The sequence below is a fragment of the Theropithecus gelada genome, chromosome 8, assembly GCF_003255815.1.
Source record: "Theropithecus gelada isolate Dixy chromosome 8, Tgel_1.0, whole genome shotgun sequence".
NCBI lineage: Eukaryota > Metazoa > Chordata > Mammalia > Primates > Cercopithecidae > Theropithecus > Theropithecus gelada.
In genome coordinates this window covers 29,537,718-29,681,896 of record NC_037676.1, presented here as the reverse complement: position 1 = coordinate 29,681,896, position 144,179 = coordinate 29,537,718, and the positions used below count along the sequence as shown (strand labels likewise).

General features: G+C 38.9%; 2 protein-coding genes across 3 annotated transcripts; both read left to right on the top strand.

Moving 5' to 3' along the window:
- The first annotated feature begins 25,708 nt into the window (after positions 1–25,708).
- On the top strand, positions 25,709–88,829 carry TEX15 (testis expressed 15, meiosis and synapsis associated). The gene is made up of 9 exons (XM_025394721.1): positions 25,709–25,844; positions 42,520–42,685; positions 51,516–51,753; positions 60,850–60,996; positions 62,074–62,236; positions 71,055–78,355; positions 80,707–80,765; positions 82,636–83,912; positions 87,070–88,829. The coding sequence occupies exons 1-9, from the start codon at positions 25,709–25,711 to the stop codon at positions 87,105–87,107; spliced, it is 9,525 nt and encodes a 3,174-aa protein (XP_025250506.1). The 3' UTR covers positions 87,108–88,829.
- Positions 88,830–106,018: 17,189 nt separating this feature from the next.
- On the top strand, positions 106,019–143,536 carry PPP2CB (protein phosphatase 2 catalytic subunit beta). 2 transcript variants are annotated; one of them, XM_025394003.1, is made up of 8 exons: positions 106,019–106,565; positions 119,183–119,392; positions 121,184–121,357; positions 124,616–124,705; positions 124,819–124,980; positions 127,371–127,489; positions 132,351–132,447; positions 143,146–143,536. In XM_025394003.1, the coding sequence occupies exons 1-7, from the start codon at positions 106,464–106,466 to the stop codon at positions 132,421–132,423; spliced, it is 930 nt and encodes a 309-aa protein (XP_025249788.1). In that variant the 5' UTR covers positions 106,019–106,463; the 3' UTR covers positions 132,424–132,447; positions 143,146–143,536. The 2 variants fall into 2 exon arrangements, with proteins under 2 accessions (XP_025249788.1, XP_025249787.1); XM_025394002.1 differs by lacking the exon at positions 143,146–143,536 and having other exon boundaries at positions 106,051–106,565; positions 132,351–133,047.
- Positions 143,537–144,179: the final 643 nt, after the last annotated feature.

The following is a 144,179-nucleotide window of genomic DNA, read 5'->3' as shown; positions in this document are numbered from 1 at the left end:
CCCGACCAAATGAGTCTGGTTAAAATCTTCATGCTTTAGATCCCTGAAACTTGGATGTACTTGTTAGCTCCAAGCTGAAGCCTTAGCTAAGGGATTTGGCCATTAGCTGAGCAACATATAAAGTCCTCCCTGATCTTCTAACTCCTTTTGAATTAAATTAGAAAGCCATGACGAAATGATCGTTTTGTTGAAGGCCTACTACGTGTACACGGAGTATGCACGGAACACACAGTTCGCTTCAGGACATGGAAAAGCTCTCAGGAGTCAGTTCCTGCGCAGGCCTCACCTACCGGCTTCGAGCTTCCACGTGCAGGGCCTCTGGCTCCGCCCCCGGCGCAGTACGCAAGCGCGACTGCTTGCCGGGTTCCCAGCTCAGTGTGCGCACCTCGCTCGGGGGTGCTGCTGTGTTCCTGAGGCTTCCAGGGAAGACAGTGGGCGAAGTTCTGTACCGTGCTAAGATTGAGTCTGAGGAACTGACTGAGCAAAGAAGACAGCTCAAGGTTTGTGGGGAATGTGGCGGGTGAGGAGAGGAGGTTGAGCAGCTCGTTGAGTGTGAGATAAAATTAAGGAGTGAAGAATGTTAATTATGGGGAGTCTCAGACGCTACTCTTCTGGCTCAGGGGGCTTCCCTATTAAATTTTTTTTTAATAATAAATTTTAAAAATGTTAATTATCATTGATTCAGGGACTCTGGGGCCAGGGCAGCCAACTCTACAGGTGAAATGTTGAGCTTTCCTCAGATGCGCGGATTCCCGCGCTTTTGCTCTCCCTCTGCCCCCGCTGAGCCCCACCGAGCTGGCCCTGCGTCCTTGTTTGCAGCTGAGGAGAAACTCGCTGCTCTGAGGCAGCGAGAAGAGAAAGCCACACAACTTGGTGGTGGCCTCAGCCTCGCCCCTGGATCCCTGGAGGCACAGTTTGTAGTCAGCAGAAGGCAGCGCTGGGCAACCGGGTTGCGCGGGGCGCGTGGGGATCTCCATGGCGCGCGTGGGAGTCTCCATGGCGCGCGTGGGAGTCCCCGTGGCGCGCGGGGATATCTGCGGGGGCGGGACGGGGGCGGGGCTTCATGGAGGCCCCGCCCCGCCCGGGACCGCAATTCGGGACTCGTGCGGGACTCGCGACCCCAGAGCGCTGAGGCAGGGAACGCCGACCCGGTGACTGGCGGTCCGCGCGCCTCGTCCTCCCCTGCAGAGCCCGCGCTCGGACGATGCCCGCCGGCCGCCGGCTGTCTCGCTGCAGGAGCCGGTGGACGCGGGGGAGCCTCGGTAGGTGAGGGCGGCGCGGGGGCGCGGGGGTCGCTGGGCTCCGACGCGGGCGCCTGAGGGGAGCGTCCCCCGACTGCATGAGGACTGGCGCGCCCAGGATGCGGTGCCGCGTGTCCCGGCGCTGTGGCGGTTGTAAGGCTGGGTGGAGGTTTTGCGGGGCTGCTTCGCCCTGGTGGCTCTTGGCTTCCTGGCTCGGCTCTGGGAAGGGAGTGAAACCCCTCGGGTCCCGGCGTAGTGCGGGTGCAGGAAGAGACTCCTGCCTCAGCTTCGTGTGAGCCGCGTCCCAAGCCCAGCCCTGCGCAGATCCTTTCAGGCAGTTTCCATCGTCTCCTATTGCGCTCGGGGTTGAGTTTCCGCGTTTGGAATGCTGGGTTTGAGGCGCACGGCCACCGCGCTGGCTGTGTCGGGAGACAGTGCCCAGGGATGATGTTCGAGAAAGTGGAGAAGCTGAGGTCGTTGGCAACTCGGAGGCTTTGAAGATACTACGGTTCCCTTCAAGTTCAAAAATGGTGAGCTCCAAGGGCAGTGTGAAGCACCCCAACGCCCTAAGTGCACTGATTGCTTTTGGGGGTGATGGGTGAATATGGGACTGTTTCAAAGTATGAAGTAGAAGTGGTACCATTATTCGCTTGTTTTAATTTTTGAATTTCCTTTTTGACGACTCTGTGTGTTGGTGGAGAAGGAAGAGAAGTGATACAAGCTTTGGCGAGCGCGGTGGCTCAGCGCCTGTAGTCCTAGCATTTTGGGAGGCCGAGGCGGGCGGGTCGCGTGAGCCCAGGAGTTCGAAACCAGCCTGGGCAACATGGGGAAATCCCTTCTCTACCAAAAAAAAAAAAAATAATAGCCGGCGTGTTGCCACGCGCCTGTAATCTCAACTACTCCGGAGGCTGAGGCACGAGAATCGCCTGAGTCTGGGAGTTTTAGGTTGCAGTGAGCTGAGATTGCGCCACTGCACTCCAGCCTGTGCGACAGAGAGAGACTCTGTCTCAAAAAAAAAAAAAAAAAAAAAAAGTGGTACAAGCTTTAATTAAAATGTCATTGAGTTCACATTGAGAAAATAGTTAAATTTGTTGGATATTTTTTAAAGGTTTTAGGGTTCATCCAAAATACATCATCGCTGCTTGAAAGGAAAAGTTCGTTTTAACGTTTGAAGTTAAGGGAACTGGAGGAGTGAAATCAGTATTTAGAGATACGTATAATGCTTTGTTATTGCTCACTTTTTTAAAAGCCTTTAATTAAAAAACAAAACGTAAATCTTTCTTTACCTTATTGTACAGATATTTAAAAATCTGAACCCTTCCTAAAGATGTCAGAATTTGAGGAAGAGTGTTAAGCATCAAAACCCATGTATGTTTTCTTTTTTAAATAAATTATTTGGGTGGGTGCCAAATAATGCCTTGTAATCCTAGCACTTTGGGAGGCCAAAGTGGGAGATTGCTTGAGGCCAGGAGTTCAAGACCAGCCTGGGCAACATAGTCCCCGTCTCCACCAAAAAAAAAGAAAAAGAAAAAAAAAAAAACAGCCAAACGTGATGGTGCAAGCCTGTGGTCCCCAGCTATTTGGGAGGCTGAAGTGGGAAGATTGCTTCAGCCCGGGTGGTCAAGGCTGCAGGAAACTGTGATCCCATCACTTGCACTCCTGTGCGACAGAGTGAGACCCGATGAATTCTATAAAAGAATTCATGGAACTAGGCACACGTAAGAGATTACCTGTAGGAGTCTTATCGGCCAGTAGGAAGAAAGCATAAGAACTTCCATTGATACTTTTTGAAATTTTAATCCTAGCAGCTAGTGATAATTTCCGCTTTAGTATATGGCTTTAGTATGTTAAAAAATGTTTTACACAATCAATAAAGTATAATTATAGTGCTTTTACTCAATTTCAGGAGATCCGAAGGTCACTTTTTCTCCCAGCACGCCTACTAGTGTACTTGGACACTTTAACGGTTTTTTTGTTTGCTTGTTTGTTTTTAATTGTACTGAAGGATGATATACTATACTGGATTGCAAAATTTTTTTAAGTTAGAGAAAACAATCATGATTTTCACAATACCCAAAAATTTTGGAAAATTGGCAGTTATAATTTTTGGTAAATGTACTGCTTTAGTCTGCTTTTGCTATGTTCTTCTTTCTCATTTATTTCAAAATAGCTTGGCTTTATGAAGGATGATATAGGGGATTTGAAGTGCCTATGTGTTATCCTGTTAGGTCTCATGGAATCTCATTAAATCTCCAGCCCCTGAATGTGTTGCAAAGTTGGGATTAGTTTTCCTCTAAATCTATTAAATGTGATAACAAAGGTGAAAAATAACCTAATCTTCTTTCCGTTTGTATTTTGTTACCTGTCTTTATCAAAGAGGAACTAATTTTTTGGTTCAATTAAGCATGTTTAAAATTGATGTTCTGTGGTGATTTACTCTCGCTTTGTAATAATACTTCTAGCTTTATAAAGTTAGTCAAATAGTAGGGCGAGATGATCAGAAATTAACTTTTCAGAAATAGCTCTATTTCACAAAGGGAGGTAAACTTGCATGACAAACTGAGCAAAGTTCAGAAAATTTAAAACTTATACATAAATTTGATGATTGCTTTAATGAACAACTTTGCTTATTAGGATAGTCCCCGACGTCTGGTAGCAATCCTATATCCTTGGAATGTGTAATCCACATAATGCAAAGCCTTTGTAATTACTGCCCTTTGAAAGTAATGATAGCTAGCTGCTCCTGATGGGGGTCGGGGGAGGGATTGGGGGGGTCTGTCTTTAATTACAGCAGCTGAGACTTTGGCACAGATGCAGTTACTGCTTTCACCAGTGTAACTGTGAATATATGTGGACAATTAAATCCTTATCCAAACCTAGTTTGGCATAGCTTTGTTCGTGCCTATTAGACCCTAGGTATACAAAACATATTTTATTTAAAACATTTTTGATTTTTCAGGTTTATCTGAGGTTTAATTAAGCTGCTGTATTTAAACTTGAAGATTTTTGAGGATAATGATTAATAAAATCACTGATTTGAGTAGCTCATCCTGATATAAATCTAAAACTACACACAATCACTCTTAACGTGCCTCAAGGGGGGAAACTTTGCCAATGAAAATAAAATTTCATTTCTTTTATGTGTTTAAAAGTGCAAGCTTGTGAGCTCTGGTACATTTACACTTTGCACAGCAAGACTTTAAGGGTGTGTGTGAGAGAATATGAATGCAGAAATGGCATTTTTATATTAAAACAACAGGAACCATGGTAATCCAGTTTTCTAGAGGGTTCTTAGGATACATGGACTTCAGTGATTACTTGAAGCCCCTAACTGTGTGCAAAAATGTGTGGATTGTGTTAATTTTTGTTGAAGAAAAGATGTATGACTTCATCAGATTCTTTAAAGCATGTGAGACACCCCTCTTTATCAAAAAGTTAGCAGTAATATCGATAGAGGATCACATTTCAGTTTTATGAACTGAAGTAGCTAAATAGTGAAAGAGCTAGGATTCAAACATGTTTTTAACTGCCAATCCTTCACTTCTTTCGTTAGTTCACATTTATTGGACCTTGTAACCTCTTTTCTGGATGGGGCCGTGTTCACTCTGTGGCTTACAGTAAAGCCTTGTTTAGAGAGAGACTTCAAGCTCATGTAAGCATTTAATATAGGATCATAGCAAGAACTATGAGAAAAAAATGAATTATATGTAAAGGAGACATATAGGCAAATATTTTCTTGATATATATAAATGAAAACATTCCTATAAATTTTGTGCCATTAAAATAATAGAGCAAGTCAAAAGGGAGAAAGCAGGCCAGCACAGTGGCTCACACCTGTAATCCTAGTATTTTGGGATGCCAAGGCAGGAGGATCGCTTGAGTCCAGAAGTTGGAGACCACCCTTGGCAATATAGCAATGCCCTGCCTCTACAAAAACTTTAAAAATAAGGTCAGGCACAGTGGCTCATGCCTGCAGTCCCAGCGCTTTAGAAGGCCAAGGTGGGAGGATCACTTGGACTCAGGAATTCAAGACCAGCCTGGGCAATGTAGTGAGACCCCCATCTCTGCAGAAAATTTAAGTATTAGCGTGACGTGGTGGCACATGCATGTAGTCCCAGCTCCTGGGTAGAGGGGGAAGGTTGCTGAGGTGGGAGGATCACTTGAGCCTGGGAGGTCAAGGCTGCAGTGAGCCATCATCGTGCCACTTCACAGCAGCCTGGGTGACAAACGGAGACGCCTGTCTCAAAAAATAAAAAAATATATATATATGTATATAGAAATTAGCTAGGCATCCTGGCATGCACCTATCGTCCTAAGTACTCAAGAGGCTGAGGTGGAAAGATCGCTTGAGCCCAAGAGTTGAAGCCTGCAGAAAACTGTAGGCAAAATTTGAATATTATCCAGTCCCCAGGAGAAATAAACTGCAGTACTACTGATCACAGCATTCTAGGCAGAGAAATGAACTTGACTCTTGTGATGCTGTCAGGCACACAATGAGCCATGATTGCACCACTGCACTCTACCCTCCAGCCTTGGCAACACAGCAAGATCTTGTCTCTAAATAAGGAGAAAGCTTTTATTAAATCAACAACAAATCTTCAGTGGTATAATTGCATAAGGTAATGGTGATCAGGAAAGTCTATAAACTCTTTGAGTTTAGAATGGTATTCTTGTGAAGATTTATACAACCTTTACATCTATGTGGTATGTTTTGTATAAAGTCACATTTGGCCAAGGAATAAGAATCAGCTTAAGTGAAGATCAAAGGAAAAAAAAATTTTTTAAGTTCCTCAAATCCGTTTTTCTCTCTAGAAAATGCAATTTTTGTGTGTTTTTCAAGCCTATGCCAATCAATTAAACCTAGTGTCTTTCTGTGTCTCGGTTTTTTCATGTGTAAAATGGAAAATTTTCATATGTAAAATGAGAATATCTGATTATAATTTATTTCGATTGACTGTCTTCTGCAGTATTATCTTTTTCATGGGTCTTTCAAGCCCATTCCCAGCAGTTAAACCTAGTGTTTTAGTTTTTCCTAATGTACTACATGCTTGCTTATCCAAGGTACAGATACAGGCACTTTAATATATGCTTGTTGTCTCTTTTTTTTTTTCTTTTGAGATGGAGTTGCCCAGGCTGAAGTGCAGTGGCACAATCTCAGCTCACCACAAGCTCCGCCTCCCGGGTTCACACCATTCTTCTGCCTCAGCCTCCCCAGTAGCTGGGATTACAGGTGCCCGCTACCACGCCCGCTAATTTTTTTTTTTTTTTTTTTTGTATTTTTAGTAGAGATGGGGTTTCACTGTGTTAGCCAGGGTGGTCTTGATCTCCTGACCTTCTGATCCGCCCACCTCAGCCTCCCAAAGTGCTGGGATTAAAGGCATGAGCCGCTGCGCACAGCCGCTTGTTCTCAAAATTTTAAGGCTAAAACAGAAACAAAGACTTCCCAGGTCAGTAAATAACATAACTATTTGAAGATGAATGGAGGAATGTTAGATGATTAAGATTAAACTGTATGGATTAAAATATTATGCCTCTTTATTTTATTAAACACATATTAATAATAATAGCCAATACTTATATAGCACTTTACCATAAATGAGTCACTGTTCTGTGTGTTGTATTAATCAATATAGCAGAAGAGTATTGATTAACTGAATTAACCTACTAAATACTGTTACTTTTTCCCCATTTTACATATGAAGAAACTAAGACACAAAAGAATAGGTAATGGCTCTAACGTTGCACAGTCAGTAACGGGCAGATAGAATTTGAGTTTTGGGGGGTTTCTTGTTTGTTTTGTTTTTTGAGACAGGGTGTCACTCTCACCCAGGCTGGAGTGCAGTGGCAGGATCACAAGGCTCATTGCAACCTCCACCTTCTGAGCTCAAGCAATCCTCCCACCTCAGCCTCCCGAGCAGCTGGGACTACAGGTGTGCCACCATGCCCAGCTTTTTTTTTTTTTTTTTTTTTGTATTTTTTGTAAAGACAGGTTTTCGCCAAGTTGCCCAGGCTGGTCTTGAACTCCTAAGCTCAAGTGATCCACTTGCCTCAGCCTCCCAAAGTGCTGGGATTATAGGTGCGAGCCACAGACTAGGTGGTCTGGCTTCACCAAACTGCCACCAAAAATATCTCTTATCCATGGCATGAATAAGTGAAATAATTTTCTCTTAAAAAAAATCTGTCTGAATTATGCTAAAATTTTTAGAGGAAAATTATTTGCTTGCTACAAATTTGCAGAGTCTGAAAATTACTCTGTTTTGGTGATCTTGTATTTAATATGACAATTCAAAAGCAGGACTAAAATTTTTAGTCTGACAAAACAATAGCAGCATCCCAAGAGTTCATTCTCTGCCTAAAATTCTGATGACCAGTACTCCAGTTTATTTCTCCTGGGGACTCAGTAGTATTCAAGTTTTGCCTACATGGTTTGTGTTTTTTTTTTTTTTTTTGAAGTCTCCAATTGGTCTATTTAGTATAATCCCCACCAGGTTTGTTGCAGTACTTTGACACGATCAGTTTCTGAAGGATTTTTGAGAAGCCTGTTTGTTACTAAAGTCAGGTAGAATCTTAAAATGAATGTTAGAAGTAGACAAGTTATATTAAAATTCATTCTTGATAGGGAGATTAGTAAGAAGGCACCTGAATTGCTAGTTGTTACCTTTGATACCCCCACATTTAATATAAGTATCTAAAGAAAATGTTTAAGTGAACATTCTTTCATGAGAAAGATGTGTAATTAGATACATTTAGAAATTTATAATTGTGTATTAAGTGTTTTTCTGGGCATAACTCCATTACAGTATTAATTAGGCGACTTGTTTTAACCTTATCTAGCAACACTTTTTTAAAATTTTAGGTTCAGCAGATCATGAAAGGTGAATAATGGTCAGCAGCTATGTTTCTCATACTAAAATGTGGAAAATAAAGCTGTTGACTTCTTTGAATTAACACCAAAAGATAGTTTAATGTTTTAAAATGGGAGGAATATTTTATATGGCAAGATGACTTCAAGCACACCTCATTGACATTAAAAGAGAAGATGAGGAATACTTGTGGTTTTTAACTGGAAAACAACTCACAGGGGGAGGAAAAGTTGATTCAGTGTTAGTCAGTCCTAGTTAGAAATTTATAAATTTCTAGTTAAAAATGTATTACCTATATAGCTATTTTCCTACATTAATCAAAATGAATCGTGTAAATATTTAGATATGACCAATTTCAGAAATTACTTTGTTGTTGGGGAAAGAAACTGATGTTTTCTACAAGGATTAAATAAGGTTCTTTTTTTTTTTTGAGATAGAGTCTCACTCTTGTCACCAAGGCTAGAGTGAAGTGGCACCATGTCGGCTCACTGCAACCTCCGTCTCCTGGGTTTAAGCCGTTCACCTGCCTCAGCCTCCCAAGTAGCTGGGATTACAGGCGCCCACCACCACACCCAGCTAGTTTTTGTATTTTTAGTAGAGACGGGGTTTCCCCATGTTACCCAGGCTGGTCTTGAACTCCTGACCTCAGTTGATCCACCCACCTGAGCCTCCCAAAGTGCTGGGATTACAGGCGTGAGCCACTGCTCCTGACCTAAATAAGGTCCTTTTATTATTCTTTCCTTCCCAAGACTTGTATGTTATTAATTCCCTTGAAAATTGTGTCATTATCTTTAATCATCTGATTATTTCCTTGTATTTCCCTAATGTCTTTTAAAAAGCCTCATAACCATAATAGATTAGCAACTAATTCCTGTGCTTTTATGACAATTCCCAACTTCTTTTGCATTTAATTTCCATCTGTTTGAGCAGAGAATGCAGTCAGTTTGGGGTTGTACATGATTGATCTATCCTCATCTTTCACAACCTATTAGCACAGTCATCTTCCATGTTTCATACCCTTCTAACACCATGTCTGATTTCAAGGACCTTGGCAAGGTAATTATCTCTCTGTTTATATCTGCATAGGAAAGACAAGTGGCTTTAAGCAGGCAAAGTGGTGACTTTTTTGCCATTCTCAGTTGCTTTTCGCTATCAGTAACATAGAGGATGGCATTTGTTATATTTACTGCTTGGGCTGAAAAAAGAATCCTGATTTGTAGAAGGGTAGGTAATCCAGGTAATCTTCCTTGTGGAATAAGTTGCAAGGTATCCTGTCCTAGCTTACTGGTAGAGTGGATCTGTTTCAGTCAAGCCAGTCAGAACTTACGAGAAGGCTGAAGGAAGGACTAGGATTGAAGGATTGATTTCAGTGAGAAGTTGAGCTGTTTCTCACCTTTCTCTGCAGCCAGGATGACCTTGGCCTTTTTGTGGAACTCAATCTGTTTGTACCGCAGCTCCTAGACTCCAAAGGGAAAGAAACCAAGCGAGTCCTAACCCCTGGGGGCCCCTTAACTTTGATTTTTTTCCCCATGATGAAAAGCAGCAGGACTGGAAGTACTCCTCCCCATAGCCTGGGCTCTTGGGACAGTCTTTTAAACTTGTAAATTATTTTTAAGTCTACTCTCATTTGACTATGTAATTAGATAGATACAGGATCCTTCTTGGGCTTAGAGGAGAGCCTGCCCCAAATTTTTAGAGAAATACATCCATACAGCATAGGTCATAAAACAAGATTATAATTTGAGTCATCACAAAATCATGGAAATCTTTAAGTGCCAGTTTGGCTTCTCATTTGGGAAACCCTTCATATTGGAGGTTGGTTGATTCAACATAGACTATATAATATGCATTATCAAAATAAAGTAGTTGAACCACATAGTTTAAAAGCATAATTGCTCTCTTGCCTTTGCCCTGAGAGGCAACAGACAAAGTCTATGCGATAAATATGAACACCATGAGAAATGTACTGGTAATCCTCAGACATTTCCTTCCTGGAATACCTAAATTCTGCTGTGCCTCATCATCTAGATTGGTGGTTCTCAAACTGTGATTTGTCTTCACTATCAGCGTCACCTGGGAATTTATGAGAAATAAAAATTCTTGGGCCTTAAACATACAGAATTAGAAACTCTGGAGGTGGGACCCAGTAATCTGTATTTTAATAAGCCCTCTAGGTGATTCTAATACACACTGAAATAGGAGAATCACTAATGCCTTTGATCATCAAGGGTGAACCATAGTCTTTTGCTTTGCTGGTCTGTTACTTCACTATAAATATTTTATTGCCCATGTGGATATTACTGCATGTATATACCAGGAATTGGCAACCTGTGTTGTTAGTACTACATCGAATGATACCCAAGTTAAAATGGTTAGTGACCTTCACAGTTCTTTTCTACTTCCTTGTCTTCCTTCTTGCAGAGCGCCTGAAGCAAGGTAGCCACTGGATAATTTGTTAATTGAATGCCTACCTTCCCCCCTTCCTGCCCTCCCCCTGCAAAAAGCAAAATCACATTTTTGTTTATCTTTTGGTTTCTTCCTCTGTGGGAGCTTTAAGCCTGAAAGTGAAGTTCCCAGTTACAAATATGTCTTTTTCCTAATAGTGACTCTGGCTAAAAGAGATTCCTGATACATTAAGGAAAAAGAAAAAAAAAGAAAAGGAGGAAAAAGGAAGAAAAAATAGTTCTTATGTACCTGATTAGTATGCCTTCCTCAGAATTATCTTAGACCAATGGATCTCAAACTTACCTTACATCAGAATCACCTGGAGAATTTGTCGAACCACAGATTTCTGGACCCAGACTCCAAATCAATAGATCTAGGATGAAGCCAGAGGATTTGCATTGCCCCCAGGTTCCCAGGTTGTGCTGATGCTGCTGGTCTAGGGACCACAGTTTGAGAACCACTTCCCCTAGTTGACTAGACCAGAAATACAGGTAATTTCATGATGTGCTTGTTAGGTGTCCCCCAGCTTGCGTAGCCAGTGATTTATAATTAGGAAGTATGGGACATGCCCAGGTGACAAACTTTGTCAGTAGTAGTTTTTTCTAGCTCTGTGCCTTTCCATATTCCAGAAGTTAAGATCTTCTCTTTGAACATAAGACTTTTTTCAGACTTTGAAAACTTACTCAAACTTGCTTGTCTAAATAATTGAGTTTGAGTGGAATAGATTTTTACCCAACTCTTGCCACACTGATTACTTCATTTCTCTGCTTCTGTTTCTTTTTATTTCAAGCTTAATTTTTCCAATATTATTATATACTCAAACATACGTTGCTTAAGTTGATATTGTTTATCTGTTTTCTGTCCTCTCATACAATTTTCTGAAGAATGGGAAATGGGCATTTCTTCTGGATTTTTTTCTCACAGCTAAACACAGTTGTTACAGACTTGACTCCTTGTCACTTGAATTCTTATTATGAAACACATCTTTAGCATCTCCTGAAACAGAGAATAAAAAGAGATGAAACTGAGGCTTTTTTCCAAACTCTTTTGTAAGCCTTTTTTTTCTTGCTAAACAAGTGGTTTTGAGGAAAAATTGAAATATTAATCAATACAGATTTCTCGTATTTAATAGGAACTTTAGTTAAATATTTTCAACCATACCTATGCAAACACTATATTCCTGTGCAGCTTAATCTCCTGCAGATTAAATTTATAGTTACTCTACTGGATAGCTTCTGGTAGAGAAAAAAACTATTGAAGACCATTTTGGTTTTTCTTTTCCTTTTTTTGTTTGTTTGTTTGTTTTGAGACAGTCTTTTGTTCTGTCAACCAGGCTGGAGTGCAGTGGCGCAGACACAGCTAATTGCAGCCTTGACTTCCCAGGCTCAAGTTATCCTCACACCTCAGCCTCCTGAGTAGCTGGGACTACAGGCACGCCTGGCTAATTTTTTAATTTTTTGGTCCCACTGTGTTGCCCAAGCTGGTCTCGAACTCCTGACCTCAAGCAAGCCTCCTGCCTTGGCCTCCCAAAGTGCTGGGATTACAGATATGAGCCACCATGCCCAGCCCTAGTTTTTCTTTTTATGGAATATCACCCATGAGTTGTAGAAAGATTTACCAAATGAGTACCTTTTTGTTAAACCCTGTGGTTGGTGTGGCTCTGTAATTTGTGTCCTATAGCCAACTTTTCTTTTTCCTATTGCAGAGATTTTGTTTGCCACTCTTTTGCTATTCCAGAAAGTCTGGAACAGCTCCATGCAAGTGTCTTTGTGTTGACATCCTCCCTTGTGATCAAATTAAAAGGCAGTTGGTAACATCCTCAAGCACATTTCCTTTCTTACACATGACAGTTGTGTTAACTTACAAGTTTGCTTCAGATTCTTATTAATGTACTAACTTAAAAACTATCTTTCCACTTACTATAATTACAATAGACATAGCAATGTCATTAGTCATCAGTTTTCAAATATACATATTACCCATATAATTGTTGCTAAATATTTCATGTTATTACTGATATCCTTATGTGAATGCTGGTGAGAGAGATAGACCATCACTATCACAGTACTCAGAATTTCTGGTTCCCAAATTATTTGGCATTTTATTTTTATATGCCAGTCTCTCATTTTAATTACCCTGATATTGCATGGTTATATTTGTCCTTGATTGTTTCTTTTTATTCTCTACGTTTACTTCTTTGGGTCTCTTAGACAGTGACAATTAAAGCACTTGAGTAAAATATGCACCAACTAGTAAGTCAGTAAAGGATAAGATGTTCTTTTATTTATATGATGAGTTCTAAAATATTTTCAAAGAGCAATCTACAGTGTCTACTTTAAATACCCTTTGACCTTTTTTTGGATGCTTAACTTGGAGAAAAGAAAAAAGATCTAGAATTCGGAGTAAATCTCAAGTTTTGCTAAATGTTTCACCAATAACAGTTATCTTTTCTTGAAAATGCATAACATAGCATTTTAAATATATTAATTAGTACCATATAGAGATATACCTTATAATCAGTAGTATTATCTTGAAATCAAGAAATAAGTTAAAAGTTGTCTAGCTTCACAGGAACATGAAAGCTAATTATAATAGGTCATTAGGATTTGGACTAATTAGTTTTTTGTTGTCTCCATGGTGCAGACAGTCAGAGTTAAGGTTTAAATGCCTCTAGAAAGAAACTTAAGAACTGAGTTGGGGCCAGGTGCAATGGCTTATGCCTGTAATCCCAGCACTTTGGGAGGCTGAGGCTAACAGATCACTGGAGGTCAGGAGTTCAAGACATGGTGAAACCCTATCTCTACTAAAAATATAAAAATTAGCTGGGCATGGTGGCACATGCCTGTAATCCCAGCTACTCGGGAGACTGAAGCAGGAGAATAGCTTGAACCCAGGAGGCGGAGGTTGCAGTGAGCCGAGATCATGCCACTGCACTCCAGCCTGGGTGACAGAGCGAGAGAGACTGTCACACACACACACACACACACACACACACACACACACACACACACAAAGAACGGAGTTTGAATAGTGCAGTGATTTAGGATCTGTAGGTAAGCATCAGGCCTGAACTTGAAAACCAACTTACCAGTTTGGTTACCTCAGATAAGTTTCTTAAACTTTCTGAGTCTGTTGTTCTCATCTGAAAATGAGAGTAATACCATCAATCTGTAAAGATAAAATGAGATATTATATATAAGCTACCTATACTGTGTGTAGTATGTATCATAACTGCAGTGATTGACTAAAAATCAATGTTTTGTGCTGTGTGTAAAAACACTAGAGCAAGCTCATCTGCTGCGTTACAGGTGGTTTTCCCAACTAGAACTGCGTAAGATTGGTGAGCTGACACTGGGACTCTGGATAGCAGATGAGAATGTACTGAAGGGAAGAAAAAGAGAAAAGCTTATTGAGAAAAGAGGAGGGAAAGAAGAGGGAGGAAGGGAAAGGCATGAGAGAAGGAACTGAGATATGCAGAAAACAGACAGCTCCCTCCCCTAGAATGAAACAGGAGTGAAAGGGAGGCAGAAACCAGGAAGAAAAAAATGAATAGAGAGGACAATGAAGAGCTAATTATTGGGCAGGGGGAGCTTCTGATCATAATTCTCTACATGTTTCTGTTTTTATTTTTATTTTGTAGATATTCCCTTATCAGTTTTCATGTATGGACTGAGTAATGATCATAACTGTATGATGCTAGATACCATTGAAGAGTGGTAAGTATTTCAAATAATGGCTTTGTTACTGCTTTATTTATAACTTGTTGATTTCTTTTAACTACTTTACTATTGACTTATAAATAATTTGGCAATAAAGAAGATAGATGAAGAGTGTCTTTTATCACACTTTGGAATACTTTAAAGTATGTAAATATTTATTCTTGATGATAATACTTATTGGGTACTGTCTTAATCTACTCGGGCCACTACAACAAAATATAAACTGGGTAACTCATAAACAACATAAATATATTTTTCACAGTTCTGGAAGCAGAGAAGTCCAAGATGAAGGTGCTGGCAGATTCAGTGTCTGGGATGGTGGGTGCTTTCTCATACGTGGTGCATTTTCATTGTGTTTTTGCATGGTGGAATTAAAGACCCTTGAGGGTCTTTAATAAGTATGCTAATCCCATTCATGAGGGGTCTGTTCTCAAGACTTAATCATCTCCAGAGGCCTCACCTCTTAATACCATCACTCTGATGTTTAGGCTTCAACGTATGAGTGTCGGGGGGCACAAGCATTCAGACCATAGCAGGTATTTATTTTGTAAGGAAGTATACTTTGTGCTGGAGATGGAAAAGTGGGTAGATTGTAGTACGGTACAGAATATTGTCCCGTACATAATTGACCTTAATTTAGGGTAAGTATTGAAACTTTCAATAATAATTTGAATAATAAAAATGAATAATTTTATTTGAATAATAGTAAAATTTCAATAATAATTTGAAAGTCAAGCCAATATGCAAATATTGCTTAGAACATTTGTGGTATTCAAGGTTTGGAATTACTTTTTGAACCAATACATAAGCAGGGCAAGAAAATGAGGCCCAGCTTAGTGGCTCATGCCAGTAATCCCAGCACTTTGAGAGGCAGAGGCAGGAGGATTGCTTGAGATGAGGAGTTTGAGACCAGCCCGTGCAACATAGCGAGACCTTATCTTTCAAAAAATAAAATAAAAATTAGCCTGGTGAGGAGGCATGTGCTTGCAATCCTAACTCCTTAGGAGGCTGAGGCAGAAGGATCGCTCGAGCCCGGGAATTCAAGGTTACAATGAACTGTAATTGTACCACTGCACTCCAGCCTGGGTGAGATATCAGAGTGAGATCTTGACTCTTAAAAGAGAATTAATTGCTTTTTAGATTCTTAAAATTTTTATACTTTTAGTCAATAGTGGTATTGTCGCATTTAGTTACCCACATATTAATCTTATGGGTTTTAAATGATTTTTGGTTGATTCTAACGATGAAATTCACTCTCAGAGGATGGGAATTGGACCCACTATTGGCATTTGAAAAGCAAAAATACCATAGTCATGGAAGGAAATACTCTAGGCAAAGAAATATTCTAAGTAATTGGAAAGGTAGAGGAGGAATTGGGACTGTTCAGCGTACTGAGGGCATCTAACTTTTAAGGCATCGACTTGCATACAGTGTACAATTTCTTGCATACGCCTATATGTGGAACCACAGAGAAAATGTCGATAGAGCCTGAAAGTGGTAGGAAGAGGGGTAAGTGTTAGGAGGAGGCAAAACATTTTACAGTTTACAATACAGCTTTAAGCCTTACCGAAACACAAATGAGCAAAGTAAAGCTTAGGAGCAGACATCTAGTGAGTGGCAGAATCAGGACAAGAAACCTATGTCTGCTGACTTCTTGTACAGAATACTTTCTGTTATTTCATAAATCCTTTCACAATTTTTTTTTCAACCCGATTTTGTAAAGACAATTTGGAAGGGAAGTGAAAGGTTGGTTTGTTAAATCAAAAGGGTGTGAATTTCCTAGCCAGGTTATCTTTAGCTACTTGTCACTGGTTGACCCTGATAATTTAGATACCCTCCCACCACCCCCCTGACTTTAACTGGTCTCTATGATCAGTTCTAGACTTTTTTGCATTGGGGGGAAAATTGCTTTCAGTCTTAGAGTCTTCAAAACAAATCTGGAAGAGGCTTTATTTGTTAGCACTTGATAATATATTTGTTACTTTTATCCAGATACTAAGATTTTTATTCTCCCCAAATAGTTTAAATTACTACAGTTTTACTATAAATTTTTAAGGATTTAGAGATGTGTAGTGCAGTCTAATTGTGAGGCTTTCTTTTGATACTGCATATCTTTCTGAGGCAGTGGTCAATATGGGCACTGATTCTAAGAAGCACACAGGTTCTGCTTGTCTAAATCTTTTAAACTTAAGTAAAACAAATGTCAGCAGAATGGGGGCATTCTTTTTGGGAGTTATGTTGACTTTTTTTTTAATTGTGTGGTTCTGATAGTGAGCCCAGGTAACTACTGGAATTATTATGTAGTTGCTATGAGCCTTTGTCTCTGGATCACACTAATGCCCTCTAAGGAAGTAGACTGAATAGATAGTTCATCTTCTCCAGCAGAATTTGTTAATGTCTTTCTAAGAGACTCAGATTTGACAGTGGCAAAGTAAACAAGATGAGTGAAAAGAAATGAAAAATGGCCTAAGTCCTAATAGCCATTTTAAATAAAATTAAAAGCATGATAAAACTGCCGTGCATTCTTTGCTCTTTTGCTTCTAGTTTTCTGTTCATTTAATATAAAGAGGATGGAAATAACCCAGAAACACTCTTTTAAAATAACTTCTACCTCTTATGTATAAGATTGAGGGGAAATTTTTAAAAACTTTATGGGTCATTATTGTCTTGCATTTAGGCATTCCAGATGTTCCACTCTTCTCCCAAGTTCCAAGGTACCAATAGTCAAACTTCACATTAAAGGATTTGAGAAAAAATGAAAGATAGAACTTCACAAGTCACTGTGATGAAATTGAACTTTCTTTAAATGTGTGTGTGTGGCTGGGCATGGTGGCTCACACCTATAATCCCAGCACTTTGGGAGGCCAAGGTGAGTGGATCACAAGGTCAGGAGATTTAGATCATCCTGGCCAACATGGTGAAACCCTGTCTCTATGAAAATACAAAAAATTAGCCAGGTGTGGTGGCAGATGTCTGTAGTCCCAGCTACTTGGGAGGCTGAGGCAGGCGAATCGCTTGAACTCGGGAGGCAGAGGTTGCAGTGAGCCGAGATCGTACCACTGCACTCCAGCATGGGGACACAGTGAGACTCTGTCTGAAATTTAAAAAAAAAAAAAAAAGTATGTGTTCAAAAAGTGTTGACATGTAAACCCTTGAATAATCTATACATTTACCTAATGGAATGTCACATAATGGCTTCATAGGTGTTGAGTCTGAGCTCTGTTTAAAACAACAACAACAACAAAATAACTAATGCTTAACCAGATGCTCCTGCCTTAATTAGTAGAGAAAGATCAGCAACATTCTTTAAGTCCAATAAGAGGATTATTAATAGATGGATTTTACTGGTAACCTCTTAGGGGCATCCTCTGACCCTTCAACAAAGCTTGGTTTCAAACTTCGAGTCCATGAAAAGCAATGTGTTGTTTAACTTTACCCCTTTGGTACCACTATCACCAATTCAACAGACATTTGTTGACGGTCATTTTTTTGTTTGTTTGTTTCTGTTTTTTTGCGACGGAGTCTTACTCTGTCGCCCAGGCTAGAGTGCAGTGGCGCAATCTTGGCTCACTGTTGGCAGCCATTTTGTGCAAGGTTGACATCTAAGTCATTATACTACATATATTTTTTGATATGGGCCTTTTCCAGCTTACCATACAGATTATGCTCTTTTGATTATGCTCTTGCTGACTAAAGATCAGTTCAAACTAACCTATAGGAGATCTTCTAAAAATCCTCTGTCTTGGTGCATTTAGGCTGCTGTAACAAAATACCATAAACTGGGTAACTTATAGACAACAGAAATTTCTTTGTCACAGTTCTGGAGACTGGGGAGTCCAAGATCAAGGTGCTGCCAGATTTGGTAGCTGGTGAGGGACTGCTTGCTGGTCCACAGACAGCTGTCTTTTCCCTGCATCTTCACATGGTAGAAGCAGTGAGGGAGGTCTTTACAGTCTGTTTTGTAAGGGTACCTTCATGAAGGCACCACCTTTAATACCTAATCAGCTTCTAAAGGCCCCACATCCCAATACCTTCACATTAGGCTTTTTCTTTATGTGTGTGTTTTTTTTTTTTTCTAACAGTTTGATAGTTTTAACTCTTATCTTTAGTCTTTGATCCATTTGCAGTTAATTTTTGTACATGGTTTAAAGTAAGAATCCAACTTCATTCTTTTGCACATGGATATCCAGTTTTCCGGCACTATTTGTTGCAGACTGTCCTTTCTCCCACTGAATGGTCTTGGCACCTTGTGGAACATCATTTCACATATATGTGAAGGTTTATCTTGGAACTCTTTTTCCTATTTTATTGTTCTTAGATGTCTGTCTTTATGCCTGTTCCAAGCTTTAAGAAATATGAGTTACGGAAATAGTGAACGAATTAATGATATATATAAATCATACAGGAAGCCAGGTATTATAAGTAAACGATAACACACACACACAAAAAAAATAGGAGAATCAGAGTTGAGACTTAAGACTTTGGAATTATCAAATACAGCATTTTTTTAGAGACAGAGTTTTTTTTCTTGCTACGTTGCTACGTTGACCAGGCTGGAGTGCAGTCATAGCTCACTAGAGCTTTGAACTCATAGGCTCAAGCAATTCTACCACCACAACCTGCCACGTAGCAGGGAGTACAGGTGAAAACCATCACACTCAGTTTAAATACAATATATTTTTAAAGAAATGAGGAAGGCTTTAAAATGTGAGAAGCAGATTTTTTTAAATAACCAAATATAACACTTATTAATGGAAATAGTAATAATTAAAAACTCAATGGACTAGAAGCAGATTAGACCTAGCTGAAGAGAGTCAGTGAACCAGATGTTAGATATGAAGAAACATAATATTATTTTTAGATATGAAGGAAGGTTAAGAAACATGAAGAATAAAGGTAGAAATTTGAACATAGGTAAATAGAAGTTCTATACTGAGGAAACAGAATGATGTCACAGCAATATTTAACAATAAAGTTTCTGAGAATTTCACATAATTGTTGAAAGATACCAAAAGTTAGATATAAGAAGTTCATCAAATACTTAGCCTAGAACATCATGATGAAAATGCAGGACATAAGAGACAAAGAAGATACTAAAAGCTGCCAGAGGAAAAGATTACTCATAAATGAATGACAATTATATTGGAGGTGATAACATCTTCAGAGTGCTGAGAGAAAGTAGCAGTCATTCTAGAATTTGTACCCAGGAAAATTAAGCCTGATGGCAGCATGTCTACTAAAAAATAGAATTTATCATATTAAACTGTAAAATATTTAAAACATTCCCTTTAAAATCAAGGGCAAGATCAAGATACCTGCCATTATCACTTATATTCAACATTGTACTAGGTACAAGAAATAAATAGCATAAGAATCAGATGGGAAGACACAAAACCATAAGTCATTATACAGTCCATTATTCATAGAGGATATGGCTGTTAATGAAGATAAATTATTAGAATTAATAAGAGCTTAACAAGGTTGCTGGGTAGCCAATATATAGAAATTGGTTTTTGGAGAGTCATTTGCCTAGTGATTGAGTGCATTCACTCTGGTGCCACACTGCCTAGCTTTGAATTCCAGATTCCACCCCTCCTAGCTTTGTGTCCTTGGACATACTATTTAACTTCCCTGCACTTTTGTTTTCTAATTTAAAATAAGGGTATCTGATAGGGATATTGTGAAGATTAAATGGATCAGTATATATCTAAATCACTTAGAAAAGTGTCTGGTACCTGGTAAGTGTTAAATATGTGTTAGCCATTTTTATTATCATTATCAACATCATTTTAAACATAGTAGTGAATAAAATAACTTTTAAAGATACTGTATATAGTAACGTAAAAATTATAAAGTACTTTAGATTAAATACTTTAAAAGAAGTGAAAAACTCTCAGGGAAAAAAGTTATAAAACTTTTGAAAGACATTAATGACCTGAATAGCATGTTCACAGATAGGAAAGCTAATATAACAACATGACTTATCTTAAGATTGATCACGAGGTTCAGTGAAGTTCCAGTTAAAACCTAAACAAAATTTATTCTTAGATAGGCCTAATTTAAAATGTGTATGTAAGTGCAAAGAGGCTGTGGAAGAACAAGATATGTTTTATTTTTTTTTCTTTCAGTTTTGCTAAAGCATGTATCAAGATTTGTTACAATATGGTGTTGATGCATGAATACAGAAAGACACTGATGAAACAGAGCACAGAGCCCAGAATTCATACATATGTAGAAAATGGGTTTATGTCAGAGATGGCATTACAGATAAGTAGGAATAGGAAAGGTTGTTTTAAAAAACAATGCTAGCAGTTTGATATTCACATGGAAAACTTGAACTTTTATTTTTTACCATAGACAAAAAATGAATTTGAGGCAAAGTAAATACTTAAAGGTAAAAGACACAACTATGAAAGTTTTAGAAGAAAATATATGGGATATCTTTATGATCTTGGGAAGAGGTATATCTTTTTTCCTTTTTTGGAAACAGAGTCTTGCTGTGTCGCCCAGGCTGGAGTGCAGTGACGCAATCTCCGCTTACTGCAAGCTCCGCCACCCGGGTTCGCGCCATTCTCCTGCCTCAGTCTCCTGAGTAGCTGGGGCTACAGGCCCCTGCCACCACGCCCGGCTAATTTTTTGTAGTTTTAGTAGAGATGGGGTTTCACCGTGTTACCCAGGATGGTCTCAATCTCCTGACCTCGTCATCCACCCACCTCAGCCTCCCAAAGTGCTGGGATTACAGGCGTGAACCACTGTGCCCAGCTTGGGGAGAAGTATTTCTTAAAGTTGATCAAAAGCAAAAATGAAAGCACAAAATATAAATAAAAATATTCATATTCATATTTGGGACTAAAATTAAACATACCTCTTTTAGAAAATGAAAATACAACTTTTAAAAGTGGGGGGAATTATTTGCAATAAATATAATTAGCAAAAAAGATAATATCTCATATAAAGATTTCTTGCAAATACATAGACTAAACTGATAGAAAAGTGGGTAAAAAGCTTGAATGAGTATTTCCCAGATGTGGAAACATGACCAATATATATACTCAGTACATGATCATTCTCAAAAATTGGGGGCTGGATTCAGTGGCTCACGCCCACAGGCACTTTGGGAGAATGAGGCGGGCAGATCACTCGAGGTCAGGAAGCTGAGACCAGCCTGGCCAACATAGTGAAACCTTGTCTCTACAAAAATTAGCAACGCGTGGTGGCACGTGCCCATAGTCCCAGCTACTAGGGAGGCTGAGCCAGGAGAATCGCTTGAACCCAGGAGGCAGAGTTTGTAGTGCACTGAGATCACACCACTTCACTCCAGCCTAGGTGACAGAGCAAGACACTGTAAAAAAAAAAAAAAGGGGGTGAGGGGAGAGAAAATGCAAACTAACCACAATTAGTTATCATTTGCTCCTGTCAGGTTGGCAGAAAGTAAAGACTACCAACATGAAGCGTTGATGAGAATATGGAGAAACTGGAACTCTTAGACATTCCTGGTGATGATGTGTAATAAAAGATTGAGAAATTAGCCAAGCACAGTTGGCATTTGCCTGTAATCCTAGCTACTTAGCCATTTGGGAAGCTGAGGCATGAGGATCAAAAATCTGTGTGCAGTTAGCTGGCATCTTCCCATGACAGCACTCTCACTCACCCCACACAGTGCAATGAGGACAAACCAGAATTCCCCATGTCATAATTGATCGCTTGAGCTCAGGAATTTGAGACCAGCCTGGGCTACACTAGTGAGACCTAGTCTCAAAGGAAAAAAAAAAGATTCAGAAATGAGACTATACAAAAATTAGTTTTTCTATGTGAGGAATCTTCCTCACATAGAAACAAACAAAATTAAAAGGCAAAAATATTAAAATACATATGACAGACAAAACTAATTTATTTGTATATGGAGTCCTTATAAATCATTAACTAGAATACTATCTTCTCTGTGGGAAAAAAATGGACAAAAAGATAAGAATGAGTGATTCACAGAAAAAACAAAATAGCTCAATGTCACTGATAATGAATTAAATGCTAACTAAAACCACAAGTTTCTATTTTTATTTGCCATGTTTTCAAAGGTTAAGTTTGACGAAATATTAACAAGTAAAAATGGAAAGAATATTTTCTTTAAAGCAAAAGTTAGTAAATAATAAAGGCTAGATACAGAAAGGTGAGTTACTAAGAAACCAAGAAAATCAGGATTATGAAGTCATAGAAGTCTGGCAAGCTGTGTTATTTCAAGAACAGATTGGTCAAGAGTATCAAACAGAGAGAGGCCAAGTAAGTCATGAGCCACAAATGACTGATGTGGATAATCATTGATGACTTTGAAGATCACTGTTTAGGTGGAGTAATGGAAGTAGAAATCAAAGTAGATTGAGGAGGGAGTAGGAAGTGAGCTAGAAAATGGCAAATTTTTGCATTTCTGAGATGAACTCAGCTGATTTATGATGTATTACCACTTTTATTTAACTTTTGTTTGAATTTCTACTGATTTAATTTCCTCCTAATAATAACAGGGTTATTCATTGTTTTTGTTTCTTCTTGAATCAATTTTGGCAGCTTTTTTCCTAAGAATTATTTTCTGTAATATTTAAATGTATTGGCCTAAAGTTGTTCATAACATACATTCTCTTAAAACCTGTATAAATAGGTGTTTAAATTATTAGCAAACACTTGTCTTTGGTTCCTTTGTTCTTTAGTTATTTTGAATATCTGTTAAAGTATATGGTATATACTTTATATATATACTTTATGTATATTGCCATGTACATTAACTATTCATGAATGATTTATAATTGATTTCTTTTTCTATCTAGAATAGCCCAGGACTCCAGAAGACAGTCTCAGCATGAATCCTCAGAATTCAAACTTCCTTATTTTACTTATATATATGTATATAAATAAATAATACATAAATATATATATAATTGTAGGACTATTTCATATGATATAATTTGTAATATGTAACATATAAATATAAAGGTTATAGGTCTGTGATACATGAGCATAAAGAAATATATATTAAAGGTCTAATATCCCACCCATAAAAAACCCAAACAAACAAAAAAAAATACATGAAGTTATCACTTTAACATGGTTGAAGTTAAAGAGACGTTATTCCTGCTTAAAAGATAATAACTGAAAAATTGCTGAGCACAACTTATTTAATGAAGTATGTTGAACACTGTTGTGTCCTGATTATTCATCTTTCATTAATTGTAAACTTAGCTTTTTGTGGCAAAGTATTATCCTAAGTAAGCCCTGAGGAACAGAAGTGAACTTCATAAATCTTTCCTTTATTAGTAAATTATGCTAGAGAAACCCTATAGCTGAAATCATCGAGCTTTCTTGAATATGTAATTTTTTTTTTCTTTGAGCCAGAGTCTCACACTGTTGTCCAGGCTGGAGTGCAATGGTGCGATCTCGGCTTGCCGCAGCCTCTGCCTCCTGGGTTCAAGTGATTCTCCTGCCTCAGCCTCCAGAGTAGCTGGGATTACAGGTGCACACCACCACACCCGGCTAATTTTTTGTACTTTTAGTAGAGACGGGGTTTCACTATGTTGGCCAGACTGGTCTCAAACTCCTGACCTCGTAATCCACCCACCTCAACCTCCCAAACCGAATATGTAATTTAACTGTAGTTAAAGGCAGTTTTGAAGATTGTGCTTTGAGGATTGTCCCAGCACTTGGCTGTTCAAGTAAAGTATATTCAACTGATTGTTCTTTACCTTTATGTGCTGTTGTTACAGATCATGACTAATTGAAGAGATTTTTATTGCATAAGGCATTCTAAACTATTTTCCATTCTTCCCCCTTACTAAACTGTGAGGTGAATGTGGCAGCCTTGACAAGTATCTCTAGAGCTGGTGCATCTTAGGAGTATTCTTGTTAGAAAGCAGTACTCCACTAGTGTCTTTGTGGCTGAATGAAAGAAGGGCTGCCTGGCTTCTCTTTTTTTCTAGAGGTCTTTTTCATTCCCTGATCCATGTTTGATTGGGAGATTGCAAGATCACCTTTCATAAAGAACAGGAGGGCATTAAGAGGGACATCCTTGTGAACCTTCTTAGAACCTTATGCTTTGTGATCCTTCTGTAGAATTTTGGCATCTTTTAATTTGGATTGTGATCTGATGTTTGAACTAAGCCGTTGATAGGTGTCAGGAGGGCCATCAACCATCTTATGAAATGGTATGAAAAATACCTGCTTATATATATTTCCTTGTGTGTATACTCCATAGCTGTCTTTTGAAATCCAGTTTGAGTTCTACTTAAAGAGGTTAAGAATCAATATTTGGCAGGGGATGGAGGTTGCAGGGAAGTTTGGGGAGAGAGAGAAAGGAGAGGGAAAAAGGAAGGGAGGAATATTTTTGATATTTCTGGTATAGCAATATATGATGTTGTCTTAAGCATTTATAGAATGATACTATGCAGCAGTAGTCAATAAGCAATTGGCTGTTGTTGGCCATCAACTGTAGGAATAGTCAGCAATAGTTGGTTTACAGCTTTTTGAAGTTTCTTCTGAAACCAGAGATTTTGATTTAAAGAGAGTATCATTTTTGTCACAGAAATGTATAGGAAAAAAATGCTTTCTGAAAATGGAATATTTGAGCTGGGCATGGTGGCTCACGCCTGTAATTCCAACACTTTGGGATTCCGAGGCAGGAGGATCACTTGAGCCCAGGAGTTCAAAACCAGCCTGGGCAACACAGAGAGACCCTGTCTCAAAAGAAAGAAAGAAAGAAAAAATGTAGTATTTGGTAAGAATTTTACCAAATGTGTATAAAAATTGTTATGGCTGTAAGTTTTTGAGCTTTTCAGGAGCAGGGAGACTTTTGGTTACCTAATTGCAGTTACATGAATTACAAGGAAAAATGTGTTAGAAACAAAAATTCATATATATACATATGAAATATATATGTGAAATATATATATATGAATATATATATTGAGATAGAGTCTTGCTCTTTTGCCCAGGCTGGAGTGCAGTGGAGTGATCTCAGCTCGATGCATCCTCCACCTCCTGGGTTCAAGCTGTTCTCATGCCTCAGTCTCCCAAGTAGCTGGAATTACAGGCATGTGCCACCACGCCCAGCTGATTTTTTTGTGTTTTTAGTAGAGACGGGGTTTCACCATGTTGGCCAGGCTGGTCTCAAACTCCTAATGTCAAGTGATCTGCCCACCTCAGCCTCTCAAAGTGCTGGAATTACAGGTGTGAATCACTGTGCCCAGCTGATATTTTTGATATACAAAAACCAAAGTTGTAAACTCATTTTCTTTTTTGGGTAACTGGCAAATTGAGATGGAAACTTTCTGATAGTTGACTAAGAACATTTTACTGTTTACTTTTGTTGAACTTTTAAATGATTGTACTGCCATTGCCTTTTATGTATTTATTGACCGTTTGCTTAATAACCTTGGGTTGATTTTAGGCCACCAACAAAATGGAAATGAAAGAAACTGCTAAACAGAATACACTGTGGCAAATGAGCTCAACTAGCGAACCCATGTTAAATACTCGTGAAGTCAATCCTTTGAAGAAATTCACCATTCCTAAGATCAGGAGGACAGCTGAGAAAGGTAGTATTTCTGTGGAAGTTGGGAACTTTTTTAGTAACTATTACTGTATTTCTCTGATTCTTATTTTATGTTCATCTTTTATTTTGACTCTATATAAAATTAGATTAATTCAGGTCTCTAATTCCTTAAACATACATGTACTTATGTTTCCACACAAAATAGAATAGATGCATGTTCTGCATCCTTCCCACAAAGTACACCTAAAATCCCTGAACATTTTTATAAAACAAATATGAGAAGACTTTCAAAACTGGAGAACACACACCAACTAGAGAATCTGGAACTCAGGGAATGACATAGCAGTAAGTTCCCTGGATTTTCTTTTTGTTTCCTCCATATCTCAGACTGGATGCCCCCAACAAGAGAAATGCCGCCTGGTGCAGACCTCCCCCAGAAGCCCCAAGTAAAACCTCTTCTTTCTTGCCAGTGGACTAAGAAAGGGGCAGCCTAGAAAGTTGGAAACCTGTTTGACATTAAATATACCCCTCCCGTTTCCCACTGGGGTGATGTCAAAGGAAGTTGAGTGGGGATCCTGGACTCTGACCCCCTACCCAGCAGGAACAAGGTACCCCTTTCCTTCCCTATGATGTCAGTGGTGATCCAAGTAGGATCACACAGCCATAACGCATTCTCTTCCCTGCCATCATCCTGCTCCTGCAATGTCAGTTGATATCTACCCCTGCTTTGTGATGATGAGTTGCCCTTTCCACTAGGGTTAGAGTCAGTGAACAAAGTGGAGAGCCTAGACCTCCACCACATCCAGCAGTAACAAGGCCTCCTTCCACAGTGTTGGTGGAGGATAAGTGGGGACCATGGACTTCCAGCCCTTTCCAGTGGTAACAGGATACTCCCCAGCGTGTAAATGGAAGCCCTGTGGAAAGCCAGAACTTCACCTCTGCATAGTAGTAGAGTCAGTGCTCCCCTTTCCCTGCCAGCCATTGTTCCTGCCAGCATAGTTTTAGTAAAGTCTTGCTGAAGTGCAAGATTAAATATAATCCAGAGTCTCATAAAAATGCCCCAGTTGACCAGGATATAATAAAAATCGCTCATCTTAACACACACCAAGAAAATCTCAACTTGAATGAGAAAAGATAACAAATGCCAACATCAAGATTGACACAGGTGTTGGAACTATAATTAACTGAGAGACTTTTAAAGCAGCTACCATAAAGATATTTGGACAAGCAGTTACAGACACTTTTGAAACAAACGAACAGCTAGAAAATCTCATCAAAGAAATGAAATATGTAATAATCGAATAGAAGACTTGGAACTGATAATTTAATTAAAATAAAAACTCAGGCAAAAACTAATAGAACTACAAGGAGAAATAGAGAAATCTACTATTATAGTTGGAAATACCCCATTATCAGAAATGGGCATACTGCCAACAGACAGAAAATCACTAAGGACATAGCTCAGCAACACCGTCAATCAACTTGATACAATAGACATCTGTAGACTATTCCATTCAACAGTAGTATGTTAGACATTCTTCTCAAGCACACCCAAGACTCACCAAGATAGACCGTACCTTGGCCATAATACACATGTTAAGAGATTTGAAATAGTAGAAATCATAGTCACCTCTCAGACCATGTATTAATCCATTTTCACACTACTGATAAAGATATACTAGTGACTGGGCAATTTACAAAAGAAAGAGGTTTATAATGGACTTATAGTTCCACGTGGCTGGGGAAGCCTCATAATCATGGCAGAAGACAAGGAGAAGCAAGTCACATCTTACATGAATGGCAGCAGGCAAAGAGAGAGCTTGTGCAGGGAAACTCCTGTTTTTAAAACCATTAGATCTCATGAGAACAGTTCACTATCACGAGAATAGCACAGGAAAGACCTGCCCCCATAATCCAGTCGTCTCCCACTGGATCCCTCCCACAACACATGGGAATTATGGGAGCTACAAGATGAGATTTGATTGGGGACACAGAGCCAAACCATATCAGACCACAGTGGAATTAAGATGATCAAGTAGGGGGCACTAGATATAAATAACCCAAAGATAGCTGGAAAATACCCAAATTCTTTGAGATTAAGCAGCACACTTCTAAATAATAAATGCATCAAAGGAAAAATCTCAAGAGAAATGTTAAAATACTTTGAACTAAATGAAAAGGAAAACAAAATTTGTAGGATGAAGCAAAAGCAGTACTTAGGAAGAAATTTATAGCATTGAATGCATATATTAGAAAACAAGAAATATCTAAAATCAGTAATTTAAGTTTACACCTTAGGAAACTAGAAAAAAGAGGACAAATTAAATCCAAAATAAGCGGAAGAAAAGAAATAATAAAAATTAGAGCAGAAATGAATGAAATTAAAAACAGGAAATTAATAGAAAAAAAATCAACAAAATGAAAATCTGTATCTTTGAAAAGATCAGTAAAGTTGATAAACCTCTAGCCAGGATAACTAAGAAAAAAAGGGGCACAAATTACTGATATCAGAAATCAAAACATCACTACAGATCCTATGGACATTAAAAGGGTAAGGGATACTATGAACAATTCTAGGCCCATAAATTTGGTAACCTAGATGAAATGTACCAATTCCTTGAAAGACAGTATCTGCAAAAAGTTACACAAGAAGAAATATATGATCTGAATAGGCCTAAATCTATGTATTAAACAAATTGAATCAATAACTAATAACCTTCCAAAACAACACCAGGACCAGATAGGTTCACTGGTGAGTGCTACTAGATATTTAAGGAAGAAGTTATACCAATTCTCTACAATCTCTTTCAGAAGATACAAGTAGAAGGAATACTTTCTGACTCATGCTTTTAGAGGAGCATTATTTTAATACCAAAACAAGATAAAGAACTTAGAAGAAAACTACAGAGCCAAGAAAAGCTCAACATCATTGATCATTAGAAAATGCAAATCAAAACCACAGTGAGATACCATCTCACGCCAGTCAGAATGGAAGTTATTGAAAAGTCAAGAAATGATAGGTGCTGGTGAGGCTGTGTATAAATAGGAATGTTTTTACACCATTGGGCACTGTGGCTCATGCCCTGAGGCTAGGAGTTTGAGACCAGCCTGTGCAACATAGCAAGGCCCTGCCTCTAGAAAAATAAAAATAAAAATCAGCCTGTGTGGTGCATGCCTGTAGTCCTAGCTACTTGGGAAGCTGAGGTGGGAGGAACGCTTGATCCCAAGAATCAAGCAGAAATGTAAATGTAAATTAGTTCAACCATTGTGGAAGACAGTGTGGTGATTCCTCAAGAATCTAGTACCAGAAATACCATTTGACCCAGCAATCCCATTACTGGGTATATACCCAAAGCCTGAATCATTCTACCGTAAAGACACATGCACACATATGTTTATTGCAGCAATATTTTCAGAAACAGAGACATGGAACCAACCCAAATGCTCATCAGTGATATAGACTGGATAAAGAAAATGTGGTATATGTACATCATGGAATACTGTGCGGCCATAAAAAGGAATGAGATCATGTCCTTTGCAGAGACATGGGTGAAGCTGGAAGCCATCATCCTCTGCAAGTACAGGAACAGAAAACCAAACACCACATGTTCTCACTCATACGTGGACGTTGAACAATGAGAACACATGGACACAGGGAGGGAAATAACACACACCGGGATCTGTTGGAGGGTGGGAGTCAAGGGGAGGAAACCTAGATGACAGAGGTCAATAGGTGCAGCAAACCACCATGGCACACATATATCTATGTAACAAACCTGCATATTCTGCACGTATATCCCAGAACTTAAAGTAAAATAAAACATTTTTTAATAAAGAAAATACTGAGAAGGAATAGCCAGGAATTGTTATCTCCTGGATATTCAGCTATGGTCTCTGAATCAATAGGGTGAGAGTTGGTTAAATTTAAAGAGCTGCCTACACTTACCATCTAAGTTCAGCATTATTTAGGAAGCTGAAGCAGGAGGATGGCTTAAGCCCAGGAGTTCAAGGCTGCAGTGAGCTATGATCACAGCACTGTACTCCACTCTGGATGACAGAGTGAGACCCTGTCTCTTTAAAAGAAAAAAAAAAAAAAAAAAAGAGAGAGAGAAATAAAATTGACATAAAAAAAAATAATAAAATTGACATTAAAAAAAAAAAAAACTACACTGCCAGTCATGGTGGCTCATACCTGTAATCCCAGCACTTTGGAAGGCCAAGGTGGGAGAATTGTTTGAGCCCAGGAGTTTGACATCAGCTTGGCAACATGGAAAAATCCCATCTCTACAAAAAATACAAGAATTATCCAGGCATGGTGACATGTGCCTGTGGTGCCAGCTACTCAGGAGGCTGAGGTGGGAAGATCACTTGAGCCTGGGAGGTCAAGTCTGCAGTGAGCCATAATTGTGCCCCTGTGCCACTGCACTCCAACGTGGGCAACAGAGTGAGACCCTGTCTGGAAAAAAAATAAAAACCACAGACAAATATCACTCATGAAGATAGATGCAGAATTTTTCAGCCAAGTATCAGCAAATCAAATTCAATAATGTAAAGAATTTTATAGCTGGGCATATGCCTGTAATCCGCACTTTGGGAGGCTAAAGTGGGAGGATCACTTGAGGTTAGGAGTTTGAGACCAGCCTGTGCAACACAGCAAGGCCCTGTCTCTCGAAAAAAAAATTTAAATCCGCCTGGTGTGCACACCTGTAGTCCTAGCTACTTGGGAAACTCAGGTGGGAGGATTGCTTGATCCCTGAAGGTTGAGGCTGCAGTAAACCATAATCACACTTCTGCACTGCAGCCTGGGCAAGACTGTCTTTAAGAAAGAATTTCACACCAGTACCAACTGGAATATATCCCAGGTATGTAAGGCTGGTCCACCATTTGAAAGTCAATTAATGTAATCCATCATCTAAAGAGGAAAAATCATATGATCATATCAATAGATGCAAAAAAAAAAAAAAAAAGCATTTGACAAAATGTAACACCCATTCATGTTAAAAAGCTCTCAGTAAACTAGGAATAAAGAGGAATTTCCTCAACTTGATATTTTAAAAATCTACAAAAAGCCTTCAGCTAACTTAACAGTGAAAAATTTAAAGCTTTCACACTAAGATCAAGGCAAGGATGTCTGTCACCACTGCTTCTCAACATTGTACTGGAAGTACTAGCTAATGCAGTAGGACAAGAAAAGGAAATAAAGAAATAAAAGGTATACATATTGGGAAAGAAAAAAGAAAACTGTACTTTCTTGCAGATGACATGATCATATCTATTGAAAAATCAAAACCCTCCTGGAACTCATAAGCGATTATGGGGGAAGTTGTAAGATAAAGGTTAATATATGATATTGCTTTTTTATATACCAGCAATGAACAAGTAGAATTTGAAATTTAAAACATACCATTTATATTAGCACCAAAAAAATGAAATACCTAGGTTTAAATCTAACCAAATACGTACAAAGTCTATATGAGGAAAACTACTAAACTGGTGAAAAAAGTCAACCCAATAGAGAGATTTCACGTTTATGAATAGGAAAAGTTGGTATTATCAATATGCCAGTTTTTCCCAACTTGATTTACAGATTCATTGTCACCCAAATCAAAATCTCAGCAAGTTATTTTGTGCATACCAACAAACTGATTCTAAAGTTTATATGGCACACAGTTTCTGATATGGAAGGAACAAATTTTAAGGTCTCTTGCAGAACGGGTTGACTATGATTAATAATTGTGTATTTCAAAATTAAGTATTCAAGGCAATACAGAAAATAAATATTCAAGGCAATGGATGTGTTAGCTTGATTTAATCATCCTGTGTTATATGCATATAATATCACATTGTACCTCCTGAATGTATACAATTACAACTTTTCAATTTGCAATAAAATAAACATTAAAATTAAGTTTATATGGAGAGGCAAAAGACTAAGAATACACAACTCAACACTGAAAAACAACAGAGGACTGACACTACTTTACTTCAAGACATACTATAAAGCTACAGTAATTAAGGCAGGGTGGTGTTGGCAAAAAAAAAAAAAAAAAAAAAAAAAACAGACAAATCAAGCAATGGAACAGAATAGAGAGCCCAGAAATAGAGCCACATGAATATAAACTGATATTTGACAAAGAAGAGGCAGGAAAATAGAACAAAGTCTTTTCAACAAATATTGCTGAAGCAACTGGACACCCGCATGCAGAAAAGGGAATCTAGACACAGACATTAACATCCTGCACAAAAATTAATTCAAAATATTCCACAGACCTAAATGTAAAACACAAAACTATACAAATTACAGAAGATAACATATGAGAGTATCTAGATGATGTTGGGTTTGGCAATGACTTTAGCTGCAATACCAAAGATGTAGTTTGTGAAAGAAAGGACTGAATAGCCAGATTTTATTCTCTTGACAGTGTCTTTTGCAGAACAGAAATTTTTAATTGTAATAAAGAGAAAATATTTGCAAAACACATTTCAGATAAGGAATTGCTATCCAAAATATATTAAAAAATTCTTGACAATAAAAAGGCAAACAAGTCAATTTAAAAAAGCAAAGAAGTCAATTTAAAAATGAGCCTGCCAGCTGAGGCAGGAGAATGGCGTGAATCCAGGAGGTGGAGCTTGCAGTGAGCTGAAATCATACCACTGCATTCCAGCCTGGGCGAAAGAGCAAGACTCTGTCTCCAAAAAAAAAAAAAAATTAGCCTGCCGGGCACGTTAGCTCATGCCTCATCCCAGCATTTTGAGAGGCTGAGGCAAGTGGATCACCTGAGGTCAGGAGTTTGAGACCAGCCAGGCCGACATGGAGAAACCCCGTCTCTACTAAAAATACAAAAATTAGCCAGGCGATGTGGTGGGCACCTGTAATTCCAGCTGCTCAGGAGACTGAGGCAGGAGAATCACTTGAACCCAGGAGGCGGAGGTTGCAGTGAGCCAAGATCACGCCACTGCACTCCAGCCTCACCACAAGAGCGAAACCCTGTCTCAAAAAAAAAAATCAAAAAATTAATAAACACGAGCCAAAGACTTTAGCATACACTTCACCAAAGAAGATACACAGTTGGCAAGTAAGCATATGGTGAGATGTTTCACATCATATGTCATCAGGAAAATTCAAATTAGAGTAGAAATACCTGTACACACCTATTAGAATGGCCTAAATCCAGAACGCTGATGACGTTAAATACTGGTGACAGTATGGGGCAGCAGAAACTCTGATCCATTGCTGGTGGGAATGCAAAATAACCACTTTGGAAGACAGTACAGTGGTTTATTACAAAATTGAACGTACTGTTACCATATGCTCCAGCAATTACACTTCTTGGCATTTACACAGATAGGTTAAAAGCCTGTGTTCACATAGAAACCTGCACACAGGTGTTTATAGCAGCTTTACTCATAATAGTTAACACTTGGAAGCAACCAAGATGTCCTTCTGTAGATGAACAGATAAAGTGGTACATCCAGACAATAGAATATTATTTAGCACTAAAAAAGAAATGAGCTATCAAGTCATGAAAAGAAATGGAAGAACCTTAAAAGCACATGTCGCCTTTTTAGATTGGCTGAGTGAATGCAGTCTGTCTAAAAAATTTACATACCATATGTTTTCCATTCTGGAAAAGGCAGACAGTAAAAAGATCAGTGGTTGTTAGGGTTTGGGACAGGGAAGAGGGATGAAAAGGCAGAGCACAGAGGACTTTTAGGGCATTGAAACTATGAGCCTGGGCAGTGTAGTGAAACCCCATCTCTACAAAAATTAGCCAGGCATGGTGGTGCACACACCTGGTGGCATAATCCTAGCTACTTGGGAGACTGAGATGGGAGGATCACTTGAGTCCAGGAGGTCGAGGCTGCAGTCAGCCGAGATTGCACCACTGCACTCCAGCCTGGGCGACAGAATGAGACCGTCTCAAAAAACAAAACAAAGGAAATTACTCTGTATGATACTACCATATTCTGTATGATACTGTGGATATTTGCTTTGACATTTTTTAAACCCATAGAATGTACAACACCAAAAGTGAACCCTAATGTAAACTGTTGACTCTGAGTGATAATGATGTATCAATGTAGGTTCATCAGTTGTAAAGAAAAAAATGTACCACTTTGGGGGAAGACGTTGATTGATAATGGAAGAGGCTGTGCATGTCAGAGGGCAAAGAGTATATGAGAAATCTTTGTACCTTCCTCTCAGATTTTGCTGTGAACCTAAAACTATTCTAAAAAGTCTGTGAAGTCTGGGTGTGGGGGCTCATGCCTGTAATCCCAGCACTTTGGGAGACCGAGGTGGGCGGATTGCTTGAGGTCGAGACCAGTCTGGCCAACATGGTGAAACTCCGTCTCTACTAAAAATACAAAAAAAATAATAATAATAATAATCGGGCGTGATGACTATTCAGGAGGCTGAGGCGGGGGAATTGCTTGAACCAGGGAGGTGGAGGTTGCAGTGAGCCAAGATTGCGCCACTGACTGCACTTCAGCCTGGGTGACAGAGCAAGGCTCTGTCTCAAAAAAAAAAAAAAAAAAAAAGTCTGTGAGGAAAAACATTACTCAGTGTGTTCAAGAGAAGAATAGAGATACTCTTCTGTTTCTGTTCTTCTAAGAATAGAAATTACTTAGCCTGAACAACACAGAGAAAATAGAAAAATAAACAGAACCCAAGAGACTTGTGGAACAATAACAAAAGATCTAACATCTTTGTCCTGGTGCCAGAAGGAGAGGAGAAAGAGTGTGGGGCTGAAAAATTATTCTAGGAAATATTGGCTAGAAATTTCCCAAACTTGGCAAAAGGCATAAACCTATACATTCAAGAAGCTGAAAAACCCCAAACATACAACCCCCCAAAAATTCATGCCAATGCACATCGTAATAAAACTTTAAAAGCTAAGAACAGAGAAAAAATCTTGAAAGCAACTAGAAAGAAACCACATTATTTATAGGGGAAAAATTATTTGACAAAATATGTCTTATTAGAAACCATGGAGTCTGGGGAAAGTAACACCGCATTTTTCAAATGCAAGAAATAACTTTGAACCCAGAGTTCTGTACCCATCAAAAATATCTTTCAAATATGGAGGTAAAACAGATATTCTCAGATAAAGCAAAGCTAAGAATTTTTCATCAGCACACATACCCTTAAAGAATAGCTGAAAGAATTTCTCCAAACAGAAGCTAGTAAAAGAAGGAAGCTGGGAACATTAGGAATGAAGGAAGAAAAAAAGCTTAAACATGTGGATAAATATAATAGATCATCCTTCTCTTGAGTTTTCCTAGTTATGTTTGACAGTTGTAGCACAAATTACAACATTCTTTGATGTGGTTCTCGGTGTATATAGAGGAGGTATTTCAGGTAATTATAACGTGAGTTGTTACTATTAGAAGGAACTAAATGAATGGTGTATGAGATCTCTCTGCATTATCTTTTACAAGTGAATCTAAGTATCTCAGAATTAAATTGTTTTAAACAATATAGGCAGATGAAAATGAAATTTTAAAAATGTTCAGGCAACCCACAGGAAGGCAGGAAAAATGAAATAGAAAATCAAACAGAAGGAAAAACAGAAAATACATAATTAAATCATAGGCTTAAGCCCTAACATATCATTACTTATATCGAACATGCATGATCTAAATATACCAATTAAAAGACACGTTGACAGAATGGATTAAAAAAACACAACCCAACTACTCTTGGCAAACTCATTCCAAATGTAGTAATATAAGTTGTTAGAATGTAGACATATGAAGAAAGGACATACAAATAATAAGAGTGACTATATTAATGGTGGATAAGTAGACTTCAGAGGAAAGAAAATTGTCTAGAACAAAGAGGGATGTTACTTAATGATGAAAAGGTCAGTCCACCAAGTAGGTACAGCAGTCTTAAATATGTATATTTCAGACATCAGACCTTCAGAATATATGAAGCAAAACTGATAAAACTGAAAGGAGAAATGGACAAATTGAGAATTATAGTTGGAGACTTTGGACTCTCAATTGATAAAACTAAGCAGAAAATCAGGAAGAATATTGAATAATCTTTAACAGTATCAATCAACAGGATCTAATTGACATTTATAGATTATTGTACCTAACAGTAGCAGAATAGACCTTTCAAGCACCTGTAGAACATGCATCAAAATAGACAATATCTTGGGCCATGAGATACATACCAACATATTTAAAGTAATTGAGGCCGGGCACAGTGGCTCACGCCTGTAATCCCAGCACTTTGGGAGGCCGAGGCAGGCAGATTATGAGGTCAGGAGATTGAGACAATCCTGGCTAACACGGTGAAACCCCATCTCTACTAAAAATACAAAAAATTAGCCGGGCGTGGTGGTGGCCGTCTGTAATCCCAGCTACTCGGGAGGCTGAAGCAGGAGAATGGCATGAACCCGGGAGGCGGAGCTTGCAGTGAGCTGAGATTGTGCCACTGCACTCCAGCCTTGGCAACAGAGGGAGACTCTGTCTCATAAATAAATAAATAAATTGAAATCATACAGAATATGTGCTCTGACAACATGCAAACAGAAAAGTAAATCTCCAAACACACTTGGAAAGTAAGTCGGAGGCACGGGGCTTCCTTGAGTCTAGGAATTTGAGACCAGCCTAGGAAACATAGTGAGATGTTATCTCTGCAAAAAGTAAAAGAATACATTTGGAAATAGTCATGGAGAGGAAATAAATACATAACTAAAATGAAAATGCAACATACCAAAATTTGAGGGACATGGTTAAAGCATTGCTAACAAGGACGTTTATAGCACTAAATGTTTACTTTAGAAAAGAGGGAGTGTTTCAGATAAATAATCTTAAGCTACCAACCTTTAAGAAACCAGAAAAAGAAAGGCTGGGTGTGGTGGCTCACGCCTGTAATCCTAGCACTGTGGGAGGCTGAGGCAGGTGGATTGCCTGAGTTCAGGAGTTCAAGACCAGCCTGGGCAACACAGTGAAACCCCCGTCTCTACTAAAATACAAAAAATTAGCCAGTCGTGGTGGCATGCACCTGTAATCCCAGCTACTTAGAAGGCTGAGACAGGAGAATTGCTTGAACCCGGGAGGTGGAGGTTGCAGTGGGCCGAGATCACGCCATTTCACTCCAACCTGGGTGACAGAGCAAGAGTCTGTCAAAAAAAAAAAAAAAAATTACCACTATCAAGAATGAAATGAGTTATGGCCCACAGGTTGCATCAAAAGTACAAATTGTTGAACACATGTAGTTCTAAATAGATCATTTAAATAGTCTTACAACAATTAAATGTAATTCATGGTTAGAAAAGAAATTTTAAGGCCCAGATGGTTTCACTGGAGAATTCTAAAGATTTGAAGAACAGAAACTCTATACAATCTCTTCTAGAAAATAGAAATTGAGAGAATAATAGTATGAGATTAATATGAAGATGGTTCCAAGATGAGACCAGTATAATATAGAAAATACCCCATGGACCAATGTCCATGATAATTGATGCAGATATCCTAAACAAAATTTAAGTAAATGAAGTCCGATATTTAAAATGAATTATTGCACACAACTTAGAGGTGAATGTTCTCTTCTGCCACTCTTATTCAGCGTAATACTGGAAGTTGTACCCAGCACAAAAGCCAAGGAGAGGAATTAGTAGGTATTTAGATTGGAAAAGAAGAAATAAAATTGTCCCTATTTGAAGAGAACATGATGGTCTGCATAGAAAATCCCAAGGAATCTTAAAAAAAAAGGAAAACTTGGAACTAGTAAGTTCAGCAAGGTCACTGGATACGATGAAAACAGAAAAAAACATTGTTCATTTGACTCTTAAACAACCCAGCGGGGCACTGATCCGGCCCCCGACCCCTCCCCAAAACACATAGCAGAAAAATCTGCATATAAGTCACTCCCCCAGAACTTAACTTTTAATACAAATAGCCTACTGTTGACTGAAAGCCTTACTGATAACATGAAGTCGATTAACACATAATTTTATATCTGTATTATATACTACTGTATTTTTACAATAAGTACAGTAGAGAAAATGTTACTAAGAAAATCATAAGGAAGAGAAAATATGTTTACTATTGCTTAAATGTAAGTGGATCACCATAAAGGTCTTCTTCATCATCATCTCATTGAGTAGGCTAAGGAAGAGGAGGGGTTGGTCATGCAGTCTTAAGGAGTAGCAGAGGTGGAAGAAAATCCAAGTATAAGTTGTCCCACACTGTTCAAACCCATATTGTTCATGAATCAACTATATTTTTAAATACTAGCAAAGAACACATGGAAATAAACAATTTTTAAAATACCATTTAAAATAACTTTAGGCAGCCGGGCATGGTGGCTTGCACCTGTAATCCCAGCACTTTGGGAGGCCGAGGGAGGTGAATCACCTGAGGTCAGGAGTTTGAGACCAGCCTGGCCAACATGGCAAAAGCCCGTCTCTACTAAAAATAGAAAAAAATTAGCCAGGCATGGTGGCGGGTGCCGATAATCCCAGCTACTTGGGAGGCTGAGGCATGAGAATCCTTTGAACCCAGGAGGCGGAGGTTGCAATGAGCTGAGCTCACACCACTGCATTCCAGCCTGGGTGACAGAGCAAGACTCTATCTCAAAATAAAATATAATAACTTTAAAATGAAATACTTAGGTACAAATATAACAAAATGTGTAAGGTTTCTATGCTGCAAACTATAAAACAGTGATGTTTTTAAAAGAAACCTAAATAAATGGAAAGATGTAGTGTGTTCATGGATTAAAAGACTCAACATAATGACATCATGAATGGGCTTATCAAAAGATGTTTAATGGCTAATCATAGCCATTAAAGAAATGCATATGAAAACCACAATGAGATGTAACTATACACTTGTTAGAACAGCTGAAAAAGAAAACAATAACAGTGCCAAATGCTGGTGAGGATGGGAGACACCAACTCACTCATGTTTTGCCATTAGGGAATGTAAGATAGCACAGCCGCTCCGGAAAACAACTTGGCATCATCTTTAAAAACTGAACATGCAGCCATGCACAGTGGCATGTGCTTGTAGTTCCAGCTACTCAGGAAGCCAAGGCAGGAGGATTGCTTGAGCCCAGGAGTTCAAGGCCATCCTGAGCAATATAGCAAGACCCAATCTTTAAAAAAATAAGTAAGCATGCAGGCCAGGCACAGTAGCTCACGCCTGTATTCCCAGCACTTTGGGAGGCCGAGGCAGGTGGATCAATTGAGGTCGAGAGTTCAAGACCAGCCTGATCAACATGGAGAAACCCCATCTCGACTAAAAAAATACAAAAATTAGCCAGGCACAGTGGCGCATGCCTGTAATCCTACCTACTCATGGGCTGAGGCAGGAGAATCGCTTGAACCCTGGAGGCAGAGGTTGTGGTGAGCCGAGATCGCGCCCTTGCACTCCAGCCTGGGCAACAAGAGTGAAACTCCGTCTCAAAAATAAATAAGCATGCAGCTTCCATATGATCCAGCCATCCTTCTCTTGGGCATTTTTCCCTGGCAAACAAAAAATGATGTTCACACAAAAACCTATACATGAATGTACACAGCAGCTTAATTTGTGATAACCAGAAACTGACAACCACCCAAATTTCTAATGAGTAAGTGGTTAAACAAACGATGGCACATTCATATGATGGTATACTACTTAGCAATAAAAAGAAACAATCTATTCATACAACAACTTGGCTGAATCTCAGAGGCAGTATGCTAAGCAAAAAAAAAAAAAAAATGCAATCTCTACAGGTCTCATACTACAAAATTTCATTTACAAACATTCTAGAAATGACAAAAGTATGCATACGGAGAAGAGATTAATAATTTTCAGGATTTAGGGACAGGGTAGGAGAATGGGAGTGTGGGAGAGTTTCAGCATGAAAAAATATGTAAAGGAGTGACACAGGGATGTCTCTGGTGGTAGAGCAGTTCTGTATCTTAGAGTGATTGTTACACAAATCTACATGTGATAAAATTGCATAGAACTACACACACAAGTGGATGTAAAACTGGTTGGTACAGTCTTAATAAGGTCTGTGGCTTGTACCAGTGTCATTTTCCTTGTTTTGATATTCGATTATAGTTGCATGTTTCCACTGGAGGAAACTGGGTTAAGGGTACACAAGACCTCTGTATACTGTTTCTGCAACTTCCTGTGAATCTATATTCATTTCAAAATAAAAAGTTACACATCCACAAAATCATCATATGTGATGAAACTATCAAAATTTGTACATCATATATTACAAAACTATTAAAATTTGTAGTGATTATTACAAATATTAAAATGAAAATCATTTTGGGGGTCAATAGAGTTAAAAATGGGAATGAGGAATGAGTTGTTACTGAAATCAGCTGGTTATAGTATTTTATATTGGTTTTGTCATTATGTTAACTTCTGTTGATTGATAAGGTAAATTTAAGGGGCGAATTGTTAATTAGGTTCATTTATATGGAAATTGCCTTAAACCTTCTATATAGTGAGTCTTCATTATTTGAGGATTCCATGTTTGTGAATTTCCTACTTGTTGAAATTCACAATCAACAGTCAGCAGTGCTTTTTTGTCCGAACTTGATACTCAGCAATGCTTTCACAGACATGCACGTTGGGGTCAAGAATTTGAGTCACCCAATGCATGCATTCTCATCTAAGGTCAAATGAGGCCATGCTTTGCCTTGTTGTTTCAGCTCTCATACTGCAATAAGTGGTCTTTTCCTAGTGATGGTGCTACATTGTTGTATTAGTCCTATTTTTTTTTTTTTTTTTAATAAAAGAGAGAGATTTAATTGACTCACAGTTGCCCATGGCTGGGGAGGCCTTAGGAAACTTACAATCATGGCAGAAGGGGAAGCAAGCATGTCCTTCTTCACATGGAGTCAGGAGAAAGAAGAGCTGAGCAAGAAGGGCAAGGCCCCTTATAAAACCAGCAGATCTCATGAGAACTCACTATCTCAAGAACAGCATGGAGGTAACTACCCCCATGATTCAGTTACCTCCCACTGGGCTTTGGGAACTATAAAATGAGATCTGGGTAGGGACACAGCCAAACCATATCAATTGTTAACATCTTTATTGGTGATTTCACTACTTTAAATGGTCTCCAAGTGTAATGCTGAAGTGTGGTCTAGTGTTCCTAAGGTCAAGAAGGTTATGATATGCCTTACAGAGAAACACATTTTAGGTAAGCCTCACTCAGGCCTGAGTTCAATGTTAATGTACTTCCAGGGAGAGGAGGAAGAAACTTGCCAATCTGTACATCAGGCCTCACCAAAAAGTGCTAAGGTAACATCTATAGTGCCTGATGAAACTCTGGGAAAGATAGAAAAGCAGCTAAATTTATAGATTAATGAGATTTCATTATGGCTAATAAAAAAAAGCATAGTGGGCAGCATTGTTGTGAAGCTAAAAGCCAAAGGAACTTAGGTCACATTACCCAGAGTCAGGGAAAAGTTAAACTCTTCTTGGCTAGTGCTATTTGACTCAAACATTTCAAAAGGTGATAGATGCAACATGAAAAATGTTGAGCTTGCAGGCAGATGGGTTCTGCAGATCAGGATGTTAAGGAAGAATGTTTTAAAATAACCAGCTAAATGTCACATCGGAAAATGGAAGAACAAGTTTTCAAAACTGATGAGATTGGTTTGTTTTATAAAGATGTTGGCAGAATCTACATAATGCAAATGGCATTTTGGTGGTCAAAAATTTGACCAGGATCAGCACAGTGACTCTTGCCTGTAATCCCAGCACTTTGGGAGGCCAAGGTTGAAGAGGATCGCTTGAGCCCAGGAATTTGAGACCAGCTTGGACAACATAGCGACCCCATCTCTACAAAAAATAAAAGAAAAACTAGCTGGGCATGTTGGGCCTGTGCCTGCTGTAGTCCCAGCTACGCAGGAAGCCAAGGCAGGAGGGTCGCTGGAGCCCAGGAGTTAGAGGTTACAGTGAGAAATGATCATACCACTACACTCCAGCCTGGGCTAAGAGCAAGATCCTGTCTCTAAGAGGGGGGGAAAAAAAGTTGACCAGATGCCCACAGTAAGTTAACCCTTTCCTTTCCCCCAAGAATAGTAGTTTGTGACACAATGTTTGTGACTCAGTGTTGATGGGAACTTTGTAGAATATAACTACCACAAATGACAAGAGTCAGTTGTATTTGCTCCCTGCTTTCCTCTGAGTTCACTTCCATAGGATTAGGATTTTATCCTTTTATGCATCTATTTACAACAATGCTGGAGACGCTCATTGTCCTAAGAAAGTCTGTTTCCTCTTTCACATGCCACTATATCAGGCAACATCTTACACACGTTCTTGTACTTTTGCAAATCAAAATAACCCAGTCGTTTTCTAATGTGTAGTTTGCCTTATCATTACTTGTCAAACATTCATGCACTTAACAGTAGCTGCCAGGTTTGTATAATGATGTGCATTGTAGAGTCAGAGTTGCAACATCCTAAGTTGAATATTCTGGAACTGTCATATTTTTATGTGTCAACTTTTAAGAACTCTTAATAAGTATGTGGAGAAAATCATGGTTCATATTTTCATTTATATAAAGTATAGGAGGTCTATATTACTGTTGTAGAACCTTAAATATCAATTGTTGCCTTACGTTGTTAATGAAAATTCAGTACTTGGTTATTTTGTGTCTTAGAGATACAGTTGTCATTGTACAGATGTCCAGTAATGTCATTTTAAATGCAAACAACTGCTTTCTCTTTTTCTACCTTTAGTTTACTTGTCACCTTGTTACACCAATAGTAGAGAGTATAGTTTTATACATGATACTCTTAACCAGTGCAGGCTTGATGTAAGCTGTGATCTGCAGTCGTTATGGCAGTTTGGGGATACAAAACTGGTTCACAATGAGGAGCTGGAAAAAAATTTTACTACTAAGAGGTAAGTTACTATGATCTAAACGTGTTTGAGATTTTGTTGTGTTTCTTACTATGGAGTTTTATGCTAATTTATTTCTACCATTTGAGATTTAGTAAGTTGTTACTAAGAAAACAGATTATTTTTTGTTACATTTTCATAGTCTTTTGTAACATTGAAAGCTAAGTGTGAGATTTGATTAGTTTTATGTATTAATGTAGTGAGATTTCAGACACCCCCTTCCAATTTTCTAACCTTGATAAATTTTTCAGAAACATGCATCAGCACCTTTATTAAGCAGCCAGTTTGTAGATCCCTCACACCTCCTAGATAATGTAAAATAGCAGTCGAAGTAATCAAAAAGTAACTCCTTTTTACTCTTGAACCCAGCCCTTAAGAGACTGGGTTGATGTTTTGTTTTAATTTGGGAGGATTGTAGCCGACTGTTTCCAGCTATTCCACTAGAACTGTCCTTTCTATGTTGGTGCTATTTCTCCCACAGTTTTTTAAAGTACTTCTCCAGCTTCTTTGGAAAGCATATTATTGTCATTTTCATAAGAATAAAATCATATGCAAAGTTTTCATTGTAAGCATTTTTTATTTATAGGTATAGATTTTGTTTGAGCACAATTTAGCGTTTCTTTATTTTCTTGTAACTTGTCTCCGTTGCCATTTCTCACTGTTTAACTTAAAACCTAACTAGAGCTTGATAGACCTACATGTGGAACTCGTTTTGGAATGTTTCAACTTGTTTATTTTAGAATTGATTCCTCTTGACTCAAACATGCTGCCACACTTGGTGTCAGTTTGGAGATTTGCAATTAATGGGAATGATAGAATTTGTTAGCCAGGCGTGGTGGCTCATGCCTATAATCCCAGCACTTTGGGAGGCTGAGGCGGCTGGATCACCTGAGGTCGGGAGTTCGAGACCAGCCTGACCAACATGGAGAAACCCCATCTCTACTAAAAGTACAAAAAATTAGCCAGGCGTGGTGGCGGGCATCTGTAATCCCAGCTACTAGGGAGGCCGAGGCAGGAGAATCGCTTGAACCTGGGAGGCGGAGGTTGTGGTGAGCCAAGATCGCGCTATTGCACTCCAGCCTGGGCAACAAGAGTGAAACTCCATCTCAAAAAAAAAAAAAAAAAGGTTGTTGTGGCATGTTGCCTTTCCTCTAAAAAACACAGCTCTGTGGGTAAAAAGGGCTAGGTATATCCAGTGACTTCCAAGTTGAAAAACAGTTTGATCCAAAATTAATTCCTGACACTGTTCTTTGGTTTTGCTTATTTTGGACATTAAAATTTTTGTCCTTTCAAACCAGTTATTTCTCCCTGTTAGTGTTACGGAAAAGTTAGAACAAGTACCCAGTGATAGATAGGACATGTTAGAACATTGTAAATGACCAACGTGTATAAGATTTATTGTTTTCCTGGCTGTTTGCCCAATTAGACAAAAACTCGTTTGTTTCCCATAGTTATTTATACTCATTTTATGGTACTTACTACAATATATTGATTTGTGTCTCATTCTCCTAGTATATTTTGAGTTTTATCTTGTTTTGTGTTCAAAGTGCAAAACTGAGTCTGGCAACACAAGCCAATTTGAACGGGTTTCTGTACTTGAAGTCAACAATAACCCAACTGGAACTGAATTTGGTACTGGGAAAGGGGTACTTGTAGGAAAGACATTCTAAAATATGGATTTAGTTCAAGGGAAGAGGGCATTGAAGATCCCCCTCTCCTCCCCACTGCAGAATTCCCAAATGGGAAGTTGGTGATAATCTGTACCTTGGGGCACAGAACCTGTGTTTCATGAGGCTGTAGTTTTTGAGAAAAATTCTACCGAAAACTCAGCATATTAGAGTGCCTTCACCATTTCCCGTTTAGACCCAAGAAAGATCATTTTTTCAATCATAGAAAATTCAGATTCAATAAAAAAGAGTCACTCTGTTTGTGGCCTAGTTTCACAGTTCAGCTTTGCAAGATTAGCTTGAAGTAGAGAATTAATCCTTTCCAAAGTTAGGGTGAATATGGGTTTAAAAGAAATGAGATTTAACAGGGGATAAGGATGTGGTAAAGCACAAATCCGTTGCCTGAACTCTTTCCCAAATACCTCCTTTCTCCTATTTGGAGAAAATACCTCCTTTTCAGTATTTTCTGCCTAGTAAGTGGAACTACCTCAAGTTTATACAGTAAAGATACACGTTGCTTAATGACAGGAATATGTTGTGAGAAATGCATCATTGGGCAATTTTGTCATTGTGTGAACATCATAGAGTGGACTTACACAAACCTAGATGGTGTAGCCTACTTATACACCTGAGCTGTATGGTATAGCCTGTTACTGCTGTAGACATTATAAACACTGTACACTTAGGCTACACTAAATGTATTTTTTTGATTTTCTCAATAATAAACCTTAGCTTACTGTAATATTTTTACTTTATAAACTTTAAAAGTTTAACTTTTTGACCCTTTTTTACCCTTTTTTAAATAACATTTAGCTTAAAACACAAATACATTGTGCAACTGTACAAAATATTTTTATCCTTATTCTATACACGTTTTTCTATTTTTTTATTTTTTTTAACTTTTAGAACTCTTTATTAAAAAACTTAAGACACAAACACACACATGAGCTTAAACCTACACAGGATCAGGATCATCAATATCATTGACTTCCACCTCCGCATCTGTCCCACTGGAAGGTCTTCAGGTGCAGTAACATGCATGGAGCTGTCATCTTCTGTGATAACAATGCCTTCTTCAGGAATACTTCCTGAAGGACCAGCCTGAGGCTGTCTTACGATTAATTTGTTTTAATAAGAAGAGATAATATACTCTAAAATAATAATAAGAAGTATAGTATACTAAATACATAAACCAACAACATAGTCACTTATTATTATCAAGTATTGTGTATTGTACATAATCATACATGCTATACTTTTATAGGACTGGCAGTGCACAACCATCACCACAGACATGAAAGTAATGCGTTACGCTATGACATTATGAGACTAAGATATCACTAGGCAATAGGAATTTTTCAGCTCCATTATAATCTTATGGGACCACCATTGTATTTTTGGTTTGCCATTAACAAAAATGTCTATTATGGCACATGACTGTATTTTAAATGCAATCTGGGGGTAGAAATTGATGGTTTCAAATTGAAATTCAGTACATGAAGTTCATTATAGATTGTGGGCCTTGGATGATGGGGAGGTCCCAGAGACTTGTTGCCAAGAGACAGACATTCTTAGTCTCAACCATTGTCTGAACAAGATCTCCTGCTATGGTTACTAGCCTTTGGAATTTTGAGAGCAAGGAATCCCAGCTGCTTCTTTACAGAAGGATATATATGCCAAGGACAAGTTAATACTGACAGTTGTTAGCATTCTTTACTTTTTAGAATTCAGTTGTTTTTTTTCCTCCACCATTGTATTTTGGGTTTAGATAATTTAAACTTAGCCATATGTCACCTAAATGAATTTTGATTATTTAGGTCTATATCCAGATCTGTTGGAAACAAAGGCATTTCATCCATGTGATCATCATGGATCTGGAGTTGGATGTAGTAATTCAATGAGACTTTGGGTTGTTCCCTCCTTGTGAGGTAGATTGAAAGTACTTTGTGTAAATGAGCACTTTTGAAAGTATATGTGTTAGAAGTAGGGTATGTAGGAAAAAGTGTAGCCAAATGAGTAGACTGCAGTTTTCCTAACAATTGTAGATCATCTTTTATAATTAGCCTAACCATTTTTTGTCCAGTTCCCCTTGCTTTGTGAGTTTATTGATGTACAAGCCTAGTCATTTTTTTTTCTTTTTTTTTTTTTTTTTTTTTTTTTTTTTGACACAGAGTCTCGCTCTGTCGCCCAGGCTGGAGCCCAGGCTGGAGTGTCGTGGCGCTATCTCGGCTCACTGCGAGCTCTGCCTACCTGGTTCAGGCCATTCTCCTGCCTCAGCCTCTCAAGCAGCTGGGACTACAGGTGCCTGCCACCACGCCCGGCTAACTTTTGGTATTTTTAGTGGAAACAGGGTTTCACCGTCCTGATGAAGATCAAGATCAAGATGATCTTGATCTCCTGACCTCGTGATCCCCCCACCTCAGCCTTCCAAAGTGCTGGGATTACAGGCGTGAGCCCCTGCGCCCGACAATAGTCATTATATTTAAATAAACATAGGATAAGACTTGCTTGGAAATCCTCTTCTGGTGGCTGTGAGCAAGGAAGCCTAGTTGCTACCAGCTTCCTTCTTGCGACCATGATGGGAGCTGGATATGGATAAAGATAAAGCTCTGCGCAGCAGAGGGAGAGTTGTGGGGAAAAACAAGTTCCTCATATCACTGAGGGGCCAAGTTCAGAATCTGCCTGTGGTGAGCAGCATAATACTCCCCCAAAGATGTCCACATCCTAATCCCCAGAAACTGTGAATATATCACCTTACATCCTTACATGGCAGAAAGGACTTTGCAGGTGTGATTGAGGTTACAGACCTGGAGATGGGTGAGTATCCGAGGTGATCTTAGTGGGCCCAGTTTAATCACAGGAGCTTTTAATAACAGAAGAGGGAAGCAGAAGAATGGATCAGAGAGCAGAAATGAAAGAAAAAAGAGATATGAGGGAGACTCAGCTTGCCTTTTCTGGCTTTGAAGATGAAAAAAGGAGATTATGAGCCAAGGATTGTGGATAACTTCTAGAAGCTGGGAAATGTCCTTAGCTAACAGCCAGCAAGGAAATGGAGACCTCAATCCTACAACTGCTGGTAATTCAATTCTGCCAGCTTGGAAAGAGATCCCCTAGAACCTAAGAAAGGAACACAATCCAGACAGATGACACCTTGATTTTAGCCCAGTGAGAGTCATGTCTGACTTCTCTATGTAACTAAAATAATAAATTTATGCTTTTTAATCTATTAAGTTTGTGAGAATTTGTCATAGCAGCAAAGGAAGCGAAGTCTTATATCTGGAGTTGGGTGGCATTAGCACATTTCTTAAATATTGTGGAATCCCAATTTCTCTTAGCTGTCAGCGTTTTGGTTCTTATATTGTACTTTGGGCCAGCTGGATACTGAGTTCTTATCACTAGCAATCTGATGGATTTGAAAATTATTAAGTTCTCTTTAAAGATCTCCAAAGAAATAATTTTATTTTCTTTATTATTAAAAAAAAACTTACTTGAATACTTTTAATCTCTACTTTAGGCAACCGCCACCCCAGAGCTAAATACCTTGTATGAACTTGTGTTTCCACTTAAACTTAGAGATAAAATACTTCCCAGAGTTTCATTTACTGAACAAAAAATTACCTACTATATGTAGGTTGTCTTGGAACCTATTCTAAATGATGTAATTAACTATGACATAGGCATTCCATCCAAAGCACTTACACTTTGTTGTAGTTGGCTTAAATGAGACAGCATGTTAGCACAGAGTAAATTAAGAGTTCCTGGTCTACAGAAAGATATACAAGATTCCAATTCTATTTCATCCACTCAGCTTCTCTATCATATGAGTTTTCTCATCTGTCTTTTATGTTTATTTACTTAATATTTAATAAAATATCAGTTAAAAAGTAATGACCAAAATTAAAAACCCACAAGCAAGAGTGTAACTACAAATTCTTTTTTTTTTTTTTTTTTTTTTTTTTTTTGAGACGGAGTCTTGCTCTGTCGCCTGGGCTGGAGTGCAGTGGCCGGATCTCAGCTCACTGCAAGCTCCGCCTCCCAGGTTTACGCCATTCTCCTGCCTCAGCCTTCCGAGTAGCTGGGACTACAGGCGCCCGCCACCTCGTCCAGCTAGTTTTTTGTATTTTTTAGTAGAGACAGGGTTTCACCGTGTTAGCCAGGCTGGTCTCGATCTCCTGACCTCGTGATCCGCCCGTCTCGGCCTCCCAAAGTGCTGGGATTACAGGCTTGAGCCACCGCGCCCGGCCGAGTGTAACTACAAATTCTAAGACTTGAGTGTTGTGTTGATTTTGAGCTTTCCACCCCAGAGCTTAAAGTACATGCAGGGTTCAGAGGTGACAGACTTTGATATCTATCCCTCATTAGTATTGCTGCAGAAAAACATGGGGAAACATTTCTAGAAAATTATTTTATATATTTTTTAAATTTAAGATAATATGAATATTAGCACAGATTCTGATGCTTATTAATGTCTTTTGGTAAAAGAGAACTTTGTATTTGCTAGTTCTTCAGATTCTTACCCAGTTATTTATCAAGCAGGTGAAGCTCCCTGCCTGATGCACTAGAAGTCAGTACTGGGATACTGGGTTTTTGAGAAAAGAAAAGCTATTATTGCAGGTAGACTCACAAGGAGACAGGAGATCAAGCCCAAATCTGTCTCCCCATGCTAGTTTCAAAGCAGTAATTTTATTAGAAATGGTTTGGGGGTGGATTCTAGGATCTTTAGGTGATTGGTGGAAGGAAAGGGAGGTGTAGAAAGTCCTTGGGCATGCACAGTTGTCTTTTTATGCCTCCTTATGGGTACCATGTGCAAATCTGGGGAGAGTTAGTATAAAACACACAGTGGAAATTCAGGCTGTGATGTCAGCAAGCTCATTCTGTATAAACTTCGTTTGGCCGTATTGGTTCCAAATGATTTCAGCCAGTATTGTTACAAGTGGAGGGAATTTGAGTATTTCAGTAAGTTTTCTTATATGCCATCCTGCAAGCTTAAGAATTTCTACTAGTCAGGCCGGGCGCGGTGGCTCAAGCCTGTAATCCCAGCACTTTGGGAGGCCGAGATGGGCGGATCACGAGGTCAGGAGATTGAGACCATCCTGGCTAACACGGTGAAACCCCGTCTCTACTAAGAAATACAAAAAATAGCCGGGCGAGGTGGCAGCGCCTGTAGTCCCAGCTACTCGGGAGGCTGAGGCCGGAGAATGGCGTGAACCCGGGAGGCGGAGCTTGCAGTGAGCTGAGATCCGGCCACTGCACTCCAGCCTGGGCAACAGCGTGAGACTCTGTCTCAAAAAAAAAAAAAAAAAAAAAGAATTTCTACTAGTCAATGGTTTCTTTATTTCTTGGGGACACAGTTTCAATTACATGTTACTGTGCACAGAAAAGAGTCTTTAGGCTCATTTTACCTATTGTTTCTGAAATGGAAGTCTTGAGACTCAGAGTTTCTGTCATTTAAAGTCGTGATTTAGATCATTTCTGAATAAATTTGGAAAGCCAACCTTTTATGAAATTTTTAGAGGCAGAAATAGATCAAAAACTAACTTTTCTATAGGTCATTTTTTTTACTAACATATTCAGGCCCTTTTTTTTCCAAATATAATTCTGAAGACACACTGAAAAATAAAAGTATTAGTAGTATAATTACCAATACAAAACTCCAGGGAATATTTTCTACTTCAATTTACAGAGGATTTTGTGGCCCTGGATCAGATTTTTATTGTTACATTTGTTTCATTCCACTGAAACCCTTATGATGATATAATAGTAGTCAGGGAGATGACCAGGTTAAAAAAAAAAAAAAGAATTTGGCCCAAAATACCCTGGTGCCACTGTGGAAAAACCCTGCTGTAGGGTTTACATTTATACATCTTTAATTTATTCTGGTGTACCTTCAAATGTTACTTTTATGTGTAGTGTAAGAATCTTAGACAGTAATCTTAGTGGTTCACAGAATTGACTGATGTCAAGTTGAAATCAAGAGCAGGAAATGCCAATTTGTGGAGCCAAGAGTTAAGGCTGACATTTCCAAGAAATAGAAATGATCATTATCTAATCAGTCAGTCTTGCTTTTGTGGTCCTGCCTACTGTTAATGATGAGTCATTCTTGAAAGTAAGTATTAATATACTTATTAATACTTATGTGCATGGTATACTTTAAACAAATTCTGTAACTGGTATTCCAGGAAATAAATCTTGGAACCTTGTGGTTCTCAAGAACAATTTGCCTTTTGTGGTATATACATTCCTTTGCTAGGTTCTGTAGATTCTCCATTGCAGATAATCATTTGGACCCTAGTGTCTGAACCACTCTATTGTACCACCTGGTGTGGCAATTTCTGCTGCCACTACTCCTGAGCAAGCCATATAGAATATCTAATCTGCCAATTTTAGGGAAGGGATATATATTTTATATGTTTAAATGGGTCTTGTAGTAGAATTGGGGCTTTCTATACTTCAGATTATAGTCTTTTCTGAGGTTGATTCGTAATTTTCTTTACCTAAGATAAGATCCTGTAATCAAATATTAGCTTGTTTCTCCCAGCTGTTACCTAAATCCCTGAAGAATGGAGAATGTCCCTAATAATTGACTATGTGTGTGCATATGTGTGTGTGTTTGTGTCTATAGATGTGTAGAGATACATAGATGTAGACAAGGTATTTTGTTTCGAAAATGCATGTTCTTCCCTCCATAACACAATTAACAAAAATGTGAGCTCTGGAACCTGACAGACAAGAATTGGCGTATATAATTCCAACTCCTTTGTCATTTTCCTACTTTGGCAAGATTTAACTTTCTGAACCTATTTTCCTCGTCTTAAAAATGTCGATAGCAACAAAATAAACTATAAAAACTTGGGAGGTTGAGAATGAAATGAGAAGATGCATGTAAAGTTTAAGACTTTGTACTGGTTACACTAGCAACATTTAAGAAATGTTAGCCGCTGTTATTTTAGACCAGGGATGATGATAATGTTCATAAATCTTGGATAAGTAATCCTGAGTTTGTTTCTAAGATGATTTTTCAACCTAATTTATCATCACAGTATAGTAATACCTCTGAATATCAATACTTCTCTTACTTTCTAACTATGGTCAGTGGAAATATGTATCTTCTTGAAAATTTTGTTGATACTTATCTTTAACTGTATACATTGTTTGTTTTACATTAGGTCAGAGATGCGTGAAAGTGGAAGACATTGCAGAGAACTTGAAGAACATTTCTGCTTTTTAGCACTTCCGCAGAGTGATGTAGCCCAGATATATCAGAATGGAATAAGTACCAGAACATCTACATTGAAGATACTAGGAAATCCTCTTCTTGGAATTTATATGTTTAGACATGTTGATATTGCCTTGAATTATTCTCATAGTCGAAGCATGACTGTAGAAAGTATTTTAATTTTTAAGGTAGGTATCATAAAACAAATATTAAGTATATGGACAGTTTGCTTTAAATTGACCTGAACATATTATCCTTTCCATATAAAGTGTTAATGTTTTTAAATTCCAGTCTATTAAATAAGTAATACTTATTTTTATTATTTTTGTCATCATTATTCAAAATGTTCTCCTTTCTTCTTTACTTGGGTGTGCAACACAAAGCAAAAAAAAAAAAGCAAAGGCAGCCTCCGTCTTTGTCTTCCCAATATATATATTTTTCTGTTCTAATAGGCCCACCTTTTACTCTCTTATTTCTATCATAATAAGTACTATGGTGTTTTACATACCCTCCTCTAAAGCATTATATTATAATAATTTTGGTTTAAGCTAGTTCTTTTTAAACTCCTGTAGTTTATTTTAGTTAATAGTATTGTATCAATGTTAAATTCTTAATTTTGATGATTTTGCTATGGTTATGTAAGATGTTAACGTTAAGAAAAGCTGGGCACAGGGTATATGGGACCTTTGAACTATTTTGTGCATGTGTGCGTGCACGCGTGCATGTGTGTGTGTGTGTCATAAAGCCTTATTGAAGAAAATTAGCCACCACGTAAATGTCCAGCAATAGTGTATTATGAATGTATCACATATTATGTCTCTGAAATAAGAAGTATCTGTTGCAGTTAGATTTATGGAGAATTCTTAAAGATGTGGGAAAATGCTTATGCAATCATGTTTAACTTTTTAAATTTTTAAAAAATGAGATATCAAATGATATAAAATGTGCTTAGTTGTTATGAGTGATGATCTTGGGATCATGACAGTATAGTTTTCTGTACTTTCTAGTTTTCCAAATTAGCATTTTCCAAACATCCAGTGGTAAGTGTTCCTTCCGTTCCCTTCCGCTTCCCCTTCCCCTTTCCCCTTTCCCCTTTTTCCTTTCCCCTTTCCCCTTTCTCCCGTTTTCTTCTTTTTTCTCCCTTTCTCCGTTCCATTTTCTTTCATTTTTTTTGAGAGAGAGTGTCACTCCGTCACCCAGACTGGAGTTCAGTGGTGCAAGCTCAGAGTGCAGCATTTCTAACTGTAGTAAATGAGATTGCTTTCCTGATTTCCTTTTTAGACGAATAACTATTATCATATAGAAATACTAATGATGAGTGTTTGTTGATTTTGTGTCCTGCAACTTTACTAAATTTATCAGTTCTAAGAGGGTTTTTTTAAATGACACTAGGTTTTCCTAAATATAAGATCATGTCATCTACAAACAAGGATAATTTGACTTCTTCCTTTCCCATTTTGATGCACTTTATTTTTTTCACTTGCCTGATTGCTCTGGCTAGTACTTTTAGAGCTATATTGAATAGAAATGGTAAAAGTGAGCATCCTTGTCTTCTTCCAGATCCTTGTAAAAAGGCTTTCAATTTTTCCCCATTCAGTATATTAGCTGTGGGTTTGTCATATATGAGTTTTATTGTTTTGAAATATATTCCTTCTATACCCAATTTGTTGGGACTTTTTGTGAAGGAATGTTCAGTTTTACTGCTTTTTTCAGCATCTAATGAAATAATAGGTTTTTGTCCTTGATTCTCTTGATGTGATTTATCACATTTATTGATTTGCATATGATGAACCATCCTTGCATCCCTGGTATGAATCCCACTTGGTCATGATGAATGATATTTTTAATATGTTGTTGAATTCAGTTGCTAATATTTTGTTGAGGATTTTTACATCTCTGTTCATCAGGGGTGTTGGCCCATAGCTTCTTTTGTTGTCTTTGGTTTTGGTATCAAGGCAATACTGGCCTTGTGGAATGAGTTTGGAAGTATCTCGTCCCCTTCAATTTTTTGGAATAGGTTGATTAGAATTGGTATTATTCTTTAATGTTGTTTAGAATTTAGTGGTGAAGCCATCAGGACCTGGGCTTTTTTTTGTCGGAAGACTTTATTACTGTTTTGATCTTGTCATTCATTATTTACTTGTTCAAGTTTTCTGTTTCTTCATGGTCCAGTCTCAATAGGTTGGATGTCCAGGAATGTATCTGTTTCTTTGGGGTTTTCCAATTTATTGCTGTATAGTTATCATACTAGTCTCTAACGATCCTTTTTATTTCTGTCGTTTCAGTTATAATGTTTTCTTTTAGTTTCTGATTTTATTTATTTGGGTATTCTATCTTATTTTCTTAATCTAAGTAATAGTTTGTATATTCTGTTTACCTTTTTTTAAAAAATAACTTTTTTGTTTCAGTGATCTTTTTGTTTTTAGTTTTAATTTTATTTCTTCTCTGATCTTTATTATGTCTTTCCCCCTACTAATTCTGGGTTTGGTTTGCTCTCACTTTCTAGTTCTTTGAGGTGCTAATAGAATTCTGTCCGCTTACAATGTTGTTGTTGATAGGTAAGAACTTACTACTGCCATTTTGTTGCTTGTTTTCTAGTTGTTTCATAACTCTTTCTTCCTGTCTTCCTCTGTGTTTTATTTTCTCTGGTAGTATGTTTTAATTCATTGCTTTTTATTTTTAGTGTTTCTGCTTTTTGGTTACCCTAAGGCTTACATAACACATTTTGTAGTTATAGCAAGTTATTTTAAACTGATACAGCTTAACTGTAATTGCAAAGAAAAAAACCTATACACACCAATTTCCTTTTCTTCCCACATTTTGAATTTTTGATAATCACAATTTGTATTATGTATATTGCTTGTCTCTTAAAAATTGTGGTTAAGTTTTTTTCATTTTGTCTTAAAAAAAGATACAAGTGGTTTATACATCATGATTACAGTATCAGTATAGCAATCATATTAGCATTGTTTTGGTTTTGAACAGCTCCCTTTAGTATCTCTTGTAGGACTAGTCTGATAACAATAAATTCCTTCAGCCTTTTTTTTTTGTTTGTTTGTTTGTTTGGTCTGAGAAAGTATCCCTTCTATTTCTCCTTCATTTCTGAAGGATAGTTTGCTGGCTACGGTAAAAACTTTCTTTTCTTTTTTTCCCTGAGGACATAGTTTCAGACTCCCGGGCTCTAGTGATCCTCCTACCTATTTTTTAGATGTTCATATATATATATGTCTTTCATCAGATTTGGGAAGTTTTCAGCCTTCGTTTCTTCAAATAGTCCCTCTGCCCTTTTTCTCTCTCTCCTTCTTAGACTCCCACAGCATATATGTTCTTACACTTGATGGTGCCCCACAGGTCCCTTAGGCTCTGTTCGCTTTTTTTTTTTTTTTTTTTTTTAGTCTTTTTTCTCTTTGTTCCTCAGACTCAATAATTTTCATTTTCCAATCTTTAAGATCACTTATTCTTTATTTTGCCTGCTCAAATCTGCCTTTAAACCCCTCTAGAGAGCTTTTCGTTTTAGTTACTGTACTTTTCAGCTATAGGATTTCTTTTTGGTTTTTAAGTTTTCTCTTTATTGATATTTCCATTTTGTTCATACATTGTTTTTTACTATCTGCACATACTTAGCTCTTTGAGCATCTTTAAGACAGTTGTTTTAAAGTCTTTGTCTAATAGATCAGCCATCAGGTCATTATCAGGGACAATTTCTGTTTATTTTTTTCCTTTGAATGGGCTATACTTTTCTGTTTCTTTACATGCCTGGTGATTTTTTTTGTGGAAAACTGGACATTTCATCTAGTAACGTGGTAACTCTGGAAATCATCTCCTCCCAGGGTTTGGTTGTGGTTTTGTGTTTCTGTTTTTTGATTGTTGTAGGCTATCTCTGTGCAAAGGATCAATCTGAGGTACAAACTTCTCAGACTTTTCTGAGCCTGCACCTTTCCCTCTGTGTGCTGATTTTCTGATTTCTCCTGTATCTGTCGTTGCTTTTGAGTGTAGTATTTTTTTATGTCTGATTCCAAAATAGGGGAAAAGAAAAAAATGAAGAAGGGAAAAAAGGCACTGGCTCTTTAATCCCATGGGTGTCATTTCAGCCAGGCCAGGAGGGGCTTGCAACAATGGTATAGATGCAGCAATGCCTGCCACTTCTGGCTACTCCTCTGTTATTAATAGAAGCAGCACTCAGTGATGAGAACACATATCCCCTATGTTTATTATTGCCCACTCTGGCCTACAAAAATTATGGCCAGGAACACATGTACAAGCTGCTCCAGGAACACTGTACAGCTGCCTGCCATGGGGCACCAAGAGTGGCTGCCACTATGCTGAGAACTGAAATTGACTGAAATTAACCATAATACAGGTTGAGCATCCCTAATCCAAATATTTGAAATCTGAAATGCTCCAAAATTTGAAATTTTCTGAGTGCCAACATTACACTCAAAGGAAATACTAATTGGAGCATTTAGAGTTTCAGATTTCCTTATTAGGGATGCTCAACTGGTAAGTATACTACAAATATTCTGAAATTCAAAAAAATTCAAAATCTGAAACACTTCTGGTTTTAAGCATTTTGGATAAGGGATGCCCAACCTGTATGCTATCCAAGCGTTCCCCTGAAAGTTGCAAGCCTTCAATAGGCTCCAGAGTTCCAAAATAGTTACACCAGACAGATTTTACCAGTGCAGTTATTGTCTATGTGGGGAGACAGATTTCTGATACCTCCTACTCTACCATCTTCCCAATTGACCTCTGAACTATTTTTACAACTTTTCTGAAATTGTAAAAGCTATTCAAAATCTTAAAAATAAGTCTCATAGCAGAATCACAGGCATCCACAGATAAATTGGTTAAGATTTACTCTGGTCGTTTTTCTTGGAGAAATAAGCGTAAAGAGAAATCTAAGGGTGAAGAAAAGAAAAAAAAATTTACTCTGGTTAAGCTTTGCCAGGACTATTAAAATCTCAGTAGGTATCCTGATTTGCATGAAAACAGCTTGGAATTGTGTGTATAGCTACAGAAAATCAATGGTTCCTGTGATGTAATTCCTTACAATTTTTTTGATCTCAAATATCAAATTAAGCATAATTTACTTTTATGTTAAAAAGTAATATATAAGGATTTTAGAAAATTTGAAACATTGTAAAGGGTCCAAAAAGCCCAGCATTAACCACAGGGTTTTTTGTGTATGTGTATTAGTCATCTATTCATGTATATAGACATGCAGGTATAATTGTAATTAAAGTTAGTTGTTGCTTTGTATTTTACTTGCTTTTCTCAGTGATTATATTATACAATAAACATTTTCTAAGCCCTTAAGTATTCTTTTGTAATATCCTTTTGAGCAGCTGCATAGTATTACATTGTAGACCTGCCATATTTGCCCAACAAGTTCTGTAATGTTAGGATATAAGTTATTTGGTGTTTAGTTTGTTTTGTTTTTATACTCTTAAATACTACATAGATTGTCCTTGTTGGTACATTTTACACACACAAATGATTCTTTGCTAAGAATTAATTGGTTTATTCCTAGGTGTCAAATTAGAAATCAAAAGTATGTACATTTTTACATCTTTTGATTGTGTAATGCTCAACTGTCCTGAGAAAGGTTGCACTAATGGACATTTCCATCCACAGTGTGTAAGAATGCCTGTTTTTTGTTTGTTTTAATTTTTAAAATTTTTTTTTATACTTTAAGTTCTAGGGTACATGTGCACAACATGCAGGTTTATTACCTATATATACCTGTGCCATGTTGGTGTGCTACACCCATTAACTCGTCATTTACATTAGGTATATCTCCTAATGCTATCCCTCCCCCTCCCCCTCTCCCCTCCCCACAATAGGCCGTGGTGTGTGATGTTCCCCTTCCTGTGTCCAAGTGATCTCATTGTTCAGTTCCGACCTATGAGTGAGAACATGCAGTGTTTGGTTTTCTGTTCTTGGGATAGTTTGCTGAGAATGATGGTTTCCAGCTGCATCCATGTCCCTGCAAGGGACATGAACTCATCCTTTTTTATGGCTGCATAGTATTCCATGGTATATGTGCCACATTTTCTTAATCCAGTCTGTCACTGATGGACATTGGGGTTGATTCCAAGTCTTTGCTATTGTGAAATAGTGCCTCAGTAAACATACGTGTGCGTGTGTCTTTATAGCAGCATGACTTATAATCTTTTGGGTATATACCCAGTAATGGGATGGCTGGGTGAAATGGTATTTCTAGTTCTGGATCCTTGAGGAATCGCCACACTGTTTTCCACAATGGTTGAGCTAGTTTACAGTCCCACCAACAGTGTAAAAGTGTTCCTATTTCTCCATATCCTCTCCAGCACCTGTTGTTTCCTGACTTTTTAATGATTGCCATTCTAACTGGTGTGAGATGGTATCTCATTGTGGTTTTGATTTGCATTTCTCTGATGGCCAGTGATGATGAGCATTTTTTCATATGTCTGTTGGCTGTATGAATGTCTTCTTTTGAGAAGTGTCTGTTCATATCCTTTGCCCACTTTTTGATGGGGTTTTTTTTCTTGTAAAAAAAAAAATAAGTTCTGGTGCTATGTTGCACAACAGAATGACTATAGTTATCAGTATTCTATTGCATATTTCAAAATAATTAGAAGAGGATTTTGAATGTTCTCACCATGAGGAAATAAAGGTTTGAGGTGATGGATATACTAAATACCCTGATTTGATCATTACACAATGTATACATGTATCAAAACATCACGCTGTACCCTACAAATATGGACAATTGTTACATATCAATTAAAAAGAAAATAAAACATTTTTAAAAAAAGAATGCCTGTTATCTTAAAACCTCAGTAAACCTATATATTATACTGAACTTTGTTTTTTTTTTTTTTTTTTTTTTGAGACAGAGCCTCGCTGTGTCTCCCAGGCTGGAGTGCAGTGGCCGGATCTCAGCTCACTGCAAGCTCTGCCTCCCAGGTTTACACCATTCTCCTGCCTCAGCATCCCGAATAGCTGGGACTATAGGCTCCCACCACCTCGCCCCGCTAGTTTTTTGTATTTTTTAGTAGAGACAGGATTTCACCATGTTAGCCAGGATGGTCTTGATCTCCTGACCTCGTGATCCACCCGTCTCGGCCTCCCAAAGTGCTGGGATTACAGGCTTGAGCCACCGCACCCAGCCTATACTGAACTTTTAAAAAAACTTTTGCCAGTCTAATGTGTGGTAGTTCTTTATTGGTTTAATTATTTCTTCATTATGATTATTCCTGAGTTTAAAGTTTCTGTTGAATATATTTGCTGACTGTATTTAGTGAACTGCTTATTTATATTCCTTGACAGTTTTTGGGGGGGGGTTTCCCTTTTTTGCGTTGGTGTGTGAGCATTATCTATTGCCTAAAGCATATTTTTAGAGCTAGGCTTCTCTCTATATAATGTTTTATCATTTCACGTTTTTAATTTTTTAGTATACTTAGAATAATGTTAGATTTATGGAAAAGTTACAAAGATAGTAAAGAGAGCTCTTGTATATAATGCACCCAACTTCTTCTGATGTTAAATTTTACACAAATACAGCATGATTGTCAAAACTAAGAAACTGACATTGTCACACCGTTAACTAAATTACAGACTTCATTTGGCTTTTGCTAATTTTTCTACTTAACGTTTGTTTGCGTTCCAGGATCCAATTCAGCATACCACTTTATTCTTAGTATTGTTTTGATTGTTGAATGAACGTATTAATCTATTTAAAATAACAGTAATAAAATACTGTCATTTATGTTCATGGTTTTAGTTTTTAAATCATTTGTTGTTTATGGGCAGAAATTTTAGAATACTGTGTTGTGAAGTTTATATGTTTTTGTTTCATTTTACTGGCACATATTCTTAGAAAATACTTATCACTTTGAGATTGAATAAATATTGGCCTATGTTTCTTTCTACAGTATTTTCATTGTATTTTTAATACTTAAATATTTAACATGATAAGAAAAGAATTTAAGTTTTTCTGTTGTCCCACATCATTAATTGAATAATCACTTCTTATTTCAAATAGTGTTTTTAATATAATATACTGTATTTTTAGTATTTTTAATACATGTGTGGGCTTACTCCAGGCTTTTTCTTTCATTCTGTTTTTTATTCATTTTGGTCTTTTCTCTGCTTTTTCTTGTGGTAGTACTATCCTTTTTAAAAATGTTTCTAGCCTGTAATCCCAGCACTTTGGGAGGCCGAGACGGGCGGATCACGAGGTCAGGAGATCGAGACCATCCTGGCTAACAGGGTGAAACCCCGTCTCTACTAAAAAATACAAAAAGCTAGCCGGGCGAGGTGGTGGGCGCCTGTAGTCCCAGCTACTCGGGAGGCTGAGGCAGGAGAATGGCGTGAACCCAGGAGGCGGAGCTTGCAGTGAGCTGAGATCCGGCCACTGCACTCCAGCCTGGGCGACAGAGCGAGACTCCGTCTCAAAAAAAAAAAAAAAAAAAATGTTTCTATATCCAGAATTGCAAGTCATTTGTCCTGTTCCATCATTGTCAATTGCTAACCCAGACTTTAAAAAAATTTCTGAGCTCAGGAGTTTGAGCCCAGCCTGGCCAACATGGCAAAACCCCATGTCTACTAAAAATGCAAAAATTAGCCGGGCATGGTGGCACATGCCTGTAATCCCAGCCACTCAGGAGACTGAGGCAGGAGAATCGCTGGAACCCAAGAGATGGAGGCTGCAGTGAACCAAGATCACACCACTGCACTCCAGCCTGGGGGACAGAGTGAGACTCTGTCTGGAAAAAAAAAAAAAAAAGAGATTCTCTGAAATTTTTATTGGAATTACCCTAATCTTAGAGTTTAGTTTGGGGGAGAACTGGCATAATTGCCACGTTGAGTCATCCCATTCATCTAGAAAATGGATTATCTTTCCATTCATATTTCTACTTCTTAAAAAAATCACGCCCTGGCACCGTGGCTCCTGCCTGTAATCCCAGTGCTTTGGGAGGCCAAGGTAGGAGAATTGCTTGACCCAGCAGTTCAAGACCAGCCTGGGCAACATGGTGAAACCTGGTCCCTAGAAAAATTAGCTGGGTATGGTGATGTGCACCTGTGGTCCCAGCTACTCAGTGGGGCTGAGGTGGGAGAATCGCTTGAGCCTGAGAAGTCAAGGCTGCAACTCCAGCCTGGAGTGAACAGAGTTAGACCCTGTCTCAGAAAACCAAAACAATGTTGGCCTTTTATGTTTGAAATGTGACAGTTTAGAAATGTCTTGGTATATTTTTACGTACTTTTTTTGGCTTTTTTTTTTTTTTTTTTTTTTTTTTTAGGTTCTCTTTGGAAAAGTGAAGAAAATTCAGCCTTCTGTGGATAAAAATAAAGTTTCTTTGGATCCTTCTCCTAACTTTGATTGCCATATGTCAAGAAATGCACCTTCTTTGAAAGATACCATTGAACTGCAAGCCTACAGTTCAGCAGTATGTTAATGGTTCATTTGATTTCTTGAAAAGTACTTGTTTCACATTGTATGCTTCAAGACTTACATTCCCAAAATGTTAAATGAAAACCTGTTAATTCATTCAATATAAAACTTAAGCAAACAGCGAAAGCCATTTTAATATTTGTCGTATGAGAATATTAGTGAAGAAGTTTGAAAATTTACATTTAACTCTGTTCAAAGTACAGTGGCTACTTTTATTTAGATATTATATAGATTATTTACTAACTTTCAAAATATACCAACTTCTCTTTTAAACAAGGCTGCAAAGCAGGGTGACCATACTTAATAATAATGTATTATTTCAGAATTGCTGAGAGGAAATTTCTAGTGTTTCACCATAAAAAGTGATGAGTGAGGTGATGGACACGTTAATTACCTTGATTTAATTACTCCTCATTGTATACATATATCAAAACACCACATTGTGCCCCATAAATATATAGTTAAGATTTATCAATCATAAATAATATTAATTTTAAAAAACAAGGCTATTTCAAAATAAGATTTTGATCTTCTATACTTTGCAAAAGTAGGAAAAAAGAAAAGTCTTACGTATTAGTCATTAGATGAAACAGTAATCTATCGTATTTCACTTACTCTGTGGACCTTTAATTTTATACAGAATATTAAATTATATATGGATTATATATAATCATGATTAAATGAAGATAAATCTTCTCTATGAAAGTATATCCATGTACCCACATGTAAAACATACTACCTATTGTTATTTTCCTAATTTTTTCTACCAAATATAATAGTTGAGACTGTATGGAAAACATTTAACTTTTAATGAAAAAATATTTTTTATTTAAAAACAAATTATGCCTTTTTCTGCAGACGTTGGTAGCCTATCAAGAAAAAAAACTGTGGGGGAAAAAAAGGAATTCTGTACATCTTCAAAAACATTAGGGTTAAACAAGGCAGCTGGAGAAGTTTATATAGAAGTAGATAAATAATATGCAATTATATTGATTTTTTAAAAATATGAGCTTATTCAAGTCTGATTGCCAAAATTAATCAGCATGAACCTGTTTTCTTCTTTATCTTTTAGGTGTACTTCTATGAATATAGTGTCCTTTCAAAGCCTGTAGATAAACCTAGGCAATGTCTTCCATATGCTGTAGTAACAGTAAAATTTCTTGGTTCAAAAGTAGATAATGGATATCTTATGACATCTTTGAGATTCCTCTCATCAGGATTTCCTAAGAGAGCTGGTAAGATACACATATGATTGTACTTGATTAGCATTTGTGCTGGTCTTAAAATTTCTCAGTATTATTTTCTGGCTGTGCACAATGGTTCATACCTGTAATCCCAGCACTTTGGGAGGCAGAAGCGGGCAGATTACTTGAGGCCAGCCTGGCCAACACGGCAAAACCCCGACTCTATTAAAAATACAAAAATTAGCCAGGTGTGGTGGCGTGTGCCTATAATCCCAGCTACACGGGTGGCTGAGGAAGGAGAATCGCTTGAACCCAGGAGGTGGAGGTTGCAGTGAGCCAGGATCACACCACTGCGCTCCAGCCTAGGTGACAGAGGGAGACCTTGTCTCAAAAAAAAAAAAAGTGAATCTCCAAGTAAAATAGTTGTGTTTTACCTGTTTCATAGATCTAGAATCATACTGCAGGTATTTTGCTCAGTATTAGGTTTGTGTGATTCTTCCCTATTGATATGTGTAACTGTAGTTTGTTCATTTTCGTGGATGAATGGATGGAGAGTATTCCATTGTGTAGACACACTGTACACTATACTACTGAGGATATTTGGGCACTTTCCAGTCTTCTTATTCCAAACATTGCTATTTTAAATATTCATAAAAGCGTCTCATTGCATATGTGCCAAGAATTTTTCCATAGAATATGTATTTACAGCAGAAATGTTCAACTGAAAGACAGCATCAAATGATTTTCCAAAGTGGTTTGCATTAGATTACATAATCACTCTATATTCTTGCCAACACATCCTATGCTTTTTTTTTTAAGTTTTGTTTCTGCCAGTCTAATGAGTGTGATACGTTATTTTCATTGTGGTTTTTAACTTGTTTTTCCCTAATTAATGAAGTTGAGGATTTTTGTATCCTCACCAAACTTAGTGCCGTCAGACTTTTTCAGTGTTTTTGCTACACTAGTAGATACAGCATTTATTTGCTTTTGTATTTTGCTTTTCCTCAAATGCTAAATAAGTTAGGTTCGTTTCTGATAGGTGTATTGGCCATTCATTTTCCACTTTTCTGAAATTCCTGGTCACATCTTTTATCTACTTTTTCTAATTGAGCTAATTTTTATTTCATTATTGATTTGTAGGAATTCTTTTACATATTGGATATTGGCTCTTGGGTCAGTTGTATGTGTTACGAGTGTCTTCTCTGAGTTTGTGTCTTTGTATTCTCATTTTTGTCAAGTGTTTTTTGATGAACAGCGGTTCTTGATGTCAGATATGTCTTTTTATTTTAAGTACTACTACATGTGTCTTTCATAAGAGTGCTTTTCCTAGGACATGAAGATATTTTTCTATGTTTTTTTTTTTTAACTTTATAGGTATGTTTTCCCATTTTTGTTTTGCCTACCTGAAAATGACTTTGGTGTGTGATAGGATTCTTTTAAAGTCCCAATTTATTTTAGTTTACATATGCTAACCTGATTGTTGTCTCAGTACAGTTTATTGGAGAATCCATTTTCCCCACTGATCAATAACTGCAGTACCACCTCTGTAATATATCAGTTGGCTGCAGTGCTGCAGAGATCTCTTAACTGGGCTTTCTATTCATCTCCTTGCCTATCGTTTTGCCATGAGCATCTTGCCTTAATTATTGTAACTTCATTAAAAATACTAATACCGGACTTTGTATGAGAGAAAAAATACTAATACCTATATAACTGATCCTTCATCTTTGCTTTTGGTCCTTTGGTGTTCATAGAAATTTTAGAATCAACTTATCAAGGTCTGCCAACAAATTTATCAGAATTTTGATTGAGATTGATTGAATCTATATATTAATTTGTGGAAAATTGTCTTCTTTATTGAGTTTTCTAATCTATTAACATTGTATTTCTCCCATGTCAGTTATCTCTAACGTATTTCAATTTTATAATTTTCTCTGTAACATCTTGCATGCCTTTTATTTTTAAACATTTGATATTTTATGTTATTTTAAATAATAGCTATTTCATTTTATTTTCTATTGTTGGTGTATGTCAGTTCAATTGATTTAAAAGTGTAAGATTCAGTAGCTTTTAGTATATTCACAAATATGTGCAATCATCACCACAGTTTTAAAATTAAGGTACTTTGTTTTGTTTTTTGTTTTGTTTTTGAGACAGGATCTCACCCTGTCACCCAGGCTGGAGTGCTGTGGCACAGCTTGGCTCACTGCAGTCTCCGCCTCCCAAGCTCAAGCAATCCTCCCATCTCCACCTTCAGTTGCCGGGACTACAGGTGCACGCCACCGCACCCAGCCTAAGCTAACATTTTAAAGAAACTTTGTGCGGGGCACCATGGCTCATGCCTGTAATCCCAGCACTTTGGAAGGCCGAGGCAGGTGGATCACCTGAGGTCAGGAGTTTGAGACAAGCCTGGCCAACATGGTGAAACCCCATCTCTACTAAAAATACAAAAATTAGCTGGGCGTGGTGCCAGGCGCCTATAATCTCAGCTACTCGAGAGGCTGAGGCAGGAGAATTGCTCGAACCTGGGGGTCGGAGGATGCAGTGAGCCCAGATGGCACCACTTCACTCCAGCCTGGGCGGAAGAGCAAAGCTCTGTCTCAAAAAAAAAAAAAAAGAAAAGAAAAAGAAACTTTGTGCCCTTTAAAAGGTATTATATCCCTGATCCCCAGCTCTAAGCAACTACTAATGTACTTTTATGCCTAATCAGGGCATTTCATTTAAGTAAAATCATAATTTTTGGACTTTTTTGTGCCTGATTTCTTTCACTTAACATTGTTTTCCTGGTTCATCCATGTTGTAGCATGTATCAGTACTTTATTTTTTTTTTATGGAAACCATTTCGTTGTATAGTTGCACCATATTGTATTTATCAGTTGGTCAACATTTGGGTTGTTTCCATTGTTTGACAATTACAAATTCTGCTATGAATGTTTGCATACAAGTTTTTACATGGATATGTGTTTTCATGTGTTTTCATGGCTCTTGAGTACAATAAAGCTAAGAGTGGAATTGCTGGTTTATATGAAGACTCTGTAGTAACTGATCGAGGAACTGCCAAACTATTTTCCAAAGTGGCTGCACCATTTACATTCACACCAGCAGTGTCTGAGAGAATTTCTTCATATCCTTGTCATAGCTTATTTGACTTTCTGATTATAGCCATCCTAGTGGGTGTGAAGTATAGTTTTCAGAATATGAGTTTTGCACTTCTTTTGTTAAGCTTATTTTTAAGTATTTTATTCTTTTGGTGCTATCATAAATAGAATTCTTTATTTTATTAGTGTATTGTTCATTCCAAATGTACAGAAATATAATTGACTTTTGTGTAATGTTAGTGTATCCTGCAGCCTTGCTGAACTCATTATTCTAATAGTTTTTTTAGTGGTCTTTGGGATTTTCTATATATAAGATCATGTCATCTGTGAATAGAGATAATTTTACTTTTTTGTTTCCAGTCTTATTTTGCATAATTGCCCTGGCTAAGTACCTCCAGTAAGAGAAGTGGCAAGAGCAGACATCTTTGTCTGTATTCCTGAATTTAGGGGGAAAGTATCCAGTCTTTTACCAGGAAGTATGATGTCAGTTGTAGGGGTTTTATAGAAGCTCTTTATCATGTTGAGGAAATTTGCTTCTGTTTCTGATTTATTGAGAGTTTTTAGATTATTGGATTTTCTCAATCGATTTTTCTTTGTTGAGATGGTTGTGTGGGTTTTTTTGTTGTTTTTATTGATCTAATGTATTACATTAATTGATTTTAGGTGTTAACATTGCAGTTCCTTGGTTTGGTCATGGTGTATAATTCATTGTATATGTTCCTGGAATCAGTTTGCTGCAATTTTATTGGGGATTTTTGTGTCCACATTTATAAGAGATACTGGTCTATTGATTTTTTTTGATGTTTTTATCTGGTTTTGGTGGTAGGGTAATATGTTCCATAGGATGAGTTGGGAAGTATTCTATTCTCTCCTCTTTTATTTTTTGGAATAATGTATGAAGAATTGGTATTATTTCTTCTTTAAACATTTGGTAGACTTCACTAAGGAAACCATCTGGGAATGGGTTTTTCCTTGTGGGTAGTATTCAATTACTAATTCAGTTTCTTCACTTGTTGTAGGTCTGTTCTGATTTTCTGTTTCTTCTTGCATCACGTTCAGTAGTTGCTGTTTTTATTGGAAGTTGTCCATTTCATTTCAGTTATCTAATTTATTGGCATACATTTGTTTATAGTATTCCTTTAATAGTCTAATAGTCTTTTTTATTTCTGTTAGTGGTAATGTCCCCTCTTTCATTTCTGAGTCTACTAGTTAAAGTCTTCTTTTTTTTTTTTTTTTTTTTTTGGTCAGGCTAAAGGTTTATCTTTTTTTTTTCAAAGAACCAATTTTGATTTTATTCTTTTTGCTATAATTCTATTTCATTAATTTCCTCTCTTTATTTTCTTCTGTTTGCTTTAGATTTAGTTTGCTATTTCATGTGTATGTGTGTCTTAAGGTGGATGGTTAGGTTTTGATTTCAGATATTTCTTCTTTGCTAATATAGGTCTTTATAGCTGTAAATTTCTAGAAGCAACTACTTTAGCTGTGTCCCATAACATATGTTACGTTGTAATTTTCATTTATCTCAAATTTATTTTCTAATTTCCTTTTGATCTGTTATTCTTTAATTCATTGGTTTTTTTTTCGGACCGTGTTTTTTATGTATTTGCAAATTTCCAAAATTTTTTTGTTGTTGATATCTGTTTCATTCCATTGTAGTTGGAAAACCATTTGTATTATCTTTTTCCTTTAAGTTTATTGAGGTTTGTTGTATAACCTAGCATATAGTCTTTCCTGGAGAATGATCCATGTGCAACTGAAAAGAATATACAGTAGTCCTCTAGTATCTGTGGGGGAGGATTGGTTCCAGGATGTTCCATGGATACCAAAATTTGTGGATGCTCAAATTCCTTTACAGACTGGCTCAGTATTTGCATATAACCTACACACATCCTCCCATATACTTTAAATTATCTCTATATTACTTATAATACCAATAACATATTTGTTCTATGTAAATAGTTGTTAGACTGTGGTTTTTATTTGTATTATTTTTATTGTTATTGTTATTTTGTGTTTTTATTTTAATTTTTCACCCATGATTGGTTGAATCCATGGATTTGGAACTAACCAATACATAGGGCCAACTGTGCTATATTCTGCTGTTGCCAGGCAGGGTGTTCCATAGGCTGTTAGGTCTACTTGTTTTATAGTTTGTTCAAGTCTTCTGTTTCCTTGATGATTTTCTACCTAGTTGTTCTGTCCGCATTTCCCCTCAACCAGAAGGCTTATATTAGAGATAACAGATAGGGACCTTTACCCACTTCTACTGCAGCCCATCCCCAATGTATTATAGCTTATTACTTTAATCAAAGGATGACGCCGTTCAGGGTGATTAACTTTAGAGAATACCTATATTATGCCAACAGTCATAGCCACATGTGTTGGCTATCAGCATACTCATCTCCCTCTAGAGTACACCAGACCTACACTATCTAATATAGTAGCCACTAGTCACATGTGGCTCTTTAAATTTAAATTAATTAAAATTAAATAAAATTATAAATTCAATTTATCAGTCACACCAGGCACATTTCAATGCTCAGTAACCATATGTGGCTAGTGGCTACCATAGATAACGTTTCTGTCATCACCAAATATATGGTACTAATAACTATTTGGTAGTGTACTTTATTGATTGTAATCTGGTTTTGTTAGTTTCCATATTGTATTGAAGATGTTGGATTTGTTGGGGGTTTTTTCTTACTACTTTTTAAAATTTTTTTTATTTCCATAGGTTTTTGGGGAAACAGGTGGTATTTGGTTGCATGAGTAAGTTCTTTAGTGGTGATTTGTGAGATTTTGGTGCACCCAGGATGTTGGATTTGTTCTGCAATTAATTGTCATTTGATGAGAATGCCAACAAAAAGGGAATAAAGTAAAAATGCCATTATCAAGTTTAAAGAGACAGCATAATATAGATTAAGATTCTACTGTTTATAAGCTGTGTGATTCTGGGCAAATTGCTCTTAATTTCACTTCCTCATCAATAAAATGGAAATGTTATGAAGATTAAATTAATGTACATCAGAGACTTAAAACAGGACCTGGCATCCATGTATTTTATAAGTTTTTGTTAACATTACATGTATGTTAATATGCATTCATCACTCATTTGTAAAAGTGAAATTATTAAACTTAGCAATTAGGGTTTTTTTGCTTGTTTGCCTGTTTTGAGATGGGGTCTTGCTCTGTCACCCAGGCTGGAGTGCAGTGGCACCATCTCGGCTCACTGAAACTTCCGCCTCCTGGGTTTAAACAATCCTCCCGCCTTAGCCTTCCAAGTAGCTGGGACTACAGGCAACATGCCACCATGCCTAATTTTTGTATTTTTAGTAGACACAGGGTTTCACCCTGTTGGCCAGACTGGTCTCGAATTCCTGACCTCAGGAGATTCACCCGGCGTAAACTTAAGTAATTAGGTTTCTTTTCCCACATTGGTATATATTAACCCATTTTTTCCCCCTTTTCCTTGAAACAGAGTCTCACTCTGTCGCCCAGGCTGGAGTGCAGTGGCATGATCTCAGCTCACTGCAACCTCCGCCTCGCAGGTTCAAGCAATTCTTCTGCCTCAGCCTCCTGAGTACCTGTGACTACAGGCACACACCACCACATCCAGCTAGTTTTTTGTATTTTTAGTAGAGACCAGTGTTTCACCATGTTGGCCAGGCTGGTTTCAAACTCCTGACCTCAAGTGATCCGCCTGCCTCGGCCTCCCAAAGTGCTGGGATTACAGGCGTGAGCCACCTTGCCCAGCCATATTAATCCACCTTAATCTTTGTAATAGCTGCATAACATTCTGTCTTCTAGGACATTTGTTATAATGTACGTTCATAGTAATTTTATCATTTTTGATATGTCATTCATTTAGCCAGTCTCATATTGATGTATAGTTAGGTTTCTAGCTTTCAACTGTCTTGGGTTATTTTACTGAAAATCCTTGTCCATAGAACTTTGGGTATTTGTACAAGTTTATCAGAATAGTAAACGAGCAAGAATGGTTGCTTTGAATGATTACATATAATGTATCAATGAATACTGTCAGCTGGTTTTCCAGGAAATTTGTACCAATTTATACTTCCACGAACCATATTAAATAGTGCTTATATTTGTATAGCATTAATCATCCTTTCAAATTTTTGCCAGTTTAAAAAGTTTTTTTTAATGGATCTTACTGTTTATTTAGTGGAGTTGGGGCATCTTTTTGTGTTTGTTGATAATTTTACCTATTTTTTCCTTTGAGTATTATTTATCATGCATTTTGACCTATTAAAATAATTAATTTATGTGTAATTGACATCATGTTTTACTTTTATGTTTTCTGATTTTCAGTCATGCTTTAAAAGTACTTTCCTATGCCAAGATTATAAAAACATCCATTCATGGTTTTTTTCTAGTAGTTTTATGGAGTTTTTTAAGTAGCAAATTTTATTTTGGGATAAGGTGGTGTAAGAGTCTACATTTCCATTTTCTTCTCCATTATACTCCCTACTCTTTTAAGAACTACATCTCTTCATATGTGGTCGTATTTCCATGATAGCTTACTGTAAGTAATAAAATCACAAATGGTAGTAGAATTTAGAAATCTTCAACATAGCTCTCTTACTGTGAAAAAGAACCTTGTGGTACTCATCAGTGACATGATAACTTCATATATTTTGTAGATGTCACAAGCAATTTCTCATCATTAATTCCTGTTTTAGTAAAGGTATTTTTAGTCTGTTACTTAGCTGTGAATGTTTGGTGAACATTTATGAGAAATTATTATTTACTTGTTAAATATGCATTTTGTAAATTCATGATTACATGAGGTTTCTTAGGAAATTTTAGAAATAATTTTTATAAATTATTTTTAAAGTTTGCTTTTATTTTCCAGGTTTTTGTTTACATAAATTATTTGCAGGAACATTTATTTTACTGCAAAAGAGGAATAGTAGTTTGCTTTGGCTCTTGGGAAAGATTTTATGGAACTTTTTGGGGTTTCCTTTCCCTATTTTTCCACCTCACTCTCCGTTCCTTTCCTTTTTTTTCTCCCATGGTAGAGGGAGAAGCAAGGTAATGGTAGTAGATAGAGGGAGATTATTTTGCCTTCTTACATGTAGACACTAATATTAAACATCTGAATGTAGAAAATTAATATAAGAGAGCTGTTATCTATTGGGAAAATATTTTTATTCCTATTTAGTTTTATTCTTCTCCACCTCTGCCCCCAGCCCGCGAGATGGAGTCTTGTTCTGTTGCCCAGGCTGGAGTTCAGTGGCACGATTTCTGCTCACTGCAACCTCCGCCTCCTAGGTTCAAGCAATTCTCCTGCCTCAGCCTCCTGAGTAGCTGGGATTACAGGCACCCACCACCACACCTGGCTAATTTTTTTTTATTATTTTTAGCGGAGACGGGGTTTCACCATGTTGGCCAGGCTGGTCTCGAACTCCTGACCTCATGATATGTCCAGCTCGGCCTCCCAAAGTAATGGGATTACAAGTGTGAGCCACCGTGCCCGGCCCCTATTCAGTTTTTTTCTATTGTTTGTCAGAATTAAATTTTCATGGCAAATATTCTTTATTAAGGTTTCTAGACTAGGAGAATTTCATGCTACATCATTTATATTTTATTTGTTAATCATCCCCTTCTCTGCTTTTTCTGTTGAAAACACATTTTAATCATCATTAGGTTATTAGCTGAACTTTCAATTAAAATTACTTGACACAATGTACCTGTATAAAAGTTGTCTATAGAAACACATTTTTTTCAAATTTGTCTTATTATTTCCACAGAAAGAACATGCTCTCTGAATAACTGTACAGTGGCCAAAAGAATTGGAAAAGGAAAAGATGCTACTGTCATCTTTGAGCATTTCAAGAAACCTGTAGATCCATTTGTTCAAGAAAACTGTTTATGCAATGTACTAAATTCAGAGATAAATCCTTTCAACTCACATATTTCTAACTCCTATGGAAATGTACAAAATGGAAACATTTCTATACCTGAAACATACAATGGACAGGCAGAGCACAATTTAGCAGAAATTAGAGACACTTCTCAAGTACTTGCACATGATTCAGACCTTTCACTTATGCCCAGTGATGCCAAAGAAAGTGTTAATGGTGACCTTTTGTTAAATTGGACAAGTCTTAAAAATATTTTAAGTAGTCTTAATGCTGCTTTTCCTCTTCCCAACAATACTGGCTCAAGCACAGTTACTACTTCAAAATTCATCAAAGACCCAAGACTGATGAGGAGAGAAGAAAGTATGGGAGAACAGAGTAATACTGCAGGCTTAAATGAGATTTTGCAGTTTGAGAAGAGTTTAGATAATGTTAATTCAGAAATAAAATCAACACCATCTAATTCTGCCTCCTCCTCAGAAGCTGTCCCTGGTGATTGTGCTGTTCTTACTAATTGTTTGGATGCCCCTTGCTTTAAAACTTGTGTTAATGATTCACAATCTTGGGCTCACAACACAGGCTCTGAGGACTATGACTGCGTACCTCCCAATAAAGTTACCATGGCCAGGCAATGTAAGGACCAAGGCAATTTTTCCTTCCCAATTTCTGTGTCAAATGTAGTGTCAGAGGTTGAGAACCAAAACCACAGTGAGGAGAAGGTTCAAAGAGCCCAACAGGAGTCGGGTAATGCTTATAAAAAAGAGTATAATAGTCGTATTTCTCAGGAATCGCAGTCTTCTGATTTAAAAACCATTTATCAGACTGGTCACCAAATGTCTACAATTTTTCCACTCAAAAAGAAAGTAAGCATTGATGAATACCTTCAAAATACTGGAAAGATGAAAAACTCCACTGACCTGAAGGACAATTCCAAACATGAAGAAAAGCAAACTTCGTGGAAAGAAATTGATAATGATTTCACTAATGAAACAAAAATCAGTCCAATGGATAATTACATTGTTTTGCACCAAGAATACAAAGAAAGTGAGAGTCATAATTCTTTCGAGAAAAGCTGTGATAAAATATTAATTACTCAAGAGTTAGAAATACCAAAATCTTCTACATCTACCATAAAGGATAAGGATGAACTAGATCATCTAGCATTGGAATGGCAAATTACTCCAAGTTTAGAGAGCCTGTCACAAAAGCATCCTCAGCACTCTGTGGAGTATGAGGATAACATTCACACAAGTTTAGCCATTTCTCAAAAGCTAATGGAACTGAAATTGGGGAAAATAAATGCAAATTGTGCTAGCATTATAACTGAAGCTTTCCCGAAACCAAAAGACATACCCGAGGCCAAAGAAATGCTCATTGATACAGTTATTTCCTCTTATAACATAGAAACAGCTCATGACAATTCAAATTGCAGCATAACTAGAAAACATGTATGTGTCCACAGGAAAAATGAAAATGAACCAGTGTCATTAGAGGACATTCAGAGAGACTATAAAGAAACTGCTTATGTTGAAGATAGGGGTCAGGATCACAGTCTGTTCTGTAACTCACAGTTAAACGATATATGCCTGAATGTTAATTTCAAAGAACAAAGAGATAATTATAAAGAAAGCCAAAATGAGGCTAAAGAGAATAATGCTTCATCTGTAGAAAACAACATAGAGAATATATATGGAGACAAAAAGCAGGATTCTCATACAAATGAAAATTTCAGCTATATAGATGAAAAGGAGGACAAAAATTACAACAATATAGAAATTTTGAGTTCTGAAGAATTTTCTGCTACATTTAACTTGATTTGCAGAGAAAAATATGTGCCAGCAGCAACTGCATTATTAGAGAGTGAAGAAGATACCATTAGTGCCATGAAACAAAAAGATACTGAAAATACTGGAAGAAGTGTAGAGCATTTGGCTTCCACAGCGTTTCCCGAAATTGCAAGTTCTTCAGTGTGTGTAGCCTCAAATGCTGCAGTACAGATAGCTAGTGCTACTATGCCTGTATTAAGCATAAGTAATGACGAACACCAAATAAACCAGTTTAAAGAAACTTGTTCTTCTGAAAGTCCAGATTTTGGTTTGTTAGTAAAACATAGGGTTTCCGATTGTGAAATTGATAAGGATAAAAATAAATCACAAGAATCTTTTCATCAATCAATAAATGAGAACTTAGTTCTTCAAAGCATTGAATTGGAAAGTGAAATTGAAATAGAATTAGAAGATTGTGATGATGCTTTTATATTTCAACAAGATACACACAGCCATGAAAACATGCTTTGTGAGGAATTTGTGACCTCATACAAGGCTCTGAAGTCTCGTATCAGTTGGGAAGGTATATTAGCACTCGATAATGGGGAGATGGAAGTTTTGGAAAGCACCGCAGGAAGGGAAAATAGTGATCAGCATTATTCTAAGGAAAGTAACTATTTTTATTCCTCTACACAAAGCAGTGAAACGGAGCTTCCCAGCCCAATTTTACTTCCAGATCTACAAATTAGAATTACTAACATATTTAGGCCAGGATTCAGCCCGACAGTTGAGTCCCTTGCATTGAAAGATAATTTCTGCACACATGTAACTGAAGCCACAAAACCAGAAATAAATAAGGAAGATGGAGAAATTCTAGGATTTGACATTTATTCCCAGCCTTCTGGTGAAAATTCGGATTATCCATGTGAAGATAAAGTTGATAATATAAGGCAAGAATCAGGACCAATGAGTAAATCTGAAATCTCCCTTTCTTTTGACTTGAGTCATAATACAGATGTGAATCATAGGTCTAAAAATCAAAACAGTGAATCTTTGTCTAGTGAACCTTCTAATGTCACAACAGTAGATAATGGAAGCAGATGTTTCTTTACAAAATCAAAAACTGACTATAATGATACCAAAAATAAAAAGGAGGTAGAATCAAGAATTAGCAAAAGGAAGCTACATACGTCTTCCAGGGATCAGAACATACATGAAGATTTAAGACAACATAAAATTTATGGGAGAAAGAGGAGCCTAACCAGTCAAGACTCATCTGAGTGTTTTTCTTCATTATCCCAAGGACGAATTAAAACATTTTCACAGTCAGAAAAGCACATTAAGAGTGTCCTAAATATCCTAAGTGGTGAAGCATCTTTATGCAAAAGCAAATGTCTTTCCAAAAAACTAGACAAAGCAGTTACTCACTTAAAAAAAGCTCATAGAAGAGTTCACACATCTTTGCAGCTTATAACTAAAGTAGGAGAAAAAAGAAAGGGCCCATTACCAAAATCATATGCAATAATATGCAATAATTTCTGGGAAAGTTGTGACCTTCAAGATTATAGTTCTGTGTCTCAAAGAAAATATTATTCTACTAAGCATTTTTTGTCAAAAAGAAAATATGACAAACGGAGAAAGAAAAGAGCTCCAAAAGCTGATATTTCTAAATCGTTAACCTATGTGTCAAAGCACAAGTCTTACAATACAAGTGGAGAGAAACAATGCCTTTCTAGGAAAAGTATGGCTAGCGGTGTCTCAAAAAGTCACCCCACTATTCACGTGGGAGAATTTCATAATCAGGAACATCCTGAATCACAGTTGCCTATATCTTCCACATCCCAAAGTACAAGTCAGTCAGTTTATTATAATAGCAGTGTAAGCAATCCAAGTTTATCAGAAGAACATCAGCCCTTTTCTGGAAAAACTGGATGTCGGTTTTCCCTAGATCACTCAGATGAGAAACTAATTGAAAAAGAAAATCAAATTGATACAAAGTTTTTATCTAGCATTAGTAAATATGAAAAGCTTGAAAAACATTTGGCAAATCATAATGTTAAAGATACAACTAAAGAAAACAGTTGTGAGGCTAATCAAGTAATAAATGAAAGTAATTCCATATCTTTAAGTTGCATAAAAGAAAATATAAATTATAGTACAGGCAACGATTATGATGCAACTTGCATAGGTTGCACAAAGGTGAAAACTGATGTACTTATTTCAGTGTTAGATTCGAATGTGAAGCACTTTTTAAATGATCTCTACCAACAAGAAAACCTTACTTTATCTAATTATAAAAGAAACCTGGAAGTAAAGTGGACAGCTCCTATCGAGAGATGCGAGCAAAGCATTATTACAGGAAACTTCCTTATGGACCCATTAAACCTAACTTTGATAGCAAGCAAAAAGTACAGTATTCCTCAGTTATCAGCCTCGGCAGTGACAGATAGTGAGGGAGAATCTTCAAAATCTTACTTGGATAAACAGAGAATTCTTACTATAGATTCTTTTGCAGCATCCACTACTATACCATGCTGTGAGCAGAGCTGTAGAGGAAAAGAGCTTCTTAAGACGGAACAGTGCTCTTCAGGTAATTGCCTCCATACAGATGGGAATGAAACAAATGTCACTGAGAATTATGAGTTGGATATAGCATCAGTAACTGAAGAAAGTAGAAGTTATGGGGAAAATATAGTGAAATTATCTTCCAGTGATAGTTCTCTGCTTTTAAAAGATAATGTAAAAGGCTCCTCTTCAGAAACATGTATTGTGAAGAAAGACACTGAGGACAGAATAATGTGGAAAGTTAAACAAGTGGAAAAAGCAAAAGATTCTGTTTACAAAAGTAGCATGACTGAAGGATCAGCTGTTAATACTGAGTACAAAAATCAAAATAATCAGATCTCAGAAGAATCTTGCTTAAATGAGAAAATTATTAAAACTAATTTGATTGATTCCCATCTAAGCACTAAAAATAATACTACTGAGTCAGTCTCTCTGAAGAACACAGTTTCTAATCCGCTTAACAAAAGAGAGAAGGCGGAAATTAAAGTTACTAATGACTCGCAGTCTGACTTGACATTACATTCAGAAATAGCCTATATTTCCAAACCAGGGATTCTAGGAGTTAATCATACACCTATTTTACCTGCCCACTCTGAAACCTGTAAAGTCACTACTCTTCTGAAGAAACCTGCATCATACATGAGTGAACTTAAAGAAAAACATTGCTCAGCTAATCATACGGCCTTTATAGCTAATCTGTCTCAAATTTTGCAGAGGGCAGATGAAGCATCATCTTTGCAGATTCTACAGGAAGAAACTAAGGTTTGTCTAAATATTCTCCCTTTATTTGTGGAAGCTTTTGAAAGAAAGCAAGAATGTTCAGTTGAACAAATCCTGATTTCAAGAGAACTGTTGGTAGACCAAAACCTATGGAATAATTGCAAACACACATTAAAACCATCTGCTGTTGACACTTTGGTAGAACTTCAAATGATGATGGAAACAATTCAATTCATTGAAAACAAAAAAAGGCACTTAGAAGGTGAACCAACATTCCGAAGCTTGCTTTGGTATGATGAAACACTGTACGCTGAGCTTCTTGGAAAACCACGTGGATTTCAACAGCAGTCTAATTTCTATCCTGGTTTCCAAGGAAGATTAAAATATAATGCATTCTGTGAGTTACAGACTTACCATGATCAATTAGTTGAATTACTTGAAGAAACAAAAAGGGAAAAGAATTCATACTATGTATTCTTAAAGTACAAACGACAGGTTAATGAATGTGAAGCCATAATGGAGCATTGTTCTGATTGCTTTGACTTTTCTCTTTCTGTTCCATTTACTTGTGGAGTTAACTTTGGAGATAGTTTAGAAGACCTGGAAATCTTAAGAAAAAGTACTTTAAAGTTGATCAGTGCATGTGAGGACTCTCCTAAAGTTCATTCGTATCCAGGAAAACAGGACCATCTGTGGATTATAATAGAAATGATCTCCTCAAAGGTTAATTTTATTAAGAACAGCGAGGCGGTACGTATTAAAATATCTCTTTATGGTCTGGAACATATCTTTTTTGATGCTGCAAAAAATCTTGTTTGGAAAGAGAAAACACAATCCTTCAGCAAAAACTACTCACAAAAGGAGGACAAAGAAAGGCTACTCAGAGTGAATAAATGTGCTTTTTCTAAGTTGCAGAAGATATATGATACTTTGTCTAAGGATTTAAACAATGAGCCAATTTCCCCTGTTGGGCTTGAGGAGGATACTATAATTGCCTCCAGAAAATCAGATCATCCAATAAACAAAGCAACCATTGGCATAGAAAATTCTTTTAGCAGTAGTTTGCTTACACACCCAGATATTTATTGTATTAGTGAGATATTGGATCAAGCTGAATTTGCAGACCTTAAAAAATTACAAGATCTCACCTTGAGATGTACAGATCACTTAGAAATTTTAAAAAAATACTTTCAAATGCTACAAGATGATAACATGGATAATATTTTTATCACAGAAGAAAATGTTTTAGACGTGGTGAAAAACCACAGCCATGAGGCTATACTTTTAAAGCCTGAAGCTATTGAAATGTATATTGAAATAGTCATGGTCTCAGAAACAATTCACTTTCTTAAAAACTCAATAGCAAAGAAACTAGACAAACAGAGGTTTCGAGGTATGCTTTGGTTTGATTTGTCACTTCTTCCTGAGCTGGTTCAGTGCCAAGAAAAAATGACTTCTTTTTCATTTCTTAAAGATAACTCAACAGATGTTTGCCTTTGGAAAGTGATAGAGAGTGCTATTTCCGAACTTAAGAAAGATCTGGATATTATCTACAAATATGATGAAGCTGTTAATCGCTCATATGCTATTCATTTGCTCTCAAGAGAACTTCAAGAACTTTCAGAAATAAAAAAGCTTCTGAAGAACTCCAAGTATTTTATTTCCACATATATTGACTTTGTGCCATATATAACATCCATAAATTACGGAAGTACCATGATGGAGTTAGAATACAACTACAATCAATTTTCTACACTGCTGAAGAATGTAATGTCTGCCCCTAGGAAAGATGTAGGAAAAATGGCCCATATTATGAAAGTCATGAAAACGATTGAACATATGAAGATTATATGTGCTAAAAATGCTGAACTAACTATTTCCTTTTTTCTATGCCAAATGCTGTATAATGGAAGGAAGATTTTACAGCTGAAGAGAAAAGAAAAAATGAATATTCATGTTGTAAAACCTGGGGAAAATAACAATAAATTTAGTATTTCTATGATGGTGCCCCCAATATCAGAGTGCATAAACAAAAACATTTCAAATTCCTCTAAAAAACGACCTAGCACTGTAGACAAATGTGAAGACTCTCAGGAACAACAGAAAAATACTGCTGTTTCCAGTTGTAAAAAACTAAAGGTATGAATGATTTAAAACATAACTTTTATAAGTATTCTTTTTGAAAACAAGTCTACTCATAAGCAAACAAGTAGTCTGCAGAATTCTAAATGTTGAGAATGGTAAATTGTCTGGCAAAATGAATTTACTAACTATAATACTGATTTAAACAATTCATATTATCTATAAAATGATACATAAATTATATGTATAGGTGATACCTTGCAAATGTTTACTTCTTAAACATAAAATTAAATGTTTTAACATAGAAAACATTTTTTGGAAGGACGTGAATTTTAAAAGCTTCTTAAGGGAGAGTTCAATATTGCGAACACTGAGTGAGTGACCAATATTTATTGAGTAGCTTTTCTGTAGAGCAAGCCTATGCCCAGTGTAGTGAATATTCAAAAGTGGCTAACGAAGCCTGTCTTCTTGACCATTATCATCCGAATGGAGAAATAGGACAGATATTTTTTTCAAAAGATAATTATCAAGGAGTTAAAAGTCCTATATTAAATACATTTTAACAAATTGTCCGAAGCGTTTAATATGTACTTGGTACTGATTTATTTTATACAAAATCCCTTATGATGTATTTCCTATTATCTTACTTAAAGATAAGGAAACTGGGACATAGAGGAAATGACTATTGCAGGGTCACAGAGTTGAGTAAATGGGAGCACGCAGATCTAAACCAGGCAGTCTGGCCTCCAGAGCCCTTACTGACAGTTGTCTCAGCTCTGCTCTAAGAGGTTTCTCTTACAGCTGTTCAATATGTCTTAGTTCAGAAGTTTAAAAAAGAAACCTATATGCAGCTGGGTGCTATAGCTCACGCCTGTAATCCCAGCACTTTGGGAGGCCAAAGTGGGCGAACTGCTTGAGTCCAGGAGTTCAAGACCAGCCTGGGCAACATGGTGAGACCTCATCTCTACTAAAAATAACAAAAAGTTAGCCAGACATGGTGGCATACACTTGTAGTCCCAGCTACTTGGGAGGTTGAAGTAGGATTGCTTGAGCACAGGGGCAGAGGTTGCAGTGAGCCAGGATTATACCACTGCACTCCAACCAGGGTGGACAGAGTAAGACTGTTTCAAAAACATTTTTTTATATCTATATATATAATAGTTTTAAATTAAGTCTGGAACAATTTAACTTAGTGGGTAAGAATAATCTATGGATGGAGAAGGTTTTTTCAGGTTATGGAATATCTTAAATTAGACCTAAGGAGTTTGACCTTCATTCTGTACACATTGAAGTGTGCTGTCATATGAAATTCGTTTTTCCAATGATTTAACAGATAGATTCTGAGTATATAAGTCATATACATCTTCTATAGAAGTATATATAGTAGGCCGGGCGCGGTGGCTCAAGCCTGTAATCCCAGCACTTTGGGAGGCCGAGACGGGCGGATCACGAGGTCAGGAGATCAAGACCATCCTGGCTAACACGGTGAAACCCGTCTCTACTGAAAATACAAGAAAATTAGCCGGGCGAGGTGGCGGGCGCCTGTAGTCCCAGCTACTCGGGAGGCTGAGGCAGGAGAATGGCGTGAACCTGGGGGGACGGAGCTTGCAGTGAGCCAAGATCGCGCCACTGCACTCCAGCCTGGGGCACAGAGCAAGACTCCGTCTCAAAAAAAAAAAGAAGTATATATAGTAGTATGTAGTAGTACTGTATATAGTACTACTTATAGTAATAAGTCAGCCATGGCTTAGTAAAAGGTGTTAGAAAGGAAAATTTTTATTGACAGACATGACTTAAAGAATCGATGGGGCTTCACAACTGGTATACAAGAAAGGACATAAAAGAGGGAACAGTCATAAATGGACTTCAAGATTAGTTTTAAGGGTCAGGTGTGGTGGCTCTTGCCTGTAATCCCAGTACTTTGGGAGGCTGAGGCAGGTGGATCACCTGAGGTCAGGAGTTCGAGACTAGCCTGGCCAACATGGTGAAACCCCATCTCTACTAAAAATACAAACATCATCTGGGTGTGGTGGTGGGCACCTTTAGTCCCAGCTACTTAGGAGTCTGAGGCAGGAGTATCGCTTGCACCTGGTAGGCGGAGGTTGTAGTGAGCCAAGGTCATGCCACTGCGCTTCAACCTGGGTGACAGAGTGAGACTGTCTCAAAAAAAAAAAAATGTGAAGGTAAGAAGAATGTTGCAAATTTCTTTTTTTAAAAGTTACTCCAAACATATGTGAAATATGGGAAGTCTAGGAGAGTCACTACTTTCTGCAGGGAAGTGATAATTAATGAGTTTAACTTTAGATGATGGTCGAACAAACAATTACAAATATCTAATATTGAAATAATTACTTTTATTACAGTTTGTCATCACTAATGAAGATATTCTTTGTATCTTTTAAACACAGGTAGACATGAAAGGTGTCACAAAAATCAACAGAGAAAATGCAACATTCAAGCATCCAAGGTAGGAGTTCCTATCAGCCCTATGTGGGGAAAAAAAAAAAAAAAAAATTGAACAAAATTGGGCAATTTTGTTCAATTAGAATAACAATTAGAATAACACAATTAGAATAAACACAATTATTTATATAATGTCATTGGATCATACATGTAACTTAGGGGATGAGAATAAGCTAAGGAAAAAGAAATTTGTTTGAAATTATACATTCTTAAATTCAGCTTAAGGAATTTGAACTTCATTCTGCAAATATTAAAGGCTAAAGTCATGTGAAATGTGCTTTTTCAGTGATTTAAAGGTTAAGAATATTCTGAGAATAGTTAGAAGTCAGCCAAGGGTTAGAAAAGGGTGATTGTTTCACAGAATGAGAAAGAAAAATTTGTATATTTATAAGATACGATACAATACTTAAAGAATTGATGGGGCTTATAAGTGGTTTACCAAAAAAGGACTTTTGAAACCAAAAAGGGACTTTTAAAAATAGGACAAGTGATAAGATTACTTTTTTTTTTAACTCGTGCATTTTGAAGAACAGCAAATTTCAAAACTGGCATTTTAATGAGAACCTACATAGTCATCAATTCCCATAATATACTTTGAGTTCTTAGAAAGTATACTTTTTATTTTATCGCATTTCTGGTGATGTTTCAGTGGGGCTGAATTCAGTGAAATATGGGGCTTTTAGTTTGTTGAGTGGGATATGTGAATTCCAGGCCAAAAATGAATTTCTCTTGACTACAGAAAAATAGTACTACTTTTCCCTTCTCAACATAGTATTTCCTCATATAATTTAAGAATGTCATAAAGCACCAAAAAATATAATTACTGGCTGGGTGTGGTGGCTCACGCCTGTAATCCCTGCACTTTGGGAGGCCAAGGCGGGTGGATCGCCTGAGGTCAGGAGATTGAGACCAGCCTGACCAACATGGTGAAACCCCATCTCTACTAAAAAATACAGAAGCTAGCTGGGCGTAGTGACAGGTGCCTGTAATCCCAGCTACTTGGGAGCCTGAGGCAGGAGAATCACTTGAACTCGGGAGGCAGAGGTTGCAGTGAGCTGAGATGGTGCCACTGCACTCCAGCCTGGGTGATAGAGTGAGACTCTGTGTCAAAAAAAAAAATTATATATATATGTATATATATGTATGTATGTATATGTATATATGTGTATATATATGTATATATTTATACACACATATATATGTATGTATGTGTGTGTGTACATATGTGTGTGTGTGTGTATATATATAAAATTACCTCAGGGACCTGTATTAACTGTCTGGCTCTAGACAATTCCCATATGGATGCTTCTCTCAGCTGCTTGAGACTGTCTGAATTTAGCTAATAATTTCAAGGCTATTAAGTTGGCAAGAAATTTTGGAGGTCTGCTTTTCCTATTCTCAAAGATGAACAGACAAAAACATATTAGTCTGTTCTAACAGAGAGGGAAGAAATCTTTGGTGGGAAGGCAGGGGTTACAGCTGGTAGTTTACCAGTTACTTATAGCTATTTACAGGTAATGAAGATCATCAGCAGGCTGGAGGCATATGAATTAAAAACTACACTGCACAGTTGACTAGTGATAGTTTTCTACTTTTAAAAGCCTCCATTAGAAAATGTCTAAAGCACAAAATAGTTTATTACAATATTGGAAATACATTTAAAATGTAGAGCATATCATCTTCAGTAGGAAAAGTATCTAAATCCAAACCACGACAGTCGAACTAGGAAAATGTTACTTGTATAGTGCCAATAGAATGGGAAAACATAAATAAGAACTCTTCTCCTGGATAACAATTTCAAATATATATTTCCATTAGAATTTTGTGACACTATATATTTAAAGTCATTTTTATGTATGTGTTGCACCTAATAGGACTACAGGATCTCATCCCCAAAGCGAAAACAAAATAGTGTCAAGTTCATCTAACAATCTGAAAAGAAATCATTTAACGTCAAAAAAGGTTGAAATGCAAAGATCACTACCTGGCTCACTTTTACCCTTAGAGAACCCAAAAGACACTTGCACATCAAAGTCAGAAAGCAAAATAGACTTAACTGTTTCATCTGATGCGCCAGACCACTTTACTGGACAACAGGAAAATTTAAATAGCATGAGGAAAAGAAATGTGAACTTTAGTGCTGTGGAAACAAAAAGTGATGAGAAAGATTGTGCTGCTTTTGCAATTTGTGACCAAAAAAGTGCACATGGCACATTTTCCCCAGACCGTGAGATACTTTTGCAGAAATTTCTTAAAAATTCCCCAGATCCCTCCCAAAACTCCTGCCTTTCTGATATAAACCCAGAAACTGATGTTTCTCTTGTGCCTGATGCATCGGTGCTCTCAAAGCCAATTTTCTGTCTTGTGAAAGATATCCATACTGATCTAGAAATGAATGACACAGTCTTCGAACTTCAAGATAATGATATAGTAAATTCATCTATTAAAAATTCCTCATGCGTGACTTCTCCAGAACCCATTTGTATCCAGAACAAAATTCCTGCTCTGCAGATCAACAAACTACAGCCTGCAGAAACTGAGTCAGAGGACAAATACATGAAGAATACATCGAATCCCAATACTGTGCATACTTTTGGAGCATCTGGACATACAACCCTTAATGTGAATCAAGGAGCAGAGTACTCTCTTTCTGAACAACAGAATGACAAAACTTCAAAAGTCTTAACGCAGAATGCTGCCACATATTGGAATGAACTTCCACAGTCTGCATGTACCCCAACATATAATTCTTCTGAGCATTTATTTGGAACTTCATATCCATACTCTGCTTGGTGTGTTTATCATTATAGCAGCAGCAATGGCATTACCCAGACATACCAAGGGATAACATCATATGAACTACAGTCACCTCCTTCTGGGCTGTTGACCACAGTTGCAAGTGGTCAGGGTGCACAATGTGCCCAGGGCGCACATTCTAATCTTCTGTACTCTCAATATTTTACTTATTTTGCTGGGGAGCCACAAGCAAATGGCTTTGTGCCAGTGAATGGGTATTTTCAATCTCAAATACCTGCTTATAATTTTCAGCAGCCAGTTTTTTCACAATATGCTTCTCATCAGCCATTACCACAAACTACATACCCTTACCTTCCTAATCGAGATGTGCCTCCAGAAGTTCCTTGGGTTTATGGTGAGTTTCACATTTTAATGCCTAGTTTATTGAGTTGTTACTTTTAACTGTGTCCATTTATGTGAGTGAAATTCACAGTAACTGATGAGTTAGAGGGAGAGAGAGCAGTCATTTTTCTGTACAGATTTGTAGAATTGCCCATAGGCTGGGCAAAGAGGGTGGAAATCTAGTTGTCAAAAATTCAAGCAAAAAAACTGTCAATATCACTAATATATCCTTCATGTGTTCTTCAATAAAACCCAACTGTAGGGAATAGTTAAGTAACTTATAGTTAATTGATACAGTGAAATATGATGCAACCATTAAAGGGTTTTTATTGATGTGATTTTTTTAAACTATATCATGTAAACTTACATAAATATGGAAATAGATAGAAATACTGAAATAAAATATACCAACATTTTAATTTGTCTATCTTCAGGTAAAAAAATTTGGGGTGTGTAGAGAATTTTTTCTTGCATTTTCTAGATTATCTACTATGAAACATACATGATTTTGATAGAAGAAAAACAGAGTAAACTAAAGTGGGAAAATAAATTTCAATTAGATAAAACAACCGTTCTCTTTCTTTCAGTTATCTAATACGGTATCTTGGTGTAAGTGAATAGAGTTAATTAAAATGTATTGGTAGAAGAACTTGATAGTTTGCTCTGTAACATAAAAATTTTTCTTTCTAAAATGCTCAATTCCACTTCTAAAATAGCATGATTAGAATATAGGTGTTTTAATGAAATTGAAATGTGCATTTATCAGAGTTAAAGCAAAATATAAAAACAATTATCCTGCAGAAAACGTTACCCTAACAACCAAATATTCTACCATTGAAGATAAAAGGTACTTTAAATAAAAAATAACCATCTTTTAATATCTTATACAGAGAAATGCAAGATAATTTTTTTAAGGCAGGGTCTCATTCTGTTGCCTAGGCTGGAGTCCAGCGGCACATTCATAACTTACTGAAACCTCAAACTCCTGGGCTCAAGCTGTCCTCCCATTTCAGCATCCCAAGTAGCTGCAACTACAGGCATGCATCACCATGTCCAGCTAATTATTTTTAATAATTTTTAATTTTTATTTTCATTTTTAATTTTTAGTAGAGGCTGAGCACCTGTAATCCCAGCACTTTGGGAGGTGGAGGTGGGCAGGTCACTTGAGGCAAAACATGGCAAAACCCTGTTCTCTACTGAAAATACAAAAATTAGCTGGGTAGCACACACCTGTAATCCCAGCTACTCAGGAAGCTGAGGCATGAGAATCACTTGAACCCGGGAGGCAGAGGTTGCAGTGAGCCAAGATCACGCCACTGCACTCCAGCCTGTGTGACAGAGGGAGACTCAGTCTCAAAATATATATATATATATATGTAAGTAGAGATGAGGTCTTACTGTGTTGCCTAGGGTGGTCTCGGACTCCTGGCCTCAAGTGATCCTCCTGCCCATGGCTTCGAAAGTGTGGGATTAGAGGTGTGAGGCATCAGGCCCAGAGAATTTCTTTTAAAAAGTTTCTAAGCCCTGGATATTGTTACAAATTGGTATGTAGGAAAAAATTGAGGGGCCGTAGGCCATAGATCTGAATTGAGCAAGAAGCAGCCTGTTGACATAGTTCTGTTTCTAATTGAGAAATCTGATTACATCAGCACCTCGGCATTGGAGTTATATCACTGATTCACTATAACCTGTCGGATAAAATTCAAATACTTTAGCTTGGAATGCAGAGCTACACAGTCCTCTATATCCAACCTAATCTCCCACCACTTCCACCTCTGCATTCAAGCCACGTTGAACAACTTAACGTTCTCCCACAGGACCATAGGACAATCTCTGTCATACTTCTGTAGTACTTTTTGTGTGCTTTTCTCACATAAGGGATGTGAGTATTAGGTGGTATTGTAATAATCTCTGTATCTTTCCCTTTCTTCCCTGCCTCAGTAAATGACTTTACACAGGGCTAGAACTTTTTCACCCAAGACAGAACATACGGAAAACGATAAAAAGACGGGGGAAAAGGCCGGACACGGTAGCTCACACCTGTAATCCCAGCACTCTGGGAGGCCAAGGCAGGCAGATCACTTGAGGTCAGGAGTTTGAGACTAGCCTGGACAACATGGCGAAACCCCGTCTCTACTAAAAATATAAAATTAGCCAGGTGTGGTGGCACATGCCTGTAATCTCAGCTACTTGGGAGGCTGAGGCAGCAGAATGGCTTGGACCTGGGAGGCGGAGGTTGCAGTGAGCCGAGATCACACCACTGTACTCCATACTGGGCAACAGAGTGAAGCTCTGTCTCAAAAAGAATAAATAAATAAAAGGGGAAAATGTAAAGAGGAACAAAGTCTATGACTCTGCATTTTCCTTTTTTATTAATTTGATATCATTGCTGATGCTGTAATGATAAACACCAAGCATAGTAGATGGGACAAACCTATGAATTAAAGTGGACACTTTAATTTCTGAAATAGAAAATCTTGATTGTAATTGTTTCAGAAAGGTTCTCATAGTTTGGGCTTTCTTTTGTTCTTAATAGTTCAGCTATTTGTGATATTTAAAAAGATAGCTTTGGAATCAAGTCCAGCTATGACTCTCAATCCTGTTTTGTTACCTCCTTGGTTATATTAGTCCAATTAAAATAAAAGAAAAAGAAATAGTCATTTACTTATATCCAAAAGTCACTCTAAAAAAACATTAAGGAGGCAGTTGCAATGTTATAATCACATCTTTGAGTTATCATGATTGTAAATATTCCACAGAAATCACCTCTCCCACTTATAGGAACTGCATTCTTAAAAATGTGAAAATCTCTTGGACCCATTTGTCGCTATATTGTTTGTGGTGCTTGTATTCAACACCAGAAAATGGAACTAAAGGACAGTGCTCGAGTGAGCCCTGTGTCCCAGTCACATTTTGTCCTTTATTACATTTAATTTCACAGGATACCTTAGAGAGATGCAGAGATGCTATTCTACAGATGGGGAAACCACTCCTCAGAGAGCCTTAAATAACTTTCATAGGATCTGATGATCCTATGGCTACTTAAGGGCAGATAAGCACTTTGATCTCTTTAGCTGTAATTTAAACTCAGGTTCTTTCCACTATACTATCATGTACCATTAGTCTAAATTATTTGTTTATTTAAATCTTTGTGGTGTTTTGTCTTCCAGCTCCATGGCACCAAGAATCCTTTCATCCACAACACTGAAAATAGTCTTCTGTCTATTGAAATAAAGAAGACATAACAAGTTTTTCCAAATTTTTTTTACTTATATATTTTTTAACATTTAACGATTTTTAATGTGTGTAAATGTGGTAGGAAATATAAATCATATGGTCCTTTGTAAAATATACAAATAATCTTAACACATATCACACAGGACATCAATTTCTAACTTCTGATATACCAGAATTATTTCCATGCAATTATAAGGGGAGGGTAATATGATCAAGGTTAAGCAAAAGTGGTAAAATCTTTAAAACTAGATTCTTGCTTCAGATATGTTTCAATACATTGTTGATGGCATTATGCCATTTGAGCAGAAAGCAGGATTTTTTTTCATTAGTCATCAAACCAAGAATTTTATAATGCTTGACACTTTATTATATAATTTACAATTCTATGCCAGATATGGCAAATTCCTTCAATTTCAATATTTTATAGTTTCTACTTGTAAAATATTTTTAATAAGAAAAATTGGTTTGCATACTCTCAGTGTTTCCTTGAGGAGAGATTTTTAAAATTTTTATGTTGGAAGCAATTGTAGTTAATTATATTTCAATGCCGTTTTCTACAAGAGCCATTTCCAGAAGATTATTTTGTTTTGGGATTTCACAATTTAAATAGTTTTTTAATAACTTTTTAGCAAATAATAGAGAATAATGTTTATGCTTATGCAGTTAGTCTTTTTTACAGTAATTTAAGCAATGTGGCACAAATAGTTTTTTCGTACTCTTGTCATAGATTTTTCTTTTTAACCTTCTGCAAAAGTAAAAACTCTCTTAGTAATAATCATCGTAGGGCAACAGGATATAGTATGTAACTGCAGTCTTGAGCGGTCTCTTTTCATGTATTACCTTTCCTGCTCAACAGCTGTTCCTGTTTTCTATAAGATCCTAGTCAGATAAAGTCCTCACAACTGGATAGACCTTTCTCAAGGGTTAGCCCTAAAATGTGACAAGAGAATTGGTTTGGCCAAATCTCAACAAATAACTAGCAAAGCTTCAGTGTTTTTGCAAACTTTTTATGTAAGCAAACTTTTTGTGTTATCTGGCACAGGCCTTTGAAAAGACTATAATTCTACTTTGTTTAGTGTAGAATAACTAATTTTTCAATTCAGAAAGACAGACTCCGCAGGATAAGCCTCTTTATACTCACTTAAACCAACTAGGATGGAATTCAGAATATCTAAGCTGCTTAACATACAGACCTTTTAAAAGGGAAGGTCAAGCAAAGAACTGTAACTGAAAGAAATAAGAGATTTGAGAAGATGATAGAGTTAAAACAATATTTTTAAAACATTTATATTTTGTCCATGCAGTTTTATTTGTAAATAGTCTGTGAAAATCAGAACTCCTGAACAACTTTGAAAGCAGTAATATTAACTGGTATTCAAAAATAAATAACAGCCAAAAATGAATAACAGCCATTTGATTTATGTTTCCCTCAGTCATTTGGTTTATGTTTGGTTATGGTAAAATGTTATGGCATTTGTTGTTAATACTACTACTAATATGTAAACCAAAAGTTAAATATTCTAGTTAAGGACTCTTCCTTTAAACAACTTCCAGATTCCGTTGACATTGTCTTTGTGATATTTTTATTTCTTGGGTTTTAATTTTTCTTAAAGACTTACCTAAATATTCAGTTACATTTTTTTAAAAATCTGTACTTGACAGAATATTTTAAAATTGAATATTTTTCCCTCAAGTGTGTGTTTTGATTCTAAATGTTAGAACAAATTAAAAGTGAGCAAATTTTATAAGCAAAACCTGTTTGTAAATATTGTTAAAGAAGAATTATTTGAATAAACTGGATTCCTTCTAATTTCAGGGTTTTTTTCTTTTGTATTTCTTGAATAATAAGCATAAATATGGGCCAGGCGTGGTGGCTCACGCCTGTAATCCCAGCACTTTTGGAGGCCGCAGCAGGTGGATCACCTGAAGTCAGGAGTTCGAGACCAGCCTGAGCAATATGACAAAACTCCATCTCTACTAAAAATACAAAAATCAGCTGGGAGTGGGGACGGGCTCCTGTAATCCCAGCTACTCGGGAGGCTGAGGCAGGAGAATCGCTTGAACCCAAGAGGCAGAGGTTGCCGTGAGCTGAGATCTTGCCATTACAGTCCAACCTGGGCAACAGAACAAGACTATCTCAAAAAGAAAAACAAAAAAATGTGAGTGGTCCTTGGTTTACACATACCCATTACATTAAAAACAATCCACAAGGAACTGACCTCATGATGTTCTTAGTTCATTTTCTGTTGCCATAACAGAATATCACAGGCTGGGTAATTTATAAGGACAAGAAATGTATTTGACTCACAGTTCTTGAGCCTGGGATGTCCAAGATCTAGGGGGCTGCATCTTGTGAGGGCATAAAATGGTGAGAGAGAGCAAGAGATTGAGCTCATCCTTTATAAGGATGCACTGCCACAGACTAGCCCATTCCCGCAATAACGGTATTAATCTATTCATGAGGGCACAGCTGTCATGGCCTAATCACCTCTTAAAGGTCCCACCTGTTGACAATGTTGGCATTGGGGATTAACTTTCCAACATACGAACCTTGGGGAACACATTAAAACCATAGCAATTAGATAACTAAATAAACTGCTGGAGCATCTTTTCCACCCCAGCTGTGTTTGTCTTCACCTCTATCCCTATTTGCTGTCACTCTTAAAAACTACATTACAGCTGGCAGTTTCATATGACAAGCCAAAGTCCCTGCCCTTATACAGTTCTCATTCCAGTCAAGGGAGACAAGTAATACATATATAATTAAGTAATTTCGTATCATGAGAAGTGATATGTTAAAAAAAAATTTAAGTAATGGACTAGAGAATGGATGACACATAAGCTGAGATTCAATGATGGCATCTTTGACAAGCATTCATGAACCTAGCAAAGCAGGAGGCTATGCCTCATTTTTCCAATAAGATTTCACCAAAATGATATTTTGGTAAGATTATATAAATCATTAGAGATATAGATGAAGCATTATAAATGTCAATTGTATGTTATATAAGAACATTGTAGAATCTTTTTGCGTATGTTTTGTAGGATAATTTTGTCCTCTCCGTCTTTGACATCAATCTCTTGGTCATCATTAGAGACTTCTTTAGCTCTCTGACCGTGTTTTCCAAAGCATGTCATCCTGTTATCAAAGTTTGAAATAATGTGCTTTTTTTAAAATGTATTTTAAAAATCTGTGTGTAGATATATGCAAAACTGCTATTAATTGAGGTCATTTCAAACTAGTATCTTCCCCAAAGACATTACCTAGAATAATGGTGGCTTAAGGCTTCAAAATAAGATTAAGGTTCCATACCCTTTTCAGTGGGGTAGTTTTAGAGGGGAATATAACTTATATTCAGGCATATATGGTATTTTTAAACTATTTGTTGTTGTTGATGCTGTGTTTGAGGAGTCTCGCTCTGTCACCCAGGCTGGAGTGCAGTGGTGCGATCTTGGCTCACTGCAACCTCCACCTCATGGGTTCAAGCGATTCTCCTGGCTTAGCCCCCTGAGTAGCTGGGATTATAGGTGTGTGCCACCAAGTCCAGCTAATTTTTGTATTTTTAGTAGAGATGGGGTTTCACCATGTTAGCCAGGCTGGTCTCAAACTACTGACCTCAGGTGGTCTGCCCGCCTCAGCCTCCCAAAGTGCTGGGATTACGGGCGTGAGCCACTGCGCCCGGCTGCTATTAAATGTTTTTGCAGGCATAGTTTGCTTTCAATTCATATAATATTTATATTGCTTGAATAACATAGTAAACTCACAATTATCCATGCAGTCTTTAAAATAGTATTGCGGAGAAAGGTAAGTTGTTGATTCCTTTAAGATCAGCGTTTTAAAATTAGTTTTGATTAATAAGATTCTAAGAGCAGCAGCTACAGATTCCTACCTAGCAATTGCTAATAAAACTGGGGAATTAAGGGGTTATTGATTACTGATGCAATGTGGACAGTAAAATTTTGTAAGAATATAAATCCTACTCCTTTCTTGTTCTGTAAGCCCTGCTGTCTGCTTTATTATTACTTTCAAGAATTATTTATAAGAAATCTCCTTTGGGTGTTTTTAAATTTTATTTTTTTTTTAGAGACAGGGTCTTACTCTGTCACCCAGACTGAAGTGCAGTTGTGCAATCATAACTCACTGCAGCCACAACCTCCTGAACTCAAGCAGTCCCACCTCAACCTCCCAAGTGGCTGGGACTACAGGCACTTGCCAACATGCCTGGATAATTTTTAAATTTTTTGTAGAGATAGAGTTTTACTTTGTTTCCCAGGCTGGTTTCAAACTCCTGTTTCAAGCAATCCTCTTGCCTCAGCCTCCCAAAGTATTGGAATTACAGGTGTGAGCCACTGAACCCAGCCAGAAGACTTCTTTAAGATATCCTGTAGAGCCATTAACCTCAAAATACTGCATTCTGGCCAGACTTTGTGGCTCACTGCTGTAATCCCAATGCTTTGAGAGGCCAAGGCATGAGGATTGCTTGAGCCCAGGAGTTCAAGACCAGCCTGGGAAACATGGCGAGACCCCGTCTCTACCAAAAAAAAAAGAAGAAAAAAACTACATCCTAATTTATTGTCATGGAAAACACCATTTATCTTCGGATTCATAACTTTGTATGTTCGAGACAGTCTTTCTCTGTGACCCAGGCTAGAGTGCGGTGGTGCGATCTCGGCCCACTGCAATCTCAGCCTCCCAAAGTGCTAGGATTACACATGTGAGTCACTCTGCCTGGCCAATAATTTTTTTTAAAAGACTATTTACCTTTATTAAGTAACAATTTAGGGCATTGACAGGTTTCTTTTTTCAAATGTGAATGAGAGTCCGAATTGAGAAGATGGTCTAGCCAACTGAATATATTTGTTTAATTAAAGATTACAGCTAGGCGCGGTGGCTCACACCTGTAATCCCAACACTTTGGGAGGCCAAGGCGGGCAGATCACCTGAGGTCAGGAGTTTGAGATGAGCCTGGCCAACATGGCAAAACCCTGTCTCTACTAAAAATAAAAAATTAGCCGGGTGTGGTGGCACGTGCGTGTAATCCCTGCTACACGGGAGGCTGAAGCAGGAGAATTGCTTGAACCCAGGAGGCGGAGGTTGTGGTGAGCTGAGATCACGCCAGTACACTCCAGCCTGGGCAACAAGAGCAAAACTCCATCTCAAAAAAATATATATATGCAGCCAAGAATCATACGAAAAAAAGCTCAATGTCACTGACCATTAGAGAAATACAAATCAAAACCGCAATGAGATACTATCTCACACCAGTCAGAATGGCTATTATTAAAAAGTGAAAAAAAAATAACACATAATGGCGAGGTTGTGGAGAAAAGGGAACACTTAATACACTGTCAGTGGAAGGATAAATTAGTTCAACCATTGTGGAAAACAGTATGCTGATTCCTCAAAGAGCTAAAGGCAGAACTCCCATTTGACCTAGCAATCCCATTACTGGGTATGTACCCAGGAAAATATAAATCATTCTACCCTAAAGACACATGTGAATGTTTATTGCAGCACGATTCACAATAGTAAAGACATGGAATCAACCTAAATGCCTATTAATGACAGACTGGATAAGGAAAATGTGGTACATATATGGCATGGAATACTATGGAGCCATAAAGAACAAGATCATGTCTTATGTGGGAACATGGATGGAGCTGGAGGCTATTATCCTTAGCAAATTAAGGCAGGAACAGAAAACCAGATACCACATGTTCTCACATACAAATGGGAGCTACATAATGAGAACTCATGAACACAAAGGCGGGAACAACAGACACTGGACTCTACTTAGGGGTTGAGGGTGGGAAAAGGGAGAGGAGAAGAAAAGGTAACTATTGGGTACTGGGCTTAATACCTGGGTGATGAAATAATCTGTACAACATACCCCCATGACACAAGTTCATCTATGTAAAAAACTCACATGTACCCCCGAACCTAAAATTAAATTTTAAGTAGATGTTGGCCACAAAAAAACATTGTTCAGATTTGCAGTGATACAAAGATGGAAAGATAGTTCTTGCATGAGATTGATTAGTAGTCTTTTTGAAACACCTGGCAAACGATAGTAAATGCTGTATGTACAAGTCTGTTGTGCCAAACCAAGCCTGGTGTGATAAGGGCCCTGCCTAGAGGGTGGCCATAGGAGTGGAGGATTGGATTCTAGAGGCATTTGAGAAGGAAAGAGTTGGCAGGATTTTGTGACTGATTGAATATAAGTCATAACAGAGAGGAAAGTGGCCCAAATGACTCCTAGGGCACCACAGTTTATGTTTTTAGTGTATGAAGAAAGAATAATTTTTTAAAAACGTAACTTATTCTTCACCAGAACTCGATAGTTTGAATTTATATACTTTGTTCTGTATATTAGAAGGATAATAAAAATTGTAAAAAAAAATTTAAAAAGGAAAGTAAGGAGTTAATTTCCTTAGCAAATTATGAAAGCATATAAATTGCATGCATTAAAAAATTATCATGTAATATGGCAACTTAAAATTCAATTGTATTTATTTAGTTATTTAGTTATTTATTTACCCTGAGACAGGGTCTGGATCTGTTGTCCAGGCTGGAGTGCAGTGGTGCAGTCATGGCTCACTGCAGCATTGAACTCCAGGGCTCAAGCAATCCTCCCACCTCAGACTCCCAAGTAGCTAGGACTTCAGGCTCATGCTACCGCATCCAGTTAATTTTTAAATTTTTTTCTAGAGACAGGGTCTTACCATGTTGCCCAGGCTGGTCTTGAACTCCTGGCCTCAAGTTATCCTCCTGCCTTGGTCTCCCAAAATGTTTGGAATACAAGTATAAGCCACCATACCTGGCCAAAATTCAACTGTTTTAAAAAGTGTTATATAAAACTCAACTGTAGTGCTAACCAGGACTGTAAATGTCATAAATTCAGCTGTCAAAAGATTTATTAAAGCTGGGAGCAGGGGCTAAAAACTTTTATTCTATTATAAGAGGAATAAAAAAGAATGACAAATATTGGAACCTTTTTAGTAGGTTTATTTTTCACAGTGATAAATAGGCATAACAATTCTGAAACCATTTTATGTGTATGATAGAACTGAACAAAGGAGTAAATGTCATTTGATGTTTTGGGGAGTCAGAGGTCTTATTGTGGAAGAAGGAAGGATAAGGAAGAATCTTCAAAGGGATGGAGATTTCAAAAGTAAGATATCAGTGCTGGGCACAGTGAATCATGTCTGTAATCCCCCAGCACTTTGGGAGGCTGAGGCAGGTGGATGACTTGAGGTCAGGAGTTCGAGACCAGCCTGGCCAACATGGTGAAACCCTGTCTCTACTGAAAATGCAAAAATTAGCGGGCATGGTGGTGCATGCCTGTAATCCCAGCTACTTGGGAGCTGAGGCATGAGAATCGCTTGAACCCAGGAGGTGGAGGTTGCAGTGAACCAAGATCATGCCACTGCACTCCAGCCTGGGCAACAAAGTGAGACTCCATCTCAAGAAAAAAAAAAAAAAAAAAAAAAAGATATCAGTATAAATTAAGCCCCCTTGAGTATTTCACTAAGTACTAATCTATGCATTAAGATAATTACCCAGACTGTGTGGGGAAAGAACCATCAGGAAGCTTTGGTGAAACAATCCCCAGGGCTCATCTAGGGCTGGGAATAGTGTGCAAAGGGTAGAAAGGCCTTGTAATATAGAAAACATACAGTAGGTTCTTCAGAAGGATATCATCTTAGTATGGGGCCACATTAGCCCTTGACTAAAAGCTGTTCTGAACCCTCCTCCTTTAAAAAGCTCAAAAGCAAGCCTTGCCTTGAAAAAAACCAACTAATTCCAAGTAATCACACACGAGAACAAAGCTCAACACTACTTAAATAACCACGACAAAATTCAGCAATCAACAGTGTAAAATTCATAGTATCTGTCATCTAATCAAACATCACTAGGCAGACAAATGACACAAAAATACGACCCATTACCAGGAAAATAAACAGTGAAATGATAGAAATGATGAAATTACCAAACGAGGATATAAAATCAGCAATTATAAATATACTTCATATATCAAGAACATAGAGGCAAATAGGCCGGGTGTGGTGGTTTTATGCCTGTAATCCCAGCACTTTGGGAGGCTGAGGCAGGTGGATCACCTGAGATCAGGAGTTTGAGCCCAGGGTGACCAACATGGAGAAACCCCGTCTCTACCAAAAATACAAAATTAACCAGGCTTGGTGGTGCATGCCTGTAATCCCAGCTACTTGGGAGGCTGAGGTAGGAGAATCGCTTGACCCTGGGAGGCGGAAATTGCAGTGAGCCAAGATCGCACCACTGCACTCCAATCTATTTGCCAGAATGGGACCCCCTGGCCACTCCTAGGTAATTTTTCAAGCAAGGCATTTTTTCACTCCAAACAATTGTTAATAAAGAAGAAATATGCAGTGGATATTGGCTAAACTACTACTAATCTGTGCTATACTAGTACTATCTCAAATGAAAAATATGGTATCCAAAAAGCTATATATGGTATCCAAATCATAATGAAAATATAAATATACCTTTTAAAAAGTAGATGAAGCAAATATTGAGGCCTGCCTTAATGGGGGGCCAATCCTAAGCGCTGAAAACAATCCTTTCAGTCATACTGCTAGTTACCATTTATTCTTATGACCCCTGCTACTTTCCTCAAATTTACTTAAATATTTACTGAGCACCTACTCTCTATAGATGTGTTTTGATATTACAAATCTAATATACATATGTATCTTGTGGTCAAGAGATTTATAGTCTAATAGGAAAGAGGAGAAATGCATGCAAATAACTAACATGAGATAGAAAGTATGTGGTAGAAAAAAGGGACTGATCCAAAGGTATGAAATTTTAAAGTGTGCAGAGATGAGTTTCTTCTGGTATAAGAGCAAGGATAAAGGGCTTCTTGGAAAAAAAAAAAAAAATAGTCCTGACACTTGTCCTTCAAGATTGGGAAAGATATCCCTACATGGTGGCTTACATCTGTAATCCCATCACTTCAGGAGGCTGAGGTGGGCAGATTGCTTGAGGCTAGTTCAAGATCAGCCTGGGCAAGATAGTCAGACCCCAGCTCTACAATAAATTAAAAACCCAGCATGGTGATGCATATCTGTAGTCCCAGCTACTCTGGAGGCTAAGGAGGGAGGATCACTTGAGCCTGGGAATTTGGGGGTATAGTGAGCTCTCATCAGGCTGCTGCTCCCCAGCCTAGGTGACAGACTGAGACCCTGTTTTTTTGTTTTTCTGTTTGTTTTTTGTTTTTTGTTTCTGTTTTTGAGATGAAGTCTTGCTCTGTTGCCAGACTAGAGTGCAGCAGCGCTACCAAGGCTCACTGCAACCTCTGTGTGCTGAGTTCAAGTGATTCTCGTGCCTCAGCCTCCCAAGTAGCCGGGACTACAGGCGCCCACCAGCATGCCTGGCTGATTTTTGTATTTTTAGTAAAGATGGGGTTTCACCATGTTGGCCAGGATGGTCACGATCTCCTGACCTTGTGATCCACCCACCTCGGCCTCCCAAAGTGCTGGGATTACAGGCGTGAGCCATCACGCCTGGCCTCAAGACCCTGTTTATTTAAAAAAAAAAAAAAAAATTGGACAGGTTTATTTATATACATATATATATAGAAGAGAAAGAGAAGCATTTCATATGGAAGTAAAGCATGAATTAAAGGATGGTGCCAAGAAAGTGGGGGGCAAGTGAGAAAATAGTAAATGATTGAATAAAATAGATTAAAGCTTTTCCCAAAAGTTATTGTGATGCGGCAATAAAGTGGCTATCAGGAGTGAAGTGACTAAAGCTTCTTCTGTGGTGGAGAAACTGGAGCCTTTGCTGTGACTGAGAAATCAGTACCTGAGCTGTGTGTCAGTCTTTAGAAAACCACGGCCTCAGCTTTTTGAAGGCCTGTAGTGGCTCCTGGAACTGATAAACAACTTCAGTCAAGTTTCAGGACACAAAATCAATGTACAAAAATCAGTGCCATTTCCATACACCAATAACATTCCAGCTGAGAACCAAATCAAGAACACAATCCCATTTACAATAGCCACCAAAAAAGTAAAATACCTAGGAATACAGATAACCAAGGAGGTGAAAAATCTCTGTAAGAAGAACTACAAAACACTAGTGAAAGAAATCACAGATGACACAAATGGAAAAACATTCCATGCTCATGGATCGGAAGAATCAATATCATTAAAATAGCCATACTGCCCAAATCAATCTATAGATTTAACACTACTATCAAATCACCAATGTCATTTTTCACAGAATTAGAAAAAAACTATCTAAAATTCATATGAACCATAAAAGAACCTAAATAGCCAAAGCAATCCTAAGCAAAAAGAATGAAGCTGGAGCCATTACACTACACAACTTCAAACTATACTATAAGGCTATAGTAACCAAAACAGCATGGTACTGGTACAAAAAACAGACACACAGACAAATGGAACAGAATAGAGAACTCAGAAATAAAACTGCATACCAACAGCCATCTGATTTTCAACAAAGTAAACAAAAATAAGCAATGGGGAAAGGACTCCTTGCTCAGTAAATCTTGCTGGGATAACTGGCTAGCCATATGCACAAAAATGAGACTGGACCCCCAGCTTTCACCACATACAAAAATTAACTCAAGGTAGATTAAAAATTTAAATGTAAAATTTCAAACTTTAAGAATACTGGAAGAAAACATAGGAAACACCATTGTGGACATTGGCCTTAGGAAAAAAGTTATGATTAAGTCCTCAAAAGCAACTGCAATAAAAATAAAAAATTGACAAGTGGAACCTAATTAAAGACATCTGCAGAACGAAACAAAAAAACTGTCAACAGAGTAAATAGACAACTTACAGAATGAGAAAATATTCACAAACTATGCATCTGACAAAGGTCTAACATCCAGAATTTATAAGGAACTTAATCAACAAGCAAAAAACAATCCCATTAAAAAGTGGGTAAAAGTCCAGGCATAATGGCTCATGCTTGTTTATTATTATTATTATTATTATTACTATTATTTGAGTCAGAATCTCACTCCATCATCCAGGCTGGAGTGCAGTGGCATGATCTCAGCTCACTACAACCTCTGCCTCTCAGATTCAAGCGATTCTCCTGCCTCAGCTTCCCAAGTAGCAGGGATTACAGGCACCCACCACCACACCGAGCTAATTTTTGCATTTTTCATAGAGACAGGGTTTCACCATGTTGGCCAGGCTGGTCTTGAACTCCTGATCTTAGGTGCTCCACCTGCCTTGGCCTCCCAAAGTGCTGGAATTACAGGCGTGAGCCACTGCACCCAGCCTATGGCTCATGCTTATAATCCCAGCACTTTGGGAGGCTGAGGAGGGAGGATTGCTTGAGGTCAGGAGTTTGAGACCAGCCAGGACAATGTAGGGAGACCTTGTCTCTATAAAAAAACTAAAAATTAGCTGGCCATGGTGTCACATGCCTAGAGACCCAGCTACTCAGGAGGCTGAGGTGGGAGGATCACTTGAGCCCAGAAGTCAGAGGTTGCAGTGAGCTGAGATTGCACCACTGCAGTCAAGCCTGGGTGACAGAATGAGACCCTGTCTCAAGTAAAAATAAATAAATAAGTAAAAATAAAATCAACAACAACAAAGTGGGCAAAGGATAAGACATGAACAGACACTTCTAAAAAGGGGACATACAAGAAGCCAACAAACATGAAAAAATGCTCATCATCACTAATCATCAGAGAGATGCAAATCAGAACCACAATAAGATACCATCTGATATGATTTGGCTGTGTCCCCACCCAAATCTCATCTTGAATTCCCATGTGTTGTGGGGAAGTAACTGAATCATGAGGGCAGGTCTTTCCCGTGCTGTTCTCCTGATAGCGAATAAGTCTCACAAGATCTGGTGGTTTTAAAAAGAGTTTTCCTGCACAAGCTCTCTCTCTTTGCCTGCTGCCATCCATGTAAGATGTGACTTGCTCCTCCTTGCCTTCCACCATGATTGTGAAGCCTCCCCAGTCATGTGGAACTGTAAGTCCAATAAACCTCTTTCTTTTGTAAATTGCCCAGTCTTGGGTATGTCTTTATCAGCAGTGTGAAAATGGACAAATACACCATCTCATACCAGTCAGAATGGTGATTATTAAAATGTCAAAAAAGCAACAGATGCTGGCAAGGCTGCAGAGAAAAGGGAGCACTTATACACTGTTCGCAGGAATATAAATTAGTTCCACCACTGCAGATGTTTGGAGATTCTCAAAGAACCTAAAACAGAACTACCATTCATCCCAGCAATTCCATTACTGGGTATATATCCCAAAGAAAATGATTTGTTCTACCAAAAAGACACATGTACTTGTATGTTCACTGCAGCACTATTCACAATAGTTAAGACATGGAATCAACCTAGGTGTCCATCAACAGTGAATTGGATAAAGAAAATTTGTTATGTATACACCATGGATTACTACGCAGCCATAAAAAAGAATGAAATCATGTCCTTTGTAGCAACATGGATGCCACTGGAGGCCATTATCCTAAGCAAATTAACACAGGAACAGAAAATCAAATATTGCATGTTCTCACTTATAAATAGGAGCTAACCATTGGGTACTTATGGACATAAAGATGGCAATAATAGACACTGGGGGCTCCTAGACGTGGGAAGGAAAAAGGAGGGAAATGGTTGAAAAACTGTTGGGTACCAAACTCACTTCCTAGGTGACAGTTTTCAATCATATCCCAAACCTCAGCATCACATAATATACTATGTAACAAACCTGCACGTGTACCTTACCCTGGAATCTAAAAGAAAAGTTGAAATTTTAAAAAATAAATAGGCCAGGTACAGTGGCTCACGCCTGTAATCCCAGCACTTTGGGAGGCCAACGTGGGTGGATCACCTGAGTTCTGGAGTTCAAGATGAGCTGACCAACATGGTGAAAGCCCATCTCTACTAAAAATACAAAAACTTAGCCGGGTGTGGTGATGCATGCTTGTAATACCAGCTACTTGGGAGGCTGAGGTGGGAGAATCGTTTGAACCTGGGAGGTGGAGGTTGCAGTGAGCCAAGATCACGCCATTGCACTCCAGCCTGGGCAAAAAGAGCAAAACTCCATCTCAAAGAAAAACAGAAAGAGAGAGAGAGAGAGAGACAGAGACAGAGAGACAGACAGAGAGACAGAGAGACAGAGAGAAAATAAAATAGAAAAAAAAAAACTGACCCCTAAAAAAAATTTTTTTAATAGCCCATAGTGGGAGATTATGAAAAATTATATTATGTAGAAGAAAAAGTATCAACATGAATGTACAAATCAAATTTTTATTATTTATTTTAATTAATTTATTTTTTGAGATGGAGTCTTGCTCTGTCACCCAAACTAAAGTGCAGAGGTGTGATCTCGGCTCACTGCAACCTCCGCCTCCCGGGCTCAAGTGATTCTCTTGCCTCAGCCTCCTGAGTAGCTAGGATTACAGGCCTGTGCCACCATGCCCAGCTAATTTTTTTGTATTTTTAGTAGAGACGAGGTTTCACTATGTTGGCCAGGCTGGTCTCGAACTCCTGACCTCAGGTGATCCACCTGCCTCAGCCTCCCAAAGTGCTGGAATTACAGGCGTGAGCCACCATGCTCAGCTGAATTTTTAAATATTTCCAACATAGGAGTCTCACTTCCAGTGTTATGAATGTTCAGGAGCCCTAAGGGAGCTGCCTACTTCAAAACTAGACCTGGGATAGGACACATTTTCTGAGGTTTCATTGGTCTCACAAGGGTAGGATAGCTCTCCACAGATTAGACACACACACACACACACACACACACACACACACAAACATGAATTTAGCCCAGACCAGGCAGACACTGGAACTGAAATGGAAAGGATCTGGATCTTAAGCCATCTGAAGATTTGAGAAGAAACTGGAAGCTTGGGACAGAATCACTGGAAACTACGGTCAGGAGGCAAAGTAGGAGGGAGCTAAATCAACAGAGAGCCTGCCTAAACAATCTGGCTGCCAGAAGGTGTGAGATTGCTCTGAGATTGGATTCCTAAAGCAACATTGCTGTAGGGACACTGAGCCTTGAAATTCAGTGAGTTAGGGCATCTGACATTCTCAGTGTGAGCCAAAACTGGCTGAAGTATACTGGAATAAGACTATGTCTTAACTGCCAGAGAGAGAGATGCAAAGTTTCTAGAGGAAAACCTTCCCAAGGTAGGCCCACAGGACTCCCACAAAACCTGTTCAAGCTGTCAACTCATACATACTAGAAGGAAAACCACTATGAGTAAGAGTCAGTGGAAACAAGAAAAACATCTTCAGTCACTTAAAAATTGTCAGATACATAACATAGAATAGCTGGGTATAAAAGTGTTTAAAGATACAAAGGAATCCACTTTTGTAGTGTTGTAGTAAGAAATTTGAACCAACCCTTTTACTGAGGTCAACAAATGACAAAATGTTCAACATGGCATCTGCTCTAATTCCTTTGCCTTTGAATAATTCCATCTCTTGTCTGATAAATCTCAAAATATTTTTCAGAACTACGTTTTTGGGCAGAAGGGTGAGAAGAGAGGATGAGAACTATGATCTTTTTATTGATCGTGATTTGTTGCTTTTAAATGCAAAGAAAGCATTTCCAATTTGATTTTTTCTATTTTAATTTTAATTTTTGTAATCATTATCAATAGATATTCTTATGCAGAATTCTCTGTGACAATTTTGATAATATATTCACATTCTAAGTATCAGGAGGTATTTGAACTGGAAGTGAAAATATTTCTTTAATCATTTGAGGATTACAGTGATGTAGAAGAATCATTTTTAGACCCATACAATGTATAATTGTAGCATATAATTATCTGGATACATTACAAGATATAAATGATTCATATTTCATATTTTAAATGGTATATAGTACATTAGGAAAAATATCAATGTTTATATATTTTAAAAGAGCCTAGTCAATTGGGTAGGAAGAAAATCTCACAGGTACTTTTAAGGCAAATGATCTGTGGAAGTTTTTTTTTTTTAAATAATTTGACCAAAAGGAGAGAGGTAAACAGAACAAAAATAAGAAAACTTCTGGGTCAACAAAGAAAATTAGATCTGGCCTATAAACCTAAGATGAAATGCAGTTTGGCATGACAAGTAATTTAGAAAGGATTGGAGGTTGATGGTTATGTTCTCCAGGAGAATACACACACACACACACACACACGCGCGCGCGTACATCTGACAGAAGCAAAAAGCAAAAAAGAAGTAAGTTTAAGAATTATTGTTTTTCCAGCCTGTCCCACAAGGTGAAACCCTGTCTTTACTAAAAATACAAAAATTAGCCGGGTGGTAGTGGCATGTGCTTGTAATCACAGCTACTTGGGAGGCTGAGGCAGGAGAATTGCTTGAGCCTGGGAGGCGGAGGTTGCAGTGAGCCAAGATCGTGCCACTGCACTCCAGTCTGGGCAATAGAGTGAGACCCTATCTCAAAAAAAAAAAAAAAAAAAGAAATTATTGTTCTTATTTATAATTAAAAGACCGTCACACCAAAATAGCAAAAACTGATATTATCGTCACCAAGCCCCTTGGCCAATCTACCATTCTTGGGCTTTCCATGTTCCCATCCACATTGCAGGGACCATAGAACATAAAGCATGGAGTAGAACTCATGTGGGTGTTAACCTGTACTCCACCAGTACTATCTGTGTGAGTTGAAAGTGTATTTAAACCTCTACATGTCTTTTTTTCATCTGTAAAATGGAAAGTATAATAACGCCAGCCTCATGAGGTTACTGGAGCATTAAATGAGAAGCTACATGTAAAAACATTAATATATAGGAACCACTCAAAGAAAATATTCTTCTTTGTTCTGCATCACTACTTGACTAAACTTCTTAGAAGTACTATTTTCACAAACACCTGCTCACCTCTAACTCTAAGAACATTCTCTCACACTCATTTCAAACACATTTGCTTCTATTTCCAGGACCTCCCACCCTAACTACCATCCACAGTTCCCACTTGCCCTCAGGGTATATTTTGTTTTCAGTCCATCTTCTCTCAGAACCCTGAACATATTCTCATTCTCACTTTTGTTCTGAGCTTTCCAAGCTTAGCCAAAAATCAGCTTCCTTTTTTATGTATGTATGTATGTATGTATGTATGTATGTATGTATTGAGACAGGGTCTCACTTGTTGCCCAGTCTGGAGTGCAGTGGTGCAATCTTGGCTCACTGCAACTTCTGCTTCCTGGGCTCAAATGATCCTCCCACCTCAGCCTCCTGAGTAGCTGGGACTACAGGCATGCGCCACCATGCCTGGCTAATTTTTTTTTTTTGAGACGGAGTCTCCCTCTGTGGCCCAGGCTGGAGTGCAGTGGCGTGATCTCAGCTCACTGCAACCTCCACCTCCCGGGTTCACACCATTGTCCTGCCTCAGCCTCCCAAGTAGCTGGGACTGCAGGTGCCCACCACCATGCCTGACTAATTTTTTGTATTTTTAGTAGAGACAGGGTTTCACCATGTTAACCAGGATGGTCTTGATCTCCTGACCTAGTGGTCCGCCCACCTCAGCCTCCCAAAGTGCTGGGATTACAGACATGAGCCACCACGCCTGGCCTTGCCCGGCTAATTTTTTGTAGAGACAGGGTTTCGCCATATTGCCCAGGCTTGTCTCGAACTCCTGGGCTCAAGTGATCCTCCCACCTCAGCCTTCCAAGGGCTGGGATTACAGGTGTGAACCACTGCACCTGGCCCAGCCTCCTTTAAAGCCTTATAGCCTAACCTCCTCAGAGAATGTAATATCTATTGCAATGATATCTCACCAGTATTGTTTCATCACCTTTTGTGTTTTGTTCAACTGGTTTGCTACTATTTACAAGTTGTTGAGAGCAGGAGCTCTTCCAGCCTTATTTCCAACAATATGATCTATTTCTGTTGCTAGGAGAATTTATAGCTTTCCAAACAGACAATGAATGGTCTTTCACTCGTTTGTCTTCTGGCGCACACACAAAAAAATTCCTTAGACCTTCTTTCCTCTTCTCCAGGCAACTTCAAGGTTTTGCCTTGGGAGAAAGTTGAAAATTCAGTTCAAACACCGCCTTTCTAAAGCTTTCTGTAATTGTTCCCTAGGAGGGATAAGGTAACTAACATATCGCTCCCATATGGTACTATTGGGCAGGCACTTTTAAAACTTAATCTTCACAAAGGTAGGCCTTTTACTGATTTTATCAGATGAAGAATTTGAGGCTTAAGGAGGTTTGATGATTGCCCAAGGACATAGCTAGGGGGTTAGCAAACACAAGAACCCTTGCTTTCTGATACAGGATGTTACCTTCCGCTTGGGTCAGCTGCAGTAGTATGTACCTTTAATAGGCACAGTATGATCATTTAGCACTTGCTATTCAAGGTATCTGGTAGCTAGCAGTTGCTCATGTTACGTAACTGAATTTAGGTCCTCCCACCAGCATAGCAAAGCCAAACACTGATATTGGGGTTTGCAGTGAAAGTGAGGCATTTATTGCATCACACCAACCAAGAAGAATCAGGCAGCTCATGCTTAAGACCCCAACTCCCTGATGGTTTACAGGTAAGAGGTTTTTTGTGTGCTTTTTTTTTTTTTTGAAACGGAGTTTTGCTCTTGTCACCCAGGCTGGAGTGCAATGGCGAGATCTCAGCTCACTGCAACCTCCATCTCCTGATTTCAAGTAATTCATCTGCCTCAGCCTCCTGAGTACAGGCGCCCGCCACCATGCCCAGGAAGTTTTTGTATTTTTAGTAGAGAAGGGGTTTCACAATGTTGGCAGGCTGGTCTCCAACTCCTGGCCTCGGCCTCCCAAAGTGCTGGGATTACAGGCATGAGCCCTTGCACCCAGCACAGGTAAGGGTTTTTAAAGGCAGGGAGGCAGATGTTACAGGCAAAGTCATAAATCAATACATGGAGGCTATACGTGGGTTTGATCTAAAAAGCCAGGATATCTGAAGGAGGGACCCACAGGTCATAGGTGGATTCAAAGATTTTCTGATTTGCAATTGGCTAAGGAGGCAAAGCTTTGTGAATTCTTCCAGGCTCCTCAGGAAGAAATTTAGAACAAAGATAGGTAGTTTGAGATCTCCATGATAGTGGACACCATTTTCCATTTGGTGAGGTCCAGGTTTCTGAAAAACAACTCAGGGACATATGTTGTCTCCAGTTTATATAGGGAAGCAAACATTTTGTGAATCTAACGTCCTTGGCTACTGTCTTAAGCTATTATTACATTCTTGCTTATCAGGTTGCTCATTGACTTATTGAGGAAGTTAGGTGCCTGGAATGTGCCTTCAGGGAACTCAAGATTTTCCTTTATTTCCATGCTTGGCGGGGGGGGGGGGGGGGGGGGGGTGCCTAGAAGGCCCCTAAGAGGGGTCCCTGCTGTGTCTCACTCAATAAATATTTGTTGAATGAACAAATCATTACAACTCAGTATACATTGCAGAAAACACAGCCAAGAGCGCTGGAGCTAGAAGGGCCACAGATTATCCTACAGAGCAATCATTTCACTTTTCTAAAGTTGAAAGGGAGGATTCAAGATGTTAGGGCTACAGGCGAGCCTGGAAATAATTAATTTACTCCATCATTATTGAATGCCTACTATTGAGTGCTAGACTCTGGGGAGACAATGTTAAGGGAAGCCCAAGTTTTCCAATTCCCTGTTCCGAGCGCTGAAAAACCACTGCAGGAAGCTAAAGTGAGGACAAAGTTCCCAGAGATCAGGATATCTAAAGGGAGAACCAGCAGAGCTTGGTCTGGGGCAGGGTTGGGACAGGAGGGATCCTGGCCTCCTCGGACCGTTTCTCCGCCAAGCCACGCGAGGGCGCCGTTCTGCCCCTAGCGCGCCGTGTCCCGGCGGCGCCGCCGCCTGCTCGCCTTTTCCCGGCGGAAATGCCCGAGCGATGACGGAAACCCGGAGGGAGGGGAGAGAAAGAGCGAGAGAAGGGGAAAGATACCCGGGAGAGGCCGGCAGGCGTGAGGCGGGCCTGAAGCGGTAGCTGGCGGCCTTCGTCCGGCGAGAGCTAGTCCGAGGGCCCGCGCCGCCCTCCCGGCACCTCCCCGCGTCCTTCACCGACTCCTGCGGCGCGCGGCCGGGCAGGGAAGGGCGGGCGGGGGTCTCCTACAGGCCTCGCGCTCGGAGCCGCCTGCTGGGCTTGGGCGGGGCGCGGGGACTGCGGCCGCCCTCCCCGGCTCGGTCCTCCCCCTGTGGGATCTGGCGACGGCGGCTGAGGGAGAGGGGAGCGGCGCCCGGGCCGGGGCCGGGGGCGGGTGGGGAGGGGGGAGGGCAGCGGCCGGGCCGGGGCTCGGGATCCGCATCGGGATCGGGCCGCCATGGACGACAAGGCGTTCACCAAGGAGCTGGACCAGTGGATCGAGCAGCTGAACGAGTGTAAGCAGCTGAACGAGAACCAAGTGCGGACGCTGTGCGAGAAGGTGAGGGCGCCGCGGGGGCGAGTGCGGGAGCGCGGAACTGGGACGGGCCGCAGCTTTCCTGCCCGCCCCGGCCCGTCCGCCCGCTGGCCCCTGGCCCGGCGCGGCCCACCGGGGGCCCGCGGGGCTGTGGGTCCGGCTCCGGCGTCCACCCGGGCGGCCGGCCCAGCCGTTCCGGCCCCGGGGCGTTGGGCTGCCCTCGCCCGGCCCCTCTGCCTCCGCGTGGTACACGCCCCACGCCCCCGGCCCAGATCCTGGTCGTGGGAGGCTCGAGGGCGGGCGGGCGGGCGGGCGGGGAACCATAGCCCCCGGAGCCAAGCCGGAGGTTGGTCGGGGTCGCCTGCGCTCCACTGGAGTTCCTGCCACTCTGGCATTTCCCGAGTGGAATAACGAAAGCGACATCCGAAAAGGACCATTTTCAGACCAGTTTCTGAAAATGCACCTAAAATTAACCAGAATGTCGTGCCTATTAATGAACTTGTTAATAAATGTAGAATTTTTGTTAGGTGAACGGGGAACCTCAGAAATCACTAACTCAAGCCGGGCGCGGTGGCTCACGCCTGTGGTCACAGCTACTCGGGAGGCCGAAGCGGGAGGATTGCTTGAGCCCAGGAGTTAAAGACCAGCCTGGAACGCAGAAGTTAGAGACCAGTGAGGCCCCGTCTCCACAAAAATTTTTTTTTAAAAATTAGCAGGGCGTGAGGGCGGGTGCCTGTAATCTCAACTATTCGGGAGGCTGAGGTGGGAGGATCGCTTGAGCCCAGGAGGTGGAGGCTGGCAGCAGTGAGCCGAGATCGCGTCACTGCACTCCAGCCTGGGCGACAGAGCGAGACCTTGTCTCAAAAAAAAAAAAAAAAAAAATCACTGACTCTTGAATGTGTCAAGCGTTTGTGGAGAGGTAGGCGTGATGGCCAACTGTGATTTTTAAAATAGAGGTTGACTTTGGTGGAAACAGGTGGTGACTGGTCTTTGCGTTGAGTGGCTCTTGGAAGTAAAGCGTTGATTGAGAAACGAGAGCTGGTCTTAAGTTTGGGAACAGTGTTTGCTGGAAATAAATGGGATGTGTGTTTTCATGCACGATAACACTTTGCAGAAAGTTATTTTTGTTTTTAATATATATAAAGTTTTTTTCTTTTCCAAAGAATAGTAAAACATGCAGGTGATCAATTTCGTTCTTGTACATCGTGTGTGATCTTCACTTTCTGAATTCTGTATCCATTGTTTTCTTAACTCCTGGAATTATTTCGATCTCTCCATCTTTAAAGTCTAGAGTTTTCCAAATTCATCCTTTACAAGGTGGACTAAATAATTTTCATGTATTTTTATGTTAAAAATTCTCACTTGAAGTCCATGAAGAAGTAACGATGTTATTTTAAGATGTATAGAATTTTCTTAACCATAATGTTTGGAAGTCATGACGTCGCAGAAGTAGGTGAAGAAAAGATTTTGTTAGTCTAATTTTAGGGCACTCTTAAAATCATGAAATTTACTTAGGAAAGGAGCACTAATAGATGGTGTTAAGTTAAAATAGTATTTTTAACAGGTATAATGTTGGCTGGGGCCTTTGTGTATTAAGTAACTGTTAACACAGGAGGAGTTATTTTTGTATATAGAAGTGCCAAGCAGGTGGTATTTTTCTCTTTCTGAAACAAACTGCTTACTTGTGACTTCAGTCGACGTTCATTTTTATTGTGATAACCTGTAATTTCATGAGGCTTAAAATGTATGCTTTAAACATCTCTCTCAAGCTCTAATGCCAAGTGAAATGTACAGGTTTGAAATGAGCTGAGTCAGTTAACCTGACTATGAGCATCAGAATACAGACTTGAAGTTATGGGCAAAGTGTTAGTTGAATCAGTTTTTTCCATTGACTCTTTTTTTTGTTTCATTTTTGTTTTGAGACAGAGTCTCACTCTGTAGCCCAGACTGGAGTGCAGTAGTGCCATCTCTGCTCACTGCAACCTCCACCTCCTGGGTTCAAGGGATCCTCCTGCCTCAGCTTCCCGAGTAACTGGGATTACAGGTACACGCTGCCATGCACTGCTAATTTTTGTATTTTTAGTAGAGATGGGGTTTCGCTTTGTTGGCCAGGCTGGTCTAGAACTCCTGACCTCAAGTGATCCCTCAGCCTCCCAAAGTGCTGGGATTACAGGCACGAGCCTCGTGCACAGTCCCCATTGACTTTCTAATAATTTTAAGGTGAACTCCTAGAGAAGAATATTGTACCACTGCTGTACTTTGAAATAATCACACCGGAGTGTCAACGATCACTTGAGGAAGCTTTCTGTATTTGTCGACAGAGATTATTTTTACTTGGCTCCTAAATAAATCAAACTAACAGTTCCTAGGACTTCACAGGTATATTTAAGATTATCTCTTGTATCTTACTAGCTTTTTTTTTTTTTCTTTTTAAGATGCAGTCTTGGTGTATCAGTCAGGCTGGAGTGCAATGGGGCAGTCACTGCTCACTGCAGCCTCGACCTCTGGGGCCCAAGGGACCCTCCCACTTCAGCCGCTCAAGTAACTGGGACCACAGGCATGTGTCACCACACCGGGATAATATTTTTTTGTATGGGGTCTCACCATGTTGCCCAAACTGGCCTTGAACTCCCAGGCTCAAGCGATCCTCCCGCCTTGGCCTCCCAAAGTACAGGGATTGCAGGAGTGAGGCCTCACTCCCAGCCCTTTTTTTTTTCTTTGAATATTTGTACTCACCCACAAAACATGAATTTGTTAGTGAAATTCATTCATCTTTGTTCTCTTCCCCCATTGATGGAGTTGCCAGTGGGATGGAGAAGTATGATAATTCTCATATCTCTACTCTTTTGAGCCGTGCTTAGTTTTGCAACCCTCTTCTGGCAGCTATGACCTAGTTTTGTGGTTTGTGTGTGCATGTGTATATATACATATATATGTTTTCTGACCTTAGTTTCTAGTTCCGTTTTATATCCCTACCCCTATCCTCCTTGTTGATACATAACAAGTGTAGCGTTCATCCTGTCTGAGTTCCAGTCCTCCTTCACAGCTTGCTAGCTGTCAGTCTTTCTGCGCCTCTGATTCCTTATGGCAGAGATGATATGTCCCAATCCTCCTGGGTTGGTTGTGAGTGCTGAGATACTATCCATTGGCCGGGCACAGTGGCTCACGCCTGTAATCCCAGCATTTTGGGAGGCCGATGCAGGTAGATCAACTTGAGGCCAGGAGTTCGAGACCAGCCTGGCCAACATGGCAAAATCCTGCTTCTACTAAAACAAACAAACAAAAATTAGCTGGGCGTAGTGTTGCACTCCCAGCTACTCGGGAGGTTGAGACACAAGAATCCCTAGGAGACAGAGGTTACAGTGAGCAGTGATCATACCACTGCACTCCAGTCTGGGTGACAGAGTGCAGTGTTCTCAAAAAAAAAAAAAAAAAATGCTGTCTATGTAAAGCCCTAATGAGAAGTAAGCACTCAGTGAATGTTAAATAAAGGAAGGCTGAAAGTTTTAATCTTAAATGTCACCCCATTTTCTTTTGTAAGAAATGAAAAATAAATAGATTGTGCTGATATGGCTTTTCTGTGGTAAATGTACTTCAAAGGAGATTTTTTTTATATAGTGGCTATAGAACCCTGAAAAGGAGTGGTCCCTGTTATGTGAACCACACAGTACTGGGATTAATAGCAGTTGTGTGAAGTATCTTTACTCCTGACTTGGTCTGCTTAATACTTGCGCTTCCTTTCCAGGGCAAGAGTAGCAGGCATGTAGAAAGAATATATGAGAAAAATAAAAGTCAAACCTAATTATATAAATTATCTTTATTTAATTCTTTGTGATTCAATTTTTGGGTTTTTTTAAAATACCATGATTTTTTTTATTCTATTGGAAATACTATTCTATAGAAAGTTACATCGTATGGTGGTGGTTTTTCCTTAAATTTCTATTCTAATTCAGATTGCCTAAAAACTGAAGGAGTCGACTGGGCACGGTGGCTCACCCCTGTAATCCTAGCACTTTGGGAGGCTGAGGTGGGTGGATTGCCTGAGCTCAGGAGTTTGAGAACAGCCTGGGCAACATGGTAAAACCCTATCTCTACTAAAATACAAAAAAACTAGCCAGGCGTGGCAGCGTGTGCCTGTAGTCCCAGCTACTTGGGAGGCTGAGACAGGAGAATCACTTGAACCCAGGAGGTGGAAGTTGCAGTGAGCTGAGATCGCCACTGTACTCCAGCCTGGGCAACAGAGCGAGACTCCATCTCCAAAAAAAAAAAGACTGGAGTCCACTGAAATCAAGACCAGAGTAGTACTAGTAAAGGCCTATTTTGAGGTAGTAGCAAAAATAAAATCTATCCTAGTGCCAGTGGGTGAATGACTACAAAAAATAAGAGTATGAATGGTATGGTGTGTCTGGCTTCCAAGGTTAATTTCTGCCTAGTGAAAAATTGTTTGCATAAAATAGTAAGGCCTGTCTTCTGAGAAGACTAGCTCTTAACACTAACTTAAATTAGCAATCCAGCTTTTGAAGCTAATTGTGAATTTGACGACTCTTGTGTGTGCAGAGAAATTGCTTCTGTGATTCATTCCTGCATCAGCAGTATGCAGTTATTTTAGAAGATTGTGTGCCTAGAGAGCCAGGCTGGCACTGCTCAGGACACTCTGTGACTAGAATTATATTTAACTCTTGTCTCAGAAAGAGTAAAAATTTTAAGCTCTTTGATCTGATAAATTTTATAACTGAAGAACCTTGGTGATGATTCTTTAGGTGGGAGGGGGAAGGGGGAATTCAGCCAGTTTGTGTGCTGGCAGATCTTTATTCTGATGATTATAAAGTACCTATTGAGAAAAATGTTGAGGCTTGTGTAGAAGTATAAATATGTAGATTTTATATTGAACTGATGGCAACGTTTCTGAGTCCTGGCGTTAGCCTCGAAATAAGCAGAAATATCTTTAGGATATGACTTCATTCCTAATGTGAAATAGTATGCTTGTTCCTGAATGCCCAAAACCATCTTAATGAAGATTAGATCCTGGTAAAAATGAATGATTTTTGTGAATTGAGAAAAATTTTTTAGATTACTTTCTGTGACTGATTACAGCTTAAAAAATAAAAATAGTGGTCTTGACAGGCAAAATGCCTAACTGGTACTTCCATTTTTAATTTCCCTTGAGCAAAAATTAGTGCCAGCTTTGGTGGTCCATTGATAAAATCTAAAATGCAGTGATAAAATAGCTCCTTTCTTACTATAACGAAGAGTGGCATGATTACAGTGAAATAGAGGGTCAAGACCCAATTCTAGTGACTGAACAAATCATTGTTTTCCTTGCTAAGCCAGCCTCTTAGTGGACAGGTAAAGAAATTAAACCAAACTAGACTAGCATGAACCATTGCTAATGGCAGGAAAGTGGACTTTGTTACATTTCTCTGCTTTATATATGACGTGTCAAATTGTATATCTAAGTAGATAAAGTGAAGATATTTACAATGTAAAATTTCTTTTCATTGCCTACCTTTAATTGCTGTGTGTGCCTTTTATTCTTATTTGAAGATCTTGTAGAAATTTTTTCTTCACGGTCTTTTTTCTTCAGTACAAATGTTATAAAAGACTTGGTGAATGAAGCCCTTCCTTGGTAAAAGGAAACAAAAATGCCAGAAATTGAAGATGGAATTAATGCTTATTTTCCTAGATTGTTTTCTGAACGTAGTTTTTTCTAGAAGAATGATATTAAAATTACAGACATAATCTGTTTGAGAAATCTGAGTCTGTGTTATAGAAATTTTTTATTGTTTTGAACTGATTTCCTTCAAGTAAATGTAATGAAATGTAAACCTAATCCAGATTGTTTAAAGAAACTTGTATGAAGACATCTTTTCTTCCTTAATGACCAAATATGATCTAATAGTTCCTGTATGTTACTTTTCAACTCTAAATTTCATTAATAATCATATTAACGGCTGGGCACGGTGGTTCACGCCTGTAATCCCAGCACTTTGGGAGGCCGAGGCGGGCGGATCACGAGGTCAGGAGATCCAGACCATCCTGGCTAACACGGTGAAACCCTGTCTCCACTAAAAATACAAAAAAAAAAAAAATTAGCCGGGCATGGTACGGTGGCGGGCACTGTAGTCCCAGCTACTCAGGAGGCTGAGGCAGGAGGATGGCATGAACCCGGGAGGCTGAGCTTGCAGTGAGCCGAGATCACGCCACTGCATCCCAGCCTGGGCGACAGAGGGAGACTCCGTCTCAAAAAAAAAAAAAAAAAAAAAAAAATCATATTAACCCTGGGAAGGAGTTCTGGGAAGGAGTTCTGTGTATTACAGATTCCATTTCCTTTCTGGAGAATGGGAGAGCTCAAGCGCCCAAGCTTAGAACTGGTTTGCTGTTGTGTCCTTTGTAATTTAGAAATATTTATCATCATTCCTTGTAAATTGTTTTTTGACCGAGATACTTTTGCGATCAAATTAATTAAAACAATCCTGAGGTGCAACCTAAGATTCCTGACTTGCATTGTAATAGCATCATGTTACAACAAAAATGTGCAAAACTCCATTGGAGGTCTATTAAGTGAATATTTTATGCAAAGACAATCGTTTTTATTTTGAGACGGGGATACAGTGGTGAATTTAAGGGTTCTCACCTATTCAATCTTAGAAAAAAGCTTATTTGAATTAACTTTTTAGCATAATTGGATTTTTTTTGACGTGTAAGATACAGTGTGTAGGCTGTAGTTTAATTCTGCTCAAAATCCCTTTTTGTTTGTTTGTTTGTTTTTGTTTTTGTTTTTTGAGACACAGTCTTTCTGTCTCTGTTGCCCAGGCTGGAGAGCAGTCTCGGCTCACTGCAAGCTCCGCCTCCCAGGTTCACGCCATTCTCCTGCCCCAGCCTCCTGAGTAGCTGGGACTATAGGTGCCCGCCACCACGCCCGACTAATTTTTTGTATTTTCAGTAGAGACAGGGTTTCACTGTGTGAGCCAGGATGGTCTCGATCTCCTGACCTCGTGACCCGCCCGCCTCGGCTTCCCAAAGTGCTGGGATTGCAGGCATGAGCCACCACGCCCAGCTCAAAATCCCATTTTATAGAGAGGGAAATAATTAAGTTTCATCTTCCTTTAAAAGAGTGCCACATGATATTTATGTTCTGGATGATGAGGACTCAGAATTGGTTCAGTGTATTCTCGGCTTGATTAGCAAAAGAGGCGCTTGTTCCTTTAGGCAGTAAAGAAAGGAGAAGACTGGTTGACAGAATACTGCCACTGTTTTTTATCCCATACATTCAACAGATTTTAGTTGAACCTCTATGTACCAGACTGTTCAACGTGCTAGAGATTCAGCTGTGAAGAGGGAACACAATTAATGAACACCAGACAGTGATTCTTGCTGGCAAGAAAAAGCAGATGGGGACAGTGATGGGCTTGAATTCAAAAGACACTTTTTTTTAATAGGGTGGTCGTAGAAAACCTTCCAAACTATTTATAATGTGGTTTACTTTTGTAATAAAAAAGGATTTTGCAAGAGTTAGAAGGCACAGTCCCTAACACTGTTCTCACCTCTGACACCATCTTCAAAAGTTTAATCATGATATACCTTCAGAACAGCAGACGAATAAAAAATAAAGTTTAGTGAACTATAAATTACAGGGAACACTCCCCAGAACTGCCTCACTTCTGGCACCAATTACAAGTTCAGTGGGTTCTGCAAACCACTCTTAGGTTCAGTGATTCACAGGAATGACTCACAGAACTCACTTAAAGCTGTTATACTCATGAGTACGGTTTATTACAGGGAATGAATACAATTTAAAGTAAGCCAAGGGAAAAGACTCATAAGGGCAGAGTACAAGAGGGGCTGACATCTGTAGTCTCCAGTCCTTCAGAGACCAAACTGATAATGGCATCACCCAAAGCCCGCATCATAAGTCACGTTATTAACAGTCCACAGGTCAGAGCCCCCCCCCCCGGCAGAGAGATACTCTTTACCAAGCAGGAAATTCCAGGGACAAAGGCCAGACCTCTCCTTGGATGAGGTTAATTCTTCACTACACAGACTTCTATTCCATAGCAAATTCTAAGGGACGAGAACCTCAATAAAAATAAATGACAATACCAAAATACATGAAGAAAACAAGGCTAGATTTATCAGGATTGTGTGCAATGTGAGGAATTTTTCCAGTTGAGTTGGCATATTCTTTTTTTGTTTTAATTTTATATTTTGTCAGCTGGGCGCGGTGGCTCATGCCTGTAATCTCAGCACTTTAGGAGGCTGAGGCGGGTGGATCATGGGGTCAGAGGTTTGAGACCAGTCTGGCCAACGTGGTGAAACCCCATCTCTACTAAAAATACAGAAATTAGCCTGGCGTGGTGGCATGTGCCTGTAATCCCAGCTACTCAGGAGGCTAAGGCAGGAGAATCACTTGAACCCAGGAGGTGGAGGTTGCAGTGAGCCGAGATGGAGATCACACCACTGCACTCCAACCTGGGTGACAGAGCAAGACTCCGTCTCAAAAAAAAAAAAAAAAAGAAATTGTATTTTGTCTTTTCTTGGTTGTGTAAATTCTTTGAAATTAAAAGTTAGCCATTTAAAAATGTTTATTATTTTCTACTTTGTATGTGATATGTGTGTGTAATTTTTACTGTGCAAGTTTTAGCATTTTTATATAGTCTGATTGTCCATCTTTTCCTTAAACTTTAAGTGTACATAAGAATCACTTGGGAAAGAAATAAGAAATTCAGGTTCCTTGACTTCATTCCAGAGACTGGTTGACTATGTCTTGGGCAGGTCCAGGAAGCTGCTTTTTTTTTTTTAAAGGCAGAATCTTCCTGTCGCCTAGGCTGGAGTACAGTAACGTGGTCATAGCTCACTGCAGCCTTGTACTCCTGGACTCAAGCTATCTTCACGCCTCAGTCTCCTGAGTAGCTGAAACTACAGGAATACACCACCACACCTGGCTTTTTTTTTTTTTTTTTTTTTTTCCTTTCATTTTTTTGTAGAGACAGGGTCTCCTCATGTTGTCCAAGGTGATCTTGAACTCCTGGGCTCAAGTGATCCTCCTGCCTTTGCCTCCCAGAGTGCTGGGATTACAGGTGTGAGCCACTGCCCCCGGCCTCCTTTGTTCTTTCAGTGTCATGAAATACCTGTATTTGTCAAGAAGATTAAGACCGTGTCTTTAAAAAGAAAAAAAAAAGCTAGTCTAGTAAGATACAAGAGATAATGTTAAATATACCTATAAAGTTCTAGGAACGGTTTGATTTATTTAGGAGCTGAAGTAAAAGGAATCTTTCCTGACAAATACAGAAGGAGATTTTTGCTAGCATCACTTCTTCTGGTATATCTTCATCCTCTCATCAAAACCATTTTCCTCATTTATGCAATAAGTTTGCATTTTCACTTCTTTATGTCACTAAGTTTCTGCATGTTGCTAAGTTCCTGGCTGCGTATTTGGAGTCTCTCCAACAGCAACATTGTCAGCATTCCCACAGTCGGTTCTTCTGTGTACTTTTGATTTGAATTTCATTTCCAGGGTTATGTCTTTTGTGTTTGGCTTCTTTCTTTTAGCATAATATTTCCAAGATACCTCCATATTGTAGCATGTATCTGGACTTTGTTCCTTTTTATTGCTGAATAAAATTCCATTGTGTGGATATAACACTGTAGTGGTTTTTATAATTACTACCATCTGGAATTTGTTTTGAAGTTTAAGAAGCCAGGTTTTTTCCATTTGAAAAAGTAATATAGAATTTGTTTTTTTAAATTTCGAGCATTGCCCAGTCACAGTGGCTCAGACCTGTAATCTCAGCACTTTGGGAGGCTGAGGTGGGAGGACTGATTGAGCCAGGAGTTTGAGGCTGCAGTGAGCCGTGTTCACACCACTGCACTCCAGCCTGGGCAACAGAGTGAGACCCTGTCTCAAAAAAATTCTTTTGCAAGGTGCAAGCACCTCAGAAAGGTAGGAAGAAAAGCAAATGCACTCTACCCACCATCCCTATCCACTGCCCTCCTACCTCCCAGACAACCATTATGTTTCTGTTTATAATCTCCTTGGCCATGTTCTTCATATGCAAAAAACATGTGGAGTGCAGAATGTTTGTGGTGTATTGGGAGCTGTCTTGTGGAAAAAACTTGGCTTCTGGTAAAATTATTGTTTAATTTGTGATCTCAGGAAAAGAAACTGAAGGGTATAAAGGCCTTAAGATTACACAATTAGTTTAAAACTGTGAAGAGAACCCATGTTTTCTGGAAGACTTCAGTGCATATAATCTCATTCTAATTAATTACAGGCAAGGAGAAGAAAGTATGGGCTGTATTGTCCATAACTTTTGGGAATCCTACCAGGCTATAAGCAGAAGAGGCATTTGTAGAAGAGTACGTGGTAGCCTAGAATCAAAAGAAGAGCTGGATAACCAAGCATGAGCATTTTGCAGAAATTAAGGGAGGTTAGAGGTACAGTCAGAATCATACCTTAGAAATGTTTTAGAACACTGGAGAGAACACTTCTGTTGGAATAGAACTTCCCATTGTCTCTGCTGTTTAGAGTTGCTTCAAATTAAGAGTCTAGGCTGGGTGCATCTATTTGGCATAAGTAATCTGGGGCTAGAATAACTTTATGTTTCCTACAGTGTGTATACAAACTATTGTGTGTGTTGAAAATCGCTACAGGTTGAGTATCCCTCAACTCAGTGTTAAAGTCTGTTGACAAAAATGCAGAGTAGCAGGAACATAAAATGAAACTCAAAATCCATGTTTTTAAATACTCTTCAGATTATCAGAGAATTGTCTGTCCCTAAAATTGTGGTCTCTCCCACCAGTCTGAGCTGTCATCTGCTTACTGGACTCTAAACTTCATCCTGTTTGACTTTTGTGTGTGTGTGTGACAGTTTCACTCTGTCACCCAGGCTGGAGTACAGTGGGGCAATCTCGGCTCACTGCAAGCTCCGCCTCCCGGGTTCATGCCATTCTCCTGCCTCAGCCTCCCAAGTAGCTGGGACTACAGGCGCCCGCCACCATGCCCGGCTAATTTTTTGTAATTTTAGTAGAGATGGGGTTTCACTGTGTTAGCCATGATGGTCTCGATCTCCTGACCTCATGATCCACCCACCTCGGCATCCCAAAGTGCTGGGATTACAGGCGTGAGCCACTGCACCCAGCCCTGTTTGACTTTTATTGTGCTGTGTTGTTGCCTTCTTTTTCTTTTGTCTCACTCTCACCCAGGGTTAACTGCAAAGTGGTGCGACCATGGCTCACTGCAGCCTTGAACTCCCCAACTCAAGCTGTCTTCCCCCCCCCCCCCCCCCCCCCAAGTAGCTGGGACTATAGGCACACACCACCACGCCTAGCTATTTTTTAAAGGTTTTATAGAGACCAGAGGTCTCACTATGTTGCCCAGCCTGGTCTCAAACTCCCGGATTCATGCTATCCTCCCCCCTCGGCCTCCCAAAGTGCTGGGATTACAGGCATGAGCCACCACGCCCGGCTCCCCTGTGTTTTAGCTCTGCTAGCCATCCGGTTGTTTCTTCCTCTCGGTTTGCGTTCTGTATTAGTCCCAGTGCTCATCTCTTACCTTTCTTGGTTTTCTATTTCTAATTTTGTTGTGGACCTGGAAACTCGGTAAATAGCTTGTTGGAATTTTGTAGATAACAGTAGGCCCAGAATAAGGCGTGAGAGACTCTTTTGGTGGGTTAGTGGGGAGGTACATCATTTTTATGATGTCTGTTTTGTTACTTCAGAGGCTTTTAAATGTTTCTTCCTGATTCTGGGGTCTTTTGCTATTAGGCAGAGAGGCCAGATAGACGAGCCATTAATGCACTTTGATTTAGTCAGAACATTTCATTTGCCAGTGGTTAAGCATAAATTCTGTACTTCAGGACCACCTAATGGTATGTTCTAACTTAATTCTATAAATATAGAATAATTGGAATAAAGAAATCAAAGGTTGGCCTATGAATTGGTGTAAGAATGTTTGTTTACTCAAGAATTTGCATAATTTTGACTTTTTTGTTGACCTTTTTAAACTTGTGAATAATAAGATTATTCTTTTTAAAACACAGACCTTCTGCCTTGGAGATTTGCCTGTTCTGAACATTTCATTTAAATGGAATTGTACATTATGTGATCATTTGTGACTGACTTCTTGCACTTACCATAATGTCTTCAAAGTTGTAGCATGTATCAGTACTTCATTTCTTCATGATTGAATAACTGTTCCATTATATGAATGTATTATGTCCATTCATCATTGGTTGATCAGTATCTGGTAGTTTCTACCTTTTGGCTGTTATTAATAATGCTGCCATGAGCATGTATAACTGGATTTCATTTCTCTTGAGTATATACCTAGGAGTGGAACTGCTGGATTATATGGTAATTTTAGGTTTAACTTTGGAGAAACTGCCGTACAGTTTTCCGTAGCAGCGGCACCATTTTGCATTTCCACCAGCGGTGTATGAGGGTTCCAGTTTATCCCCATGTTTGCAACACTTACTAACTGTCTTTTTTATTATAGCCTCTCTCGTGAAGTGTTATCTCATGGTTTGGTTTTCACATATGCTTTGATAAGGCACATTTCAAGTGTTTTTTCCCCCAAATTTTCTTTTAATAGATAAGAAATGATACTTTTAACTTTGTAATTGTTGATTTCACTTTTCTAACAGGCAAAGGAAATTTTAACAAAAGAATCAAATGTGCAAGAGGTTCGTTGCCCTGTTACTGTCTGTGGAGATGTGCATGGTCAATTTCATGATCTTATGGAACTCTTTAGAATTGGTGGAAAATCACCAGATACAAACTACTTATTCATGGGTGACTATGTAGACAGAGGATATTATTCAGTGGAGACTGTGACTCTTCTTGTAGCATTAAAGGTATGATTACTGAAATTCAATTTTTTTTTTCAAGACTTAAACCAGGCAAAAAGCTCAGAATGACAGTATTGCATATCATCTGTTTTATGGTCTTTCAGTTTATAGCCCCTTAAAATAATAATTGGTTTTACATCTTTTTAAAGGAGAGATGAAAAGGATAACTTCTGTATATTCCTTGTAAATGTATCATTCTCTTGAATAGCTGAAGTCTTGGAATCATATTTGACTTTATCACTTATCCATCATATTGACTCAATAAACAAGTCTTTTTAAATCCTTGCTTTGAAAAGTCTGTTCCTGTCTCTTTCTATTTTTACCACACCGTTTATCACTTCACAATTCGATTGTTGCAATAGCTTGGTAACTAATATTTCTGCCTCCAAGATCTGATCCCCCCCAAATTCACCTGGCATATGCTGGCCGATGAAATCTCTTTTATTTAACAATTTTTTATTGTTACTTCCTGTTGATTGCCTGTTGCCTATAGAAACAAACTCAAACTCCTTGCTTGGCCTTTTATAGTCTAGTCTGAATTTTTGCCTGCCGGCAGTTGGTAGCATGAACTCTGGCTCAAATCAAAGTTTCTTCTTCATCAGTGCTCTGGACTCTGTGTATTTCCATATTCGATTTCCCCCACGAGGTTACTCTGTCCCTGATTTCTTACCTTTCTGCCAAGACTCAGCTCAGGTCTCACTTCTTTCATGTAACCTTCAACCATTTTAGCCTTATTCCTTCTACTCTGAATTACTATGAGGAAACTTATTCTCCCAGCCCTTATTTATGCTGCAAAAGTGGCTTGCTGCCTTGTATTACTTACTTTACATATCTCCTTACTGAGATTGGTCCCTCAGCAGCAGAAGCCATATATTACACAGTCATGGGTCACTTGACTACAGGCATACATTCTGAGAAATGTGCCATTAGGTGATTTTGTCATCTTTGGAACTTACACAAACCTAGGTGGTATAGCCTACTGCACACGAAGGCTATGTGGTATAGTCTCTTGCTCCAGCCAACATCATACATGTGATCTGTTGTTAACAAAAACGTTGCCCAGCACATGACTGTACTTGTGTAGACCTGGCATCTGGCTTTCTAGCACCAAACTTACATTAGACACATAACGGATGCTTAGTAAAATCTGTATGAACTGAAGTATATTCTTGCAGCTTTTTGCGTAATTTGCAGAATCCAATGCTTTTTCATATTTCTTATCAGACACATTGCTAACTAAATAGTCGCTTATGTTTTTGTTTTGTAATAGAAAGGAAACTATTAATACATTTGAATTCTTGCCCAGTTTTGTCAAGGGCCTGTTTTTGTGTTGTTATTGGCAAATCCGATCTTCCTGTGGGAAATAAAAATGGAAAAGGGAAGAAGTTAATCTGTAGAGTAGTTGGTCTCAGCTTCAAACCTGTGATTTGCACTACTCACAGTAAGAAGTCATAGTGTTCTAGAAAGATTTAGGAAAGTAATAATAATTTGATGAAAAAGATAATAGAAACAAAGTATCAGATACAAGTCTATTATAGTAATATAAGTATTAGTCAAAGGTTCTGATGAGGGTGGTCAAAACATGATGAAAAAGGATGATTATAATAAACATGTCAAATGTTAACCAGTAATACCTGGTTATGAATAAACAAGATTTTTTATTTCGAAAATGAAATTAACATTTAATATACTGGTGGCCAAAAGCGCCGTGTTTAACAATGGGTCGGAGACTAATGTACTTCACATGACACTAGTAAAAATGGGATTTTACTATGGGTTTTACTCCATTTCTTCCAGGTGCGTTATCCAGAACGCATTACAATATTGAGAGGAAATCACGAAAGCCGACAAATTACCCAAGTATATGGCTTTTATGATGAATGTCTGCGAAAGTATGGGAATGCCAACGTTTGGAAATATTTTACAGATCTCTTTGATTATCTTCCACTTACAGCTTTAGTAGATGGACAGGTATGTATGTGTGTGCTCACATCTTGGGAGGAGGGGAGGTAAATGAAGGCAAAGATTGACTATTGGTAAGCTAGGGTCTAGATTCATATGACCTGTGTTTCTCCATCTCCTTGGCCTTTTCCTCCTTCCCTTATACTTAAAATTTCAAAGCAGGGAAGTGGATAAGTTTCACGTACATTTGGACCAGCAAATTTTCCTGTTCTCAGATATGTATGTAAATCTTTTGACCAAAGAATATGCTGTGCTTTTTAAGATACCGATAAACATTATAAATAAATGCTTAAGACACTGATGTGTAGTACTAGTAAAGCAAGATGTTATTTAAAACTATCTCTGCGTATACACACAGTTTTTGCTGGTTACCATGAATAACTTCGCATTTCTATTTTCATGGTAATTGCAAATGTTATATTGTGTATTACACCTTCTTCCCTGAGAAGTGAATGCTTGGCTGGGCACAGTGGCTAGTACTTTGGGATGCCAAGGCAAGAGGATCGCTTGAGTTCAGGGGTTCAAGACTAGCCTGGGCAATGTAGTGAGACCCCGTCTCTACAAAAAAAATTTAAAAATTAGCTAGGCATAGTGGCGCATGCTTGTGGTTCTAGCTACTCAAGAAGCTAGAGGTGAGAGGATCTCTTGAGCCCAGGAAGTTAAGGCTGCAGTGAGCCATGATCACAGCACTGTGCTCCAGCCTGGGCAGCAGCAAAACTCCATCTCAAAGAACAAAAAAAGAAAATAGAAGCAAATGCTATTTCTGCAGTGCAGACAGATCATGAAACATTCAAAAGTATAAGAAGAAATTATGCAAATTTCCTATTTCAATTTCTAGAGATAATCACTGAAAGCATGAACTGATTTAAATTTAAATATAAAACAAAGGCTGGGCAAGGTGGCTCATACCTATAATCCCAGCACTTTGGGAGGCCGAGGTGGGTAGATCACCTGAGGTTGGGAGTTCAAGACCAGCCTGGCCAAATGGTGAAACCCATCTCTACTAAAAATACAAAAATTAGCCAGGGATGGTAGTGCATGCCTGTAGTCCCAGCTACTTGAGAGGCTGAGGCAGGAGAATCACTTGAACCTGAGAAAGACAGAGGTGGCAGTGAACCGAGATCGTATCACAGCACTCCAGCTTGGGTGACAAAGTGAGACTCCATCTCAAAAAATAAAATAAATATAAATATAAAACATATAATAAAACTCCATAATTCTTAAATTATAAAAGCCCAGAGTTGTCAAGAATGTGATGAATTCTCTCTTAGACTGCTTGTGGGAATATAATTTGGTTATAACTTTCTCTGTGTAATCCTGACAGTCTTTTTTTCTCAGCTGTGATTTTGGACACTGCCATGATTAATTTGAAAGGACAATACTTTGCCTGGACTTGTTAAAAGAAAATGTGAATTTAAAAGATGTTAAATTTTAATTAAAGTTGTTTTTAATTGTTTTGAAGCACACAGTCCTCAATAATAAAATTGCTGGACAGAATGATTTTTAAAAGACAGTCTATCAGTTTTAGTGAAGTATCTGGATTTTTAAATGGGTGCGTTAGTAGAGCTTTTATATATTTTTTCCTTCCTCCTTCCTTCCTTCCTCTCTTTCTGAAAAGTTACTAGAAAAGAAATAATAGTGGACAATACTGATCTAGAAGAAAAGAAGGAAGGCACATAAAACACTAGGAATGAAATAAGGCATAATTATAACCGTGCAGGAGCTTGTGTATCACAAGAACAGGTGCAGCTTTAGTGCACTAAATTTAAAAAGTTGAATGAAGCTTACTATATTAAAATACCAGTTATTAAAATTGGCTTGCAGAAGTTCGTCCAATATAAGTAAACTACCAATAGCAACCAGGTATAAATAGTTTTATAGGCTAATTCTACCACACCTTTAAGGAACATATAATTTCTGTGTTCTAGAACTTGGGAAAAGATGGAGAGTTCAAAACTGACACCATATGCCTAGTATAACCTCAATGCCAAACCAGACGTGGCATGCACAGAAAAATAAAATCAGACCAAAATCATTTGGAAAAAAAATTCCTATATTTGTGATTCAAAACTCAGTTATTTTATAAAATAATAGTATTAAGTGGATAAAGAAATACTGGTTGTACTATCAGCTAAACATTAGAAACCTTCTCATCAGGTCAGGTGAGGTAGCTTACGCCTGTAATCCCAGCACTTTGGGACGCCAGGGCAGATGGATCACCTGAGGTCGGGAGTTCAAGACCAGCCTGACCAACATGGAGAAATTCCGTCTCTACTAAAAATACAAAGCCAGGCATGGTGGCACATGCCTGTAAACCCAGCTACTCGGGAGGGTCAGGCAGGAGAATCACTTGAACCCGGAAGGTGGAGGTTGCGGTGAGCCGAGATCATGCCATTGCACTGGGCAACAAGAGCAAAACTCCGTCTCAAAAAAAAAAAATCAAAATCAGAAAGAAAATGCTTGTTAAAACTTATATTATTCTGTCTGATTCAGAATACCTAGAGCATGGATTTGAAACTAGGTAGTTTACAAAAAACAAAACAGAAACATTTGTATTACTCCATTTTATTTTAGAAGTCCTGGCCAATGCACTAAGCAATAAAAAGAATTAAAAGGTGTAAACATTGAGAAGAAAAACCAAAAATATTTTTGCAGATGACTTGATCATGTACTTAGAAAATATGAAAGAACTGAAAATTTATTGTAGCCAGTAACAGGAATTTGCTGTAAGAGGAACAAAAAATTGTGTATATCAGCAATAACCAACAGAAGCTGTAATGACAACTGGGTACAGTGGCATGCACCTGTAATCGCAGCTTCTCAGGAGGTTGAGGCGGGAGGATTGCTTGGGCCCAGGAGTTCATGGCTGCATTGCATAGTGATCGTGCCTGTGAATAGCCACCTCACTCCATCCTCAGCAACACAGCAAGACTCCATCTCTACAGAAAGAAAAGAAAGGAGGGAAGGAGGAAGGGAGAAAAAAAAAAAAGAAATTTAATGGTAGGTCCCAAGGATGGAGATTCCATTGGCCAGAGAAAAGGAAGGGAGGAACGGTGGGAGGGAGGGAAAAAAAAAAAAAGAAATTTAATGGTGGGTCCCCAAGGTTGGGGATACCATTGACCAGAGAAGGGGTAAAAAAGAAAAATGAACAAAATGTGTTTAAATGTTGGCATTATTTGGACTGACACTTTTAACCATTATTTACTCTTTGTTAACTGTTAGCAGTTAGTAAAACAAATACATTCTCTTTTGTTAATTCATAAACAGATATTCTGCCTCCATGGTGGCCTCTCTCCATCCATAGACACACTGGATCATATAAGAGCCCTGGATCGCTTACAGGAAGTTCCACATGAGGTAACCTTAGTTTAAAAAAGAAGAAGAAAGGAAAAGAAAATATAACCACATTTTGAGGACGATAAAGTATGACTGGTAATAATTTGTAACATGTACTTATTTTTCTTGGTCAGGGCCCAATGTGTGATCTGTTATGGTCAGATCCAGATGATCGTGGTGGATGGGGTATTTCACCACGTGGTGCTGGCTACACATTTGGACAAGACATTTCTGAAACCTTTAACCACGCCAATGGTCTCACACTGGTTTCTCGTGCCCACCAGCTTGTAATGGAGGTATGTACTTTCCTTACAGAATGATCTTTATTTCAGATTAGCATATACTTCTGTAATAAGGCATTTTGACTTAACTAAGAAACACTCCTCACCATTTATTACCTAGGTGAAAAGAGGAAAAACTTGCTGGTTTTAGCAAGTAGGGAAAGCACTAGTAGACCGGAGCAGAATTATAACTCATTTTTGAAATTGAGACTTAGAAAAAAGTTACAAAAATAGTACCCCAGAATTCCCTGTATGAGTCATTCAAATTCCTGACTGTAAATGTTTTACTATATTTGCTTTATCATTTTGTGTCTCCCTTCCTCTTCAACCCCCACACTTTCTTCTGAACCATTTGAATATCTATTGCAGACAAATACTCCTTTACTACCAACTTTCTATGTGTATTTTGTAAAATTAAGGACACGCTATCACATAACCACCGTATAGTTACCACAGTTGGGAAATTTGTGTTCATATAGTACTATTATTTAATATGAACACTTTATTCAAATTTTACTAATTGTCTCACTAATGTCTTTTATAGCAAAATTTAATTTTGTGCATACTGTATGTGCATAATCTAATCCAAAGATTAGGTTGTGTTCATTCTACTTTGATGTGGAAATCCTCCGATTTTCTTTGTTTTCCACATTCTTGACATTTTGGAAGAGTAGGAGCATTTTATCTTACAGAAATATCCCTCAGTTGGGGTTTGATGTTTTCCTTGCAGTTAGGGATTCACTGTATGCATTTTTGGCAGTCATGCCGTAGAAAGATGGTGTGTCCTCCTCCGTGCATTTTATCAAGTGGTCCTAAAATCTGCTTGTCTCAATGCTGGTGGTGGCAACTTTAATCACTTAGTTAAGATGATGTCTGCCAGATTTCTCCACTATAATGTTAACTGTTTTACAACTACTAAGGGAATATAAACAACATAATCCCTCCAGACCAGTAGGGAGTGGCTTCAAGACGTTAGAGAAAACTTCACCAGCCCAGTAGAGACGAGGGAGCATGATAAAAAAAACACAAATTTATATAGAAAAAATAAATTTAATTATATCAGTGATTATAAGAAACAGACTAAAATTTTAGCCTGAGACTCTTCGATTGGATAAATAATCAAAATGTAGCTGTTATTTGGGATGTACCTAAAACATAAATGACTGGCTGGACAAAGTGGCTCATGCCTGTAATCCCAGCACTTTGGGGGGCTGAGGTGGGAGGATCTCTTGAGTCCTGGAGTTTCAGACCACCTTGGGCAACATAGTGAGACCTCATCTCTATAAAAAAAAAAAAAAAGTCAAAAAATTAGCTGGGCATAGTGGCATATGTCTATTGTCCCAGCTACTCGGGAGGCTGAGGTGAGAGGATCGCTTGAAGCCAGGAGGTTGAGGCTGCAGTGAGCTGTGATCATACCACTGCACTCCAGCCTGGGCAAAAGAGTGAGACCTTCTCTCAAAAAAAAGAGGGGGGAAAAAAAAAAAGACACTACAAACTAGAGGTAAGAGTTGGGAAATGGTATATTGGTATATCAAGTAATCAAAATATCAAAAATATAGCTAATAGGCTGGCGCGGTGGCTCGTGCCTGTATTCCCAGCACTTTGGGAGGCTGAGGCAGGCAGATTGCTGGAGCTCAGGAGTTCAAGACCAGCCTGGGCAACATAGTGAGATCCCATCTCTACTAAAATACAAAAAAATAGACTGGTGTGGTGGCGTGCACCTGTTGTCCCAGCTACTCAGGGGGCTGAGGCAGGAGAATTGCTTGAACCCAGGAGGCGGAGGTTGCAGTGAGCCTAGATCATGTTGCTGCACTCCAGCCTGAGCAACACGTGTGTGTGCGTGTGTGTGTATGTGTATACATATACACATACATGTATATATATACACACACGTAACACTAATTAGCATGTATATATATACACACTATATTTAATACTAATTATAGCCAATAATATGAATGAGATAGGCTCAAATAAAAGGTGTTGTTAGAAATAAAGAGGTTATTGATGTCCCAGTTCTCTAGGAAGAAAGTATTCTAAATTTGTATTTACATAGTAATAGCTTCAAAATATATAAAGGATAATTGGCATAATTCATGAGGGAAAATTGAGAGATTTATTAGGATTGTGGGAGAAATTCAGTACACATCCTTGCCGAGATTTCAAGCATAGTTAAGGCAAAACAACAATTAGCGAGCTGCATTTAACAGAATCCTAGGCCCACGAATTGCACAGGGTTCTGTACAGGTACACAAACTATCAAAGATGGCAACCTTGTAAAGTAATATAGACAACTACATTTCCACAGAGAGTGCCTGTAGTTTTTGAGTTTAGTTTTTTTTAAATGTATCTGTGTCAAAATCATAATATTATAATGAAATATTGAATTTGTTTTTATCCTGCAGGGATACAATTGGTGTCATGATCGGAATGTGGTTACTATTTTCAGTGCACCCAATTACTGTTACCGTTGTGGGAACCAGGCTGCTATCATGGAATTAGATGACACTTTAAAATATTCCTTGTGAGTAACTGTAAATTTTAATGGTATATACTTACTTTCAGAAGGAAAATTTTAAATGTTAAAAATAGAAGTAGAAGATTTGTGTTTCTGAAATGGTGGGATGAGGAGTATAGCAAAGCGCCTACCCAGCAAAAACCACCATTAGCTGGAGAACATTACTTTTAAAAAATAATTTTTCAAAGCTTTTGGAAATTCTCCTAAGGGCATACAGCAGATGGAGAAACAGTTAATTCAAGAAAACCTACTAAATCTCAATAATAGCCGTTGTCTGTGGCATTTGAGCTATGACTTGCTCCCTCCAACTCCTTCCAGATCCCTCTCACAGAAACGACTACAGGCGCTGTAGTCTGGGTTGGTACAGTCAGGAGGCCAAGGGATTCCCCCTCTTTACCAGCTCCCAGGGTTGGGACTGTGGTTTCACTCGCAGAGGTCAGATGCCAGCATATCTCACCTCTCCTAGTCTGGAGTTACAGAAGCTCTACTCTTGGTGGATGCAGTCAAGCAGGCTGAGGCCCCCTTCCCTGTCCCAGCTCCTGGGGCAGAAGCTCTGCTCCAAGCATGCATAGCAGATGAGAATGCTGGGTTTCCCAATGCTCTTACCCCAGCACCTGCTTGTAAACCAGGTGGTATCACTGAGCCCGCACTGGCACAGAAGTTCTGCAGGAGGAAAGGCAGGTCACAGAAATTCCTCAGTTCTTCCTCAGTGGACTTACCTTACTTAGGTGATGGAGAATTCCAAATCTGAGTGCTTTGTGGAAAACAGTGGATGTCATGATGGAGACCAATTAAGAGGGCTGTAATAGCTCCCATGATACTAGGAGCAACATACAAAAGAGCAGAGCAATAGGTTGTTCAACAAATAGCACCAGGGAAAAAGCCAAGAAGAGCCCTTCTGGGATCACAGTCAGCCCTGGGGGACAAGGCTTTGCACATGCACCAGCCATACCCACTCAGGAGCAGTCAGAGTAGGATGTGGGGTATTCAGATAATATTTTCAGGCCACACATAGATTGTACTGAGTTGAATAGTGTGTCCCGCCCCCCGCCCCGCAAATAATTCATGTCCACCCAGAACCTCAAAATGTGATGTTATTTGGAAATAGGATCTTTGCAGATATAATTATTACAGATGAAATTGTATTGGATTAGGGTGGGCCTAAATCCAATTCAAACGGGATTTTAGTAAGAGGAAAAGAAACACACACACGGGAGAATGCTGTGTGAAGCCAGAGATTTGAGTGATTCATCTACCAGCCAAGGATTGCCAGAGCCATCAGAAGCTAGGGAGAGGCTAGGAAGGATTTTTTCTAGAGTCTTCAGAGAGAGTGTGGTCCTGCCAGCACCTTGGTTTCAGACGTGTAGCCTCCAGAACCTCCAGAACTCTGAGAGGATAAATCGCTGTTGTATAAGCTGTACAGTTTGGTAATTTGTTACGGCAGCCCCAGGAAACGGATAAGTGGATTGATCAACAAATAGTGTAACCATCACTGGTATATGAGGCTTAAACACAACCTCTAATCATTGACTGAACATTCAGTTACTCTGACCCAGGAGCACCTCCTAGGAAGTCAGGCTTTAAAATAAAATCACACTTATCCCTGACAGTCTGGCAGAATATGTGCATGCCCTCTCTGGACTGAGTGGAGAATGAAGATCCAACTATTAGTCCCTGACTGAATGGGAAGCTAAAATGTAAACTCCTTCAGCTTTGATAGCAATCTGCAAGTCACATAACATTTCTGGTGGTCATTAGGGTGGGCTTTAAGATCTTAACTGGCCAAGGGGGCTTAAGTCCAATCTTTGATCAGTAAGTGGCTTATGCCTACCCAGAGACAGCCTCTCAGTAGCCAGGCTGTGAAAGATTAAAAGAAGTAAAAATAGCCAGGCATGGTGACTCATGCCTGTATCCAGCACTTTGGGAGGCCGAGGTGGGCAGATCACCTGAGGTTGGGAGTTTGAGACCAGCCTGACCAACATGGAGAAACCCAGTCTCTACTAAAAATTAGCTGGGCGTGGTGGCGCATGCCTGTAATCCCAGCTACTTGGGAGGCTGAGGCAGGAGAATCGCCTGAACCTGGGAGGCGGCGGTTGGAGGTTGTGGTGAGCTGAGATCACGCCACTGCACTCCAGCCTGGACAACAAGAGCAAAACTCCGTCTCAAAAAAAAAAAAAAGTAAAAACATCTGAGCAGAGCCACAGGGGCTGCACACTATGGGGGAAGTAGACTTTACAGTTAGTTCAGCTAAGTCACTAAACAAAAATAATAAACCACCAAAAACACAAGATCAGTCCCCAGGGACATGAATTCCAGAGTTACTGCAATATATTATCTATAATGTCCAATTTTTCAACCACATTATAAGACATGGAAAGAACAAGAGAGTGTGACCTCTACACAAGAAAAAGCTAAGCAACAGAAACTGTTTCTCTTGGATAGAACAAGTAGGCAGGAGATGAAGGCAGTAGAAGACTTGAGCAGCACTGTAAACTGACTGTATACCTCATGTCTATAAAACAACACCCAACAACAGCAGAATACATTCTTCTCAAGTAAACATGAAACATAGTCATATGCTAGACTATAAAACATGCCTCAGGCAATTTAAGAAGATTGGATTCTTACAAAGTATATTCTCTAAACACAAGGAAATGAAATTAGACATCATTAACATGGCTCGATGTTGTGGCTCACGCCAGTACTATCCCAACACTTTGGGAGGCCAAAGTAGGAGAATCACTTGAGGCCAGCCTGGGCAACATAGGGAGACCCCGTCTCTACAAAAAAATTTAAAAATTAGCCAGGTATGGTGCCAAGCACCTGTAGTCTCAGCTGTGTGGGAGGCTGAGGTGGAGGATCACTTGAGCCCAGTTGATCAAGGCTGCAGTGAGCTGTGATCACGGCACTGCACTACAGCCTGGGCAACAGAGCAAGACCCCTGTCTCAGAAAGGAAAAAAAGGTGGTTTAAAATCAGTAACCTGTGTTTATACTTGAGGACCTAGAAAAAGCAGAGTAAACTAAACCTGATGTAAACTTATGAAACAAGGTTTAGAGTGGAAATAAACAGTAGAAAATCATTAGAGAAAAAATCAACAAAACCCAAAGTTGATTCTTTGAAAGGCCTTAACTAGACTGGCAAGAAAAAAAGGAGTAAAGACTCAATTACCAAATCACTAGAGACCTTACTTAAATAAAAAGGATTATAAAGGAATATAATAAATAACTATATGCCAGCAAATTCAGTTACTTCGATAAAATGGACAGATTCCTAGAAAGAAACTACTGAAACTGACTCAAAGAATATGAAATCTGAATGACCTTTCAAATGTGAAAATATTGAGCTAGCATGGTGACTCACACCTGTAAATCTCAGCTGTGGGAGGCCAAGCTGAGAGGATTGCTTGAGACGAGGAGTTTGAGAACAGCCTGGACAACATAGCAGGACCTTGTCCCTATTTAATTTAAAAGAATATAAATAAATGAGTGAAAAAATTAAAGCTCCCCGCAAGTAAAAGGCCAGGCCCAATTGGCTTCACTGATGAAGTCCACCAAATGTTTAAAAAAGGAATTGGCCAGATGCGGTGGCTCTAACCAGTAATCCCAGCACTTTGGGAGGCCAAGGCAGGCAGATTGAGCCCAGGATTCAAGATCAGCCTGGGTAAAACCCTGTATCTATAAAGAATACAAAAATTAATTTGGTGTGGTGGCTCAGCCTATAGTCTCAGCTACTCAGGAAGCTGAGGTGGGAGGATCACCTGAGCCCAGGGAGGCTAAGGCTGCAGTGAGCCATGATCACACCACTGTACTCCAGCCTGGGCAACAGAGTGAGACCCTGTCTCAAAAATAAAAAGGAGTTAATGCCAATCCTTCACAAACACTTCCAAAAAACAGAAGAGGAGGACTACTCCATTCATTCTGTCATACCTGCATTATTATCCTTGATACCAAAAGTAGACAAAGGCAAAAAAACACAGACCAGCATTGTTACGAATACAGATATAAAATTTTTCAACATACATACCAGCAACCTGGATCTAGCAATATATAAAAAGATTATACATCATGAGCAAGTGGGATTTATCCCAGCAATGCTAGGTTGGTTCAAAACATGAAAATCAATATAATAAACCATATTAATATTAAGGGCTTAAAAACCTGATCATCTCAATAGAGGCACAAAAATAATTGGAAAAACCCACCAGCGTTTCATACCAGAAACACTCAAGAAAATAGTGATGTTAGGCCGGGTGCAGAGGCTCATGCCTGTAATCCCAGCACTTTGGGAGGCCGAGGCAGGTGGATCATGAGATCAGAAGATCGAGACCATCCTGGCTTACACGGTGAAACCCCATCTCTACTAAAATAAATACAAAAAATTAGCCGGGCATGGTAGCAGACACCTATAGTCCCGGCTATTTGGGAGGCTGAGGCAGGAGAATGGCGTGAACCAGGGAGGCAGAGCTTGCAGTGAACTGAGATCGCGCCACAGCACTCCAACCTGGGCGACAGAGTAAGACTCCTCAAAAAAAAAATATTATTATTAAATAATATTAAACAATTGTTTAAACTTAATATTAATCTTTAATTGGTTAAACTTTTAAATAATAATAATATTTAGAAGTTGTTATGCCAGGCACCAGACCAGACATTCTGTCTTCTCAAAATTTTCACCATAGCCCTATGAAGCAGTTAGTTGGAATGGGAGCATCTGCAGTGATTTGCCCATGGCCATTCCAGCCATAAGTGACGTGGTCATGGTGGGAAAGCAGGACTGCTCTTTCTACTACAGTGTCTTGTTCTTTATTCATTTGTTTGCTTTGCAAAGTCAAATCCTTTATTTGCTTCCTTTTTTGCCATTTACAGCCTTCAGTTTGACCCAGCGCCTCGTCGTGGTGAGCCTCATGTTACACGGCGCACCCCAGACTACTTCCTATAAATTTCTCCTGGGAAACCTGCCTTTGTATGTGGAAGTATACCTGGCTTTTTAAAATATATGTATTTGAAAACAAAAAGCAACAGTAATCTATGTGTTTCTGTAACAAATTGGGATCTGTCTTGGCATTAAACCACATCATGGACCAAATGTGCCATACTAATGATGAGCATTTAGCACAATTTGAGACTGAAATTTAGTACACTATGTTCTAGATAGGTCAGTCTAACAGTTTGCCTGCTGTATTTATAGTAACCATTTTCCTCTGGACTGTTCAAGCAAAAAAGGTAACTAACTGCTTCATCTCCTTTTGCGCTTACTTGGAAATTTTAGTTATAGTGTTTAACTGGCATGGATTAATAGAGTTGGAGTTTTATTTTTAAGAAAAATTCACAAGCTAACATCCACTAATCCATTACCCTTTATTTTATTGAAATGTATAATTAACTTAACTGAAGAAAAGGTTCTTGGGAGTATGTTGTCATAACATTTAAAGAGATTTCCTTTCATTTAAACTAAATTACTGTTTTATGTTGATCTGCATATTTCTGTATATTTGTCATGGCAGTGCTTGCATCCTATTTGGTGTACTCAGCAAATAAACTTTTCATTTTAAACAAAAACATTCATTTATTGTGTTGTGCATTAAATGAAAACTTTTTTTTTTTAAGACCAGGTCTTTCTCTGTCATCCAGGCTGGAATGCACTGGCACAGTCATAGCTCACTTCAACCTTGAACTCCTGAGCCTAAACCATCCTCCTCCCTCAGCCTCCTGAGTAGCTGGGACTACAGTCAACATACCACCACACCCAGCTAATTTTTAAAATATTTTGTAGAGATGGGGTCTTGCAATGTTGCCCAGTTTGGTCTCGAACTCCAGGCCTCAAGTGGCCCTCCCAGAGTGTTGAGATTACAGACATGTGCCATCACACCTGGCCCGCTATCTTGAAACAACATAAAATCTTTGAAAGCAGGGCAGTGGGATGTGGCTATAGTCCCAGCTACTCAGGAGGCTGAGGTGGGAGGATAGCTTGAACCCAGGAGTTTGAGGGCAGCCTGGGCAACATAGCAAGATCTCTAAAAAATGAAAAATAGGCTGGGCATGGTGGCTCATGCCTGTAACCCCATTGCTTTGGAAGGCTGAGATAAGAGGATTGCTTGAGCTCAGGAGATTGAGTGATCCTTATACTGGGCAACATAGACTCCATCTCTATATTTTTTTTAATCTCTCAACTTGAAATAAACGTGTTGAGGAAATTTGATTGTAATATTCTTTGTACAGGATTGTAATATTCTTTGTTTGAAAGAAATTCAAATAGCTGATAACTTTTAGACCATAAAAAAAGCCATTCTAAAAAATTTATTAAGTAATTTATATTAATGTCACATTTTTAAGTACAATTATGGATTATATACTAAAACTAGAATATAACTGGGAAGAAACTTTCAAAAACTAAAATATATGGGGTATATATATATACACACACACATTTTTTTTTTTTGAGACAGGGTCTCACTTTGGGTTGCCCAGGCTGGAGTGCAGTGACCCAATCACAACTCACTGCAGCCTTGACAATAAATCAGTTTTAGAATATTTTCATGATTTCAGTCTCTCTCTTGACCTGTGTTAATTTCCGTTGCCACCCACCAGCCCCAGGCAACCACTAACCTGCTTCTGTCTACAGATTTACTTCTGGCCAGCTCATATCAGTGGAATCACATAAATAGTTTTTGTGCAGGTTTTTCACTAGCATGTCCTGAAGTTCCTCCATGTCGTATTTAACGGTTCATTCTTTCATTCCTAAGCAGCTTGCCATGGTGTGAATATAACACATTTCTGTCTATGCATTCATCAGCTAATGTGTCCATTTGAAACATTTAGGCTATTTCCAATTTTTAGTTATTAAAGTATTGTCATGGTTGCTCAATTTGGTAAATTTACCGAGAATCTTTAAATTGTGCCCTTGAAATGGGAAAATTTTATGATTTGTAAAATATACCTCAGTGAAGCTGTCTTTAAAAAGAAAGAGACGAGCTTGGCCGGGCGCGGTGGCTCACGCCTGTAATCCCAGCACTTTGGGAGGCCGAGGTGGGCAGATCACGAGGTCAGGAGATTGAGACCATCCTGGCTAACACGGTGAAACCCCGTCTCTACTAAAAGTACAAACAATTAGCCGGGCGTGGTGGCGGGCGCCTATAGTCCCACCTACTCGGGAGGCTGAGGCAGGAGAATGGCGTGAACCCAGGAGGTGGAGCTCGCAGTGAGCTGAGATCGTGCCACTGCACTCCAGCCTGGGCGACAGAGAGACACCGTCACAAAAAAATAAGAGACGGGTTGGGCATGCTGGCTCATGCCCGTAATCCCAGCGCTTCGGGAGGCCAAGGCAAGAGGATCACTTGACCCCAGGAGTTTGAGGCCAGCATGGGTGCATAGTGAGACCCCATTTCAAAAATAATTATAAAGTTAGTTGGGTGTGGTGGCACATGCCTGTCGTCCCAGCACTAGGGATTTGAGGCTATGGTGAGCTATGATCATGCCACTGCACTCCAGCCTGGGCAACAGAGCAAGATGCTCAAAAAAAGACTTGTGCAATACCACCAGAGCAGTCTTTAGAGGGAAATTTATAACTAAATGCTTGTAACAAAACAAAAGCTGAAAAGTAATGAGCTAGGTGTTTGTTACGTAAAAGTTAACAGATTAAGAGCAAAAATTGAAAGGACAAAACCACAAACTGTTACTTGAAAAGACAAAGCAAAAATTACAAAAAAAAACATACAGAAGGCACAAATAAAAGCATGATTTTGCAAAATAAAATGTAACAAAAATCAAAAATTGAGGATAGGCTGGGCACAGTGGGTCATGTCTGTAATCCCAGCACTTTGGGAGGCTGAGGCAAGAGGATGACTTGAGCCCCAAAGTTCAAGGCCAACCTGGGGCAACATGGCAAAACCTCATCTCAAAAAATACCGAAAAATTAGCCAGGCGTGGTGGCACACACTTGTAGTCCCAGCTACTCGGGAGGTTAAGGGGAGAATCACCTAAACCTGTGGAGGGCAAGGCTGCTGTGGAGAGTCATGATCTTGCCACTGCACTCCAGCCGAGGTGAGAGAGAGACCCTGTCTCAAAAACAAAAAAACAGGATACTATGAATAGCATTTGCCAGTACGTTTGAAAACAAGAAGTTACAGAAGTAATTTACTAGAATATTTATCAAACTGACTCAAATATAGTCTAATTCTGTCACTATTAAGATGAAATAAGTTGAATCACACATTTACATCTTATAAAGAATACACTAGGTACCAAAGTTTATAGCAGCATTCCATAGCCAAAAAAGGTGGAAACGAGCCAAATTCCATCAACAGATTAATGGATAAACAAATGCGGTGGCTCATGCTTGTAATTCCAGCACTTTGGGAGACCGATGGGTGAATCACTTGAGTTCAGGAGTTCGAGACCAGCCTGGTCAACATGGCGAAACCCCATCTATACTAAAAAGACAAAAATTAGCCAGGTGTGGTGGAACATGCCTGTAATCCCAGCTACTCAGGAGGCTGAGGCAGGAGAATCGCTTGAACCCAGGAGGCAGAGGTTGCAGTGAGCGGAGATCACGCCACTGTACTCCGAGGCAGGTGGATCACCTGAAGACAGGAGTTCGAGACCAGCCCAGCCAACATGGTGAAACCCCGTCTCTACCAAAAATACAAAAATTAGCTGGACGTAGTGGTGCACGCCTGTAATCCCAGCTACTTGGGAGGCTGAGGCAGGAGAATAGCTTGAATGTGGGAGGCAGAGGTTGCAGTGAGCCAAGATCACGCCATTGCACTACAGCCTGGGTGACAGAGCGAGAGTCTGTCTCCAAAAAAAAAAAAAAACACACAATTTAGAATTGGCTTGTTATATTTACACACACGGATAAAAGAAATTCTGCTGGGATTTGGGTATTATATTGTATTGAACCTCTATCAGTTTAGGAAGAACAGGTTATTTTACATTATTGAGCCTTCTAGTCCATGGAGATGGTATAAAATACCTCTTTGATCAAATGCTCAATTTCTCTCAACAATGTATTATAATATTTGGTATAAATGTCTTTCCATCTAACCATAACATTTGATTTTAAAATGCTGTCATGGGTAATACCTTTCTATTTTCTGATTGTTTAATTATGATAAATTGAAATAAAAGTGATCTTTTAAAATACTGTGTTTGTTTTGAGATGGAGCCTTACTCTGTCACCCAGGCTGGAGTGCAATGGCGCGATCTCTGCTCACTGCAACCTCCTTTTTTTTTTTTTTTTTTTTTTGAGACAGAGTCTCACTGTAGCCCATGCTGGAGTGCAGTGGCACAATCTCTGCTCACTGTAACCTCCACTTCCCAGGTTCAAGCGATTCTCCTCTGGAATAGCCAGGATTACAGGCACCCACCACACGCCCAGCTAGTTTTTTGTATTTTTAGTAGAGATGGGGTTTCACCATCTTGGTCAAGCTGGTCTCTAATTCCTGACCTAAGGTTATCCACCCACCTCCGCCTCCCAAAGTGCTGGGATTACAGGCCTGAGCCACCGCACCTGGCCAAAATATTTTTTCTATCCAGTAGCTATCCTAAATGCACTTAGTTCTTATATAAGTTGAGTATCCCTTATTCAAAATGCATGGGACCAGAAGTGTTTCAGGTTTAGAATTTGTTCTGATTTTGGAATATTTGCAGATAGATACCTGATTGAACATCCCTATTCCACAAATCTGAAACGCTCCGATGCGCATTTCCTTTGAGCATCAAGCGTACCTGCTCAGAAGGTTTTGGATTTTGGAGCATTTTGTATTTCAGAGTTTTGGATTAGGGATACTCAACCTGTATTTATCAGCAAAATTACTTTGGATTTTTTAAAATTACAAAGTCACATAGTCTGTGAATACAAAGCTTTTTTCTTCTTTTCTAATCTCTATGACTTTTTGTATGTTTCATATTGCTTTGATTAGGACAACTAGTATTTCATGTTAGTGGTAGGGGTTTTTGGAGGTACTTATTCCTTACCACTGTTTCTTATAGGCAGGAGTTTTTGTTGTTGTTGTTGTTTTAATTCTAATCTAATATTCTCTACTTTTTTGTTGTTGTTTTTGTTTTTGAGACAGTCTTGCTCTGCCACCCAGGCTGGAGTGCAGTGGGGGCGATCTCGGCTCACTGCAACCAACCTCCGCTTCCCAGGCTCAAGTGACTCTCATGCCTCAGCCTCCCACATAGCTGGGAGTACAGTTGTGCACCACCAAGCCCAGCTAATTTTTGTTTTTCTGTTTTGTTTTGTTTTTTGTAGAGACAGGATTTTGCCATGTTGGCCAGGCTGGTCTTGAACACCTGACCTCAAGTGATCTGCCCACCTCCCAAAGTGCTGGGATTACAGGCATGAGCCACCACATCCGGCTAATACTTTCTACTTTTCATTTGGGGATAGTTAGACTATTTATATTTAATACAATTATTGATATTGTTAGGTTTAAGTCTGTCATCTTGCTATTCATTTTCTATTTGTCCCATTTATTTCCTCTTTTTCTGAATCTTTTGTATTAACTGAATATTTTTTATTCTATGTATCTCTTTTGTGTGGCTTATTAGCTGTACCTTTTTGTTTTGTTCCTATAGTGGCTGCTTTAGGATTTGTGGTATACATCTTTAACTTCATTCCGTCTACCATCAAGTGGCATTACACCACTTCACATAGAGTATCAGAACCTTGTAATATACATTCCTAACTTTGTGCTATTGTCATAAATTTTGGTTTTATAAGCCCCATGTAATATTTCTATTACATTATCATTACTAAAATATCACTTAAAGGGATTTAGTAATAAGAAAAATGTTTATTTACTCTTATAAATCTGTGTTATTTCTAGTGTTCTTCATTGCTTTGTATAGTTTTGTATTTCCATCTGGTATAATTTTTCTTCTGCCTTAAGACTTTAACATTTTTTGTAGTGCAAGTTTGATAGTGATGAGTTTTTTCAGCTTTTGTATGTCTTTAAAAGTATTTCTTTCATGTTCATTTGGGAAAGATCATTTTACTAGGTATAGGCTGAGCACAGTGGCTCATACCTGTAATCCAAACATCTTGGGAGGCAGAGGCAGGCAGATCACTTGAGGCCAGGAGTTCAAGACCAGCCAGGCCAACATGGTGAAAACCTGTCTCTACTAAAAATATAAAAATTAGCTGGGCATGTTGGCCTGCGCCTGTAATCCCAGCTACTGGGAGGCTGAGGCACAAGAATCACTTGAACCCAGGAGGCGGAGGTTGCAGTGGACTGAGATCACACCATCGCACCCCAGCCTGGGAAACTCTTGTCTCAAAAAAAAAAAAAAGAAACTTTTTTAAAGATTATTTTACTAGGTATCGAATTCTATCATTACCCATGGAATCACAGCCCCTTAGTCTGCAATTCCACTAATTTAAGTTTGACTGCTGTCACCTTGTGCTTAGGTGCTGGGTTTTTCTCGGGCACTCCTGCTCCCCATTCAGCAATCCTTGCATGCCTGCATCCGAGGGAGGTCCGTCTCCATGCTCTCACCCCCATCCCAGCTGGAGACTGCTGCTGTGTATCACTCAGTGCTGGGCTCATGGCAGGAGCAGGTGAGGTTCTCTGTTGTACAATTCAGCCTCAATCTTGAGCTGGCTGTTTGTGCTTTGGTTTCTTTGGTTTTTTGGGTTTTTTAATCTTTTGAGACGGAGTCTTGCTTTGTCGCCCAGTCTGGAGTGCAGTGGCGCAATCTTGGCTCGCTGCAACCTCTGCCTCCTGGGTTCAGGCGATTCTCCTGCCTCAGCCTCCTGAGTAGCTGGGATGACAGGCACACACCACCATGCCTAGATAATTTTGGTGTTTTTAGTAGAGACAGGGTTTCACCATGTTGGCCAGGCTGGTCACGAACTCCTGAACTTAGGTGATCCGCCTGCCTCAACCTCCCGGAAGTGCTGGGATTACAGGCATGAGCCACCGCACCCAGCCTGTGTCTTTGGTTTTCAAGGTGAGGTTTTCTGAGCATTCTTGCTCCTTCTACCTGTGGCCGCCAGACTTCTCCTTGTGTCCGTGGTTGGTGTAGGCTGGGAGTTTTCGGCCCCATTCCTAACAAGAGTAGACATCTGTTTGATATCTGTATCCACTCTTCCCTCCAAGGTAGAGAATTTTTGCCTCGACTTTCTGCCGGCAGCAATAATCTTTGCCTGAGTCCTGGGAGAAGCAGATGCGTTTTGTTTTGGTTTTGTTTTGTTTTGTCTGCCTCTGTTCCTTTTCCAGAGACAATAGATCTGCCAGTGCCTGGCAGGCCATAGTACTTGCTGTACTTTCCCCAGCAGGTGAAGACCTTGGCTTGGTAGGAGAGAAGGGTCTGCGGAAGCCAGTGGAGTTTTGTGCTTGTTCCCCTACAGCCGCCAGTCACCTCCTTGTTTGCTCTAAGATTGGCTTTCTCTGGTCTCCTGCCCTGTCTCACTCCTCCTGAATACCTACTGAAGGTTGATGAGGAAGAACTTTCTAGAGAATGGGCACTCCGTTTGTGTCTGAAGCCCCCAGCCAGGACTGGCTTCGTGGCATGGGACCTGTGCAGGGCCCCGCACTTAGAAGGCTTCAGGTTTAGGTTTACTACATTGCTGTTGCCATCTTGAACTTCTTCACTTTTGAGTAAGGGTTCCCACATTTTCATTTTGCACTAAGGCCCACAAATTAAATAGCCCGTCTGGTTCCAAACTGATGCAGTAGCCCACGCGTGACCTTTACAAACATCAAAATCTTAGCTTGTATAGCAGCTGCCTTTTCTCCCATGTTTTGCCAAAGGGAAGACAGTTTCTGTGTCCCGTCTCTCCTTGGAGAGGGTTATCTCTTTTTGGAATTCAGTTTACATAATTGCTTTGCAGCCTCAGCTCACTGTGGGCTCAAAAATGTTATGATTTTGTGTATCATCCAGCTGTTTCTTTTTCTTCTCCTTTTTTTCTTGAGACAAGGTCTCAGTATATTGCTGAGGCTAGTCTTGAACTCCTAGGCTCAAGTGATCCCCCGACCTCAACCTCCCAAGTAGCTGGGACCACAGGCATGCACCATGCACCCAGCTAGATCCAGCTGTTTCTTGTTGCTAGGGTGAGAGCAGCATTCTTTACAGATCTCTGTGTCCTAAGTGGAAGTCTAAATAAGCCCTGTGATTTAGAGCTTGTTATTTTTAGAATGCCAATTTCAGCTAGCAGAGCAATTACCTGACTAAAGCCTGTTCCCTCCCTTTAAAGGGAGATTTCACACGTTTTAATTTAAATCTTTCCTTCAGAAAAAGGTCACTTTATTTTCTTTTATCCCCACAACAAAACACCCCTTAGTGTCACTGTCACAATAGAACAACCTAGAATGACTTTATTATTGTCTTGTGATAATAGCTACTGTATAATTAAGCTCAAATGAGCAGAGCTCCCATATCAATCCATGATAGTGAGGAAGAGAGTTTACAAAGTGAAATACAGAGATGAAGAGTAATAAAATGAGGGGAAATTCTCTAAGACCATGTAGGGTGGTGGCCCACGCCTGTTATCTCGGCACTTTGGGAGGCCGAGGCAGGAGGATCACCTGAGTACAGGAGTTGGAGACCAGCCTGGGCAACATAGTGAGACCCGATCTCTACAAAAATAAAAAATAATTAGCTGGGCATGGTAGCACGCACCTGTGGTCAGTCCTCAGCTACTCAGGAGGCTGAAGCAGGAGGATCAATTTAGCCCAGGAGGTCGAGGCTCCAGTGAGCCTGGGCAACACAGTGAGACCCTATCTCTACAAAAATATTTTAAAATAGTTGGGCATTGGTACTCTGAGGTTTTGTAATTAAAAAAAAAAGCTAAAGATAAAAAATGAAAAATAAGTAAAATAAAAATTAGCCAGGCATGGGAGGCAGATCAGCAGCAGTGGAGGGTCCTGGGTGGTGCAGCCTGCACCATTGTGGGGTTGCTCCCGAGGGCCACACCTCGTGGGGGCGCTGGGGTTGCTGGTAACGTCATCGGGAGCACGGTCCCAAGGCCCTTCCCCTCCTGGTCTCAGCCTCCTCCACCTCTCCTGGGCCGTTGGGTTTTGTCGTGTTGGAAACAAGGTCTGAACTGAGGCCAGTTAACTAAGATCAAGGTACAAACTAAGATCAAGGTACAAGGCCTGTTTTGCAAGGAACAGCAATATGCCCCCTTCAAAGATGACCGCTGGCCACAGGACTAAGCTTGGCAATAAGATGTGAGTGGAAGCTCCCAAAGCTCTCTAAAGAGGCCTCCTCTTCTCTGATTCTTGGAGTGTGGACAGGATAGCTGGAATCCTAGCATCCAGTTTTGAATACCAGGTGACAGTGAAGATGAAAGCCATGAACTGAGATAATGTCCCTATAAACTTTTTGTTTGGTTTTTTGTTTGTTTTGAGATGGAGTCTCACTCTGTCACCCAGGCTGGAGTGCAGTGGTGCAACGTCAGCTCACTGCAACCTCCACCTCCCGAATTCAAGCGATTCCGGTGTCTCAGCCTCCCAAGTAGCTGGGATTACAGGTGCCAGCCACCATGCCTGACTGTTTGTGTTTGTGTTTTTTTTAGTAGAGATGGGGTTTCCCCATGTTAACCAGCCTGGTCTCAAACTCCCGACCTCAGGTGATCTGCCCGCCTCGGCCTCCCAAAGTGTGGGGATTACAGGCGTGAGTCACCACCCGGCTCCTGTAAGCTTTTACATGAGAGAAATCAACTTATGTTGTGGAGGCTGAGGCAGGAGAACCACTTGAACCCGGGAGGCAGAGGGTGCAGTGAGCCGAGATCGTGCCATTGCACTCCAGCCTGGGCAACAGGGTGAGACTCCAAAAAATAAAAATAAAAATAAATAAATAAATAGCCAGGCGTGATGGCACACACCTGTGGTCCTGTGGCAGGAGAATAGAGAATTAGGATAACGGCGGTTCGGCAGGTGCAGCCAGTTCTGATAAGCAAAAGAACAGCAGGTGCAGCCAGCTCCTATAAACAGGAGAGTGGCAGGTGCAGCATATAGGCCACATCCTCCCTCCCATGATAACAAGCCGCTTCAGCCTCTGATTGACTGTGGCTGTCTCCAGTTCAGCGTCTGCTGGGTTGCAGGCCAATCCTTCATAGGGTGCTGCCAATTGGAGGCCTCTCTAGGGCACCGAGGGGTGTTGCCGGGTTCCTCGGGCTTGATAAAAATCTTAATTAAGGAGGCTCTTGAGCCGCTTGTTCGAGCTCACTCTCGCTCTGTGAATTGTCTTCAATAGGTCTGTTTTCCCTAGTCTGTTCTTCTATTGCTTTGTCTTCCCTTGCTTCGTTCTTTCGTTACTTTGTGCGTTTTGTTCAATTCTTTGTTCAGCACGCCGAGAACCTTGACAACTCACATCAGGTAAAAGTCCCAGCTACTCAGGAGGCTGAGGTGGGAGGATGGCTTGAGCCTGGGGAGGTTGAAGCTGCAGTGAGCTGTGATTGTGCCACTGCACTTCAGCCCAGGTGATAGGCACTGTCTCAAAAAAACAACAAAAACTAAAGCTTTTTAAAGTCAGAGCTTTCTCATAGAGCACTTGACAAATTTACAAGTCAGCCTCCTTCTAATCTTCAGCGTGCTGATACTTTTCAACATTTAATCATTAAATATTATACAGAAGTAGAGCGAAAAGTATAAAATATACTCATGTACCTGTCCCTTCGATTTTTTGAGATGGAGTCTTAACTCTTGTCTCCCAGGCTGGAATGCAATGGCACGATCTCGTCTCACTGTAACCTCCGCCTCCCAATTTCAACCGATTCTCCTGCCTCAGCCTCCCAAGTACCTGGGATTACAGGTGCCCGCCACCATGCCCTGCTAATTTTTGTATTTTTAGTAGAGATGTGGTTTCACCGTGTTGGCCAGGCTGGTCTCGAACTCCTGACCTCAGGTGATCCACCCACCTGGGCCTCCCAAAGTGTTGGGACTACAGATGTTAGCTACCATGCCCAGGCAATCCCTTAGCGTTAATATTTACTCATCTGTATCTGCACGTGCTGCCCCAGACGGTGATGATTATTACTGAGACAGGATCTCACTCTGTCACCCAGGCTGGAGCAGAGAGGTGAGATCACGGCTCACTACAACCTCAACTTGTTGGACTCCAGTGATCCTCCCACCTCAGTCTCCAGAGTAGCTGGGACCACAGTTGCAGGCAACCACACCTGGCTAATTAAAAAAAAAAAAAAAAATTGTAGAGATGGGGTCTCACTATGTTGCTGATACTGTTTGGCTCTGTGTCCCCACCCAAATCTTATCTTGAATTGTAATCCCTGTGTGTAGAGGGAGGGACTGTAATCCCCACATGTGGAGGAAGGTAGGAGATTGGATTATGGGGGCAGTTTCCCGATGCTGTTCTCATGATAGTGAATTCTCACAAGATCTGATGGCTCTATAAAGAGGCTCTTTCCCCTTCCCTCCTCACTTTTCTCTCTCCTGCCACCTGTGAAGAAGGACATGTTTGCTGCCCCTTCCACCATGATTGTAAGTTTCCTGAGGCCTCCCCAGCCCTGCAGAACTGTGAGTCAATGAAACCTTTTTGTAAATTACCCAGCGTGGGGTAGTATCTTTATAGCAGTGTGAAAATGGACTTGTAACACAGTAGCCCAGACTGGTCCCAATCTTCTGGGCTCAAGCGATCCTTCTGCCTCAGCCTCCCAAAGTGTTGGGATCACAGGTGTGAGCCATCTTGCCTGGTTTTAATCATACGTTTCTAATTTTTCCATCTCATTGC

Coding starts and splice junctions, on each gene's coding strand:
- TEX15 (XM_025394721.1), top strand. CDS start 25,709: ATGGAAATGAAAGAAACTGCTAAACAGAATACACTGTGGCAAATGAGC. Junction 42,686..51,515: donor AAAAATTTTACTACTAAGAG/GTAAGTTACTAT, acceptor GTTTTACATTAG/GTCAGAGATGCGTGAAAGTG. Junction 51,754..60,849: donor AAAGTATTTTAATTTTTAAG/GTAGGTATCATA, acceptor TTTTTTTTTTAG/GTTCTCTTTGGAAAAGTGAA.
- PPP2CB (XM_025394003.1), top strand. CDS start 106,464: ATGGACGACAAGGCGTTCACCAAGGAGCTGGACCAGTGGATCGAGCAG. Junction 121,358..124,615: donor CAGCTTTAGTAGATGGACAG/GTATGTATGTGT, acceptor ATTCATAAACAG/ATATTCTGCCTCCATGGTGG. Junction 124,706..124,818: donor TACAGGAAGTTCCACATGAG/GTAACCTTAGTT, acceptor TTTCTTGGTCAG/GGCCCAATGTGTGATCTGTT.